General features: G+C 39.9%; 1 protein-coding gene across 1 annotated transcript; it reads left to right on the top strand.

Moving 5' to 3' along the window:
* The first annotated feature begins 58700 nt into the window (after positions 1 to 58700).
* Positions 58701 to 139669, top strand: PRKCD (protein kinase C delta). Its single transcript, XM_070738635.1, has 18 exons — positions 58701 to 58919; positions 95226 to 95361; positions 103892 to 104091; positions 105548 to 105608; positions 111603 to 111759; positions 112060 to 112091; positions 112474 to 112559; positions 114140 to 114269; positions 114587 to 114687; positions 116344 to 116437; positions 117930 to 118051; positions 118685 to 118858; positions 122138 to 122229; positions 129747 to 129809; positions 131090 to 131228; positions 132303 to 132491; positions 136026 to 136154; positions 137111 to 139669. Exons 2-18 carry the CDS (start codon positions 95247 to 95249, stop codon positions 137267 to 137269), a joined length of 2043 nt encoding a protein of 680 aa, XP_070594736.1. The 5' UTR covers positions 58701 to 58919; positions 95226 to 95246; the 3' UTR covers positions 137270 to 139669.
* Positions 139670 to 144179: the final 4510 nt, after the last annotated feature.

Here is a 144179-nt window from a genome sequence, read left to right as displayed (position 1 = left end):
GGTGTAGTGGTTAAGGCATCAGGCTAGAACTTGGGAGATGATGAGCTATAATCCTGCTTTGAGCCAACTAGGGAATATGAAAGAAGGCAATGGCAAAGTCTGCTGAAAAACCTTGAGAAGAAAACTGCAGGAACTTGTGCAGGCACTCTCCAAAAATCAGACTTCACTGAAAGGAAGTGTGTATGTGTGGGTGGGTGTAAAGCAAAAACTGAATTGGTCCCATCCGTGGTAAAAACCTTTGGGACTATGACTCCTAAATTGGGAAAGAGGCTCCAATAGATCCCAGAAACAACATTGAAGCTCTCTGTCCAGAAAAGTGAAATGCTAGGAATAGCTAAGATTCTGTGCAGAATTCTCAAGCTTCCAAGTTCCAACCCTCTAGTAGAGCACCCGAGATTAAGGAAGTCTAGGGTCACCCATAAGGTTGACAAGTGAACTTTCAGGTATAATTAATATTATGAGTATTCATTAGCATTGCAGTAGAACACACTTGTGATCTTCAATGATTTCTTTAAATTTGTTTTTTCCCCAAGAATTCTGAATCCTCCTCAGAAGAAATAATGTTCATTTATCTTAAATCTCCCAACTACTTTTTCTAAATGTCAGTAGCCAATCAGTTTGTTTCTGAATCCTGGGGCCCTTATTCCCAAGCTTTGAAAAGAGAAACAAAGAGAACAAAATGGCAAGGTAGTTATCAGAGAACATTTTAGTTTCCTGAAAACTAAGCACTTGATGACTGAAAAAATTGAAAAAGGGGACTTCCAACATGCATTATGCATTAAATTAAAATGTTTCAACCGAATTGATTTTATTTTCTTTGGATTTGGTTGGCACTACAATGAGTTTCTTTTCCCACCAAATGTTAAATTAGCATATAGCATGATCGCTGTGTATGATTTTATGCCACTGAGAGCTGTACATCATACATCTTGTAGCAGTGGCTTTTAGTTCCCCAAAACAAGAAACTGTCAATCTTTGAGGTACCATCACAAGACTCCTCACCAGTGTTCCCTCTAATTTTTTTGGGGGGTGGGCGGAAAAGTATAGTGTCTGAGCGGCAGTCCCTTTGGGACTGGGTGGCACAGAAATATTAAATAAATAAACAAACAAATAAAAAACCCACCCTGTTTTGCCTCAGAGAATTTCAAAATAAAATACTGTACTGTACTGTGTGTCTATAACAGTGAGCTCATAATAGGGCAACTCTATCAATATAAAAATGCCACTTAAATAGTTGAGCTAGTTTCAAACTAGATTTTGATTTTCTTTCTCTCTTCCTTACTCTCATTCTTTTTCTTTTTCTTTTCCTTCCTCTCTTTTTTCTATCTGTTTCTCTCTCTTCCTCTCTCTCTCCTTCCCTCTCACTCTTTCCCTCTCGGCTTCTGGGCAGGTTTGGAAAACTCTGAGTTGATGATGATTTTTAAGTGAGCAATTGCTCACTGCTCAGCTTAGAGGGAACTATGCTCCTCACTATCGTTACTTCAGCAATTCTGAGATGATTATTACAAAGGTAACTATTTCTGTGCTAGGATTAATATAGCTCGGAAAATAAAGTAAATCCTGCCTGTCTCAGTAATTAGATTCCAGTGTGTGATTGTTTGGAGAACATGGTGCCTTCCTTTGCCTAAGCAATGAGCTGACTACCCTTCTCTATAATCAGCATACGGTCTGACGGAGGCTGTGGAGGCTGTAATTGTACATGTGAGGCTTTTTGATGGGTAGATGTATTTTTATTATCTGCATCTTTTATTCTGAAACAGCAGCTTCCACCTAGCTCCAATTTAAAAATAAAGCAAAGGATTCAGAAAAAGTGACTGTGGATTGCCAAAAGGGCTTTCTTCAAAGTTCTCAACAGCTGGATATTCCTGACTCAAAAGTACAAAGGCTGCTTGTGTAGGCCAAGGGATGCCAAACCTTGAAAGAAATTTTGTTTTTGGATAGAGGTATTCAGGCACAGTGAATTCACTATGTATTGTCCTCTTCAGCATATTTCCTCCTCTTGCTTGGAGCTGGGGGAAAGAGATCCTGAAGCTATGTGGAAGACTAAACACCTGAATAAACATGTGTGTGAGAAGTTACATTCCACCAGGAATAAATGGTACAAGTATTAAGGTGAGCTGTGCCCACAGAAGGAAAATTCTTGCAAACCTAGCTACTTCCTCTCCATTTTGAGAGCAAGCAATGAAGAAAACTGGATTAAATGGAAGATAATAATAATAATAATAATAATAATAATAATAATAATAATTTGTTAGACTTGTATGCCACCCCTCTCCGAAGATGTTGCTTCATGCAGTGTAATTGTCTGCAGCATAAGAGAAGGTCTGATATTTATTTCTTAATATGCAGTTTATTAAGATTCTAAAGATGGGGAAATAATGCGGAAGGATTATAATACTATACTGTAGTCAATTAGAAATGCCCATATAGATTTTTCACATTACAGTACAGTACTTGTCTATTGAAGAGTAGAATCATCTTAAAAGAATGAGAAACATAGGAAACTTAGAACTTGCAGCAGTCTGCGTGTAGACCTTTTTTCTTCTTTTCATGCTTTGAAACATCCCCATTTTAAAAGATTATTTGATGTCATAAACTAGGCTTAGAATATCAAAATGAATTTGTTAACCAAACTGAAGAGGACAGTCTGGGAAGCTGTAGCTGTACGCACTGCAGATATAAAAGTCAAAGAGATTGCAATTCAATGGGAACATTATCGAAACACACTGTGCCTAAAGTGACCATATGCCTTTTATTACAAAGATCAGTCCTTTACAGTATTTCAGAAAGTTGCCGTTTAGGTTTGTTTATGTTTCAAAAACTCAGCTTTGTTTTTCTGGAGAGACGGAGTAACGACACGGACACCAGAGCTGGATTTAAAATTGGGTCATTTTTATTAACATAAATTTGCATAATTTATTCAAATACTTTGCATAAATTAGCATAAACAACTATGACCCGGAACTGGACCTGCAGGGTCAAACAAATACTTCCGGGGCGGAAATGACGTTATGCCAGTAAACATTCCTGGGCAACTCATGGGCGTATCTCGATGCAAGGTCCAGGTGAGGGCCAGGCCGTCACCTGTGACCTTTACTGCCATGCTGTGCATGAGGGGGGTCCCACCGGCTAACCCGAATCGGGGAATTAAAGGTGCAGGACCCAAAGACAGGTTCCCCCCAGCTGCTCAGGCAGAAACTCCCTCCATGAGCTTGCAGAGAACCTGTCAATCATCCCCAAAGATGCCCAAGGGAGAACGCGCGGTTGCTAAACCACCCAATTTTCCGCCCCTAACCTGCCTACCCAAATGACCAAAGGTAAGCCAATTAACCTAATTAATGCAAGCACCCCCTAACCGCACATCCATCACCCCAGTGTGGAATGGGCGAAAAAACAGCTCAGCTAAGAGGCAGAACTGCAAAAAATTCCCATTCGGCCCCCTAAGGGCGACCCCGAAGCACACTGCAAAATAGTGGAGGGCGGGCGGGTGTCTGCTCAGTAGCTCGGTACCGGGCGAAAAGGAAGAGCCTCGGGCCTGCTCGCCCTTATATAGGGCGAGCAGGCCCCGCCCGGACCAATCAGGGCCATGGCCAATCAGGCCCTGATCTCCCGAGCGAAGTCTCGCATCGCGAGACTTCGCCCGGGATCCAAAATGGCGGCCGCCATGAGGGACCGTGTCTCCCGGTCCCTCCAGCAAAGCCTGCCTGCCGGGTAAGTCCGGCGCTGCCCTTCTTTTGCATTGTATTGAACTTTTAAACTTTGACTGTACAAAGAGTACCACTTAAGACACCATCTTTCATATTCATGTGAAACATACGAATATTGAATTGTATTTTTAAATTAAATTTATATATACCATTTGATTTTAGATATTTTTATAAAATGCATTTTTGTAAAAGTTTTTTTTTTGCTCTTAAATTTTCCTTTGTAAAGCAAAGTTATAAACATAAACAATTTGAACCTTTTATACTTATGATTTTTTTTCAGATTTGCCTTGTTTTCAGGATCATACTTTATATTTTTCCAAGAAAATATGGTCACCAAAACTGTAGTGCCTCCCAAGCCCATGCTCAAAAATTATAGGCAAGATAATCATTACATTAGAAAGAAAAAGCAGAAGAAAATCTCATATATAGCAGTCTGGAATACTAAATTCGTTTCCAGTACTCTTTTTTATTATTATTATGAAGATCCATGTGTCTGCAATACAAGCAATTTAATTCTCCTAGTCTTGATTCTTATTCTATAACTGCTGAATGATGATTGAGTATCTAGAGGGAAAGTAGCTGCTAAACCATATCTGATTTTCTGACATTAGTTCCCTGAGGATGGGAAGGTGGCGGTGGGTAGGAATAACTCTGAAAATCAGTTGAGGCTCCCAACTAAAGATTTGTAACCTTTGAAAATAATTATATTATGTAGAAGAATGGGATCCTCATAAGGAATCTATTTTTAAAAAAATGCAAGAAAAATGGTTATGAATCATGAGTGAAATGAGTGAAATTGAACAGAGCTCTCATGAAAATTGGATCTCACAAGTGTGTGTGTGTGTGTGTGTGTGTGTGTGTGTGTGTGTAAGAAGAGGCAAATATATACAGAGGCATATATATATGTGTCGGATCACCCTGGTATATTGAAGGAGCGTCACAGCTTCCTTTTTGCCTCTAGGCCCAACTCAGGGCCATTTCAAGGCAGTTAATTTTGTTCATAGCCAACAAACTATATTCATGTATCACATGTTTTTTGCTGAATTTTTAAAATTAAGGGAGACTAGGGTAGCACTATTTCGACCTTGTTCTGGCCTCATCAGCTAGCCATACCCTTACTGGGATTTGATTAACTCTCTGCCTTACAAGGAAAATGCTGCAGGATCAAATCCCAGTAAGGGTATGGCTAGCTGATGAGGCCATAACAAGGCCGAAATAGTGCTATCCTAGTCTTCCTTAATTTTAAAAATTCAGGAACGCCTCTACTTAAGAACTTTTCTAGATATGAACCGGGTATTCAAGATTTCTTTGCCTCTACTTAAGAACCATTTTCTACTTAAAAACCTGAACCCGGAAAAATTTCTCAGGAAATTTTAGAGTGGCATGAAGGGCCTGCCAGTTTCCTCCCATTCCCCCTTTAATCCCAGCCATCTTGGGCTTTTCTGGGCTGCCAAAGGAGCCTTTCGGTGGTGCTTAAGGAGGTTTTGGCAGTCTAGAGCGAACAGAGTGTTTTCCTTTCTCTGGGCACTTGGAGAGGGAATAAACCACTTCGCTGTGGTGACTCCCTCACGCTGCCTCCCATATACTTGGAGTGAGGTTGCCTCCCGGAGCGTCTGAACATGGAAAGGCAAAAGGGGGTGCTTCATCCCGGCTGGATCAACTTGGCTTCAGCCAAACCGAGGAGTCACCACAGTGAAGGAAAGGCACCAGCTACAAAGCCAGTGAGCGAGAGGAGAGGGGAGCCCTTCAGCATGGGAAGGAAGAGGAAGCAGGTAGCAGCAGCAGCTGCTGCTGCCTTTTGGTTAAAGAAGCCGGAGGTTCCCCGCTCTTGCCCGCCTGGGTTTCTCTCTTTGACACAGTGTATGGGAGACAGCCTCGCGCCAGGTATATGGAAAGCACATGCTCCTCCTTGCCACCTCAGAGTCCCTCCTTTTTTCCCCTAAGTCTTAGAGTTTTTGATTTTTTTGATTCCGGCAGTGACTTTCCTCCTCCTCCTCTTCTTCTTCCTCCTCCTCCCACCCAAATTCCGAGCTTTTATTTATTTCCTAATGGGCTTGCATCATCAGGGTGACTTAACTTTTCAAGACTTAAAGCCATTTCTAAACCATAAATTCAAAGCAAGGGTCAGGACCCGAATACTGGAGGGAGGAAGTGGGAAAATTACAACCAATTTTAGTTGTTATACTGAGAAAAGCATAGAAATATACAGTCTTTAAATTGTGATAAAAAATAGGAATTTGTAAATGAAATGAAAGGGTCTTATTTGCTGCACTCAAATTAAGCTATGAAATAAATATAGTAATTCAGTTTAAATTTTATGCACTATTTGCAGATTATCTAGACCCATTTCAATCAGGCTTCAAGTCCGGCTACAGCATAGAAACTGCTTTGGTCATAATGATGGATGACCTCTGGCATTCCCAGGATGGAGGTCATTCCTCTATCCCGGTGCTTCTTGATCTCTCTGTGGTTTTCCACCATGGTATCTTTCTGCAACAACTGGAGTAGCTTGGAGTGGGAAGCACCATGTTGTGGGAGTTTTCATATTTTTCCAGTTGATCACAGTCAGTGTTGGTAGGAGGACAGAGGTCGAACCCTAGGCCCCTCCTCTTTGAGTTGCCACAGGGTTCAGTTCTTTCTCCGCTCCTATTTAATATCTACACTGGGTGACATCATCTGGTGGCGTGGGATGAGGTACTACAATATGCTGATGATACCCAGTTCTACATCTCCACCCTGCATCAGTTCAGTGAAGTGGTAGATATGATGTGCTGGTGCCTGGATCGGAGTTAACAGACTCAAGCTTAAGCCCGACAAGACTGAGTGGCTGTGGGTGCTGTTCCTGAAGGACTGTATTGACTGTCCATCCTTGGTTCTGGGAGGGAAAAATTACCCCCCTCAGAACAGGCCCACAATTTGGGAGTCCTCCTAGACTCTCAACTGAAACTGGAACAGCAACTCCCCGCTGTAGCTAGGGGGACCTTCGCACAGTTTTGCCTGCTGCACCAATTGCAACCATATCTGGACCAGGAGGCTCTTTGCACAGTCACTGATGCTCTTGTCACCTCACGGTTGGACTATTGCAATGCGCTCTACATGGGGCTACATGTTACAGTGTTTGGAGACTACAACTGGTCCAGAATGCAGCCACCCAAGCTGTTTTGGGTGCACCTAGGTACACCCACATTACACCAACTCTTTGAGAGCTGCACTGGCCCCCAATCAGTCTCCAAATGCAATTCAAGGTGTTGGTTATTACCTATAAAGCCCTACATGGCTCAGGGACAGACTATCTTTGGGACCTCCTTCTACCACACAGCTCCCAGTGACCAGAAAGGGCCTACAGAGTTGGACTTCTCCGGGTTCCATCAGCTAAACAGTGTCAACTGGCAGGGTCAGGGGGAGGGCCTTCTCTGTGGTGGTTCCAGTTCTCTGGAACCAGCTACCTCCTGAGATCTTTACTGCCCCTACCTTATTGGCCTTCTGGAACATTGTAAAAACCTGGCTTTTCCAGCCGGCTTGTGGCTGTTGAGCCACAAGAGATATTCATGGTTTTAATATGGGTTTTAATTTATCTTTTTAAATTGCCAAGAGTCGTTTAGGAGTAGGGCAGCATATAAATTAAACTAATAATTAATAATAAATAATTATTCCTTCTCTTCCGTCACACTTTTCCAATTTTGTCTCTCTTAGCAGCCAAATAATATAAAAAGAGAATCCTTTTCCCAAAAAACTGCTCTCATTCCTGGAAATATATTAAAGTTGTTGTAATTTAAGATTGAAAACACTAAAATTACAAGTAATCAAAGAAAAGCTGAGTCATCTTTCTGTTGAATTTAGTTAAAAAATAAGAACAAAGAGAAATCATGAAAATGAATTAGATTTGAATCATAAGGGATTTGAATTTTAAAAATAACTGTTAAATAAATCAAGATTCATAAGAAAGAAAGAAAGAAAGAAGGAGGGAGGGAGGGAGAGAGAGAGAGAGAGAGAGAGAGAGAGAGAGAAAGAAAGAAAGAAAGAAAGAAAGAGGCTGTGAAAAGCATTTTTTAAAATACCACAATAGATGAGTGTTAACAGCCTAAAAACAGCTGGGAAGTCCAACTGTGGTGATGGTATGCAAAAAAATGACATAAGCTAAGCATTACAGATTTATCATACCGGCAGGCAAGCAAAGGGCATCTTGTGAAAAACATTCCCAAGATAATTATTTTCATCCAACTGCAATACATATTACACATTTGGGATTGGTTGAAACATGCCTTATTTGTAAAACTAAAGCTCTAGAGGACGCCATTTGTTTAGCAGTGTTCCAATATCTAAGGGACTGCCACGAAGAAGAAGAGGTCAACCTATTCTCCAAAACCCATGAAGGCAGCAAAAGAAGCAATGGATAGAAAGTATTCGAGGAAAGAATCAATTAGAATTAAGCAGCAATTTCCCGACAGAACAATCAGTGGAAAAATTTGACTGTATTAAAAGTAAGAACAATGGCCCACATCTCAATCACCATGATCCCAACAACCCAACACTAAGTATACACGCCCCTAATTTCCTCAAAATCCCCATCACAGACCTCAAATGCAAGCTAACTTAATGCAAGAAGTCTTGTAAACAAAATACCAGAATTCTTACTAAATACATCTAAATTCGACATTATATTTGTCTGCAAGATGTGGCTGAATTCATCACTCCATGACTCTATTACCACAGTAAGAGACTATCATGTTTTCTAGTCCAACCATGAAATCCGCAGAAGAGGTGGTATTGCTATCTTCTATTAAAAAAAAAACATAAATCTAAAAAATATTCAAGTGACACAAGAGCTTTCTCTTCCTGAGACCATTGTATGTGAGCTGTCCCTAAACAGCACACATCGTTTCTTACAGAGTCCCTGATTACATGGGCAGTCTCTTGCCCACACCCTTATATCTGTTATTTAATAAATGTCTGACAAAATAAATGAATGAATGAACAAGCAAGCAAGCAAGCAAGCAAACAAACAAACAAACAAACAAACTAATTAATTAATTAATTAATTAATTAATTAATTAATTAATTTAATTAAGTTGTCTCCAGAAGTTGTGGATGTTACAACACTGGAGTTTTTAAGAAGAGATTGGATATCCATTTTTAAAGCATTTAGTTCTCCAGATCAAGAAAATTATATATGTGCAATTAAATTAATCCAATGCACTTTGAAGGGAGCCATAATAATTGCAAAAGTTTCTTGAATGAAAAAATTGCTGAAACAGTATGAGAAACAAGCAAACAAAAATTGGTGGCTCGGGAAAGCTCCATTCCCTGTCAAGAAGTTTAAAAGACCAAACAGGGAAACAGTTGTTTCTTTTTGCCAGTTCTGATTTCAAAAAGAAGAAAAGAGATTCTCCCCAAGAGAGTTGACTTCAGGCCAGCCATTCTGTTCTTGAAATATCAGATGAAGAGGTTTTTTTCTCCCTTTGTTCAGTCTCCAACTTGAAGCAGCTGGATAATAAATAAGCCAAGTTAATTTCTGCAATGAGTTGTAGCAATGCTGCCAAGCCCAGGGTTTGGAAATAATTAGTGACTCCAGTGTTCTCCCTTCCCCTGTTCCCAAGAAAAGTATAAATAATATAAAGAATATTTGGATGCAATCTTCTGATTTGACCTAAAATTTGCCTTGATCTTATTAATGGGTGGAAAAAAGTATTACTTATTTTAAAACTGTATTTTATACAGGACTAAATAATATTTCTCTTCAAAGAAATACCATTATATCTCAAAAATAATCACCATTAACATAATTTGGACTTTTCAAGCTTATTCAGGACTGATGTAATAGGGGAGTTGTATGATCATTTCATCACATACTTGCCATATTTTATTGAATTGTATATAATTGTATGCCTTTTGAGGAATGCTAATGAACCAGTGAATTTATTTTATTTATTTATTTGTCAAACATGTATGGGATAATAGCAGTTTGTATAAACATAGCATAAGTAAAAAGTAATGATAAAAGAGGACAACAGGACAGTAGGGCTTGGATGGTAGGCATACTGGTGTGCTTATGCATTAGTGAATTATGAATTAGTGGACTAGCATTGATGATATTACTTAGTTTGGGCCATGAAACATCTGCAAGCAAACAACCAAGCTCAGAGAACACCAAGGATTCCTCATTTCAACCCTGAACTGCAAATATTCTCTTTATTGTATGCCTTTTCATTGTGATTTGTTGTACATTGTTTTTGAGCATCCATTGGGGGAAAGCATGGAATTAAATCCATAAAGATGCTAGAAAAAGATGAAGGCAATTTTGGAGATTCTTGTTTCCCACAGTGAATGAATCTCATCATTTTGCAGCAGCCTCTACCAAATTATTTCTGAATGTATCCTAAAGCTAGCACACATGTTCACAAAGGACCATTATGACAGGCATATATGGACATCAGTTCATTTCTCAAACCAACTTTCCTTTTTAACCCACAGTTTAACTATCATGCATCTCTTATGTTAAGTTACTTCAATATATTTTCTTCCATGAAAATAATCTTGTAAGTGTATGCATTAGCTCTCAGTCGGAGAAGGAAAGGGAGAAAAGTTTTTCTGAGCCCTCCCTCATTTTTGGGGGGTGATGTGAAAAACATTCCCTTGGATTCCTGGCACATTTGCCATGACAACCCCAGTGACTTGGCATAGACATACAATGGCGAGAAGGGTGCGATCCAGGCAAACAGGGGGGAAAAGAGTTTTCCCCAAAAAGGCATGGGTGGGTTGTTGGTCACTAGTGGTGGAAGGAATGCTTGGACATATGCCAGTGGGATTTGGTCAGATCTTCTGTTTCTTCCTTGGTGAACTGCTCAGGTATTTGAGAATCCCAATTGGCTCATAAATGGTTTAATTAATAAGTCTCTATTTACTTGAATGGAATTCTCTGAACCTGGGAAAGAAAACAGACATTTCCAAAGTAATATAAGATTAAAAAAAGATAGACATTATTGTGCTATCAAAAAAGCAAATCATGTATAAAGGAGAATATTTGTAGCTCAGGGTTGAAATGAGACCTCCTTGGTATTCTCTGAGCTTGCTTTCTTGCAGATATTTCATTAGCCTAACTAGGTAACATCATCAGTACTAGTAAGGAGTGCTGGTTGCTGTCAGTTTATATTCTTGTCCTTACTAGCACTGAATATTTTACCTAGTTAGGCTACTGAAATATCTACAAGAAAGCAAGAAAGCTCAGAGAGCACCAAATACCTCTAATTTCAATCCTGAGCAACAAATATTCTCCTTTATACATTATTTGCTTTTTTGATAGCACAATAATGTCTATCTTTTTTTTATCTTATATTACTTTGGAAATGTCTGTTTTCTTCCCAAGTTCAGAAAATTCCATTCAAGTAAATACAGATTTATTAGTTAAACCATTTATGAGCCCACTGGGATTCTCAAATACTTTTTTTATCAAATAAAACACTATCTTAAAAGTTAAGACACTATTATTTTGCTTCCTACAACTGGCAGATGGAGGAAAATTACTCAAGAGACAAAAATAGAATTAAAAAGAAACTATTTTACTAAAACTGAGGGAAATCTCTTAAAATAAGGTTTCTCTGCGCAAGTACCATAATAGATTTTGTGGCTATTGTAGTTGGTCAAGTTAATTGAAGACTCTGCTACAGATAGGGTAGTGCTAAAGATACACTGTTTCTAATACAGGTAGTTCTAGACACCATTCATTTAGCCAAGATTTAAAATTATAGTGGTGTTGGGAAAAGAGATTTATAACCTGTTCTCACATTTACAACCATCACAGTATCCCTAGGGCAGTGATGGCAAACCTTTTTGGCACTAAGTATCCAAATCAGAACAAATATGTATGTGTGCGCACCAGAGCACAAGAAACCCAAAGACCAGCATGCCAGTTTTATGGCTGTTTTTGGAGCCATTTTAGGCAATTTTTCAGGCTATTTCAGGCCCAAAAAGACCCCAAAATGGCCCCCAAAAGACCTCAGAAACAGCCCCAAAAATGACCTGGGTTTTGCCAGTTTTCAGGATGTTTTCCAGTGCTCGGTAGCTCGTGAAGACGACCTGGCTGGTCTGGCACCTGCAAAGATCATACATGCCAGAAACCAGAAGACCAGCTGGCAATGATGCACGTGCCCACAGAAAGGCCTCTGTGTGCCACCTCTGACATGTATGTCATAGGTTCGCCATTATGGCCCTACAATCACGTGATCGAAATTCAGCTCCTTGGCAACCAGAATGTATTTACCTCGGTTGCAGCATCCTGTGGTCTTGAAATCACCATTTGCATCCTTCCCAGCCAGCTTCTGACAAGCAAAGACTATGGGGGAAGCCATTCACTTAATTATTGCATGCTTCACTTAACAACTGAAGTGATTTGCTTAATCACCCTGGCAAAAGGTTATGAAATCAGGCGCAGGTCATTTAACAACCTTCTTACTTGGCAATGGAAATTCGGGCCTGAATTATGTTTGAATAGAATAGAATTCTTTATTGGCCAAGTGTGATTGGACGCACAAGGAATTTGTCTTTGGTGCACATGCTCTCAGTGTACATAAAAGAAAAGGATGCATTTATCAAGAATCATGAGGTACAGCACTTAATGGTTGTCATAGGCAGTGATGGGCTCCTATGGGAACAGTCAGGAACGCAGTTCCGGTAGCAAAATTTGGAGCTCCACCCCAGAGCACCCAATTTGCACTGAAAGATGTTGAACCAAAATGCATAAAAGCCACGCCCACAGTGTGATAATAAAAAATTTGGTAGCCCATCACTGGTCATAGGGGTCAAATAAGCAATGAGGAAACAGTCAATATTAATAAAAATCTTAAGAATACAAGGAACAAGTTACAGTCATACAGTCATAAGTGATAGGAATGATGAGAAAAACTAGTAGTAATAGTAGTGCAGACTTAGTAAATAGTTTGACAGTGTTGGGGTATTTATTGTTTAGCAGAGTGATGGCATTCAGGGAAAAACTATTCTTGTGTCTAGTTGTCTTGATGAGCAGTGCTCTGTAGCAACGTTTTGAGGGTAGGAGTTGAAACAGTTTGTGTTCAGAATGCGAGGGGCCAGTAAATATTTTCACCGTCTTCTTTTTGACTCGTGCAGTATACAGGTTCTCAATGGAAGGCAGGTTGGCAGCAATTGTTTTTTCTGCAGTTCTGATAATCCTCTGAAGCTGACCTGTTGTTTTTTTCTGACAGTGCTAAAGTGTTGTGGTTAGCTCTGGCCCAGCTCCTGCCCCAAGGAATGTGCAGGCAGATGTGGGGGAAACATCCACATGCCGCAGGCCTGTTTTGCTCCCGATGGAATTTGTCGACAAAGCCTTCTCTGACCAAGGAAGCGTGAGTGACAGGGAAGAGGGAAGTTTGGCAGGTAGCCCAGGAGGAGATCAATCATCTGTATCATCCTTGGATTCTGAACAAGAATTAATGACACATCCATGCATGCGTAGAATGATGCATAGGAGACAACAACTGAAGGATTATTACAAGAGAAAATGAGGCCACCTGTGGTTGGGTGGGGCTGCTGTAATTAGTGCTACAGATAAAAGTGCAACCTGGTGTTTTAGTCTCATGGCAGTTTATCTGATTCATTGTTTCATCAAGATCGTGGCTTTTGTGCTGTTCAAATTGTGTGTGGACTCTCTGGACTTTAGAATTGGACTCCATTTCCCAGTTATTGGGTGAGCAATTGGATTGCATTTAACCTGTGCCTTGTGTGTACCATAAAATCCCTTTGACATTTAAAAAGGGAGCTGTTTCTGTTTTTGTGTTTATAAAAACTTTTGGGTTTTCCTTTTATCGTGTGGTGTGTGTCTTCCTGGACTAATTACCTAATTACAAACACGCCAGCAGAACATAAAGTAAATCCACTGAGACTCTTGAATGAATGGGTAGACTGCATCTTGTATACGCCCGGCAGCAAAATACCTCATGTCAGAAAGGAAACATAGTTGTCAAAAAATATGGGACATTTTACATTTTCTTTTTAAACAAAGAAGACCAAGCACTTTTTTAGGTGTGAATTCATTCGTGTCGATTGGACTTGAACAGCACAAATTCAACCAGTCCTAAAGCGATCCCTCAGTGGCAAACAAGCACAATGCATCTTTTATTTTACCCTTTTACTTGATTTGATGAAAACAAAAGTTGCTTTTGAATTTTTTTTAATGAAAGAACAAGATGGTTTTGATCTTACTTAGAAAATGAATAAGAACGTAGATTATCTTGATTTTTACTGATCAATCCACTCCTGGGGCGATTTACATTTTTTTAAGCTTTCCATATTTTAATTAAGACCGCCTTCTGCCGCATGAATCCCAGAGACCGGTTAGGTCCCACAGAGTTGGCCTTCTCCGGGTCCCGTCGATGAAACAATGTTGTTTGGCAGGACCCAGGGGAAGAGCCTTCTCTGTGGTGGCCCCGACCCTCTGGAATCAACTCCCCCCGGAGATTAGGATTGCCCCCACACTCCTTGCCTTTCGCAAACTTCTTAAAACCCACCTTTGCCGTCAGGCATGGGGAAATTGATTCCCCTGGGCCATTCCTACTTTATGTATGGTCTGTATGAGTAGTACAATTGTGTTTTATATCAAGGGTTTTAACATGCCTTAACTATTGGATTTGAACTGTTTTATTGTTGTGAGCCGCTCCGAGTCTCCGGAGAGGAGCGGCATACAAATCTAATAAATAATAATAATAATACTCTGTAATCAGGCGCTTCTCAAATGAGATTTTTCTGGTTAAGAAGAATATCAGGCAAACAGGGTCTAGAAGCAGGGACGCAGAGGGAAATAATAGAAAAAAAAGGAAAACAACACCAATGGACCTAAAATCAAATCAGTGAAAAATATAACCAAGAAAGATCTTAAAGCACCCTGGAAAAAAAGTAAGATTGTTTCACTGAGGAAAAGAAGAAAAAAAAATAGTACTGAACAATTTTGCCTCTTCAGTGAATTCTCTTTAGACGCTCAATTAGTGGCGGAGGTAGATCAAACCCCAATGGCACACTTCGGAATGAATGCCACACTTTTAAGCCTTGCTGAGGATGTATTTCATGCTCACTGCTTGCATTAAGTATTATCCACTTGAAGCACATTAGAGTGGATTATAGTACATTGCTATGGATCTAAAAATTGTGGTTCTAGCTTTCAGCCCACAGTTGTATTACCCACAGTGCAGCTTCACTTAAAGGGACATATCTTGAGTTTGAGCTGCTGCTTAAGGTCTAATCCCAGAGTTATAACCAGAAATAGCCGCATGCCCAAAGAAAGCATATTACCTCAGTATATCTGCAGATCCCAGCCGTTTTCTTTCCCAATAAGGCATTTTCTCTGCAGTATTCCTTTCTTGATAGCTGTCTCCTGTTTAATCATCTCCATGGGGAAACTTTATTTCAGGAAAAAATGGGGACAGTTTTTTGTTATTGTTGGTGCAATATGTGAACATTGCATATGTATATAAATTTCTGTATCACATTGTCTACCCACATAGATGTTTAATATACAGAATCTAAATAATGGAATTTGGATTAATTTGTTTCTGTTCCAAATAAATTCTTAAAGAATCAGCAGATAATATTATATAATATAAAATAAGTCTCCCCTGAAAACAATGACATTCAAATAAGTCAAGTTGCTTCATACTGGAGAAACATTAGATTAAAAAAATACTTATTCAAAAACAACAACTAACTTAAGCAATACTGTTTACAATGATATGGAATAATAATTGATGATATGGAATAATTAATATGTCATAAACATGCCAAAAAAATACTGTATTCATACTATTTGCTATCTGCTAAAGACAATTGATCTGTGCTGTGAATACATACTTTGCCACAAATCAGAACCAGGGGGTATACCATTGTCAAGGCATAGAGAGAGCCGGGTGGCGCAGCAGGTAGAGTGCAGTACTGTAGGCCACTGAAGCTGACTGTAGATCTGTAGGTCAGCGGTTCAAATCTTATCACCAGCTCAAGGTTGACTCAGCCTTCCATCCTTCCAAGGTGGGTAAAATGAGGAACCAGATTGTGGGGCAATATGCTGCCTCTATTAAAAAGTGCTATTGCTAACATGTTGTAAGCTGCATAATAAATGAATGAATGAATGAATGAATGAATGAATGAATGAATGAATAAATAAATAAATAAATAAATAAAGGGGGGAATGAATGAGTCAACAAAATGACACCTCTCGCTCAACCAGTTTTTTCTTAATGGCTCTTCACACAATGTGTCAATGTGTCATGACTGACTCTTCAGTGACTGACAGGCACGAGTGAACCAGGAGCATCTCACCTCTGATCTTGTTATTTGTGCCTTGAATGAGAACTTCGGGGTGAAAACCAAAATTTAAAAGCCATATTATGGCTTAGTGTTTAGGTAAAATGTAGGTCAAGTCCAGCTATAAGATTTTTTAAAATAAGCAAACAGCTTTAAGACATCATCTCCATCATCATCATCATAACTCTTAAACTGTCTTACTATTTTCTGGTATAATGGCAATTCGTATAGGTCTATTCAGTGGTAGCATCCTTTTGTGTTCTATCACAAAGCCTCTTTACTATTGAATTAAGTTGAAATGTAGAGTTGAAATAATTTAAAAGTTAGGTAACTTGTGCAGTTTCACTGGAGAAGGAAAATAGGAAGAAATAAAAGTGTATTGTATATAAATATTGATTTTCTCCAGTTTATATGCTTCTTCAGTCCAGAGACTCTCAGCAAGACATATTTCCTTATTCTCAGTTTAAAACAGAAATGTAATATCTTTGATTTTTGAAATATGACTTCCCATGGACTTCCCATAAGTGGGTGAACATGAAGAAATAAACCAATAAATGATAACGTGTTCAGAAACAGGCATCAAAGATGGAAGTTGCATGTATTAAAAGACTGAAAGAATTCACATTTAATCTATAAAAATGATATGACAAGCATATGAAGAACTGGGTGCTGATGGAGCAAATGTATTTTCTGGAACTAGAATGAATTGCAATAATAAGACAAGAAATTTAGATTTAAAATTTCCAAAGTCCCACTAAGGTTGCCATATTAAATTAAGAAAAACTGAATGATTGTGCATAACAGAATGGTAACAGTGGTTTCTGCCCATCAAAGGGGTTGGATTAGGTGACCTTTGATGTTCCTTCAGCTACTACATTTTCATGTGGTGGTGATACTTTCACATTTTAAATTAATTAAATTAAAGCATGTGAGTTCTTCTTGACATAATACTGTTGGCCAATTTTAATGAACAAGTGCTCATGCATAAGATGTCAAGAGCCATTAGGCACAATAAAATACCAAGTACTGAATAAATAGCCTTATACAGCAATTCCTCTGAGATATGAGGGGAAAATATTTGACCTTGTACAAAATAAACAAAACATACACTGTCTAGCTCACTTACTCATTCTGGTTCAGTTGATTTCCAGAAAACCTCTCTTATATATTCACATATATAGCAGTCTTGGCTTTTAAACATCTTAATGGAAAGAGCTAAAATGTTGAATAGGTGGGTTATCTCATGCTATCAAAAATGAACTGGGGAAGGAGAATGTTTCTTACAGAATAAGATATGCTTTTTTCCAGGAAGAAATTAGAAAACCTCTCCACCCTATTGACCATACTAAGTGGAAATTGTGAGAGCTACAGTTCCAATGAAACTAGAGGTCACCAAACCGAGGCTGGCTCTCTAAAATGTCTGAAAACTTCCTTCGATTTAATCTTTTTGACACCACCGAGCATACTCATTAAATAGTCTGAATCCCTTCAATTAAGATATCACTAGCAAATATTTAATAATAGTAGATTTTGAAAGTAGGATGATATAGATCTCTGGTTAAATTCTTATTCCTGTCTCCAAAGTTCCATTCAGACAGCAAGAATTTTAGACTTAATTTGACATTAGAAGATTTTTATTGCTGGCAGTAATTGTCTATTACTAGATGTATGTGATATACTGTATTGCTTTATTTTTCTATTCTTTATTATTATTTTATTTTGTAGTTTATTTTATTATCAGTCCATATCAATTCACAACAGGATTAAGACCTTTTCATCAGAGATTATGGCCCATATCTAATTTGCTAATTTATGTTAGTAGAGTTACAAGATGGATTTTTTTTTTGTATTTCCAATCTAGGCTGAGAGAGAATTACTAGCTCAAAGTCATCAGTGTCTAAAGGGGACTGCAACTCATAGTTTCACAGCTTCTAGTACAGTGCCATAACCAATATATCACATTGCTTCCCACAGATATTTGAACAGATAGAGCAGATAAGCGCAACCAACTAAATTTGGCTTAATTTTAGAAGTTAAACCAAGTTGAATCTGTCAATACCTAGATGGGATATCAAACAATTTCTGAATTATTCAACTTTAATGTAATTAGTTTAAAAAGCGTATACTAAGGTTTAGTTTTATTGGCAGGGTGACATCACCCTGCTAACAAAAGTGTGTATAGTCAAGGCTATGGTTTTTCCAGTTGAGATGTATGGCTGTGAAAGTTGGAACATAAGAAAGGCTGAACACCAAAGACTCTTGTGAGTCCCTTTGACTGCAAGGTGATCAAACCGGTCAGTCTTAGAGGAGATCGACCATGACTGCTCTTTAGAAGGCCAGATCCTGAAGATGAAACTCAAACGCTTTGGCTACCTAAGAGCCTAATGCTGGGAAAGATTGGGGGCAAAAGAAAAAGGGGATGACAGAAAGTGAGGTGACTGGGTGGAGTCACTGAAGCAGTAGGAGTGAGCTTAAATTGACTCCAGAGGATGGTAGAGGACAGGAAGGCCTGTAGGAAAGTTATCCATGGGGTCACGAGGGTCAGACATGGGTCACCCTCACTTTACATCACACCTCCATCCCATTTCAAATGTACTCAGCATTTAGGTTTCCCTGCTTTGATTAAGCTGTTATAAGAGGTGCAAAGAGAATAGTGTCTAGCACTTCATCTCCTTCAAGGAGTAGTCTACTTCCAATTGGCTATAGAACTGAGCAGATATTTCTCCATCCATCAGCTGGGAACCATCCTGGCCTGCCATGGTGCTACGTTCTCTGCTAATTGGCCATTGCTGGTTTTATTTTTTTATTATGATGTTAATATTCCTTGATTAATAATAATTAATAATTTAATAATAATTGTATGCCACCCCTCTCCGTAGACTCTGGGTGGCTCATAACAAAATAATGACAGTGTAACAAATCTAATATTAAAAACATTGGAACCATACAACACAATCATACCATGCATAAACTGTGTAAGCCTGGGGGATATCTTAATTCCCCCATGCCTGGTGACATAAGTGGGTCTTTAATAGCTTAAAAAAGGCAAGGAGGGTGGGGGCGGTTCTAATCTCTGGGGGGAGCTGATTCAAGAGGGTGGGGCAACCACAAAGAAGGCCCCCCCCAGGATAATGGACGGACAGATGGAATTGTCCTTGGGAGGCAAAACCCACAGCCACTCCGTCTTGTTAGGGTTGAGTTTGAGCCTGTTGACACCCATCCAGACCGTAACATCCTCCAGGCACTGGCACATCAGTTCCACTGCTTCACCAACTGGACATGGGGTGGAGATGTACAGCTGGGTATCATCAGCATACTAATGATACCACACAGAATGTTGCTACTTGGATGATCTCACCCAGCGGTTTCATGTTGATATTAAATAGCAGGGGGGAGAGGACTGACTCCTGAAGCACCCCACATGGGAGAGACCTAGAGGTAGACTTCTGACCCCCCACTAACACCGACTGTGACCGACTGGAGAGGTAGGAGGAGAACCACTTCAAAACAGTGCTTCCCACTTCCAACCCCTCCAGCCAGCGCAGAAGGATACCATGGTCGATGGTATCAAAAGTCACTGACAGGCCAAGAAGCACCAGGACAGATGACAAGCCCCTGTCCCAGGCCCACCAGAGATCATCCATCAGCACGACCAAAGCAGTTTCCATGTTGTAGCCGGGCCTGAATCCTGACTGTTGAGGGTTTAGATAATCAGCTTCTTCCAAGGACTGCTGAAGCTGGAGCACCACCTCCTTCTCAACAACCTTCCCCATGAAGGGAAGGTTGGAGACTGGATGATAGTTATTAAGTACGGCTGGGTCCAGGGAGGGCTTCTTGAGGAGGGGGCGCACAAGCACCTCCTTGTAGGGACCCAGGAAGGAGCCCCTCCCCAAGGAAGCATTGACAATCTCCTGGACCCAGCTCCATGTCACCTCTCTGCTGGCCTAAACCAGCCAAGAGGGATACGGATCCAGTAGACAGGTGGCGGAACTCACAGCTCCAGTGGCCTTGTCCACTTCATCAGGTGTCACCAAGTCAAACTCCTTCCAGACAGGTGGACAAAGATGGGCCCCAGTCACCACGACTGACTCGTTGTCAGCCCACTCTGCTATCCAATCGGAGTCAAGGTCCATCCAGATCCGAGCGATTTTATCAGTGAAAAATGTATTAAAATCCTCAGTAGGATTCAATGAATTGACTCAATCCTACAAGCTCATTCAACCATTGCATCTGCTACTAGCTCCCCAAAGCTGGGTGACACCTGTTCCCCTTGTTCTCTTCCCCCGACTCACCTACATGCTGCCTACAGTACTGTAAAGCTTCCACCCCCTGCTATTTTTAAACATATGGAAATTGCAGCCTAGGAAAGTTGCTACTTGTTTCATGCCACAAATATGTCATGGCTTTACAGAAGAAGGTAGGAACAACAGAACAACCTGTTCCTATTCATTTTTTAATCTTGTCTTGGCATCTATAATTATACCAAGGGAGAGAAAAATGAAAAAGGAAAGGTCTGTGCTAGATCATGTTGCCATCTGGATTGGAATTTCTGAAATTGGTTTAGAAATAGATGGGAACATTGTGGTGGGACCCATAGTTTAGGTTGCAATATAGATATAGCAGCCACAGTAAAAATATTAATAAGAAGCAGTAAACCCAATATGAACTTTATGGTCAATATAACAATATTTCGAGACATATAATGAGATGATGGTATCCTTGATTTATAGTATGTATTGTAGATGAGTTTAATATGAATGCCTGGGAAACATACCTTTTAATGGAGATGTAGATTGCGTTTAGATGCCCTTATGAAAAATTCAGTATTAGAAACAATAAAATCCTATGAATCCAGTGCAGATCATGAGCTTTGGTGGCACAGTGGTTATAGTGCAGCACTGCAAGCTGCTTCTGCTGACTGCTGGCTGTAGTTCACCAGTTCAAATCTCACCAGGCTCAAAGTTGACTCAGCCTTCCATCCTTCCGAGGTGGGTAAAATGAGGAACCAGATTGTTGGAGGTGATATGCTGACACTGTAAACCTCTAAGAGGGGCCTGTAAAGCACTCTGAAGCGATATATAAGTCTAAGTGCTATTGCTATCATGTTTGGCTTTTTTTCTTTCCATACTGTGTGATGCTCTACAAGACAGCAAATGAAAGAGCGGTGTTATGCAACCCAAGAAAAGAAAGGCTTTCACCATGACAATATTTCAGGGTTAAGGTGGCAATTATATCGCCGTTGGGAAGACTGAAATGTTATATGATCCTTACAAACTACACTTATGAACTATCCTAATGTGTCAAGTAAAATAAATCCAGCCTTCATAAAAAGAGAATTAAATCTGGACCAAATTCATCTGGCACCATACTTCCCATAGCATCCAAACAAGATACTAGCAGTTATGGCTCCCAGGTTCCACCTGATGATCTGTAGCCATTAATGGATTTCTTATGTGTGACTTGGCTTCGTCTCCTTTTGAATCATCCAAGAGTGCTGGTAGCTCAAAGTCACTTTTTTTTTTTGCAACCAGTTAAATTTCAGCAGCACAATGGCCAACATTTGTTTGTATTATAGCTCTCACCGTGTTTTGGAGGCAGGAAACACAAGACAGAGGTATAGGGTTTGCCCTAGAGAAAATAGTTCTGTCCTGCATCACTACTGGCGGTGAAAATGCAAGACCTACAGTGATGGGCTCCTATGGATACGATCAGGTACACAGAACCGGTAAAAAAAGTTTGGTCAGATATGCAGAACCGGTAGCTCTGGGTATGTTTTTCCTATCACAGTAAATGATTTTGAATGTGTATAATTTTAGAACAGCAGTGTGTGTGTGTACATACATGTACAGTTTATATAATAGATAATGTATATTTTTGTGTGCCTGTGTGTAATATATTCGTACACATATGGCATATATACATAGAATTAAATAGCATATTTTGGATGTTCAGTACTAGTAAATAGATAGGGAAATTGTATCTCTTTGGGACAAAGAAAGAGCAGGCACCATGACCCTAACCCAAACCCTTGACGCGAGTGACATCAAGTTGGCCACCTTTAAGCCAGTCACATGACCTTTAAGCTACCCCCAAGTCACATGATTGTCAAGCCATTCCCACCTGGTTACATGGCTGGTAAGCCACACCCACAAAATAAGCCACACCCACAGTGTGGTAGTAAAAAAAATTGCAGCCCTTAACTGCTACATATGTATGAATTAGTCTCACCTGCTTTTCTCTTTGCAACATTTATTGCAAGCCTCAAGTCTTTCTATATGTTAAGAGTTTCTCCCACTAGCAACAGTTTAACCAGCCCAGGCAAAAGAGACAATCTACAGTAAGCTGTCAGCTCTCTTGTACTGAATCTCTTGGTTAGAGTACAACGTTGCTCATCACTGTATTACTTTATACAAACCAATGTTACATTTTAATGTGATTGCTCCTCAAGAAGAGCAATATCCCAACATTTACAAGGACAATTTATGTCATCTTGATGAACTGACCCAGCTAAAAAAGAAACTGGCAGTTGCCTTGAACCAGTTCAGGTCCAGAGTGACTTCAAATGATGAGTTTTCCTACTATTAAACTACATAATTCTAAAAAATATCACTCATTCTCTATCAAAGTGCTTCAAGAAGTTAGTTTTCATGGGATCAAATTGAGAAGGGAACAAAAAACATGTTTCTTAAATTGGATGTGCGGAACAGGAAAATGGAATAAAAGTTGAAAAACGTGTGGCCTGTGAAATAAGTAACTCAGTTTCCATACAATATGTGTATGCATTGTGTTTTCAGTCTTGCTTAAATTTGCTTCATGGTTATGGTTGCTAAATAAACTTCATCTGTTTCTCTTCCATTATGGGAATTAATTCCATAGCAATTAATGGGGAGACTTGAAAAAGTCCACATGGTTATATTTATGTTTAAGCTGTTCTTTTTGGCAAGTGAATAAACACAGGACTGCTTAACTTTGCTGAACATTCGAGCCAATCTTCTAGGACTGGGGATCTCCCTCGACCCACCTGCCAACTGTTTCATTTGAAATTGTTTTCAAATAAGGTCAGCCTTTCTGAAGTGTCTCTCTGAAGTCTTGTTAACAACCGATCAGTTAAGCCACATCTTCCTCTGAGGCAGTCTACATTCTAAATAATTTCCTAGATATAAAATGGCAGTTTTAGTTCACCAAAATAGAAGGGGTTATTTTAGATAAAAGAAGAGCTGTTATTAAGTTGGTATTGATATTATTACAAGCAATAGGGTTAATTGTTCTCCGAACTGTTCTCAAGTTCTTAGAATTAGCCATCTATAGATTTTATGACCAATTTTTACATAACATAATTGACTGATTGTACCTCAACACTTTAAACTGGTATTATTCATGTGTGTTGATTGGATTGCTTGCTTTGTGGGTTTTTATAATGGGAGTTTTATTGTTTTAATATTTAATATTTATTATTATTATTATTATTATTATTATTATTATTATTATTATTTAGATTTTTATGCTGCCCTTCTCCGAAGACTGATTTATTATTGTTATTGTTGTTGTTGTGTATTTTTTATATTGTTGAAAGCCGTCCTGAGACCTATTGAGATTGGGTGGCATAGCAGTCTAAATAAATAAATAGAAAACAAACAAACAAACTCTACTATTAAAGTAGTTCTTTTTGCTTCAGAAGAATTATTCATAGCTATCCTTAAAGTTATGGTATAGCAGGAGACACAAAGTGAGACATTACTACTGGGATCTGAAAAAAATATCTATATCTCTTTCCCTACATTTTAATTGTGCTATATTTTGCATCATCTTGAAGTACTGCTGGTTGCGGTTTGATTTCAAGCTGAAATATATCCGGGGGGGGGGGGAAGACCTGCTTGCAGATGCCCTGCCAATATGGTAGCCAGCAGGAGGAAGTCATCCATGCCACCATCCCGGGCACACAGAGTGCAGCACAAGTCACTACCAGGAGCCAGGGCAGCAGGCAAACTGATCCCATTGATGGAAAGCTAACTGCTGATTTGAAGACAGTGCTATCTACTGATCCATACCTAGCTGACAATTGAGATACATTGATGACCCAGGATGGACTAGCCTGGAAAGGTTCAAAGATTTAAGTCCCAAATAGCATGAGACCTCTGGTGCTCAAGGGTGGCCATGATTCTTGGCTGGTCACTTTGAATTTCTAAAGGCTCTTCATCTGACTAGATGGCAATTTTGGTGGCCATGTAAAAAGTTGTGCTACAAATAAGACAAGACGAGGGAAGCCTCCCGGTTTATTTCAACAGGTAGTTAAGCCCGTGGGAAGAATTAGCTATGGATTTTATAGTAGAACTCCCAGAAAACGGTGGCAACACTGGACTGTAGTAGACATATTTTCCAAACAGGCCCATTTTGTCCCTTGTTCTGGACTTCCCTCAAATAAGAAATTGGCCAAGATGTTTGTCAAACAAATCTACCAGCTGCATGGAGTTCTGTGATGAGTGATCTCCGACCGAGGAGTTCAGTTCACCGCTACGTTCTGGAGAGAGTTCCTGAGATCCAATGGGTCATCACATGGACTTAGTATCCAAGTACAAACAGGACTATAGAACAGGCCAATGCCATGGTGGAAAAAATACATTAGATGTTATGTGGATTACCAACAAGATAATTGGGCTGACTTGATTCCTTTCGCAAAAGTGGCTTACAATAATGCAATGCCGGTTGGCGGGCCCCAGGGGAAGAGCCTTCTCTGTGGCGGCCCCGACTCTCTGGAACCAGCTCCCCCCAGAGATTAGAACTGCCCCTACCCTCCTTGCCTTTCCTAAACTCCTTAAAACCCACCTTTGTCATCAGGCATGGGGGAACTGAGATATCTCCCCCGGGCCTATACAATTTATGTATGGTATGTTTGTATGTATGTTTGCTTAATAATAGGTTTTTTTTAATATTTTAAATTGTAAATTATTAGATTTGTCATGAACTGTTTTATTGTGTTGTGAGCCGCCCCGAGTCTACGGAGAGAGGCGGCATACAAATCTAATAAATAAATAAGTAAGTAAGTAAGTAAGTAAGTAAGTAAGTAAGTAAGTAAGTAAACAAGTAAACGAATAAACGAATAAACGAATAAACGAATAAACGAATAAACGAATAAACGAATAAACGAACAAACGAACAAACGAACAAACGAACAAATACACAAATGAACAAATGAACAAATGAACAAATGAACAAATGAACAAATGAACAAATAAACGCACAGCAGTAAGGGATTGACACCTTTTCAGATTAAAAGCAGCACGGAATTTGTTCTTTTGCCAGAATTGCTGAGAGAACATCATTCCTCCATGACTCTAAATGAGTGGATGGAGTCATTAAAGAAAGATTGGGAGAATGCCAAAAATCCTTGACTGAGGTAGCCGAAGCATACAAAAATAAGCTGACAAATATCGATCTCTCCAACCCCCTATTCGGGTGGGAGATCGTATGTACCTTTCCACCAAATACATATGCTTGAGTTTGACTAGTAAAAAGTTAGGACCGAAATACTTAGGGCCCTTCCCTATAGTAAAAGTGATTAACCCAGTAACTGTACAGTTAAATATTCCCCGCATGCTATAGATAGGATGTTTACAATATTTAGTGCATTGGAAGAGATATCTCTTGTCTGAAGCTACTTGGGTGAAAAGTTGGGATATTCATGCAGACGCCTTAGTCAAGAAGTTTCATGATAAATTCCCTGAAAAGCCTAAGGGCCCTCCTGGGGGAGGGAGGGGTGGTTAATGCGATACTTGTAATAACCCCTGAATTTATTTCATTCCTGGATTCATTCCTTTCCTGAGGGGAGGGAGGAAGCCTGTCAGTTCTGGAAGCCATTATTTCTGCTTGCTTCAACTGCCACATATTTTAGCCTGGGAAATTGGGAGGAGGGTTTTTGTTGGAGTGGTAGAAACTTAGTCATAACAAAATCCTTTACTCAAGGACAAATGCCTGCAACCTGCGTGGAGACTGTACCCAGTTGAGTGTAAAGATTTGATTTAGAACATGTGATGAGTTTGTGGGTGTGGGGCAGTGTTGTGACCTTTCAACTGGGTGGGGAAACCCTGGAAGCTTTCAAATTTGGGTTTCCCCAGATGTGTCAACATGACATTTCTAATAAATTGTAACATTGACAAACTTCTAGCCTTGGAGTTTTATTTTGTTGCAGGTATTTCCTGGAATGCTGACATATGGATACTGAATAAATAACTATTCCCCAATGTACTACTAGCTACTTAGTGCTGGCTGTGCCATTTCAATCTACCACCTACTACAGCTCCAGAAGCAAGCGCTGTTTGGAGAACTTCTGTTACTGAGCAGATTTTTTTTTTAAAACTCTTCCTTGTTATGCAACAGCCTCCAGCTGTTTCATCCAGTAGTGTTGATCAACATTATTTCTAACAATTGTTATACCGTGCCAGAACAGTACGTTGAATCAATTATTTTTTAAAAAAATGTGAAGAATTAAGCCTAACAGAACTGGATGAATTAAGCTACCAGATTAGTCTTCGTGGAAAACTTATACTGCATACTCAAAAAATAGAGGTTAAAATAATGGGGTCCTGATACTAACCTCATTTTAAGTAAATAAGTATTGGACTCAGCTAGGTATCATTTTTATTTTTATAAAGCTGGATATTATTTCTGTGTAATTACTATACTATTACATAGTCATATAATAATAATTTGGTAGAGTGTTAGACTACCATATCTGGGCAGCAATATTAAGGATGCCAGCAAGTGGCAGTAAAGTTATACAGAAAACATGCAATTTGCCACCATCTAGGATTAATCTGGATTTTTACAATCCAGAAGTGGCAGTTCTAAATTAGGTAGTTTTTTGTTCCTGAAATATGTTATCAGGTGCTAGAATAAAATGTAACATGAGCAGAGAATCATATATAAATCTAATCAGAAGTATGTCAGGGTTCTGACCAATACCCTAATAAAATTAAGAGTCTCAAGCCATTTAGCAAGAAAAATTATTATTATTATTATTATTATTATTATTATTATTATTATTATTATTATGTCAATACAACACAGCAAACAAGATCACTATGCTGGATTTCATATTTCATCACCAGTCGAGCGCTTCCCAAGCACTTAGGACTGCGTGATGTAGCGGCAAATTATGTATGCCGATCCCAGTAAAGTCCTTTTGCAATTGACAGATGAAGATTTTGTCAATTGTGATGGTTTTCAAATGTCCGCTGAGATCCTTTGGCCAAGTACCACTGGGACCACTTTCACTGGCTTATGCCAGAGTCGTTGCAGCTCGATTTTTAGATCTACGTATTTCACTAATTTCTCTAGATTATTATTATTATTATTATTATTATTATTATTATTATTATTATTATTATTACTAATTAGACTTGTAGGCCTCCCCTCTCCAAAGACTCGGGGTGGCTCACAAAATTTGGTTGTTTATTAGGAGCACCACGTCGGCACTACCAGGTGAAGCCAGCTCTCGCTTCATTCAATTGGCGCCTTGCCTCTGACCCTGTTTTCCATTTCCGCCAGAGTATGTCATCCACTTAATCATATGACTGTAAGTTGTGACCTTCTCCATTGAATTTGTTTGGAATCACGATCACATGACAGTCAGATCACATGACAGTAAGATGCTGCACGGTTATCCCATTACTGCAGGGATGTTGCAACAGTCATAAATGTGAGAACAAGTTTTAAGTCACTTGGGCAAAAAAATTGCACTTGTCCCAATTCTTCCCCCTGCTATGTGCGCGCAAGAGGGAGAGCAATCAAGAGGCGGCTATGCGCACCCTTTCTCCACGGGACTAGCTCGGCTCACCTGGACTCTGCCTATGGCAATTTAAAACACACTTCTGCCCACAAGGAAAGGGAGGCCAGCATCAATCCTTGCCTCCGCACAGGCAGGAGCACCGCCATAGGCTGACCAGAACAGCCAAGCCAGTCCTGTAGAGTGAGCACATAGCCGCTTCTTGATTGCTCTCACGCATGCACGGCAAGGGGAAGAATCGGGACAGGCAGAAGAGTTAATCCTCTCCCGCAACAGTCAAAGAACAGGAGTTGGGGGAAAGGGAAAAAAAGATTTCTGCTGTTTTTGCTTTTGGCTGCATGGAAGGAAAGCAACAGAAGTCTTTCTTTCTTTGCCCCCAAATCTGGCTCTTTGGCTTCCAAATCCAGCCAGGGCAGTGGCCGCTTTGGACAAGCGCTCTTTACTAGGTGGCTTCAGCCTGTCCCAATTTGTCCCTTTGCTCTTTTTTGCTCAAAAAACAACACAACTGCAAACTAGAAGTTTTTCTGTTGGGTGATTTTTTTTCACCTACCAGTAGGGGTGGGCTACTGCCTGGATGGGGGGGGGGACACAGTGGATTTGTCCCAGAACACCCAATTTGCACTGAAAGATGTTGAAAGAAAATGCAGGGTGTCCTGCATAAGCCACACCCACAGTGTGGCAGTAAAATTTTTGGTAGCTCTTCACTGCCTACCGGGCTTCAGAAAGGCCTGTGTGCATGTGCAGGTGGCAGCATTGGGGGGGTGCACCTGCATGGGGGTGTGCATATGCACACATGTTAGCACACCCCATACACCCCCTTTTGGCATGCAAACCAAAAAGTTCACCATCATTGCTCTAGTTTTTGATTCTGTCAAGGGGTCAGTCTTTTTTTATTTTTTTATTTTTAAAAAAAATATTTTTTATTGATTATAAAAAAGAAAAAACAAACATAACACATAGGACTTAACAAAACACTAAATGAGCATTTCCAAAGTGTGAACTGTAGGTGGTACACATCACAAAGGTAAAAACGTAATGCTGTGACTATAAAAAGTGATTTTCATGAATATATCAAGTTAATATCTTTAATAAGTTTATCACTAAATAGGCATAACATATATAAGTTAAGATTAACATAATTTACATTTTCATTCTTATTTTGCTTATATTTGTAACTTATATAGTCAAATTTAAACTCAATAGAATTGTAATGATATCATCTGAAGATCTTTACTATTGATTTGTCAGCTATATTGTTGACTGCTAACTTGCGACTTTAAATATTTAGTTCAGATTATTTCTAGCCGTTTTAGTTGATAATGTCCCTAATGGTTTTTAGATATCCATCTATTGATAGGTTCGCAGTTTCTCTTGTATATAATATTTCAGATTTGTCTCTTTTTGAATATTTCTAAGAAAGGTGAAAGAGAACTTTTCAGTTTTAATTAATTTTTATTTGGAATATTTGTAATGATTGCAATAATAATGGCAAGGGGTCAGTCTTAATCATCCTTCCTTGTGTCTGTTGGTTTGCCTTTGTTGTGTAGACAATGTCTCCATAGCCTATTTGTGAGTTTGGGCAAGTGTAAATGAATGGGTTCTTTCCCTGCTTAATTACTCTTGCCCAAGTAATTGGTTTTACTATTTATCAGTTGATTAAGGAATCTTAGCAGCAGATGTTTATTAAAATCTTCTGTTTAACATCATTTCTAGTGTTGATCTGTTATTTGAGAAGTAAGAGAAAGAATCTTCTGTCACGATGCTGATTATTAAAATTCTTCCCACAATATTCAGGAAAAAGTAATAGAGTTTACTACTGCAGATGATTGGTTAGGTCATGAAAGCATAGCTCAGCTAATCTTAGAAGCTGTTTATGTTCCTTGGAACCTAACTGCAGAGAAAAAAGATAAAAATTAGTACACAACATTCCGAAGTATTTTGTCCCATAACAAATTTGTTTGATCATCTTGTTCTCCAAAACAGATTGGGCAGAGTGAGTGCAGGAGAACTCACCAGCTAGGAACACCGGGGACCTGTTCACGAACTTGATTTATTTTCAAACAGGAAGTACCCATGAAATGATGACTTCATGCTTAAGAATCATCTATTGCTAAACTAACTGATGACACATTAATGATGTTTTAAAATGTTATCGTGACTTTCAGGATTGTTTCTAAGATAACGATGTCATCTGCCTCTTTTTTCCCTTAGTAATGCACTTAATGTTCACCATGCTGCCTAGGTAATGTCAACCATTGCTCATATCTGTAAGCTACGCTGCCAGATTGGCTTTCTATTTGTCCTTTCTTTAACCTGGAGGAAACCTATCTGAGTATAAAATTAATAACAATTTATTTAAAAGTTTTGAAGATTAATATTAGAACACCTTGATATCACATATAACTTGCCTGCAGTCAATATTATATATTATGTTGTAAAAAGAAAAATCTGGTCGGGTTCTATCTATCTATCTATCTATCTATCTATCTATCTATCTATCTATCTATCTATCAAACATGTATAGGATAGTAGTAGTTTGTATAAACATAACATCAGTAAAAAGTAACAATAAAAGAGGACAATAGGACAGTAGGACAGGGATGGTAGGCACAGTGGTGCCTATTCAGGCCCCTTACAGACCTCTTAGAATGCGTGGCTGGTGAGTCAACCCCGGCCCAGATTTGCTGCAGGGCCAAGGAGACACAGCCCTCGGCGCAGCCGCCATTTTGTGGCCGGGATCTCGTGAGATTTCGCGAGATCCCGGCCATTTTCTGGGCATTGGCCTCAGCCGATGATGTCGTCAGGGGCAGAGCCTGCCAGCCCTATAAAAGAGGCTGGGCAGGCTTGGGGCCTCCTTTTTGCCCCGACGGTGACAAGCAGCGAACACCTGGCTGCCCTCCCTATCTTCCAGTGTGTCACTGTGGGTCACCCTTAGGGGGCCAAATAGGAATTTTTGGCGGTCTTGGTATTTCCTGTGACCGTTTTTTCACCTATTCTATACTGTGGTGACAGATGGACAGTTAGGGGCTTACCTTTGGTCATTTGGGTAGGCAGGTTAGGGGCGGAAAATTGGGTGGTGTTTAGCAACTGCGTGTTCTCCGTTAGGCATCTTTGGGGATGATTGACAGGTTCTCTCCAAAGGCTCATGGTGCCATGGAGCTTGATCTGAGCAATTGGGGGGAACCTGTCTTTGGGTCCCCCCCATTTCTATCCCCTTGTAGGGGTTAGACGGTGAGACCTCCCACATGCAGGTGCATGGCTGGGATCCAGGTGAGGGCAGGGCCCTTCACCTGGATCAGCATGGAGCTATGCCCATGTTGCCCCGGAAGTTTTTCTGACGTCATTTTCCGTCCCGGAAGTAATTGTTTGACCCTGCGGGTCCTTGTTAGGGTTTAGTTAAATTTATGAACATTTAATGAATAAATTATGCAAATTTAATTAATAAAAATGACCCAGTTTAAATCCAGCTCTCTGTGTCCCTGTCGTTACTCTGCCTCTGCTGCAAATGGGCAGAGAGTCCCCATTTCTAAGAGGTCGACCTTAGACAGTCTAAAGTTAAAATTTTAGGGAAAGAAACCACAGAGTCAGGTAGTGCATTCCAGACACTGATCACTCTATTGCTGAAGTCATACACACTTTGCTCTGCTTTGGTTTCAAAGTCGTGAAAAATCAACAAAGTCCGGAGACAGCAAGGCAGTCCTGAAGCACAACGATCAGATAATCTTCCACAACGGCCAAACCCACACACTGCTATTTATATCAGCAGCACTAATTACTGGAGCCCCACCCAAACACAGGTGGCCTCTCTTATCTCCTGTAATATGCCCTCAATTGCTCTTTTCTACGCATAACTCTGGGCCTGCGTGGGTCCAAGACTTCCGCATCCAAATCGACCGAAGATAATGAAGAGGCTGGGCTGTGTGCCAAGCCTCCCTCTTCCAAGTCACTCCCACCTTCTTCTTCGTCTGAGGAAACTGAACTACCTGACTCTGTCGGCAATAAAACAGGCCTATGACATGTTGAAGTATTCCCTGCATCCACCTCCACATTCCCTGGGGCAGGAGCTGGGCCAGAGCCAACCACAACATCAGGAAGTACATTTTGGTATATGATTTTATGAACTCCATTTAGATCAGATCAGAGGCTACGTAGTTGTAAATTGTCTAATCTCAGTATTTTAAGTCTGGTGGAATAAGGAATTTTGTTGCGAGTGGAGGAGTGAGGGACTCTTTTTGTGAAATATTTCTTGTGAAATATTTCTGAAAATGGAAGCTGAATGGCTGCATGGAAAGTTTATTTGGTTTCCAGAAACATTCAGTGACTGTGACCATTTGGCTGTGTGAATGGATGGATCTTCATACTGTTCTAATTGAGATACTCCAGGGGTTTGTACAATTTCATTTAATTTAATTTAATTTAATTTGATTGACTTACCGTATATGCCACCCAATCCCATGGGACTCAGTAGCAATGTAGTGAGCCTTACATCTTTTGCAATTCTAATGGTGGTGGGATAATCCTATTATGTTTTAGAGGTCATACTCTGTCCTTAGAATTTGTGCAGGAAATGTAGATTTTAGGAGTCTTTGTTTTTGGTCCCTTCTGGGGGAATTAATTTATTAATTTATTATTTATTAATTGGATTTATATGCTGCCCCTCTCCAAGGACTCAGGATGGGTCACAACATATCAAAGAAAACATAACAATACATCTTGAATTGAGCTGAAGGCATTTTGGTTATGAATAGGCTGGTTTGGATTATTTAATGGGCATAAAATATACATCTCAGACATCTGCTGGTGGCTATTTCCTATAGCAGAAAGATGGGGGCTGCTTTCTATCTTTAAGAGCATGTTTCTCCGTTGCTCCTTTGGGGAAATATTCTATCTGTCTCTCTTAATAATAAGAATAAAAAATATTTTAATATGGGGAGGGGGGCTTCTTACAATGTCAATAGCTAATATGAGATATAACAATGACGGCTAGCCTTTTCTTCCTCGGAGGTCAAAAAAGTGTGCATATTTAGTGATGGTGGTGTTTAGTGAGATAACAAAAGTGGTTTATAAATGGTGTACTATTCAAAATAGTGTGTGAATCTACTCAGTTGTGATCCCTCCAATAAACCATACTTAACAAACAAAAGCTTTCCTCATTTGGTCCTGGCTTGGCATTTTTGCAAAAATTCTGCACAGTTGAGTTAGGCATTTCCTTCAGGTCGGAAGGTCCTATATCTGAGAAGGCCTTTGGACAATGGAAGGTCAAAACCAGCAGTCCCCAAACTACGGCCCGCAGGCCAGATGCGGCCCGCTGACGCCATTTACCCGGCCCGCAGCAGTGTACAAGATTTTACCATCTATATACAGTACTAAGTTCCCGAATCTCCCCTCCACTCTGCTGCTAAGCGTCTGGCGGCGGCAAGGAAGAGGAAAGCCAGGGGGCGGGGAGGAAAGCACCCTATGGCAGAGCAGCAACAGTTCCTCTCCCTAAAGGCAAGAAAGAAATTGGCCAATTGCTTTCCTCCTCGCCCCTTGGCTTTCCTCCTCCTCCAGAAGCCCTGCAAGAGCGTCTGGAGGGGGCAGTAAACAAGCCATCATGATCACCCCGCGCACTAACTTGTTAACAGCCACGTTGTCCCAGATCGCAGGGAGGGGAGCTTTTCCCCTGCCAGGTGACGGCAAGGCCTTTCTGATGCTTGCCCGCCGCCCAGGCCCCGGGCTTGGAGCCGGAGGCGACGGGCCTAGCCTTGGCTTACTTGGCCCTGGCGCGGCTGAAGCGTGGGGCGGAGTAGGCGGCGGCGGCGGCTGCTTCAGGCCCGCCCCTGAGCTGAGCTTCCTTTGGCTTCCTTCGAGGCAAAGCTGCAAAGCTCATCTGCCTCCTCGAAGGAAGCCAAAGGAAGCTCAGCTCAACGAGGACTGGCTGTTGGTCCCTTGAAGCTGCTGCCGCTGCCACCCACTGCAGAGATCCCTTCGCCCGAACGGAGGCAGCAGCGGCGGGCTCGAGGGACCAAGAGACCATAGGGATTTGTTCATAGTTTTTTTTATAGTCCGGCCCTCCAACAGTCTGAGGGACAGTGAACTGGCCCCCTGTGTAAAAGGTTTGGGGATCCCTGGTCAAAACCATTATAACTGGTACGTTCTTTAATGTAGAATTTAATTGCAATTGATTTCTAGAGATGACCTTGAGTATCAAATGAAATAGTTTGGAAAGTAATCAAACATCAAATCTGAGACTCGAGGGCAAGCAGGCTTACCTGCTCGTCCAGTTTGCCAATGGAACCAGAAGCACAGGTCTGTCACATGGTGGGGGTGAGACTCAACCCCACAGCAGAAGTGTGAGCTCACCCCCAAACAGCTGATAGGCACGGAGGCATGCGCAGGCCTATCCAGAGACCAAGGTGGGGCGGCAGCAAGGCATTTAAAGGCACCCCGAACTTTGTTGCTTCCTCTTTGGATCTTCATTTGAAGCACTTGTCCCCTATAATGCTCCCAGATGTTTCTAAGCCAAGTTCAGAAATTCCAAGCTAGATTTCAATGAGTTGGCCAAAAAAAGCCAGGTTGGCAAAAAAAAAAAAAAAGCCAGGTTAGTATTACTGCAAATATTAGAATTGATTCTTTGTCAAAAGACCAAGAACCAAGGGGAGCCCATTACAAAATGCAATATATCAGGTGTTGTTAGCCCAGGCTGCCCCTCAGCATCTCCAATCCAATATGCATTCTTATAAAGCACAATAATATTGAAGTTTAAAAATATTTTTCTTTTCTATTGCTTTAATCTTTTTGGTCTTAAAGGTCTAAACATGAGCCAGCAATGTGCAGCAGGGACCAAAAAAGCCAACACAATCCTAAGCTGCATCAACAGGGGAATGCACTCCAAAACCAGGGAAGTATTAATACCACTTTACTACGCCCTGGTCAGACGTCATCTGGAGTACTGCATCCAGTTCTGGTCACCACAATTCAAAAGAGACATTGAAACTCTGGAGAAGGTGCAGAAAAGAGCAACCAAAATGATTAGGGGACTTGAAACCAAGACTTACGAAGAGAGATTGCGAGAACTGGGCATGGATAGCCTAGAGAAAAGGAGGGCCAGAGGGGACATGATAGCAGTATACAGGTATATGAGGGGTTGCCACAGAGAAGAGGGGGGTCACTCTATTCTTCAGGGTACCAGAGGGCAGGACGAGGAACAACAGCTGGAAGCTGACCAAGGAGAGATTCAATCTGGAAATAAGGAAGAACTTCCTGACAGTCAGAGCAATCAACCAGTGGCACAGCCTGCCTGCGGAGGTTGTGAACTCCCCAACTCTGGACACTTTCAAGAGGAGATTAGACTGCCATTTGGCTGGGATGCTCTAGGGTTTCCTGCTCAGGCACGAGGTTGGACTTGATGATCCGCATGGTCCCTTCAACTCTAACAATAAACAAACAAACAAACAAACAAATAAAAGACTGCTTTACATCAACGGAGCTTAAGAAAGCCATTGATAAAATCAATTTATTGGATTTTTCAGTGGGACCTTCTGCCCTTAGCATTTGCACCAGATTCCTATTTATTATCTATTGCAATATCAATATGACAGTTTTTAGAGCTTTGAGCTTAGCTAGACAAACACAGGAGGGAAAATCTACTTTTTTATTTCCAGTGTAGTCAGGATTATAGTTTATCTCTTCTATTTGATTTGCAGCAATCACCATTTATTTATGACTGCCAGAGATTTGGCATGATCCAAAAAAGCAGTCCTTTAACTGGTTGCCTCTTGTGTGTTGAAAACAACAGATGAACTCTAAAAAAAGAGTCATCTTCTATTTGTGGCATGCTTAAATTTCCTGAAGTTATATAAAACCGGGATATGATTCCAACCCTAAAAACACTTGTACATGGATCAATTTTAGCACTTAAATTATAAGCTGTAAGAGGATTCCTTGACACACACCCAGCAAAAAAGGGGTAAGCTGAATTCGTGTGGAGTGATTTTTATTTAGTTAACAGACACACAAAGAGAAATCAGGGTTATTTGTTGTAGGAGAAGAGTAATGTGAGAATACACAGTAAATATGAGGCACTACTTACATAGAGTTTCCTTTGAGTCAAACTCAATTCTTTGTGATTTTGAAGATATACAGTAGTTGCTATGGAATGATAGGTAAAATAGTTTGCCATTCCCTTTTTTGAACTTTGTCATTCTTCTCATATATGCCTAAACATACACACCCTATCAGAACAAAGTCGGGCTCCCTCTATATTTTAGTATTCCTGCTGTTGTACTTCTTTCTGACATTCAATAATTGAAAGGATGCATAAAAGTCATTGTAGTGAGCTATTTTCATTTGTAAATTCCTTTGAAATCATTTGTAGAATGGTTGCACAATTAAGGATGGTTGAGGATTTGGCTTAGTTCATTTCTGAAATGAAGTTAACAAAATGGTGTGTTTTCCTGCTTCTAAAAAGAAAAACTGAGATTAAAAATAATATTTTAAAAAATAATATTTTTAAAAATCTTAATTTAAGGTCTATACAAACCTTTATTAATTGTCTTCATAAAAAAATGGAACGAAGAATTTTTGAAAATGAAGCTGTGGAAGAAAGCAAAACATATGGTTTCTACGTAAGTTTTCAGCAAAGTCAACAGCTAAACACATAAGCTGGGTTGCAGCCAAAGGTTTACATGTTTCTTTCATTAGAGGAGCCAAAGGAACACATTAAAAACAACTAAAGAATGGAAGAAGAAATTCATGGTAACTTTTTATATTTTGTCATAGCAAGACTCCAAAGGAGTATACTAAATTGACTTTAAAGATCATTGCTGGCTAGAGTTTATGTTTGTGGGGTAAATACTGTACATGAGCCCAGGATATTGTTCATTGTGTTAAGTATACTTTTTGTATTTATATTACATGAGGTTGATGTCGTTTTCATGTGTTAATCAGTAAAACTGATCGAATCCATGCAAGAAATGCAACTTATGAAGATGAAAGCGGAAGAAAGCAAATATTGAAAAAAAAATAGCAGCTGCACCAGCAAGTAGTTTGAGAACCAGGCTTCCTTCCCGTGTCATTACTGAAAAAGAAATAAGGAAGTCCTCACTAAAACAGTCTGAAAGAAGCCAATTAAAAATAATTTTCAAAATCCACCGGGAATTTCCTCTTGCTTCTTTGCATACCCCTTGCAGCATTTCCATGTAATCACATGACATTTCAAATATAGATATTTCATGAAATTTCAGGCAAAAATAAATATCTTATCACTATATTTTCTTTAAAAATTAAAATCTTTATTTTTGATGCCTGCCAAATTGTTCCAAATTGTGCAATAGTACCTGCCAACGAAAAGATTGACATTAATCACATTTTTACATCATTTAAAAGAAACAATAGATCAGCGGCGGATTGCTCCCGTTCGGTCCAGTTCTAAGAACCAGTGAGTTCTAAGTTCTAAGAACTGGTTCTAAGAACCAGCGGGAGGTTCTTCCCTCCCACCCAGGATGCTTCTCCACTGAGCCCACTATTTCACTAAATATATAGGAAGGGAACAAAAAGACCAAAATGTATCCTATCCAATAGCCAATACCAGAGAAGCATGGATCAGACAATCGGATAGAAAACAATGTCCTAGTCAAGGAACTATCAAGGAGAACACGAACACCCCAATACTAGGAGGGCAAGCTATATTAAATATAAACAGGGAACAAATTCCATAGACACCAGCCCTGAATATGTTATCTAGTTGGATAATAAAATATCAACAAACGAACAACCAAGCTCCAAGGACTTTACAATCCAATTTGTGATACAGATACACCATTCAGTTAATCAGATTTGTACCACTGAATTAAATTCCTGCTGTTCATTTTGGCTGGATTATATGCACAGAAGGTTGCTGCAATTGAAGCAATGGTGGTACTTAAAACTGAAGGGGTCTGTAATAACAAATTACATAAACATACTCCTTTAGTGACAACTATGAAAGATCGTGGTGACTGAAGGCAATCATTCATTCATTCATTCATTCATTCATTCATTCATTTATTGGTTGATTTGAACAAGTATAGGATTGTAGTTTGTATAAGCCTAACAAAGCAAAAATTAATGATAAAAGAAGAAAATAGGACAGTAGACAGGGACAGTAGGCACTATGGTGTGCTTATGAACACCCCTTACAAACCTCTTAGAAAAGGGTTTTTTAATTGTTTTAGTATTGGATTATTACGGTACATGCTGTTTTTATCACTGTTGTTAGCCGCCCCGAGTCCACAGAGAGGGGCGGCATACAAATCCAATGAATGAATGAATGAATGAATGAATGAATGAATGAATGAATGAACGAACGAACAAACAAACAAACAAACAAACAAACAAACAAACAAATAATTGGGGTTTGGGGAAGAAACCGCAGAGTCAGGTAATGCATTCTAGGCGTTGATCGCTCTATTGCTGAAGTTGTATTTTCTGCAGTCTAGTTTGGAGCAGTTTACATTAATCATGATCCCTATTTCTTACTTAGACTTTCCCTGAAAGGTATACATTTAATGTATACCTTGACTCAAAACAGAGTATTGAAATTATCTAAGTATACAACTTCAGGTGGCATGTCTACGGAGCCATGAGAGAAAAACAGGAGACCAATTTACCCAGCTAGATTAGGTAAATCAACCCTGCTGCTCACTGGAGTGAGAGACAAGGTTCTCTACAGGATTTTACTCAGTAAAATAAAGTCACAGCCAGCAGCCACAACAATGCAAAGGAAACATATTGAAGTGCTAAGTACATTTTTTTAAAAAGGTTTCTCCTTCAATTATACCATTAAGGCTACCTACTTGATTGCTTTTTCCCATAACCTGCAGGCATCCTTGGTAATAAATGTCACCGCTAGGTTATCCCCTGGAGTGAATTGGCTATGTCAATGGCTGAGAGAGAGAGAAAAATGCCATGTTATGAATTAATGCCTGCATATTGAGTTGTTTTGATGTGTAAATAAGATGTTTAATTTGCATGTCTTCTTTCAAATAAAATCAAGCATTTAATGATAACATCAAATCCTAGAAAGAGTTGGATGTTTTTCAGAGTCTTTGGCATGTATACTTAGCAGGTGTAATTAGTATAAGAAACTTAATACCTTCCTTAATATTCCCTGAGATGCTGTGTGTATTCAAGCCATTTTTTTTGCTTGAGGGTGAGAATCAATATCCATCTAGCTGTGCTGCATAATCTTATGAATAATTTGTGTTTCAAATATTTGGAGGGGGGGTCTTAGGCGCAACATGTTGAAACAGAAAATCTATATGGTATTCTTTTTCAAACTGAAAATAAAATTACAATATTTTGAGTCTCCTGCTACATCAGAACAATTTTCCTTACAAATATATAAGTCAAGACAGAATCATTGCGGATGCGAGATGTACCATGTTTTGCTTGATCAATTTTCTTTTAAAAGAAACATGGCAAGAACAAAATAGAGGCAATATTTTTATATAAAAAAATAAACCCAGTTGTAAATTGAGGATTGTATCATATATGGACATGGACAAATTACAAATAAAAAAACAAAAATATTGTTTCTCAGGAAAAAATTTTTTTATTAAGCTTTGAAATAATAAGAACTTTTTTTGAAAGGGGTAAATGTACATTTTAGGAGCAACAAATATAGTTTGCACAGTAATTCTTTAATATGCAATATTGTAGTTGTGCTTGTGTAAAAGGGACTTATTCAAATCTGAGCAGCTCAGTTCAGTGTTAGCATTATTAAAGGCTCAGCAAATAATAGGAGTTGATAACCTTTTACCCTTGCAATAGCTCCAGCCAGCATAGCCAATAAGGAGGGATACCATGGCTACGTAATTTAGACTCGTCACTCATCGGTTATAAAATATGAAACTTGATCCAAATATGAGCAACAACTGAAGCAATGAAACCTAAACAGGCCAACTAATTTTTAAACTTCTCTAGCCAGTAGCCTTCAACCCATTAATATCCCCCAATAGCCCAGGGTTTTCAGGGTAACAGACCGTAGAGGATGGATAATACTAAGACCCTGGTAGTAGAATGAGCCTTGCCACTCTTCCCCTGAAAAACCTCATATTAAGGCCAGACCATACTAGGATGATGTGAACAACGTATCTAATTCAAACAAATGTCAAACGTAAGACACAAAAACAAGTCTTTGTTGAAGAATACTCAGGAAAGAGGAAAATCTCAAAGAAACAGAAAGAAATAAAAGGACACCAGTCATCTCAGCATGGCTCATCCACCTTGGCAATTGCTAAATTAAATTCATGTGATGCTCATCATGATTCTGTCAGGAACAGTTTTACTCATCATCACATAATCCATCCTGAAATTTGCACAGTCACTGTTCATCTTGAAGTAGTTGCCCTTTGTAGTTTTTGTCCTGTGAATGCAATCACATGGTCCTTGGACAGCAAGGAAGAGTACTATTATTTAAAGCATCTGGAGCAATTTGAACCCAATGTTTTTCACTTTCTTGTTACTTTATGAATAATAAATTTCTCTTTTTTTAATAATTAAAAATACACAATCTTATAAAAGGGAAAAACATACAGAGAATATATAATATATAGGTATATTGTTGGACAATAAACAGTTTGAAGAATGGAAGCTGTAAGTTGTCACAATTATTCAGTTAATCTGTACTGATAAAGTATTGATTCATTATTTGCTAATAACATCAACTGCATCAATCATGTTTGCCTTTCCAATGCTGCACAATAAAGTCTTTTACTTGTTAGTAAGCTAGAGAAAATCCACTTTTTTTGTCCAATGCTAATTAAATATGATAGGAGATACATATTGTGTTTGTGTGTGTGTGTGTGTGTGTGTGTGTGTGTGTGTTTCTGTTGAATCATTCTGGTACATCCAAATATGGGAGAAGGCATACTGCTTCCTTTTTGCCTCTCAGCCCTTCCAGGGGCCATCCAGGCAATTAATTTTATAACCAACAAACTATTTTCTATGTGTGTCTTCCTTCATTTTAATTATCAGCAAAAATGTAACACACACACACACCAAACACACACAGACATACACATATATATATTAGATCATATGGAGGTTAACATTGGACAAAAAGTGGGTTTTCTATAGCTTACTTACAAGTAAAAGTGGATGCACACACACACACAAATGAACAAGGGTGTATTGTACAAAGAGTAAATAAAGGAAAAAAGAAAGAAGAAAAAAGAAACAGGAAAATTATAGAGCAATGACTTCTCATCCTCTTGGCAGTGGTTATAAAAGTATTTATATTTTACCTTTTCTCTCTAAAGTTACATAATTTCCTTTTTTCCACAAGCCACCCTCCCTAATTTTTAAATCCATAAATCACATATTCATTTTCTTTTCTTTTTTCAGCAAAAAGTACATAAGCGATTCTCAGTCACTGTAGTTGTTAATCTTTCTCTAATTAAAGAAATTACTTTTGCCATGTCTGCTAGTTCTCTCATCTTACCAAGCATTCCCCCATCATGGATATTTCAGAATCTTTCTAATATTTGCACATATTATAATCTTGCAGCAGTAGTTACATAAAAGATCATTCCAGAAATAATATTTCTGGTTGAAAAAATTGTAATTAAAATCTGTTCAGGTTTTCTTCATATTTTCATATCACTATTCTTTATTAATTAAGTAAAAGACACAAACAAAAAGTAGCAAAAGTAAAATAAAATGATACATGCATCCTTGTAAATGATCATTATAAAAGGATTTTTTTAAAAGGTATCCTCTTTTTTCCATTTTGCCTTTTTTCCTCTAGTCTAGCCCCTAATTGGGAAAGTTGAATATTTGTATATTATATTTTGTATACTATTACATTATAATTTGGCAATTTTGATTATTTTTTTTTTAAAAGGCCGATGCTCTTTTTCCTTAAAAATCGTATTCTAAATGTCTTAGCTTGCCTTGCAGTGTGATACAGTATCTTGCAGTCCTTTTCAAACAGTGGGGAGCGCCCCCTGTGGTGGCACAGAGTGATGCCAAGGGAAAGCATGCGACCCCAAGGAACATGCATGTTCCCTCTTGTTCGATTCCCCCAGATGGGGAGTGTTTTCAAAGTTGCACACTGCTCTGAGCTGGGAAGAGAAGGTGGCCGGGCAGGATGGGACAGCTGCGTGGGTTATTTATTTATTTCGACTTATAAGCCGCCATCTCCTGACAAACTCTTGTTGTTGTCTTGGACAAAGAGGAGCATCCTCTGCAGCTGGGCAAAAAGCACCCTAAAGTCTCCTTCCACACCATTCACTGTGAGTGCCTGGCAGAGGTGGCGCTTATGGGCCAGGCTGGCAACCCCAAAACATCGGCTTGATTAAGCTGGCCTGGCGCCATGTCAAAAGAGGGCCCTAACCAGGGTAGCCTATGACTGCCTAACCAAAAACAGGCTCCACTGTTTTCTCAGCCAATAGTTCACTTGCAGCTTATAATAAGGAATACTGTATAATAAATATTAACACTAAATTTCCATTGGGTTCCAGATTGGAGAAATGGGGGGGGGGGTGCGTGAACTGTTTACTTCTTCTTGTGGGGGGCATAACAGAAAATAATTGAGAAACACTGGTATAAGGCAACCATGAATTTAGTTTTATTTTTCTAATGAATATATAGGACTTATGATGTTTTCATGAAGATCAATTGGCTACAAAAGGATACTTCTATCTTGCTGTCATTTTCTAAAAAGCAGCTAAGCACAGCATTGAAATCTCAACTGACTACAAAATGAAGAACAATTGCAGACCTCCCAAAGACTTCCTCAATGCCAAGTCCAGGAGGTCTGATTCTTTTCCACTAACACTCCTATCTTAAATTCCTATCTCATTAAAGAAAGCTTTGTCTCATAAACCAAAATACTTTGCAACTAACAACCTCCTTCGTCTCTACACTTGTGCCTGAAATACTTTGAATCTCACTACTACTAACCTTGCTTTAGAGAGAGACTGGGCCTGGAAGGATTATTCAAATCTATACTCAGATAATGTAAGTACCTTTTGTTTAGAATCAGATGAATAACTTCCAAGGATAACTTCTTAACCCTTGGAAATAGGGAGAACAGCCAGAAACAGGTGTGTGAGAGAGAGAGACAGAGACAAAGAGATAGACAGACAGACAGACAGACAGGTAGGTAATTCTACACTTACAGCTTGAAAATTAATGAATAGTTAAGATCAGCCTCTCCTGTCCCCTTCTCTCCTCAGGCTTGCCATACAGAAGCCTCCCCTAAGAGAGAGATTAGAGAGAGAGATGATATAGAGATGATAGAGTTAGAGATGATAGAGAGATATAAAAAACAAAACATGCCTTCTGGCTTCACAATATCTAATCAATGTCTACTCACTTCCTTCTGTGACTTTTCTTGCCCCACTTGTCACCATGCCAAAATATTAGACAACCAATAAGTTAAACTACTATATCATTTTTTCTTCCCACAAGTCCACATCCCTGGACTTCATTACCACATATCAAAGACTGAATAGCACTTGACTGTAGTTAGCCTTTTGTCTAAGCACAAAGGGCACTAAGGGCATTTTATCTCCTGCCAAGGCCTTTCCTCTGCTCCTGGGACAGCTCATCTATTTATTTGCCATATTTTTCCAGCAACTAAGGTTTATGCCAACAATTTATGGCCTGTTCCTGGAAACACCTTTACAATTACTGGATGTATTCTCCTTTTCTCAGAATAACCACAACCCAAGAGTAAAGCAGAGGGATGAATGCTGTTTTAGGGCAGGCAACACCTCTATTGCTATGACTAGTAAGAATAGTAAAGCGTTTCTCCATGACTAAGGTCACCAATTATAACTGTATTCACTTTTCTAATCATATATATTTTAGATTATACATATTTCAAATGGTTCCCAAGCAGGGAGGGGGGAAGGGAGGGGGGAAGTTTTATTCTTTGTAGAAGCTCCTTTGTATTATAATTTTGCTGATTATTTGCAGCAAAGTATACTACCTACTCAAGATTCTACACTTTCCATGAATTGAGTTTCAGAGAATTTTTGCATGGACCTAAGGTTTTTAACATCCATCCTGCTCTGCATTTTTCCAAATGTATTCTTTGATACAGACTATTTCATTCACCTCAAAAGAAAGATATTATTATTATTGCAAGTATTGATTGTAAAAAAATCTTTCTTCAATAGCTATGTCATGTTCAAACACATACCACATGTTTGCTTATATAAGTTAATAAGCTAAATATCTACTGAAATTATCAGAGCTATTTGTCTCTAACTGCCCTTTGAGCACAATGTTTGCTGAACAGGTGTGCCCGTATCAACTACAATGAAAACTAGTATTTGAAAGGCAGCTGTTATTTTGTAGCCAAAACCAAAAAGTATTCCACAAGCATTTTAGTTGACTGGTTAAAGCTTTAACATTTTTGCTTATTTCATAAACAAAGCTTGAGCCTGAATAAGAAATAAGCCAAGATATAGACCCTTGCTTCATAGCTGGCTTTAGTTTCTTGAGGAAGCAGTAAACACAAATGTTATTTACAGCTTATTCATACATTTACGTTTATATTCATATAAATATGAATATAAAAATGCAAAAAGTGTTAATTGAAAACGTTAACTTGTGACACTGCTACTGCTATGTTCAAATCATCCCTCTCTTCTGAAATTCAAAATCATTAGATCTAGCAGCTGACACTTCAGTAACTTACCTGAAGCACAGTTGTCTTCTGCTATTGGCAAGTTGTTCAAGAAAAGCAGTTGCAGACAGGTATATGTTCTTGCCTCATGTGCTCCAAGCAACCTTTTGAAAGTGAATCTCCACACTTCATACAGGTAACTCGACTTTAACCATTCATTAGCCATTTGTTTAGTAACCTTTTTGAAGTTACAACAGCTCTGAAAAAGTGATTTATGACCATTATTTATACCTACAACCATTGTATCATTCCCATGGTCATGTGATCAAAATTCAGATGCATGGTAATTGGCTTGTATTAAGGTTACAATGTCCTGCAGTCATGTGATCACCTTTTGTGACCTAACAAGCAAAGTCAATGAAGAAGCAAGATTCACTTAATAATCATGTTACTAACAACTGCAGTGATTCACTTAACAACTGTGGCAGGAAAGGTCATAAAATGGGGCAAAACTCAGTTAACAACTACAGTACCTTGCTTAGCAACAGAAATCTTGGGCTCAATATTAATCATAGGTCAAGGACTACTTGTATTGTATATAGGTGTTTTCATTCATGGTATGCTGATTATTTTTCTCCACTTGAGAAAAAAGAGCACAACTCAAAATGAATATGTAGTTTTGAAGTTTAAGATTGAAATTTTTTCTCTTTAAACATACTTGAAAACAATTATATTTTAAATCACTTTAATTCAAAGTATTTTAAGAAGTGCCTCTTAAAACATTCCTTGTTTATAATTTATCTTATAATTAAAACAGGGGTCCATATGTATGTGTGTCAGGGTTAGGTTGCTCCCAATTCTGACTGGTTCTTAGAACCAATAGCACCAGTGGCGGGAGGTTCCACCCACCCACCCGGGATGCTTCTGCACATGCCCAGAAGTGTTACTCATGCATGAGCGCAAACTGGTGGCAAAATTATTTACAACCCACCACTAGTTTGTGGGTACTATAAATGTTCATATATTGTAGATCAACTATTGAAATAGAAAATATGGATACAGTTTTTTCAAGCACTCTGGCTTGTACTGAAGTTATAGTTCCTACTTTTATAAAGGTAATGTAATCTGTTTTCCAAAATATTCTTAATATTACAAATGCGTATATGTATATGCACATAAAATGTATTAAATATAACTTTAATAAATAAATTTTCATTTAATTTTAAAAAATTATAACATAGGTATTTTAAAAGGGATAATAATGACTTAAAAATAAAAAACACTTAGTTGTATGGCAATTAAAGGAAACATTTCTTCTTTTTAATATACAGTGGTACCTCTACTTAAGAACTTTTCTAGATAAGAATCAGGTGTTCAAGATTTTTTTGACTCTTCTCAAGAACCCTTTTCTACTTAAGAACCCGGAAAAATTTCCCAGGACATTTGAGAGCAGAATGAAGGCCCAGCCAGTTTTCTGCCATTCCCCCTTTAATCCAGGCTATCTTGGGCACTTAAGGAGGCTTTGGCAGTACAGAGCGAACGAAGCATTTTTCTTTCTCTGGGTGGTTGGAGAGGGAATTGTTGTATCCTGAAATGGCTACCTTGTAACGCTGTAAATAGTTTGTTCCTCTTTTCCAGCGCTGTCTGAGCCCAAGCAGGAAGTCGCTCCTGATTGGCTCAGACGCGGCCGGCTCTCGCTTTGGCGGGAACCGCAAAAGTATAAAAGAAGCGGCTTCTCCCTGCAGAGCCAGTCGGTACTCGCTGAATCGTCACTTTACCTTGCTGAGCTGTCACTTATTCTCTGAGCTGAATAAAAGTACCGATTGCTCAAACCCTGTCTCTGGGTCTACTTCACTGGCGACGAACGAACGGAAGAACTTCGCGTGCAACATGGACAAAATCCAGATCGGCCAGGCTCCAGAACTCTTCGATGCCGAGAAAATGACTTGGGACGAGTACATGGCCACCTTCGAGATATTCCTCGAGGCGGCGGGAATGCAGGACGCCGGAGCCGATCGCAGACGGGCTATTTTTCTAAACTACTGCGGCGCAGAGATCCGTAGACTTGCCCAAACTCTCACCGAACCAGAACAAGCAAGAGCCACAGCGTGGGACGTCCTTCAACAGAAACTAGCGAGCCATTTTAAACCAACCAGACCAGCCGTGGTTTACCGGCATCAATTTCACATGATGGCTCAGAGAGAAACCGAGTCGATAAGCCAATTCACAACGCGGCTTCGAACGGTACTCGCTCAATGCAAGTTTCAAGATCCGGAAGCTCGCCTCACCGACGCCTTGATTTTCGGCATGAAGAACCACACAGTGAGAAGTAAACTCCTCACCGAAGATGAGCCGACTCTACAAACCGTAATCAAATTAGCGCAAACCGCGGAAGCAGCCGACGCAGCGGCAAGAGAATTAAAAGAGCACGGAAGGCGAGAAACCATTGCCAAAATCGACGCCGAGTCTCCCAGCGCCATGGGAACAGACGTCCGCGGCCAGCTAACTAGCAACGGGGACGACTGCCTCCTCCTGCAAGACCAACCGAGACACCCTAGAGCTACTCATCCAGCCCCCTGCGCGGGCTGCCGGGGAAATCACCAGCGCCATCGATGCCCGTTCCGCGACACCACTTGCCGCCGTTGCAACCGGAGAGGCCACATCGCCATCGCATGCAGGGCAACGGCACCAGAAGAAACTTTTGCCACACAACAATACCAGCGACCCCAAAACCACCCCCCCCAATCGCGAGAAAGGAGACCGTTCCGCAACTCGGGTCAAAGGAATTACCCCACCGCTAACCGAGACTACAATAGAGGTAACTCTCAATATTCCGTGAATAACACGGCAACCAAAAAGGGGGCTAAAATTGTTATCTCGTTGTTGCTAAATAACCAGCCTTGCTCAATGGAGCTAGATACGGGTTCGAGATATACCATCATGCCCTGGGAAAAATTTAAGCTATATATGCCTAATGTGTCTGAGGCTGACCTAATTCAAACCTCTTTGGTGATCAGAGACTTCCAAGGGGGGGTAATCTCGGTCCTGGGAACTGCAAATGTACCTATTGTATTTAAGAATGTCAAATGTACCCTTCCCATGCTTATTGTGACGGGGGCCAAACACTCCCTGCTAGGGCTAGCATGGATGGAACCGTTGGGGATTGAAATTTCGGGTGTGTGTAATGTAAACTGTGATATTATGCCTAACTTTGTGAAAGAATTCCCTGAAGTGTTCAGCCCCACCTTAGGATTGTATAAGGGAACCCCCATATCTTTCTCTATTGACCCCAAGGTCCCACCAGTTAGACTGAAACCTCGCAGGGTTCCCCTCCCGCTTCTCCCCAAGCTAGACTTACAGCTGGACAAACTCATTAGTCAAGGTATCTTGGTCCCTGTGGAACAGGGGCCATGGGAAACTCCCATAGTGACACCCCTGAAGCCAGATGGCTCCTTAAGAGTTTGCGCTGATTACAAATCAACCCTGAATAAGGCACTCCAACACCACCCCTACCCCATTCCGGTTGTGCAACAACTCTTACACTCCCTGGGGGAGGGGAAAAGGTTCGCAAAGATCGACCTGGCGCAGGCTTACCAGCAACTTCCGGTCGATGAACAAACAGCAAACGCTCAAACAATTGTAACGCACAGGGGGGCTTTCAAATGCACGAGGTTACAGTTTGGGGTGAGCATAGCCCCAGGGATATTCCAGAGCATCATGGAACGCCTATTGTCAGGGGTAAATGGGGCCATCCCATATTTTGATGACATCTTAATTGCAGGGGAAAACCAGGAACAAGTGAACAAAAGAATAAGGGAAGTACTTAAGAGGCTACAGGACAAAGGGTTACGAATCAAGCCTGATAAATGTGTCTGGGGAACTAACAGTATTGAATTCCTAGGATATAAAATAGATAAGGAAGGTATCCACCCCACAACTGAGAAGCTGAGAGCAATTAGAGAAGCCCCAGAGCCACGAGATAAGAGTGAGTTGCAAGCATTTTTGGGCCTCCTTAATTTTTATTCCGTTTTTTTAAAGCAGAAGGCAACAGTAGCAGAGCCTCTCCATCGTTTACTCCAGAAGGAAGCCCGCTGGACATGGGGGAAAATTGAACGTGAAGCCTTTGCTCAAATAAAAAATTTACTAACTTCTAAAAGTGTAGTAGTCCAATATAGTGCCTCACTACCCATTAGGCTCACGTGCGACGCTTCGCCGTACGGCATAGGAGGAGTCCTAGCTCACGTTCTACCTAATCAGACAGAGGCCCCAATAGCATTTTTTTCAAGAACCATGACCAGCACGGAGAGAAATTATAGCCAGTTAGACAAGGAGGCTCTGGCATTAGTGGCAGGGGTAAAGAAGTTTCACAATTACATTTTTGGAAGAAATTTTGAGCTAGTCACTGACCACAAACCCCTACTAGGCCTGCTAGCCCCCAACAAGCCCACTCCACCTTTTATGTCTCCAAGACTAATCAGATGGGCCCTTTTCCTCTCTGGGTATCAGTATGAGCTCACCCACAAGGGGGGGAAGGAAATCAATCATGCAGACGGCCTCAGCAGATGCCCCATAGCAGACTTGGTAGAAGACCCTGTTCCAACCACAGACGTGCTAATGATAGAACTCGAGGAAAACCCACTAACCACAGCAAAAGAGGTAGCTGCACACACGCAGCAAGACCAAATCCTGAAACAAGTAGTGAACTGTGTTCTAAAGGGATGGCAAAATGATATTGTTAAACCTGAATTGTGTGATTTTAAGAACAAAAGGCTTGAATTGTCATATGTAAAAGGTTGTTTGCTGTGGGGGGATAGAGTGATCATCCCCAAACGCCTAAGGGAAAAGGTACTCAGAATGTTACACGTGGGCCATCCTGGGATTGTCAGGATGAAGAGCCTAGCAAGGGGGCATTTATGGTGGCCAGGGCTTGATGCTGATATTGAAAGTTGGGTTTCAAAGTGTGACCCGTGCCAAGAGTCTAGGCCCAATCCCCCCAAAACAACTCCGGCTGAGTGGGAACAGCCTGCTGGCCCTTGGTCTAGGATCCACATTGATTTTGCTGGCCCAGTGGGGTCTCAGTATTTCCTAATAGTGGTTGATGCTTTCTCCAAATGGTTGGAAATAATAGCAATGAACAACATAACCACAAGTGCCACTATCAAGGTATTGAGCAGACTGTTTGCATCCCATGGTTGCCCTGATCTATTGGTGTCTGACAATGGACCACAACTAACAGCCAGGCAATTCGAATTATTCCTAGATGGCCTGGGGGTCAGACATGCCCTCATCTCGCCTTACTCGCCCTGGGCTAACGGGTTGGCAGAACGTTACGTAAGGGTGGCAAAAGAGGCATTGCACAGGTCAGGCCCTGGAGATGTGCAACAGAACTTGGACCAATTCTTATTAACCCAGCACATTACCCCTAACTCGCACACACATGTAAGCCCTGCAGAGTTATTGATGGGGAGAAAGTTGAGGTCACCACTAGACAGGTTAAACCCAAGGTTCTGTTTGAATAATAACCAATTGTGCATAAAACCAGAAAGAGAAATGTATTTGGGTCAAAATGTATATGTAAAATGCTTTGATGGAAATGTAAACTGGATGAAGGGAATTATTGTTAAGCAAAATGCACCCAAGACTTATATTGTTAAACTGGAGGATGGTCGTTTGTGGAAACGACACATAGACCACATTCGGAAACGAACTGAAAACCAATTACAACAACCCGCTGACTCGGACTCTCCCCCCTCAACAGACTTTTATACATTGCCCGAACTAAGAAACACGCAGAGAGACTTATCGGGCCAGGGGGAACCATCCAGCGACGCCGAGCCATCCTCGTCCTCCGAGGCCTTCGTTGGGCCCGCCAGGCCTAGTCCGCCGCACCGGGAGAACAGCGGCGAGCCATCCTCCACAGTCAGTGGCGAAGGAGAAAATGGACTGCGCAGGTCAGCGCGAGAGTCTCGAAGGCCTCACCGATTGGACGACTTCGTTACGTGGCTTTCTTGATGGATGGGTCCAACTATGAGGGGAGGGGTGTTGTATCCTGAAATGGCTACCTTGTAACGCTGTAAATAGTTTGTTCCTCTTTTCCAGCGCTGTCTGAGCCCAAGCAGGAAGTCGCTCCTGATTGGCTCAGACGCGGCCGGCTCTCGCTTTGGCGGGAACCGCAAAAGTATAAAAGAAGCGGCTTCTCCCTGCAGAGCCAGTCGGTACTCGCTGAATCGTCACTTTACCTTGCTGAGCTGTCACTTATTCTCTGAGCTGAATAAAAGTACCGATTGCTCAAACCCTGTCTCTGGGTCTACTTCAGGAATAAACCTCTGCCAGCGCCCAGAGGAAAGAAATGCTCCCTTTGCTCTCGGCAGTCCAGAGTGAATGGAGCTTTTTCCTTTCTCTGGGCGCTTGGAGAGGGAATAAATCACTTCGCTATGGTGACTCCCTCATGCTGCCTCCCGTACAAGGCTGCCTCCCAGAGCGTCTGGATGCAGAAAGGCAAAAGGGGGTGCTTCACCCTGGCTGCATCAACTCGGCTTCAGCCAAACCAAGGAGTCACCACAGTGAAGGAAAGGCACTGGCTATAAAGTGAGAGAGAGAGGACAGGGGAGCCCTTCAACATGGGAAGGAAGAGGAAGTAGGTAGCAGCAGCAGTCGCCGCCTTTTGGTCAAAGGAGCGGGAGGTTCCCCCCTCGCCCGCCTGGATTTCTCTTTCTGGCGCAGTGTACGGGAGGCAGCCTCATGTCGGGTGTATGGGAGGCGCATGCTTCTCCTCGCCGCCTCAGACTCCCTTTTTTTTAAGCCTTAAAGTTTTGGAGTTTTTAAATTTCCCTCACCTTCTTCCTTTGGCAGTGACTGTCCTCTTCTTCTTTCTCCTCCTCCTCCCACCCAAATTCCGAGCTTTTATTTCTTTCCTAATGGGTTTGCACGCATTATTTTCTTTTACATTGATTCCTATGGGAAAAATTGCTTCTCCTTACAAACTTTTCTATTTAAGAACCTGGTCACAGAATGAATTAATTGCTTAAGTAGAGGTACCACTGTACCATTAAAACTATAGAAACAGGAATGGAATTTTTATGTGTATGTTTTAATGGGATTTATTTTTTTTAAAATCAACTTTTTTTAACAGTTACACTGTGTCCCTTAGTCAATTCCAGACAACCAACTCTGTCTGGAAATGTGTCTGGCTTTTTGCCATTTCCTGTTCCCATGGAGGACTCAATTACAGAGTGCCTCTTGCTGCCCCCAACTACTTTTGTAACTTAGTTGCACTAATTCAATGTTTATTCAAACTTGTTACTGTAACTCCCAGAATTCTGGCTGGGGAATTCTGGGAATTGAAGTCCACATCTAAATTTGCATTTATCCCTCCCAATCTTTTGGCCAGGATGAAAATATGCAACCATCTTGTTGTGTCTCACTGCTATTACCCTCCAATTAATGGGAGAAGAACATAGACTGTGCTGCTTCCTTCTTTCACATGCCTACAAAAAAGGAATGGACAGAGTCACTTCCATTAATTGAAACTAAACTGAACTCAACAGAAACTTTCGGTTTGTGTGTCACTCTCATGCCACTCTGTTTTTACTTCCTTGTTTTCGTTCTGTTACTGAGAATATTTTAGTGTTAAAACCATGGAGGATTTATGACCTGCAGGGAGCTTGTCATGAAACATCTTTCACTCTGCAGGAATCCTAGTTCAGCTACTGCATGACATCTTTAATTCTCACACATATGATTTCTCCCCTGCCTGCAACACACACACATTAGGAGAAAACCCATAGTGACTTGTTCTGCCGGTGTGTCTCAACCGCCTGTAATTACAGGGTAATTAGTCCAGGAAGACACACACCACACGATAAAAGGAAAACCCAAAAGTTTTTATAAACAGAAAAACAGAAACAGCTCCCTTTTTAAATGTCAAAGGGATTTTATGGTACACACAAGGCACAGGTTAAATGTAGTCCAATTTCTCACCCAATAACTGGGAAATGGAGTCCAATTCTAAAGTCCAGAGAGTCCACACACACAATCCTGAAGAGCAAAAACCACGATCTTGACGAAACAATAAATCAGATAAACTGCCATGAGGCTAAAACACCAGGCTGCACTTTTATCTGTAGCACTAATTACAGCAGCCCCACCCAACCACAGGTGGCCTCATTTTCTCTTGTAATAATCTTCAGTTGTTGTCTCCTATGCATCACTCTACGCATGCGTGGATGTGTCATTAATTCTTGTTCAGAATCCAGGAATGATACAGATGACTGATCTCCTCCTGGGCTGTCTGCCAAACTCCCCTCTTCCCTGTCACTCATGCTTCCTTAGTCAGAGGAGTCCTCATCAGCAGATTCTACTGGGAGCAAAACAGGCCTGCGGCATGTGGATGCCTCCCCCACCTCCACCTCCAAATTCCTTGGGGCAGGAGCTGGGCCAGAGCTAACCACAGCAGTGACTATTCCTCCTTTTCTTGAGGTAAGAAGTAACTAGTACTCCCACTGGCTCAGTTCTTGAATAGTTTTAACCCTACAATTATGTATAGTGGGAAGGATATAAGTGATATTAAATTGATTATTTTAAAATATAAGATTCCCCCTCTGCCCCCAAAAATGTAGTTACTTGTATCTTCTTACTTGTATTGCCAATATGTTATTGTGATATTTAGGGAATTTTAATAAAGCACTTCAAAATAAATTAGGATTTTTTTAAAAAAATAGGATAGGTAACCAGGCAATAGTGATCAATGGTAAATGTGGTATTGTAGTCAAGTGTTCTTTTTCTCCTGTGTAACTTCACCTTCCTCCATCTGATTAACCCAAACTTCAATTCCCACAATTGGCAATTGTAAATATATGGGGGTAGAGAGGCATCAGGTTAGGAAAAGCTGGTTTATATTCTCTTGGAAAATGTGCAAACACAGTTACAACTGGATCAGGAAGTGGAAGCAAAATACTGTAACTGGAACTTAGTTTTAACTATACATCTAAGGGAAACAGGGTGGTTTTTTTCTAAATATTGCATTTGTTTTCACATGTTGCTCCACATTCGTGTTCAGCTATGAATAACTTTTGAGGTAATTATTCAAGAATTCACGTTCTTATATTTGAGCAAAACCATCAGATTGAAGTCCTTATTGGGAATTTAACTTTCCTGGATAAAGATATAGAATGAACCCAGGAAAGAGAGCACAAAAGTGTATCCTTTCAATGTGACCTCTTTTTACTCGTCATTTCTAAATTTGACTCTATTGTAAAGCCCAGAGCAAATACTGTATCTTATTATTCTAAAAACAAATAATTATGTAACATCTAATTTGAAGACTGAATTTATTACTTATGTTTCATTTATTCTTTGCTCTTATTTATTCAGGAGAGGATATGTGTCCCAGAAACATATATCCCCCTCCACTATAACATCTCCCCAAGAGCTCTTTGATGACTACTACAAGGTCACTCTTAATGGCTGAATGGGCACAGAAGCCAGATATTTCTGGTCTTAGCTCAGCCCTTTTCATTGCATGCCACACTGCTCCCCTATTTATGGCATAATTCTGTTTACACTCCAAACACCAGGACTAATTCTATGGTTTTATGAGAGCAGCGGATAAAATAAGCAGTACACATTTACCATCTAATTTCTAAAACAAATCTAATTGCGTTTATAATTGTACCTCCAAGAAGCACATACCAATGTTTCCCCCCCTTTTTTTATTAAGAGGACTGATTAAACCAGCATACTTCCTGTTTAACTGATCACATATACTAGAAAAAATGTTATTGGTTAAAATAAAAACAAAACACTGAGTGAGACATACTGTAATTAGGCAAGCGAGGTATGTATTGTATGTAAGGACAAAGGCTACCCATCAGAATTTGTTGTGCATTTCATAAAAAAGAAAGGGTGAAACATAAAAACACAAGATGGACCAAAGAAGAGCGCTCCTTAGTGTCTATCACATCTAGACAACATAAGACATAGACATTAACACTTTTGCCCTCCTTTGTCAGGAAAGAGGAAGTGAAAATTTGAAAGAAACAGTAGTCAGCATTAAAGTCATAGCAGCATAGTCACAGTCGCGTTCATTTCAAAGCAAACTACCATTTTTAACTGAAGCATAACTCTACTGCATGGATAAATAAATATGGCTTTGGTTACATAGATATTACATAATTAGCCTTGGAAACTGCTTATTCAGAGGACATCTGATTTGCTTTTTCCATTTGTCATTTATGATCCAGTAAAACCATGATTTTGAATATTACTTCAGGACAGACACCAGAAACTTTTAATGTGATAAAACAAGCACAAGAATTTTTTTCAATATAACAGCAGGTTATTTATTCATATAAATTCAGTTTCCCGCTTCTTCTATCAAGCTCCTTACCCTTTAACTTTAAAAGAGGAAGAAATTTGATTAATGGAAAACTGGAAAAGCACAATATCAGATTTGTCTCTTTTTCAAGAATGCGTATCAGGGTCTCTTAGGCCTAATAAGCATTGTTAAAGAATAACAATTGCTGGTAGAGTAGCTCAGGTGTTTGGGGTTTACCTAATTGGGTGAGAGGAAGGAAAAGATAAAACTACATTAGAAGTTGTAGGAAGTGTTGGGCAGTAGAGTTGAGTTTCTGACATTGTAATTTTGAAATAAATTAGTGATACTAATATTAGACTTCTGCATACCCTTCGCATAGCACATTTTGTCCAAGTTATGAACAGTGGGTATGTTTTGCCCAGAGATGGAGAAAAGTGGAATATGTGTGTTATGACTGTGTAAGTATGTTTTCCTAAGCATTTGTTACTATTTGAGAATTTTATTCTGTTTTCTGGGCATTAATGTCTATATATTAAACTTCAGATCGTGCAGAATGCAGCTGCGAGAGCAATCATGGGCTTTCCCAAATATGCCCATGTTACACCAACACTCCGCAGTCTGCATTGGTTGCCGATCAGTTTCCGGTCACAATTCAAAGTGTTGGTTATGACCTATAAAGCCCTTCATGGCACCGGGCCAGATTACCTCAGGGACCGCCTTCTGCTGCACGAATCCCAGCGACCAGTTAGGTCCCACAGAGTGTGTCTTCTCCGGGTCCCGTCAACCAAACAATGTCGCTTGGCAGGACCCAGAGGAAGAGCCTTCTCTGTGGCGGCCCCGGCCCTCTGGAACCAACTCCCCCCAGAGATTAGAATTGCCCCCACCCTCCTTGCCTTTCGAAAGCTGCTTAAAACCCACCTCTGCCGCCAGCCATGGGGGAACTGAGATACCCTTCCCCCTAGGCCTTTACAATTTACACATGGTATGTCTGTATTTATTTATTTATTTATTATTTAGATTTGTATGCCGCCCCTCTCCGAAGACTGTATGTATGATTGGTTTTTATATAATGGGTTTTTAACTGTTTTTAGTATTGGATTTTGTTATACTGTATACTGTTTTATTGCTCTTGTTAGCCGCCTCGAGTCTGCATAGAGGGGCGGCATACAAATCCCATAAACAAATAAATAAATAAATAAATAAATATAGTCTACTGCAAGTAGGTTTTTTTGCTTGGTCCTTGGACAATTTACCTTCTGATAAACATACATTTTGACTAGTAGAAATATGAAACAGCTCAGCCAAGTGTATCAGTTTCAAAAACCATAAATTGGGTACCTAGTTGCAAGATTGTACCTTCCAAGATCTCAAAAAAAATTGTTTCTTACATCTTGTACTTTCAGTCAGACACGTTGCTGGAAATTGAATTGGGAACATTGATATTTCACAAAGTTTGTATTTTATCATTGTGCTATGATCCTTCTCTAATCAGGCACAAACTGAAATCTCCTAATGCACATATTTAAATAAAGTGGATTTTTACTATAATTATGTAAAGTATTTTATTATTTTGTTTTTTTTAATTATTACTACAATGAAAGAAGCAACATTACAGTAGAATCATTACAAGAATATGCAAGCCTTTTTTAAGAATATGAAATTATTTTTGATGCAACAATCACACTAAGATCCCACTGTCCCCTGAATTCCACATAGAATTTAAGTTTAGACTGATCATATAAATTGTAATCAAGATTTGAGGAAACAATATCTGGTGGATTTACACGATGGCTCCCTGCAACGTTTGTGTTTTCCTGATGGAAATTTGAAAAGGAATGGTTTTATATTTGTAGCAGCTTAAAAACTATCTGTAATTATCCAGATGCAAAGCAAATTAGCCATTATTGCCTATTATGTCATCCAAATTATTAATCTTGGACCAATTTACTCCTACCAGCTAGAATTAAAGCAGAAGTTCCATAAGATCTTGCAATAAAGCAGTGAACACTATTTTGTTCCTTCCAGTCAGTCTTGATACTTGGCAACTACATGACAAATCCCTGCAGCTTTCTTGGCAGTGCTTTCGCAAGTGGTTTGCCATTGCTTTTTTCTATGGCTGAGAATGTGACTGGGCCAAAGTCACCCAGCTGGTTTCTGTACCTAAGGCAAGACACTTTCCAGTCCAACACTTTTAACTATCACATCAAACCAACTCTCAAACCCTATTTATATGGAGTCAGAGTACTGCAGTAAATTAAGAATCATAATCAGTTTTGATCAGAACTCTCTTTCCCTTTTCCCTTAAGTTTAACTTGGCTATTAATCCTGATCTAGTGTATCAAGAAAGAGTCCATGTCAAAATGAAAGCTTGATGGAATCAGGGAAGGTAGTGAGGATAAACCACCCAAAAGAGGTAGAGGCTACAAACCACTACATTTCCAGTTAAAGGATGCAGAGCTGAAAGGTGCCAGAAACACTGGGATCAGAAGACCGACACCCCCCTATTCTCTACAAAGTACAAGTATAAAGTTAGAAAATATCCCAGAAAATAATACAGGTTCTTGAGCTCAAAAGTATAAAGAAAAATTACCTGATGATAATGTATAATGGAAATTTGGAAAATTAAGATATTTATAAAAATTAAGACTATTACCCTTCTTTTTTTTCTTTGCAGTCAGTAATTATTACTTAAAATAGGCAATAGAAAATGTACATAGATAGTACCATTATACAGACTTGCCGCACACTCGCCTGTTTATTTTTTATTTTTATTCTTTGTAATTTTTAAATGTGTGTTTGTATTGTCTGTTGTATATGTGTGTGTGTGTAAATAAAATTTAATTTAAAAAAAAGAAAATACCCCAGAAAATAATACAGGTTCTTGGGCTCAAAGAATTGGTATTCAACAATACCAAACAGCCATGCATTTGCACAAACAAAAACCCCAAATGCAAATTGTGGCTGGTTCATTTGCAGTAACTTACAACAGTTAGCTTTTATCCAACTACACTAGATAGTACTTGACTTACAATAGTTTGCTTAGTGAATGTTCAAAGTTACAAGGGCACTGAAAAAAACTGACTTATGATCATTACTGTTGCAGCATCTGCATGGTCATGTGATTTACATCTGGATGCTTGACAACTAACTCGCATTTATGACCATTGCAGTGTCCCAGGGTCATGCAATCTAAGTTTTGCGACTTCCTGTCAAGCAAAGAGGGCAGATTCACTTAAGGACCCTGTTCCTAATTTAATCAACCACAGGTTTCAACTTAACTTAAAGTCAGTCCTTCGGTATTGGGCAGCATATAAGTCAAATAAAATTAATTAATTAATTAATTAATTAAAGTCATAAAATAGGGCAAAACTCACAACACATTTCTTAGCCACAATACAACAATGGGCTGCATTGTTGAGGGCTACCTGTAAGTATTGCAACCTTTCTCCTCACACCTTTTCCCCTCACAGGCCAGGCATACCTTGTCAAGCCTCAGGGCTCAAAACTTTTTCCTGCGCTCCGAGCACAAACGCGAGTCAAAGGACTCCCCCCCCCCCCCCCCGAAGCCACCGAAACCCGTTCGCTGCCGAGTTCGTCGCGGGGACACCGCTCCCCCTCCAAACACCACGTCTCTGCCCCACAGAAGCCGCCCAGCAGGAAGACAACTGAATGGCCTCCTATTAGGAGGCGAGCCCCAAGGGGTGCCTCTCGGGTCCTGCGCGCGCCATTCTCCCGGAGCAGAAAGGGCGGCCGCTGAGGGAAGGACCCCGTGTGACAGGGCGAGGCTCGTACAAACGAGTTCCCTTTTGGGCGTTCACGCTTAGGAGAAAGTCCCAAGAGGAGAAGTAACAGGGTCCGGGAAGGAGGGGGAGGAGGAGGAGGGAGAAAGAAAGCGAAAGACCGCGTGAATGACTCTGCTTTTCCTGACGCTTTTTGGGCGGGGGGGTGGGGGAATTGGAGCGGGAGGGGGAAATCCCCGCGCGCCCCAGTCCCAGCAGCAGGTGAGGCGCGTCCGGCCCGAGGCGAGGCGAGGCGGAGCGCGCGCGGGGAGGAGGCTGAGGGAAGATGGGAGGCGCGAGCGTGCCAAGGGGAGGGCGGTCCGACGCGGAGGCAGCCCCACTCGACGGGCTGCTCTCGCTTTTCTCAGAGCGTTGCTTTCGGCCTCGGAGCGCCCGCCGCCTTTCCAGCTTAGCCTGGACCTTCCGAGGAAGACGGGTGAGTGGTTTTATCCCCCCATCTCTGCGCCGCCACGAAAAAAGAGGAGTTTCAGCCACTCGAGAGAACTTCTTCACTCGCGGAGGACAAAAAAAAAAGGAGCGGGTTCTCTTTCGGCTCCTTCGCGAAGGAGGAAGCGGGACTCAGGCATTCCTCTTTTTTGGACGCGGGCTCTTCCCGCCAGCCCCCCGCTTCCGGTCCTGAGGGGGGTCGCGTGGACGGGTTGAGCATCTTTCTCCTCTCCGCCTAGAGGAGTCGGTAGAGTCACCTCTTCACTTACCCCCGTCAGCCTGCCGTCCATCCCCTGAGCAACTCGAGTTCCTCCTTCGGAAGAGCCACTTTTGACACCCGCCTCTCGCTTCGGGTTGGGTGGCAGGCTTTTATGAAAGGATCTCCTTTTTTCGCCCTTCCTGCTTCCCTCTTTGCGCTCGCAGGGAATCCGGAATGGTGCAAAGTTTATTTGCTGCCGAGTTATTTAGCAGGACTGGCAGGCGGGTCTTTCATAACGCCTGGTCGGAGCGCAGAGCTGCTGTGTGCAACATCTGTTGGAGGACTGAGTTCTGCCGGGACTTCCTTGTTTCAGAGACTCCATGTTTTCTTGAAGTAGTTTTTACTCCATTTCTAAAAATTTGAAGCTTCTGTCTGAATCAGAACTGGGAGGTTGATGGGTGGGGGTGGAGGTCTCCGACCACCATCTTTAGGCTAGCTGATCTGTGTGGCACAGCTGCTGTTGCGGTTTATCCATCCTTTTCACATTCTTTCCCTACCTTGTCAAAGAGTCTTTGGGAAATAAAACAGAAGCCAAGAACCCGTGGAAAAATGGGAAATTCAGAATTGGAATCCAGAGGCTACTATGTTTCCAAAAGTTGTTGTCTTGCAAAAAAATTCAAAAATGGGATGTTAGCAAGAGGTTTGCTCACCTAAAAGGATAAGTGTGCTGAAACTATGAGGGCAACATTTGATCAAGTGTAGTACTGATAGCCAATAGGAACATTCAGCGTGTGTGCGTTTGCCTAACAACTCTTAACAGTGCTGCTCTGGATGGAAAGTTGACAGTGGTTGACAGATTATGTTGACAGGTGGTTGACGGGTTTTATGAAATACGCCTTGCAATCTTCGTTTACTTTGTGCAGTGCTCACACCCTAATTTCTGCATCTAGAAGCAGCAAGCTGAATGGTTCAGTGTTTAGGAAGTTGGGGATTTTCCCACTGTAGGCTAACTGGAGTGGGGTTCAGAAGTGGTCAGCAATTGTTTAGTTGAGGCAGAGGGGTGTTTGCCTTCCTGTTCAGTGAATGGATAAGTTTGATTGCCGTAGTCATCTCAAGTATGTTATCTGCTTGTGAACCTTAATCTTTAAAAGTGGGTGGACAGAATGAATTGGAACTTTTTCAGTGTTTCATGTGATAAAATGACACCCCCCCCCCCCCAATTTTGGGGTTACTGTGAATAACACTTGAGAGCATTAGATTTCTTAATTTTCTTTGTTTGGAATCTTTTGCGTGCCTAAAATATAACTTCTGGCCTAGAGTCTATTACCAGCTATTAGCAATTTGTTAAATAAATAAAGTATAGGAACGTTCCTAGAAATTAAAATGCTGAGTCCTGTGACTAGGAGCATGACTAATTTGGCATGCTATTAAGTACACAATAAATAGCAATGGTGTCAGAGAATTTAAAATTCTTAACTATATTTCTAAAATTTCAAACTAGCCATTAGCCTAAGAAGGTTGGAAAGCTCCAATCTACATAAATGTCTACTCTGATTGGAGGTACCTTGTTATTTAACTTACCAGGGACTGAATTTTTCTACATGGTTACTTTACTGGTATTAGTGGGAAATTTCTTTGGCATTGCAAATTTGTATATTTGGGGGAGGGATGTTTCTATCAAGTAAATTTCAAAGTGTGAAATATTGAACATTGCTAGCATATCATACATACTCTACTAATGTATCTTACAGGTAGCAAACTATAATTATTCAGGTCTTCCAGAAATGGACTTTTTTTTTACATTGATTGGTTATATGTCCTTAAATTGTTTGTAGGTTTTTTTTAATGCATAGCACAATTTCTTGGTGTGCCTGGTCACAATACAAAAAAGTTTAAATTTTATATAAGGGACTATCAGTGTTAATCTAGTCTTGAGATATAAAATATTTAGTTCCAATTAGTATAACAAGGTATGTGTAAAAAATATAGAGGTAAAAGCTAATAATTTAATTCATAAGAATATGAGAATATTGTAGATTGGTACAATTTGTTTATTCTCAAATTAAATGTAATTGTAGATCTTCAGAATGCTACAACATCTGGCTAAGGGGAGAGTAAAACATTATGTTAAACAGAATTATTTATCCTTTGGCTTCAGTCCCATGTACACTTTCCTGAGAGCAATCTCTATTGCATCTGACGGATTTTACTTCTAAGTAAACATATAAGTAGTTCATTATTTATGTATTCATTGTACAGCATAGTATGTATGATAAGCATGTTTTTAGTGCGCATTAAAATGATAAAAATACACTGAATCCTTGTTCACTGAAATACACTGAATCCTTGGACCACTCATTAGCATTTAGTTAAGTCTACTGTTTTATAGAGTATTATAGAGATAAAATGATGGGGTATATGTGTGCTTATAAAAGGTATAGATGACTGGATTTGGAGATGTACCCTGTTTCCTCCAAAATCAGACATTCCCTGATAACATTTAAACATTTAAATATGTTAAAGGGTTAAATAAGGTTTAGGATGGAAGTGTTTTTAATAGGAAAGTGAACACAAGAACAAGAGGACACAATCTGAAGTTAGTTGGGGGAAAGATCAAAAGCAACATGAGAAAATATAGAAACATAGAAGTCTGACGGCAGAAAAAGACCTCCTGGTCCATTTAGTCTGCTCTTATACTATTTTCTGTATTTTATCTTAGGATGGATATATGTTTATCCCAGGCATGTTTAAATTCAGTTACTGTGGATTTATCTACAACGTCTGCTGGAAGTTTGTTCCAAGGATCTACTACTCTTTCAGTAAAATAATATTTTCTCATGTTGCTTTTGATCTTTCCCCCAACTATTTTACTGAAAGAGTAGTAGATCCTTGGAACAAACTTCCAGCAGATGTGGTTGGTAAATCCACAGTAACTGAATTTAAACATGCCTGGGATAAACATATATCCATTGTAAGATAAAATACAGGAAATAGTATAAGTGCAGACTAGATGGACCATGTGGTCTTTTTCTGCCATCAGTCTTCTATGTTTCTATGTTTCTATAATGAGCCCAATTGGGCTTTTGAGCACAAGGCCAAGTGCTTATTTCAAGGTTCAAAAAATATAAGACAGGGTCTTCTTTTTTGTGAAACAGTCTTTATTAGAATTCTAAAGCCATATTTAACTCAGATGTTTATATAGTGATTCATCTATTTTACAAGTTTAAGAATGCTGAATAGCAGTACTATTTAGTGAACAGTGGCTTTTTAAAATTTTGAGCAATCAAATTGCTCTCAGTGGTACTAATGCAAAAATATGATTTTTTTATTTATTCAACATTTCATTTTGATATCTCCTGGTGTATTAGTATGTTTTAACACATTAATAGTGTTCTTAGTTGTTTGTTTTGGTAAAATAACAAGTGCTTTAGGTAGAATGTGAACTCCACAGTGAATTAAGTGAGCCTATATGTAAATGTTACCCATTGATATGGATGAATTCCTGTTGCTGAGGATGTAGATGAGATTCCTGAATAAATTCTGTCACTTGTTTCTTCATCCTTGCTCATCTTGATTTTTTATAGCTAATAAGAAAGGAGTAGCCAATTAGATCCAAGGAGACCATGAATTCCCATAAGAGTTGTCATTACCTTCCTCTTTAAACAAGACGTTAATTGATGCATTTATGCACACACTAAATTTAACTTTATATCTGGATTTGGTAACCTTGAGGGTAACCAAAGGTCACCAAGAGAGAGGAGATAGAGATGGTATGTACTTGAGTTGTATGGCTTGATTCCATCAATCATGGAATCACTTTGAATTAATTGTCTGTTTTAGTATGCAAACACTTTTTTGAACAGCTTAGCTAGCAGTTTGCCAAGATATTGCTGGAAATACTCAATGTGGCAGTTTGGGTTTAAAATCTTACATGACTTATTTTGGGGGGGACAAATAACAATGCATTGTCCAATGTTCTCATTGCCAGGTTACTTGTAGGGTTATTTCCCCATGGTGATTCTGATCCCTTAATGTCATGAGGCAAATGTACCTTAACACAGTACCTAAGGATGCTAACACTCTTACAAACATCTCCTGTAGGTCCATCAGATCTGCAGACCAGATCCACCCTGCAGCTGATTTTATTTTTCAGTTCTTTTAATAATCCCCCATACCATCTTTCTGAAATTGTAGCAGTTGTCCATCTAACTTGGCTGAGTAAGGAATATTTTGAATAGAATCTGTACTGGACAGTAGACTGGATCATGCTTTGTAAATGAAATCATAGCAAAATGAGAATCTTGGTTTTAGAAAAAGTTTTGCTCATAAGAATAAGTACATACTGTATGTAGATTTTTTTCTGAAGGAACAGGTCTACAATTTGTGGTTATTTCTGGATCCATATTGGGACACATATTAACACAGCCTTGGTGAATCATTATCAATTTAAACAAATACATTTATGACTAGTTCTAGATAGAAATGGCCTGATGGCAATTAAATGTCTTTGGCTAATTTAGTTGATTTGACTAAATTTCATAAGCAGCAGTTGTGGTGCAGTGGTTAGAATGCAGTACAGTGATCCCTCGAGTTTCGCGATCTCGATTATTGCGAAACGCTATATCGCGATTTTTCAACCCGGAAGTAAACAACACCATCTGCGCATGTGCGCCATTTTTTTTTCTATGGCCACGCATGCGTAGATGGTGGAGTTTGCTTCCCCCTGGCCAGATCAGCTGCTGGGTGGCTTCCCTGGGTCTTCCCCCTCTTGCCGGGGTTTCCCCTTTGCGTGGGCGGCGGGGAAACCCCAGCGTTGCTTCCCAGCTGAGTGGCGCGAGCAACGGCGTGGGCGGGCGAAAGGCGGGCGCGCGGACATTGGCACACGAGCGGTGTGGCGGCCGGACAAACGGCGGCCGCTCCTGGCGGCAGCACGAGCAACACGAACGGCATGGCGGCCGAACAAACGCACGAGCAACGCAAGCGGCGTGGCGGCCGGACGAATGGCGGCCGCGCCTGGCGGCAGCACGATCAACACAAACGGCGTGGCGGCCGAACAAACTCACGAGCAACGCAAGCGGCGTGGCGGCCGGACAAATGGCGGCCGCGCCTGCTGGCAGCACGAGCAACACGAACGGCGTGGCGGCCGAACAAACTCACGAGCAACGCAAGCGGCGTGGCGGCCGGACGAATGGCGGCCGCGCCTGCCGGCAGCACGAGCAACACGAACGGCGTGGCGGCCGAACAAACTCACGAGCAACGCAAGCGGCGTGGCGGCCGGACAAACGGATTCTCCTCCGACCTGCCCTCACCTTAGCTTCCAGCTGATGCTTCGATCCTTGGAAGAGGCCAGAGCGCCTTTCTGCACCACACTCTGCGCTCGGGTTCCTTTCCGGAAGATGGAAGTTTCTCTCTTTCCATCCTTTCTAGCAATAAAATACTCGATGGTTAAAATGGTTTTAACCATCGAGTATTGTATTGCTAGAAAGGATGGAAAGAGAGAAACTTCCATCTTCCGGAAAGGAACCCGAGCGCAGAGTGTGGTGCAGAAAGGCGCTCTGGCCTCTTCCAAGGATCGAAGCATCAGCTGGAAGCTAAGGTGAGGGCAGGTCGGAGGAGAATCCGTTTGTCCGGCCGCCACGCCGCTTGCGTTGCTCGTGAGTTTGTTCGGCCGCCACGCCGTTCGTGTTGCTCGTGCTGCCGGCAGGCGCGGCCGCCATTCGTCCGGCCGCCACGCCGCTTGCGTTGCTCGTGAGTTTGTTCGGCCGCCACGCCGTTCGTGTTGCTCGTGCTGCCGGCAGGCGCGGCCGCCATTCGTCCGGCCGCCACGCCGCTTGCGTTGCTCGTGCGTTTGTTCGGCCGCCATGCTGTTTGTGTTGTTCGTGCTGCCGCCAGGCGCGGCCGCCATTTGTCCGGCCGCCACGCCGCTTGCGTTGCTCGTGCGTTTGTTCGGCTGCCATGCTGTTTGTGTTGTTCGTGCTGCCGCCAGGCGTGGCCGCCATTTGTCCGGCCGCCACGCCGCTCGTGCGCCCCTTGTCCGTGCGCCCGCCCTTCGCCCACCCATGCCGTTGCTCGCGCCACTCAGCTGGGAAGCGGCGTTGCTCGCGCCAGCAGCGGCGGCACGAGCGGTGCGGCGGCCGGACAAGCGGCGGGCAGGCGGGTCCTCAGCTGTTGGGCGGGGGTCTTCCCAAGTGCGGAAGTAAAAAACACCATCTGCACATGCGCGAGGGCACGCATGCGCAGATGGTGTTTTTACTTCCGCACCACTATATCGCGAAAAATCGAGTATCGCGAGGGGTCTTGGAACGTAACCCTCGCGATACTCGAGGGATCACTGTACTGCAGGTTAATTCTCTGACTGCTGATTGCCAGCAATTCGACAGTTCAAATCTCACTGGCTCAAGATTAACTCAACTTTCCATCCTTCTTCTAGCCTTGAGATATAAAATATTTTGTTCCAATAAGTATAACAAGGTATGTGTAAAGAATATGGAGGGAAAAACTAATAATTTAATTCATAAGAATATGAGAATATTGCACATTGGTACAGTTTGGCAAAATGAGGACTCAGATTGTTGGAGGCAATGTGCTGACTCTGTAAAAACTGCTTAGACAGGGCTGCAAAGCACTGTGAAGCAATATATACCATGTTTTCCTGAAAATAAGATCCTGTCTTATGTTTTTTTAATAAGTGCTTGGCTTTACTTTGAGAGAGATCTTATTATTTTGGGGTACGTGGAGCAAGATGGGGCTGCTCTTGCCATCTTACTTGATTTACAGCTCTGTCTCCCTAACCCTAACCAGAATAAATGGTTGGGATCGGCTGCGCATATATTTAAATATTTTTGGGGAGGGCTTATTTGGTGGAGGGGGACAAATAACAATGCATTGTCCGATGTTCTCATTGCCAGGTTATTTGTAGGCTTATTTCCCCATGGTGATTCTGATCCCTTAATGTCATGAGGCAAATGTACCTTAACACAGTACCTAAGGATGCTAATACTCTTATAAACATCTCCTGCAGGTCCATCAGCTCTGCAGACCAGATCCACCCTGCAGCTGATTTTATTTTTCAGTTCTTTTAATAAAAAAGCTTTTCCTCAAGCATAGCATTTTTTTTATTAAAAAAATGCTTTTGAGCTCTCATAACATCTGAAGGTACTCTTAGTGTTCATTTTGTAAATGTGCTTATCTATCCTGAAAAAAATGGGGAATTTAAAAGAGATGATAGAAAGCAAATTCACAAAGTGCTTCCTAATAAAATAGGTAAATGTGACGATCAATTTGTGGGTACAATACATCCAGAATTCCAAATCTGAATGTATAATACAAAGATGCTGGGAAAATTGCTATGTAGATGCTGTATGTCTTGAAAAAGCCTATGCTTTAATTGAGAGAAATCTAAGAAAACCTCATGGAAAGGCAATAAAATATGGGTATATACTGATATGGGGAAAAAACTACTGTACATCTAAGGAGGCTTGATGTTTTTAAGAAATAAGTCAAGGATATACAATGCTCCATTAATATTTACTTGCTTGCTTGCTTGCTTGCTTGCTTGCTTGCTTGCTTGCTTGCTTGCTTGCTTGCTTGCTTGCTTGCTTGCTTGCTTGCTTGCTTGCTTGCTTGCTTGCTTGCTTGCTTGCTTGCTTGCTTGCTTGCTTGCTTGCTTGCTTGCTTGCTTGCTTGCTTGCTTGCTTGCTTGCTTGCTTACTTACATTTATCAGGCATGTATTAGAAAACAGATATAAGTATAAACATAATTATGAATACATTAAATTGACATGTGAACATTAGGACAGGGATGGTAGGCATGCTGGTGTGCTTATGCCTGCCCCTTAAAGACCTCTTAGGAATGGGGTGAGGTCAACAGTAGACAGTCTAAGGGTAAAGTCTTTGGTGTTTGGGGAAGAAATCATAGAGTCAGGTAGTGCATTCCAGGCATTAACAACTCTGTTATTGAAGTTGTATTTCTACAATCAGGTTTGGCATGGTTTACCATATGTTTGTATCTATTATATGCTCGTGTATTGTTGTGGTTGAACCTGAAGTAGTTATTGACAGGTAGACATTGTAGCCGATAATTTTATGGGCTACGTTTAGGTCCGACTGTAGATAACAAAGTTCTAAATTGTCTAATCCCAAAATTTCAAGTCTGGTGGCATAAGGTATTCTGTTGCGAGCAGAGGAGTGGAGGACTCGTGAAATCTCTGGACTCGTTCAATTGTATTAATGTCTGATATGCAGTGTAGGTTCCAGATAGGTGACCTGTATTCAAGAATTGGTCTAGCAAAAGTTTTGTATGCCCTAGTTTGTAGTTCAACATTACCAAAGAAGAATCTATGCAAGATTAGGTTTAATGTTTTTTTGGCAATGGTGTTACAATGAGCTCTGGCACTTAAATCAATTGAGATAAGTACTCCAAGGTTCTTGACAGGGTGAGGGTTGTCTACCAGGTCATATCCACCCAGCTTGAATTTTTGTTCTGATTTTTTTTTTTTACCAATGTGTAAGACATTTGTTAATTAATTTATTAAAATTGTTAATTGTTCGTGGTATTTATCACTATGTTTATATTGAATTGTTAAGAGGTTGGAGATAATATTAATCAAAAACATGGATGTGTATGTTCTTTTGATTGCAGATAATGCTATATTGTCAACGGAGAACTGAATTGATTTGCACTGAATATTAGATTGTGTGACATAACAACAAATATGGATCTGAAAAATTTAATTATCAAAAATAAAGATAGATGTGTTTGAGGGGAAATAGAAGCAATGTTATGTTGGTAGATGTCACTTAGTATATGGTCTTTTGCAAAATCTTAATTTCATTTTTTAATTTTATTAGTTATACAAGCACAAAAATAACACAAACATACAAGAAAAAGGATACATGTGATAAAAACTAGCTACAACTAATTCCTTTAACATGCCACTAAATGTAGATCATAGAGAAATGTAAAGTTCTAACTGATTTTTCATAATATAAAGAGATTTGGAAATTCTGACAAAACATGTTTTTTTCTTCAATGTGTATTGCAAGGAAAGAATGTTTTTTGAAGATATGAAAATGATGCTCTGCAAGAACATGCTTCTGTTCTCTTTGTTATATGAAATTAGAAGAACCCTACAATGGCCTGGGGCCATTGATCAGATGGTACATCATCAAAATCTGGGCATAAATGATACCTATGGTAGATTTTTTTCTAAATGGTCTCTTTAATGGTAATTTTTTCCCCCTCCATACAAACTTTTTCCCATACATTTCAAAATAGTCAGATTACAATAAAAACAGTATTTAGTTAGTAAATCATATATAATTGTCCCACCCCAAAGTTTAATAATTCCAAATTAAATTATTTTCAGTATCAATAATGCCCCCCCAACCTTGACCTCTAATTTTGTCATCCAGATGTCCAAATTTTCATCTAATTGAATTCCATGTTGATTTCATTTAATCTTATTACAATAATATCATCATATTCTTACAAACACAATTAAGCCGTTATATTTACTCCCCCTACTCATGTATTCTAGAAACCCTTAACACCACTTCCTAAATAAAATTAAAAAGCTTATAAGCTAAGAAAAAAAAGAAAGTTTAGTAGTAAAAAAGAAAAGAAAAAAGAACCGGAAAACTATTACTAATACTAATATCAATATTAATAAAGAATTTAAGAATAATCAAATGAAAAAAGAAAAAGATCAAAATCTAATCAGTTCAATATTTTAGTTAAGCATTTATCATAATATTGTAGTCATATAACATATGACCTATTAGTATACTTCAAATACCTTTATTATACCTTTCCACCTTAACATTTCTATAATATATATTGATATTGCCAAGCTTAATTAATATTAATATAAAATTATTATTAAAAAAGAAGTAAAAAAGGAAAAAACTTAACATTTCCAAAAACATTAACTCACATCAGTCTTTTACTATTATAAATGTAAATATAGCTGTAAGTTATCAATATAATTCAATCCTTCTGATACAATTTTATAAATTCATATATCCTTTGTAAAAACAATGCTATTTCAATCAAATTGTGTCCTTACATCAATTCATATTAATAATCAATCAACCATCCTCAAATTTCCATTCCTCTTGCCAAATTCCAGTTGTTTTATATCTAATCTTCCTTAACTTTTTAAAATCAAATGGTCTCCTTCTTTTTTAGATGTCCGAATATTTTAATACTGTGTGTCTTGTTCTTCCCTGTTGTGAGCCACCCAAAGTCCTTAGGGAGTTGTGTGGCATACAAATGGAACTAAATAAAATAAATATAAGTTATGATAAATTGAATGTATGAGTCAGTGTGTAGATGTAGTGGATAATTTGTCAAGATAGAATAGTATAAATAATGGTGTTTGAATAAACTACATTTAATTTTATTTTCCTTTCCTTAGTTTTAACTTCTGCCTTTAATGTTATTTATTTACTTTTTAGTCTTTTTTCTCTATTATTGTTGCTTACTAAAAAAAAGGAATATTATGTTAAGTATGCAGATATTTATCCATTAATTGGGCTTTTTTCCTTTCCTTTTTCTTTTTTGGAGTTCACATTTTTGAAGACATGCTCCTTCCTAGATTTAGTTTTCAAATCATTAAGGTCAATGGACAAGATTTCTTGTAAGGTTGTAAGATTGACCTAATAGTTTAACAAAACTCATAGTTAGATGGTTGTCATATTAGCAGAAGCAGCCCTGCCTAGAGGTTTGTGTATATACTGTAATGTGAATTGTATCATATATCATTTTAATGAGACAGCAAAGTTGGCTATTTGCACACAGTACTAAAGAGTTGGAGAATTACAGCAACGACATTATTTTTATTGCTTTATTGCAGGAAAAAAGATGATACAAACATTAACCAAACACTTTCAAAAATAAAAAGAAGACAGAAACATAAGAAGACAGAAGCAGTTGAGAAAACTGCTCAGTTTTGAAGCATCTTATTAAACCAAATCTCCAAGTGGAATAATATTGATCAGACTTTTCATTACATTTATAAAGAGCCAGTTCAAATCACTAATCCAAGACTGCAAATCCAGAGTAATGCTTTTCAATCAAAGAAGACGACACCTAAAATGCCTAATCTCTCTCTATAAAAGCCAAATACCACTCATGCATCTTCACAAAATTTCCAGAACCGTAAAGCCTACAAACTTGAAACTTGGCACGTATGTTCCTCTTGGCTTCTAGGTGCTTGCCAAGAAAGGATTTTTAGAAATGGCCATCAGATCATTAGTACAGTGGTACCTCTTCTTATGAACGCCTCTACTAATGAACTTTTTGAGATATGAACCCTGTGTTTAAGATTTTTTTGCCTCTTCTTCCGAACTATTTTCACTTTACGAATCCGAGCCGCTGCCGCTGGGATGCCCCACCTCCGGACTTCCGTTGCCAGCCGAAGCGCCCATTTTTGCGTTGCTGGGATTCCCCTGAGGCTCCCCTCGCTGGGATTCCCTTCATTTTTGCCAGTGCTGCTTTGAATCCCAGCGAGGGTAGACTCAGGGAAATCCCAGTAATGCAAGAACAGGCACTTCGGCCTGCAACGGAAGTCCGGAGGTGGGGTTTCCCAGCAAGGGGAGGTTCAGGAGAATCCCAGCAACGCTTCGACTGGCAATGGAAGTCTGCAGGTAGTGATTCCCAGTGGCGCAAGGCAAAAGGGGTGACTTTTGGGATGGGGTTGCACGCATTATTGCTTTTACATTGATTCCTATGGGGAAAATTGCTTCTTCTTACGAACTTTTCCATTTACAAACCTGGTCACAGAACGATTTAAGTTCATAAGAAGAGGTACCACTGTATTTCTTATATTATTATTAACACAGTCTGATGCTAAGAGTTAAACATTCCACTACCCTTCCCTACATGAAAGGAAGAGAAGGGGATAAGATAGGAGAGGCTTCTGTGGGGCCAGCCTGAGGGAGAGAAGGGGGATGGGAGAGGAAAATCTTTTGTGAGGCAAGCCTGAGGGAGAGAAGGGGAGAGGAGAGGCCAATCATAACTACTAATTAATGTTCAAGTTTTAATAGTCAATTTATCAAACCTGATCACATAGTTTTGTAGCGAACCATGGATATCCAGTTACTAGTTCTTCATATAATGATAAGTTCAATGTTTGGTATATACTTCAAAATCATGCTAATGCCTGTTAGCAATATTACTGTTATCTAAAATTAATCAAAGTCATCATCATCTTCTAGATTTTCCCAAAACCCTGTGATAATGTCCTTTATCAAAGATTTCTCAGTAAGCTTAAAAGCCATGGACTGAAAAGGCATATAGTCTTATAGGCAAGCAACTAGCTAAAAGGGATGTATTAGTGGGGTTTCCTAGGGTTTTATCCCAGTCTGCTGTCCTTCCTTCCTTCCTTCCTTCCTTCCTTCCTTCCTTCCTTCCTTCCTTCCTGCCTGCCTGCCTGCCTGCCTGCCTGCCTTTCTGCCTGCCTGCCTGCCTGCCTGCCTGCCTGCCTTCCTATACCTAATGCATATTTATTATTATTATAAATAATGTTTGCATAGCCATCACAATCCAGAACACAAAAGGGAAGGGAAGCAGAGCTGGACTTTTAGCAAGGTCTTCTCTGCCTGGTTGCTGGGTGGGCATGGCTATGGTGGACCTCCTGCATCAAAGTGGGAAATCATTTTTGCCCCCCAGGGCTCCAGAGATTTTTATGGAACCACTGGGAGGGTGAAAATGGCTCTGGAGGCACTTTGGAGGCTGGAAATGGGCCTGTTTCCCAAATTTCTGGTAAGCCATTTTGTTGCCCTCCCAAAGCCTATGTGTGTGCTTATCTGCATCCAAAATGGGCCGCATAGGGATTCCTGGGTGGGTTGGATGGGCATGGCCAGCCAGGAGTTGAAATTGGGTATTCTCCAAACTGCACAAAATCTTAGTTAGTGGTTCTCCCAAACCCCAGCAAACCCCAGCAGCCCCTGAAGGGAAAGGGAAAAACCCAACAGTCACTAAAAAAAATGTTTGACGTTTAACCTTGATTAACCTGTTTATCAAGCTAATGTATTACATCAGTGCATTTGAAAGTGAGTTTTGCCCTATTTTACAACTTCTTTTCACAATTGCTAATTGAATCCCTGTAATTGTTAAGTTAGTAACACAGTTAATTAGAGAGCCCAACATTCATTCAGATAATAACAAAATAGGGGAGAACTGCAGAGTATGACTATGAAATTATTTCCAGCTCCTTAATAACAGCTGTACCAAATCAGGGATAATAGGTTGCTAAGTGAATCTGGCATTCCCATTGACTGTGCTTGTCAGAAGTTTGCAAAAGCTAATCATGTGACCTAGGATACTGTAACCATCACAAATATGAGTCAGATAGAATAGAATAGAATAGAATAGAATTCTTTATTTGCCAAGTGTGATTGGAAAAAAAGTTTTGTCTTGTAAGCCACTAAGTGCCAAAAAGGAAAGAAAACTGTAATGTTTATGTTATGAAGGATGATATTGCTGACTTACAGTAGTGTAAAGACGTGTGAATATGTATTTAATTACAACAATAATGTTATAAGTGACTTTAGGCATTCATCTCAATGCATAGTCTCAAATTAGGTGAAAAACAGGGGTATGCAATATTAATGTGATTTTTTTTCCCCTCAGTGAGTTGAGGAAGCGATTTATTTTGCCTGAGATTGCCAAAAACATTTCACAGCTGTTCCTTTGGTCAGAAAAGGCTACAGGCTCACAGAAGCTGCTTCCAGCAGCTGATTGGAAGCCTCAGAAGAGATTTCTGTCCTTATGCCAAAGGCATCTTCCTGGTCGGAGAATATCAAAGGCTTCAGAAATATGGCAACCCAGCTGCTTCCTTGTGCTTTTAGGAGCAGTGGGGCTGTGTTGTTTCTCAAAGCAGGTCTTGATGCTTCATGTGAAATTTCATTACGGCAAAGCACAGCTGTATCTAACTCCAATGGGAAACAGGTTGTACTGGCTCCCTGCTTGTTTCTGCCCAGCTTTCAAGCAACCAGGTGAAGCTCTGAATGAGACTTGATACTCCTGTTTGTATAAATGCAAGTACTGCAACCTTCATAATCTGTGACTCTGCTTTCTTAGGGTTGCACAGTTACACTCAATTTGAAGTGCAATGTGCAAACGACCTTTGATAAGTCATTTATTACATATGAATGCTTTCACCTTCATACCTCCAAGAGAGAATGCCCTTTGATTTGCTAAATTCCCTTTTATCACCTGATTCTTAAAATCAGAAGGTGGCATAGTCTCGCTATCTAAAGTGGAAGTTCACATTCATTTTCTCTACAATAACTTTAGTTTACATTTAATTATCAAATAATTTAAGGGACTCACACACCACCCTCTGATCTGATTGTCTGAACTGCTGTTGCTCCATTTTACTTATTCATCCTGCAAATCTTAGGTGGTTGCTATGACTTTTGAAGCTTGAAGAAAAAATGCCACTGTAGTGCATTGTTTCACTTAGGATAAAAAAACTAGGAAAGGAATGCTTGGTAATGACATTTAACTGGTAGGACTCAAATGAAATATCATTTTTAAAAGAATGTAGGGAAATACTATATATAAAGAATTCAGGATTAGGAGAAATCCTACAGCTCTAAAAATGATCAAGTTTTAATTTCATGAGGAATTTTTGAAATGTCACAGAGAGATATAAGAGGAAATTAGTCCACCAGCTGAAAACAATGCATGAAACTGGTAAAGTTATATCATATTATATTATAATATTTCATTCATTCTTTCATTCATTCAAAAATTTGTCCAAATCTTTCCACATAATCATTATAAACAAGTTCCTTCAAGCTTAGGACTTTAGGAAAAATATGACTAGATATTCCAGAACTTTCCGTACAGGTTTGCATGTATGAATCAGTTGCTAAGTGCAAGAAACCGGTCCTATTCAAACATGGCTGTGGTTAAAGGGATGGTCTCCTCATTGAAGTGCTCCAATAAGTCAAATGTTTTAAAATAACTTTTTAAAGTTACTTATTTAATGGAATATCAATATAGAGTAATGTATCATTTATAATTTAATTAAATGGCACATTTTTTGTTCAATAAGTTGTTTCCTTATATGTATCATACAAATATTTATGATTAAACATAGCACTTAATAATAGTTTTGCCCTAAACCTGACTAAGGTTGAATTGTAAGAGTGACCAAAGACTTAATCAAAGCCTTGGTAATAAATTATGAAAGATTCATTCCTCAACCTCACCTACATTTCATGTATATACAAAGAGATAGCCTCTTTCACATTATACCAACTGTTTAAACATTGATATAATAATATCCTGATTGAACCATATTTTGCAAGAGTATTAATGGTGCCATCTGCAATTTGCTTTCCTATTTATGCATTAAATGACTGGATTTTCCCCCAAACTCAGAAAGAGAGCATGTGCTCAGAAAGAGAAGAGTGTGAACAGTCCAAATAAGGTTATTTTCCTTTCTCCCAATATTTAAAACATTTGTAGGATAATGCAAACATTAAAAATGTCCTGGTTAATTAAACCTGTAGATGGGGGGGTGGGGGGGTTTGCTCTGTTACAAATATGAAGTGATAAGTCTCATTCTATGGCAAATGAAGGCAAATATATGTGTCTCAGGATAATCTTGCAGGATGACCCAAATTGGATCCTGTAATTCTAATATGTCTACACCTTGCACTGGTTATAGTAGTTGGGTAATCTTTTTTGATACATTACTTATCTGTTTGTTGTTATCACCGTATGGATACTGCATAAGGAAGAATAGTTTCTATGGTGTGTTCTGACTCTTGTTAAATCAGATACATCTAATTTTTAAATAGCTACATGAAGTAATACAATTCTCTCAAGAAAGGATTGCCTTTGGTTCCCAGTGGAAATGTTTTGCTTTCTTTTTGCTTGTGATATTTATGTTAGCTGTGCAATAGCATTTCTCAGGGCAATGTAAGAATATTGTGAAAATAATAGGTTATTTCTTTAACACAGAAAAATAAATATTTAGGAGAAATAGATATTTTTTTTAGACAGATTAGGTATCTTGATATGAGATAATTATGTTATGTGTAATATGTAATATAATTTTGTTAAAAATTAATTAAAAAATTATATAAAAAAGATATGAGATAATTATGCATAATTGGACTTTTTAAAATATTTTTTCATGGTAGGAGAAATCAATAGTCAATAACTTGTATTTAAGTTAATATTTACTCTTAAATTAAAAAGGAAGGAAAGAGAAGGAAAACAAACTAAGGCTAAAAATATTACTAACTTAAGATCTTCCTAATGAACATTAAAAATAAATGATGTTTTATTGCTATTAAATACTATTGATATATGTTTATCTGGAATGTAATATTTTAGTTTCACTACTTATGGTCTCCAATGCTGCTTAAGTATTTAAGCATTTATTTATTAAGGTGGTAAAACCTCATGAACAAAATTATTCTGGAAAATAAAGTGATACCTAAAACCTTTAAATCTCCTTGTCTACTGTTGTATGACTAGGTAATGAATGACTATGAGGACAAGTATGGATTGAAATTAGCAATTTGTTCCACCCTGCCCATGTATGTGGTAACTGAAACACAATGTTAACTCATGGGAAAGCAGTTTGTTCAAATAGAATGATAGGGAACCTTGTGGAAAAATATATATGTAATTTATACATATAAGGGAAATATGTCAACAGAGTGCCAGTGTGCATTGGCTAGTGGGAATATTAAAGTTCAGTTTCCCCAACCTTCTCTATGTACACAGACAACACATCAGGTTATTAAGATCAATATATTAATTTTTTTAAATTGGCCTAATGACTATTGACATGCAGTATATACAGTACAGGTAAAATTCTCAACTTACGATCACAACTGAATAAAAAAATTATGCTGCCAATTGAGAAATTTGTTAAGTGAATTTTGCCTCATTTTACAACTTTTCTTGCCACAATATGTTAAGTCAATCACTGCAGTTGTTAAACTAGTAAACCGGGCTTCCCCATTTGCTTGTCAGAAGGTTGCAAAAGGTGATCACATGACCCCAGGACACTGCAACCATTATAAATGTGAATCAGTTGTCAAGCATCCAAATGTAAATCATGTGACCATGGGGATGCTGCAATGGTCATAAGTGTGAAAATCATCATAAGTCACTTTTTTCAGTGCTGTTGTAACTTCAAAAGGTCACTAAGCAAACTGTTGTAAGTCGAGGACTACCAAAGGTGAGCAAAATCAGACCCTGAAATGATCTTTAGTAATCTTTCTTACGTATGGAAAAATGGAGGCCTCAACATGTGGGTTTAGCCTAAAAAAAGAGAGAAGGATGATGGAACTAAAAGAAAATTTAAAATTAGTTAATACTGCAAACATCCACCTATATAATATATGCTTTTACTGTACAGGTAGTCCTCAACTTGCGACCACAATTGTGCCTAAAATTTATGTTTCTAATCAGACATTTGTTAAGTGCATTTTGCCTCATTTTATTATCTTTCTTGCCACAGTTGTTAAATGAATCAGTAAAGCTGTTAAGTTAGCATGGTCGCTAAGTGAATCTGGCTTCCCCATTGACTTTGTCAGAAGGTCGCAAAAGGGGATCTCGTGACACTGCAAAGGTCATAAATATGAATCAGTTGCCAAGTACAGTAATACCTCATGATACGAACTTAATTGGTGCAAGGAGGAGGTTCGTAAGACGAAAGGTTCGTAAGACGAAACATTGTTTCCCATAGGAAACAATGTAAAGTCAATTAATCCATGCAACCCAAAAAAACCCTGCAAAAAAACGGCTTTCCGCGACTGCTGGGAAGCCGCGCGGCTGTTTTAAAAGGTGACAGCCGGCCTGGGGGGCTTCCCAGCAACCTCCCGAACCCCGAACCCGGAAGTTCGGCAAAGGTTCGGGGTTCGGGGTTCGGGAGGTTGCTGGGAAGCCCCCCAGGCCGGCTGTCACCTTTTAAAACAGCCGCGCGGCTTCCCAGCAGCTTCCAGAAGCCGAACGCCAAACCCGAACTTCCACGTTCGGCGTTCGGCGACTGCTGGGAAGCCGCGTGGCTGTTTTAAAAGGTAACAGCCAGCCTGGGGGGCTTCCCAGCAACCTCCCAAACCCGGAAGTTCGGCAAAAGTTCGGGGTTCGGGGGGTGCTGGGAAGCCCCCCAGCCGGGCTGTGACCTTTTAAAACAGCCGCGCGGCTTCCCAGCTGTCTCCCGAAGCCGAACGCCAAACCCGAACTTCCGCGTTCGGCGTTCGGAGACAGCTGGGAAGCCACGCGGCTGTTTTAAAAGGTGACAGCCGGGCTGGGGGGCTTCCCAGCACCCCCTGAACCCCGAACCCGGAAGTTCGGCAAAAGTTCGGGGTTCGGGGGGTGCTGGAAAGCCCCCCAGGCCGGCTGTGACCTTTTAAAACAGCCGTGCGGCTTCCCAGCTGTCTCCCGAAGCCGAACACCAAACCCGAACTTCCGCGTTCGGCGTTCGGAGACAGCTGGGAAGCCGCGCGGCTGTTTTAAAAGGTGACAGCCGGCCTGGGGGGCTTCCCAGCAACCTCCCGAACCGAACCCGGGGTTCAGAAAAATTTTGCCTCTTCTTACGAACTTTTTTCGAGTTACGAACCGGCGTTCGGGAGGCTTCTGGGAAGCCCCGCCGCCCGGCTGTGACCTTTTAAAACAGCCGTGCGGCTTCCCAGCAGTCTCCGAACGCCGGTTCGTAACTCAAAAAAAGTTCGTAAGAAGAGGCAAAAATTTTCTGAACCCCGGGTTCGTATCACGGGTTGTTCGTAAGACGGGTTCGTATCTTGAGGTACCACTGTATATGAATGTCGATCATGTGACCATGGGGATGCTGCAATAGTCATGAGTTACAATGCAGTAGTAACTTTGATCAGTAGTAACTAAATCAATTGTTATAAATCAAGGACTATCTGTATTCAGGGGTGGGCTGCTAGCCAGAACACATAATTGGGCTCGCCTCCGCGGCTCTGGAGGTACCATGATTTCAAGTGGAATTATGCTTCTGTGCCCATGCAGGTAGCAAAATTGTGCATGGACATGCATGCGTGGAAGCAAAAAACCTCACCTGAACATGGGTGCACCTGCGTCTCTGTGCACAATTTTGCTACCTGCATGGGTGCAGAAACGTAATTCCGTTCAAACTCATAGTATTTCCAGATCCGCGGAGGCGAGCCCAATTAGGCGTTCCGGCTAGCAGTCCACCCCTGTCTATATTCGTTATTAATTATAGTGAATGATTGTTCTGTCCCAGCTAAGTATGTAGCAAAGCACACAGTTTGTTCGAACTTATTTTTAATCAATAATCGACTACTAATAGCTGCCTAAGTAGAGGTCTCACACACACATGAACTTAAAGGCAGTATTTTCTTGCCAAAGCTCAACTGTTAGTCATCATTAACAGTTGGCATAAGTTCGGAAAGTCTTACATCATAGAAGAGCAATTAGTCTTTGTGTTGTGGTTGGCTCTGGCCCAGCTCCTGCCCCAAGGAATGTGGAGGTGGATGCAGGGGAAACATCAACATGTCATAGGCCTGTTTTATTGCCGACAGAGTCAGGTAGTGCAGTTTCCTCGGACGAAGAAGAAGGTGGGGGTGACTTGGAAGAGGGGGGCTTGGCACACAGCCCAGGAAGCCAATCTCCATTATCTTGGGTTGATTCGGATGAGGAAGTGTTAGACCCACGCAGGCGCAGACTTATGCATAGAAGAGACCAATTGAGGAAATATTACAGGAGATAAGAGAGGCCACCTGTGTTTGGGTGGGGCTCCAGTAATTAGAGCTGCTGGTATAAATAGCAGCGTGCTGGCTTGGGCAGTTGTGGTTGTGGAAGATTATCTGATCGTTGTTCTTCAGGACTGTGCCTTGCTGTTTGTTGATTTTTCACGACTTTGAAACCAAAGCAGAGCAAAGTGTGTGTGTTTCACTTCGTGCAAGAAGGAGGGCTGTGACGTTGCTTCAAAGCTGCTAGCTAAGTACTTAAGGACTGATTAAGGGAATTGTACAGACTACCAGGTTGTTTTGGGACAAGTGCTCTTTACAATACAAAAAGGGTGCTTTGTTTCTTTTGAATTTTTGTGATAAAGAACATTGTTTTTGAACTTTCGTGTGTGTGTGTGTGTGTGTGTGTGTGTGTGTGTCTGAAATTTGTACCCTTGAATTTTTGGGAGACTCATACCATAGAGCCCGGCAAAATTTGGCAAAATGCCCAGGAGTTGTCTTCAAATAATTAACTGAAACAGATAAGCAGGGCAGAGATTTTCCAGACAGGAGTGCACATGAGGCACACACAAATTACAAACATTGTTTCCTGCAGAGATTCACCTGCCCCAGATTTCCTTAAGTAGCCTACAGGAGTAGCCAATTAGCCCCAAATCTTACACCCGAGGAGACCTCCTCTGGAGTAACTACTCTTGCCTTTTTGCAGCTCTGCATCCTCGTGCATTAAGAAGAGGAGACGTCTCTTCATCCTCATCACTGCTCTGATGTACTGGAGGTTCTGAAGGTCCTGACTGAACCTCTGCCTCTGGAACTGAGTCCTTGCCAGCCTCCTCACTATCCGACTTGGGTGCCAGCTGCACAGGCCTCTGGTGCATTACTAAGTTGGTCTCCTCTTCAACAGCATCCACTATCAGCTGCATGGGCTGCTGGTGGGCCACAACAATGATGTTATAGTAAATATACAGAACATCTAGAGCACGTGTGTCAAACTCATGATGTCACATTGCTGTCTCGTGATGTTTTGCAGTGTTTTTTCCCTTCATGGAGTGGGGTGGGTGTGGCCTCTGTATGACATGGGTTGCCAGTTTGACACCCGCTAATCTAGAGAACGGCAGTCTAGGAAATGTTCAATTACAGATATTTTTATTTACAATAGGTCACTTACTGGCCATTCTACATTCAAATGGAGCTACTTGAGGGGGGTATTTATAATTCTAATTATAAGCTGGGAGCTCAGGAGTTGGGCTATATTTATGGCTGCAGCGTCCTGTGATCCATTTTACAACAGGTTTGTCAAAAATTGGCATTTACTTCCATAGTGCATCATTGGTTTTTTTTAATGACCCACTGCAAAAAGAATCATGTGACCACCTGCTTTACCACCGACACTAGTTACAACCATGATGGGTAGGCTTCATTATGGTCATAACTCAAGGATGACCTATTATTAATATTTTTATTGTTAATTTTAGAATAAACTAATAGTAAAGATTATTTTGCTTTTTACCTAACTGTTTTTTAAATAGCTAGTGAATTTATGGTAAAATATAGTTTTATATTATGTTATGTTATGTTATTTATTTATTTATTTATTTATTTATTTGATTTGATTTGTATGCCACCCCTCTCCATGGACTTGGGGCGGCTCACAACAAATACAGAATACATAATAAAACAATTTGATCCAACTAATAATTGTTAAAAGACTAAAAAAAGAATCCTAAAACTAAAAACATTCAATTATCATTCACTCAATCAATAATTTATTCTAAACACATTCGTTGGTCGTTTTTCGGAGGGTGGGGACGGTGCGAATCTCTGGGGGGAGCTGATTCCAGAGGCCTGAGGTCCCCACTGAGAAGGCTCTTTCCCTAGGCCCCACCAGCTGACATTGTCTGGTTGATGGGACCCTGAGAAGACCAATTCTGTGGGACCTCACCGGGCGCTGGGATTTGTGCGGCAGAAAGCGGTCTCGGAGATAATCTGGTCCTATGCCATGTAGGGCTTTATAGATCATAACCAACACTTTGAATTGTGTCCGGAAACCAATCGACAGCCAGTGCAGTCCGCGGAGTGATCTTGAGATATGGGCACATCTTGGAAGGCCCAAAACCGCTCGTGAGGCTGCATTTTGGATGATTTGAAGTTTCCAAGCACTTTTCAAAGGTAGCTCCATGTAGAGAGCATTATAGTAGTCGAACCTCGAGGTGATGAGGGCGTGAGAGACTATAATTCTACCAGTAATTTTACCATAATTCAAACAGTAAAACTATATTCAAGTAGTTCTACATATTCTATTATGTCCCTACAAAATCATCTTGATGCAAATGAAGACAGAGATTATAGACAGAGAAGAATATGGCAAATGGGGCATGTTCTTAGCTCATGAATCATTCCACTATCAGAATGGTCATTAAAAACAAAAAAATTATCACGGAACATGTGAAAAATTTAGTCCTTCTGCAATACACAGTAATACGAAAGTACATTACAGTGATCAAAGTAATGGAAACACTGTTTCACTGTTTTAATTCAGCATGTGAATTGATCTTTTTTCCCCTTGGAAAGCCTCTATCCATTAGGGATTGAAAATATCAAGAGTCACCTTAAGCAATGGAGCTGGGATATTGATTTTTAAGCCTAGTATCCAAGCTCACAGTCAACAAATTTTTCCAATGGGCATGTGCCAACTTGTGTTTTTCCAATTCTAATTCTGAATTTTGTCAGGCCTTCCTTCACATTGGCCAGGTGCAAACTACATTTCCCACCACAGTCTGGCAATGGTAGTATAAAATGTGTAGATATTTCTTCATCTACCCACGTGGAGATGGTTCTGTAGAATCCCTAAGCCCCATTCTCCTTTGTAGAACTCTGTTCTGCCAGCGTGTCTCAACAGCCCGTAATTACAGGGTAATTAGTCCAGGAAGACACACACCACACAATAAAAGGAAAACCCAAAAGTTTTCATAAACAGAAAAACAGAAACAGCTCCCTTTTTAAATGTCAAAGGGATATTCTGGTACACACAAGGCACAGGTTAAATGCAGTCCAATTGCTCACCCAAGAACTGGGAAATTGAGTCCAATTCTAAAGTCCAGAGAGTCCACACACACAATCTTGAAGAGCAAAAACCACGATCTTGACGAAACAATGAATCAGATAAACTTCCATGAGGCTAAAACACCAGGCTACACTTTTATCTGTAGCACTAATTACAGCAGCCCCACCCAACCACAAGTGGCCTCATTTTCTCTTGTAATAATCCTTCAGTTGTTGTCTCCTATGCATCACTCTACGCATGCGTGGATGTGTCATTCTTGTTCAGAATCCAGGGATGATACAGATGACTGATCTCCTCCTGGGCTGTCTGCCAAACTCCCCTCTTCTCTGTCACTCACGCTTCCTTGGTCAGAGGAGACTTCGTCGGCAGATTCTACTGGGAGCAAAACTGGTCTGCGGCATGTGGATGTCTCCCCCACATCCATCTCCACATTCCTTGGGGCAGGAGCTGGGCCAGAGGTAACCACAACGAACTCTTTAAAGGGAATCTCAGAATATCTATCACACGTATATGTATATATGTATATAAATATATAGATATAAATATATAGATGCACGCACACGGACACGACTTCAGGGACGCTCAGTAAAAAGACCTGCAGGGAATTAGGGATTGCACAAAATATATCTGACTATATATATATCTCATTTTAAAGAACTACTCTTGAAAAATGTGCCATGTTTTTGTGTCACTTCTATTTCACCATGTCTGAAATGTCTTTCTAGTTGACCAGATTTTTGGCCATTATTTGTTATATTGAGCCTTCCTACAACATTACATGTTTTTGGCAATTACCATTGTTATCTATATTATGGTTGTTTTATAAACCCCAGTCCAATGCATTTTAGAATGAATAATTTATTTGATTATTTAAGAGATTAAAAGGTTTAATTACTAAATTTATTTTTCTTATCCAGGACTACTATTACTGCATATTTACATTCCCTCCCAAAATAATAGAGTTGCAGTAATTCAAATTTTAAATAATCTGTATATTTTTCACAGTATAAGATATAATTGCACATAGGCAAACATAATTCACCCTTTTGCTTCCATAAACATTGCTGTAGGAGATGTGACTTCCTGTTTTCAAGCCTCATTCCAGAACTAGTCATGGAATCAGATTAAAATAATTGCAGAAAAACTATAAAAATCAGATCTCTTTCAAAGTATTGGATTGGTGTTCTCTACATACAGTGGGGGGGGGAGTATTTAGTCAGACACCAGTTGTGCAAGTTCTCCCACTTAAAAAGATAAGAGAGGCCTGTAATTGACATCATAAGTAGACCTCAACCATGAGAGAGAACATGAGAAAACACATCCAGAAAATCACATTGTCTGATTTTTTACTAATTTATTTGCAAATTATGGTGTAAATAAGTATTTGGTCAATAACAAAGGTTCATCTCGGTACTTTGTTATATATCCTTTGTTGGCAATGACAGAGGTCAAACATTTTCTGTAAGTCTTCGCAAGGTTGCCACACACTGTTGCTGGCCCATTCATCCATGCAGATTTCCTCTAGAACAGTGATGTTTTGGGGCTGTTGCAAGGCAACACGGACTCCAAAGATTTTCTATAGGGTTGAGATCTGGAGACTGGCTAGGCCACTCCAGGACCTTGACATGTTTCTTACAAAGACACTCCTTCGTTGCCTGGTGGTGTGCTTGGGATCATTGTCATGCTGAAAGACCCAGACACGTTTCATCTTCAGTGCCCTTGCTGATGGAAGGAGGTTTGCACTCAAAATCTCACGATATATGGCTCTATTCATTCTTTCATGTACACGGATCAGTTGTCCTGGTCCCTTTGCAGAGAAACAGCCCCAAAGCATGATGTTGCCACCCCCATGCTTCACAGTAGGTATGGTGTTCTTTGGATGTAACTCAGCATTCTTTCTCCTCCAAACACGACAAGTTGTGTTTCTACCAAACAGTTCTACTTTGGTTTCATCTGACTATATGGCATTCTCCCAATACTCTTCTGGATCATCCAAATGCTCTCCAGCAAACTTCAGATGGGTCCGGACATATACTGGCTTAAGCAGGGGGACACATCTGGCACTGCAGGATCTGAGTCCCTGGCAGCGTAGTGTGTTACTAGTGGTAGCCTTTGTTATGTTGGTCCCAGCTCTCTGCAGGTCATTCACTAGGTTTCCCAGTGTGGTTCTGAGATTTTTCCTCACCGTTTTTGTGATCATTTTGACCCCACGGGATGAGTTTTTGGGTGAAGCTCCAGATTGAGGGAGATTATCAGTGGTCTCATATGTCTTTTACTTTCTAATTATTGCTCCCAGAGTTGATTTCTTCACTCCAAGCTGCTTGCCTATTGCAGATTCAGTCTTCCTAGCCTGGGGCAGGGCTACAATTTTGTTTCTGGTGTCCTTTGACAGCTCTTTGGTCTTCACCATAGTGGAGTTTGGAGTGTGACTGTTTGAGGTTGTGGACAGGTGATGTTTATACTGATAACAAGTTCAAACAAGTGCCATTACTACAGGTAATGAGTGGAGGACAGAGGAGCCTCTTAAAGAAGAAGTTACAGATGCGTGAAAGCAGAAATCTTGCTTCTTTGTAGGTGACCAAATACTTATTTTCCACCATAATTTGCAAATAAATTCGTTAAAAATCAGACAATGTGTTTTCTGAATGTGTTTTCTCATATTGTCTCTCATGATTGAGGTCTACTTATGATGTCAATTACAGGCCTCTCTCATCTTTTTAAGTGGGAGAACTTGCACAACTAGTGTCTGACTAAATGCTTCCCCCCCCCCCCACTGAAGTTCTGGTTTACATATGATTGAACTCTTTATTTTTATTGCTGATATTTTTTAGACATACAAATAGTATAAACCAATGAAGTTACTACTGGGAGGAGATTTCTGGCTACCATCAACTAATAATTCAATACAAGGAATAAAAAATAGAAAATGAGCATTAAATATTAGATGATTATGCAGATCCTTCAAACTTTGCATGTTAACAGAATTCAAGAATTTTAGTTTGAGTATCCTTTGAACAGCCTCTGAAGTAGCCATGGAGATTTTCCAAAGGATGTGTCTGTTTCAGTGATTCTTAACTCTAACTTTAAATTATCTTTCTAAAAATGGGCATGTTTGCTTTTAAGTAGCTGCCATTAAAATAAAAAACATGCATCACTTTTAGCCAAACACTGTTTTAATAGAGCCATAACAGTCCTCTCTTTTCAGTGTTTTGCATAACATCCATTTTTAGAAAGGGCAGATAAAGCTAGGAAGCATCTGAAAATCTATCCTTAAATCTCAATACCGAAGGCTAATAATGTCATCCATTGCAAAGGAAAGCAACATCCAGAATGCTAATCACATGCAAGCTATTATTGTCTAATAGTTTGGCTAATTTTTGTTCCACTTATGATTTCTAGATTTCATTCTGCTCAATCTTTAATTTTAAAATGTGAATTATCTTTCAAAGGACTGCTCATTCTGCAATCACTGAACAAGAGTTTTTTAATAAGCTACATTTAAGTTCCCCATTTTTTGTCTTGCTCTTTACAAATTGATTTTAAATTATTTGAATAAGAGTATTAATTCTGTTAAGAAACTAGTGCATTCCTAAAACATATGTTAGCATACATTATGGAGACATAAAACAGACTGCTGGGAATAATTGTCAAGCAAATTTAAATTGCTTGATTTTCTTCCATAGTTTACTCTAAAAGAAGCACTCTAAAAAGAAGTTAGCTTCATTTCATAAGTGCCTCCTTGACCCATTTCTTCAGTTTGCCCCAAATTAATTGTACATGCCAGATGGTCATTATTTACACACTTAACATTTTTTTTCTGTCTACTATAATCCTGGAAGCTGATGATTTTTCCATTGTGGATACTGAGCTTTATTTAAGACATGTTTTAGTAGGAAAAGATTGTTTATGAGCTATTCAAAACAATATATCAGATATGAAGGTCATTCAGCTACTATATTTCCATTTAGTCTTTGGAAGATTATAGGAATGTTATGAAGTTTCTCTTTTTAAAAAAAGAGTAATCTCTCCCTCGGCAATTTTGAGTCATGGTACATTGACTCTGTAACATACATCTTTCAGTTACAAATAGTATACTGATCTAACAAATGAAGTTGTTGTTTAATAGAAAAGTACAATGAAACATAACTGATATAGAAGAAAAAGAGAAATTCTTCTTCATGCCTGGAATTAAAGAGAAAATATATTTATTTTGAAATACCTGTAGTTCTTAATTAAAAAAAACTGGTTTTATATATTGCAAAGAGCTATTTGCACCATTGTGCATTTTTAAATTAGCTATCCTTGGTTTATTTCACACTATTTGCTAAAACATACAGCATTTCCAAAAGGCTTCTTGTACCATCCCTGCTGGGTCGGGAAATTGAGAGATGACATCTGATGTAACAAACTTTATCCATTCTGAATTAACTCTTCCTCCCAACATGCTAGAGTTGTATGCAGTGTATGAACCTAATCAAAAACTGCCTTTTCAATGGGAGGGCAGAAGAGCAAGCACAAAAACTTTGTATCTCCCTCAACACCTGAAGCAGTAAAAGAGAAAAGCCTATCTTTTAATACCAAATGTTATTGGTTGGAGAATGTGATAATGCTGGCTCTGTTAACTGATAGATTTTTCTTTGCTTTGCTCTTACAAGTACTTATTGTAGTCCACTCTGACTTATGTTTGTCCAGTCATGTAAAGCTGGTTATCTGAACAGTGCTATATATTTGCATCTGGTGTCTATTTCATAAACACACACACACACACACACAAGATAGGAGAAGTTAATTTGTACAATGTACATAATCCCTTTTGTGTGTTTGTTTCTGGCACAGTAATTAAGCCATGTATGACTGAAAGCGAGATTTAATTTCTGCACTGAAACAGCAGACATTTGAACTTTTAAAAGTAAGATGGTTAAGCAATTGCTCTTCCATCTGCAAACTGAAATGGCACAGGAAGGGAATGTTTAAAGAAGTATCCTCTGCAAGAAAAAAGAAAGAAAACAGACCTTATTTCACCTGGTGCTGTCACATTCATCATTAGATATTATGCTGCTCTCATGCATTGAGCTAAGGGCAAATAAAGCTGCCTTGAATCACTGACTTGAATTTATTCAATATGGTTGAAAGTCAATAAATCTCTATTGGGCATAGGTCATTCCACTTAGTTCAGGTGACTGTGGGCACTGAAGTTCTTGTCGGTTCAGCACTGGGTGTGTCCCGATTTCTTTGTGTGTGTTAAGCTGCATTTCATTATTCACTCTGCCAACGCATTTCATAAATGTAAACATGTTTGTCTCCTGGTGTTGGTTAAAGAATCAAATAAAATATCTTTTCCCATAGTTTTTTTATAGGTTATTCTGTAATAATCTACTTGCTAGAAATCCTGGTTTATTAATAAAAGGCAACACAAAGCTGTTGCTCAATTTCTTATGCTTGTCTTCTCTCAGCAGGAAAGGCTAAACAAAACAAGAAACTTGCAACACTGGTTTGTTTAGTGGTATGCCCATATATGAATTCTAGGTTCACTAGTTTCCTAATAAACCAGAATTTGGTGACATTATTTGTTCTTTGGTTTTGGTTCCTGATTTGTTAGGTAATAGCAGAACGCCAGTTTGGATAAAGTAGTAAGCAAACTAGCCATGGAATTTTGCAGGGGTAGAAAAACCAGCATAGCGGAAAGCAAGCAAGAACAATTAGATTAATTCTTGTTGAATCTTAAACAAAAAGTCTAGCTTTTTGCTCAGTGTGACATGCAAGAATCTGAATAAAATTATTTTTGTAAAAAAAACCACTTTCTTAGGAATATGTCACTTCTTAAAACACTGATAAATGTTATTTGCCAAGTAAAAAGAACAACATGTCATCATTCCTGTCATGTTGGTAGAACACAGTGGCTTATTTTTGAAAAGTAATTTCATACTACAGGAGAAATCACTCAGTTCAGAATATCCATCTAAATGATTAAACCAGGGGTCCCCAAACTTATTACACAGGGGGTCAGTTCACTGTCCCTCAGAATGTTGGAGGGCCGGACTATAAAAAAAACGTATGAACAAATCCCTCTGCACACTGCACATACCTTATTTAAAGTAAAAAACAAAATGGGAACAAATACAAGATTTAATATTTATTCTCCCTCTTTCTCTCTCTTTCTCTTTCATATACCATGCTGGCAACAGAGAGAGAAAGAGAGAGGTAGAGGTCGGGCGCGTTACTGGGAGGTGGAGGCGGCGTGGGGCGCTGGGGAGGGCGAAGGGGTGGAGGTGGCTGCTGCCTCTCAGCTGCAGAGACGAAGGGGGCGGAGGCAACGACGGAGTCCGGCACTGGGGCCATGCGGGGCTGCTCATCCAGGGGGGCGTGGACCGGCAAGCCACCCTCCACTCTCTCTCTTTCTCTCTCATACACCACGCCGGCAACAGAGAGAGAAAGAGAGAGAGCGTAGGGCAGATTGCCAGTCCACGCCCCCCTGGATGAGCGGCCCCGCATGGCCCCAGCACCTGACTCCGCCATTGCTTCCGCTCCCTTTCGGCTCTACAGCTGGGAGGCACGTACACTCCTTCACCCTCCCCAGCGTCCGGCCCCACACCACCTCCACCTCCCAGTAACGCGCCCGACCTCTACCTGCAGGAATGGGTGGTGGGGTGCCACGAAGGGCCGCGCTTGAAGGCCACCACGGCACCGCAGTCCCAGATTGCTCAATTCTCTGGCTGCCCGGGAAAGTGGTGCGCTTTTTAAACGCGCGCTTTTCAAATGCGACGCTTTCCTGCATCAGCCAGCAAAGTCGGGTAGTCGGCTTTCCTGGCTGGAGAAGCGAGCGATCCGGGACTGCGTAGCTTTGCGCAGTGGGACAGGGGGACAGGGCGGTCCCCGCCGCCTGTCTCAGTGGCGAGGTGTGCTCGCCTTGTGCCGCGGAGGGGGAGGCAATGGAGGTCAGGGGTTTTCAAGCAGCCACCTCCCCCCCACACACACACATACACTTCGCCATGGCACACTTAGCTGTGACTTTCAGTGGACAGTTTTTCAATCGCCAATCGCCTGTTCCTGAATTTCGCGTCCAGTCACCGCGGAGGAGGAGGTGGGAAGGAGGAAGTGGAGAGGCAAGCGGGCGGGGAGGAAAGCAGGTCTGCAATTGGCCAATTTCTTTCTCGCCTTTAGGGAGAGGAACTGTTGCTGCTCTGCCATAGGGCAGCAACAGTTTTTCTCCCTAAAGGCGGCAAAGGAAGGGGCCAATTGCAGGCCCACTTTCCTCCCCACCCCCTTGCCTCTCCACCTTTTTCTGGCTCAGCAGCCGACCGTGGTGAGTGGACAGGAGGTTTGGGAGCTTATTATATCGATCAGTAAATCTCGTGAGCTGCTGCGGGCCGGTTAAAAGACCTCATCGGGCTCCATCCGGCCCGCGGGCCGTAGTTTGGGGACCGCTGGATTAAACCCTAACATCACTTAATTGAGTACAGGTAGTCTTCACCACTACAATTGAGCCCAAAATTTCTGTTGCCAAGTAAGTCTTTTGTTAAGGGGATTTGCCCCATTTTATAACCTTTCTTGCCGCAGTTATTAAATGAATCACTGTAGTTGTTAAGTTAATAATACTGTTATTAGGTAAATCTGGCTTCCATATTGAATTAGCTTGTCAGAAAATCACAAAAGGTGTTAAAATGACTCCAGGACACTGCAACCATCAAATATGAATCAGTTGCCAAGCCTCTGAATTTTGATCACGTGACCATGGGAAATGTTGCAATGATTGCAAGTGTAAAAAATTGTCATAGAGGTTTTTGTGCTAGGGCACAAAAACTCTATGGAACCAGCTACCTCCTGAGATCAGGACTGCCCCCACCCCACTGGCCTTCCAGAAAGCTGTAAAAACCTGGCTTTTCCGGCAGGCCTAGGGCCATTGTTCTCATAATGCACCATTGAAATCTGGCCATAAATGGAATGCATGGTTTTTAACTGTTGGTTTTAAATTGTTTTAAATTGCTTTTAGAGTTTTTTATATTAATTGTATGGTTTATTTTTTGTTGTGAGATGCATAGAATCCTTAGGGAGTTGGGCGGCATACAAATTGGATGGATGGATGGATGGATGGATGGACGGACGGACGGACGGACGGACGGACGGACAGACAGACAGACAGACAGATAGATCACTTTTTTCAGTGCCATTTTAACTTAAAACAGTCACTAAATCCTTGTAAGTTGAGGACTATCTATAGGGTAGGGTTTTCAGTGGGACATGTATATAATAAAACAATATTTCTTTTTAATATCATCTTAGACTATGGCTATCATTACATTTTGTGGGCTGTGACTTAGTGTATGAAAAACTATTTCATTTTCTACCTTTGGAATTTTTCTACATTCAGATTCTGATATTACAACACATGTAATTTTAAGCACCTTTGTGCAATATGCCTTCCTATAAATATCTCTTTTCCTCAGATTAGAAGAGCAATATTTCTTTATCCTGTGATTACTTTGATTGCTCTTTATAACCTTTTTTCATTTCTAGAATTAGGGAGATGCTGCTGCTGCTACAGTATATTATTTCTGTATGCATCCTTTTGCACAATGTCCCTTGGAGATTTATCCTAAGCATCTACTTGTTTTATTTTAGGAATAGAATGAAGCCATGCTAGGTAGATAGGCTTATGCAGCATGGATAGTTTTCTATCCTTTTTTCCTTTCTAGAATGGATTTACCTATGTAAATTGTATGGTATTCTTGGGGGCCCAAGAAATTGAATAAATGAAGATTCTGGCATAATTCTCAATTTCTTCTTCAGTTCATCTTTAGAAGAATATTATCTTTTACACAGCAGCTGCAGGCAGATGAATATATTTTATTAATGTCTCCACCATAATCCCAATAGCTTTCCCTGTTAAATTAACTTCCAATCAGAACATTAGAAAAGTTGAGATTTTTTCTTGCATCTTTTCCATAAAAGCAAACAGTTCCCTGTAAAAACTGTAAACTTGCCTTCAAATTTATGGCACTTAATTTGAAATGAAATATTTCAATAATTCAGTAATTATTCTTGAAATGAAATAATTACAAGAATGACATCTTCACATTATGGATCGAACATGAAGGTGTAAACCTGGTGGGTTTGGCTGCTTTAATTTTATTTATTTTTATAATTTTTTATAAATTACAGAGAACTGTACAGTTCAGCAATGATATTAAGGAATATTTATATAGAAAATAACTAATTATTTTTAATTGTTACATTGTATCTTTTAATGTTGTGCTGCCATTAGAATCTATTATTGGCTTGAATAAAAACATTAATGATCTATATCTCTTGATTAATTTATGTACCTGACACATGTATATCATTGAGCAAACGGAAGCTATTTTGAAATTGAGCAGTCCTTAAAAACTATTGGCTGTCAATGTTTCCTTGTTTAATTCCTTTATTAAAACATCATTGGATGTTACATGCATTTCTTAATATTGAAATAAAAATATTTTCACTACCTAAGTAGCATATAGTATAAGAACATTATAGCAGATGGTTGGAAATCATCTGAGATAACTTAAAGAAAAGAGTACACATGTCAAGGAGTCACATAATGAATAGAGTTAGGCTGGAGTCTGGACAGAAGCAGAAACATTATGGGTATTTAAAACATATCTATTTGGCATAATACTGCATTTCTTGAAAATAGTATGAGATAGTGACATCTACTGACTAGCAAGTATAAATTAAAAAATCTGAGCTAGATGAACATTTTCTTCTGATCTCCTCAATTATGGCATATGGAACAATTGCATGATTTAAAAAGAAAACTTGCAAATGAATGAATAGAATAGAAGAAGCTGGAAGGGACCTTGGAGGCAGTAGTGGGTTCTAAAACCCGCATGCGCAGAAGCATCCCAAGCAGGTGGGCGGAGTCAGACCAAACCAGGAGCGACCCACCACTGCTTGGAGGCCTTCTAGTCCATCCCCCTGCTCAAGCGGGAGAACCTATGCCAATGATGGCGAACCTATGACACGGGTGCCACAGGTGACATGCAGAGCCATATCGGCTGGCAAGTGGGCCTTTGTCCTCACTCAGCTCAAACGTGCATATGTGCGCCGGCCAGCTGATTTTTGGCTTGCACGGAGGCTCTGGGAGGGTGTTTTCAGCTTCTGGAGGGCCTCTGGGGAGATGGGGAGGGCGATTTTGCCCTCCCCAGGCTCAGGGAAATCTCTGGAGCCTGGGGAGGGCAAAAAATGAGCATTCAAAAGCCACCAGAAGTTATGAAACAGGCTGTTTTCAGCCTCCAGAGGTCTTCTGGGAGTACAGGGGAGACTATTTTTGCCCTTCCCAGGCATTGAATTATGGGTGTGGGCACTTGTGCCTGTGCCATAGTTCCCTTTGGCACCCAAGGGAAAAAAGGTTCTCCATCACTGACCTATGATATTTCAGATAAGTGACTTTCTAGACTCTCCTTAAAAACATCCAGTGATGGAGCACCCACAATTTCTGAAAGTAAGCTGTTCCACTGGCTAATTGTCCTCATTGTGTTAGGAAGTTTCTCCTTAATTCTAGGTTGCTTCTCTCCTTTGATTAGTTTCCAACCATTGCTTCTTTTCCTGCCCTCCAGTGCTTTGGAGAATAATTTGACCTCCTATTCTTTGTGGCAGCCCCTCAAGTACTGGAATACTGCTATCATGTCATCCTTAATTCTTCTTTTCTTTAGACTAGCCAAATCAAATCCTCCAGCCTTTATTCATATATTTTAGTCTCCAGACCTTTGGTCATCTTAGTTGCTCTTCTCTAAACCTTTTCCAAAGTTTAAATATCTTTTTTTGTAGTATGACTAAAATTTATAACAATATTTAGGTATGGATTGAAGTATTCCGGAAGTACTCCAGAATATGTTAACAGAAGGAGTTGAAGAATCATGGGACAATGAATAGAATAGGAATTATAATTCTGAATTCATATTTTAATTTAATTAAGTGATGAAACTATGCTTGTGCTACATAATTCTAAAGCAGAAGAGATACTGGCTTTAATCCTCATATTTTCAGTCTATATTTTATTTTACACAGATGGGTATCACTGAGAAAGCAAGGGAGGGAACAAATACAAGCAACTGAAGCTATTGTATATGTAGGATGCTTGGCTGCATAACTAGAGGTATAACAAACAGGAAGAGGGAGATTATGATCCCGCTATATAGAATGCTGGTGAGACCACATTTGGAATACTGTGTTCAGTTCTGGAGATCTCATCTACAAAAAGATATTGACAAAATTGAACGGGTCCAAAGACGGGCTACAAGAATGGTGGAAGGTCTTAAGCATAAAACGTATCAGGAAAGACTTAATGAACTCAATCTGTATAGTCTGGAGGACAGAAGGAAAAGGGGGGACGTGGTCGAAACATTTAAATATATTAAAGGGTTAAATAAGGTCCAGGAGGGAAGTGTTTTTAATAGGAAAGTGAACACAAGAACAAGGGGACACAATCTGAAGTTAGTTGGGGGAAAGATCAAAAGCAACATGAGAAAATATTATTTTACTGAAAGAGTAGTAGATCCTTGGAACAAACTTCCAGCAGACGTGGTAGATAAATCCACACTAACTGAATTTAAACATGCCTGGGATAAATATACAGTGGTCCCCCGATTATCGCGAGGGTTCCGTTCCAGGACCCCTCGCGATGATCGGTTTTTCGCGAAGTAGCGGTGCGGAAGTAAAAACACCATCTGCGCATGCGCAGATGGTGTTTTTACTTCCGCCGCAGCAGCGAGGAGCCGAAGATTGGGGTTTCCCCACCGCCCACGCAAACTCCTCGCTGCTGCCGCGCCCGCCGCTTGTCCGCCCGCCGCTTGTCCGCCGCCTGCCTGCCCGCGCGCGCGCCCTTCGCCCGCCCACGCCGTTCGCTCGCGCCGCTTCCCAGCTGAGTCCTGAAGCGAACTTCCGCGTTTGGCTTCAGGACTCAGCTGGGAAGCGGCGCTGGGGTTTCCCCGCCGCCCACGCAAACTCCTCGCTGATGCCCGCCGCTCGCCCTCCCGCCAGCAAGAGGGGGAAGACCCAGGGAAGCCGCCCAGCAGCTGATCTGCCCGGCGCCATCTACGCATGCGTGGCCATAGAAAAAAGGGTGTGCATGCGCAGATGGTGTTTTTACTTCCGGGTTGAAAAATCGCGATATAGCGTTTCGCAATGATCGAGATCGCGAAACTCGGGGGACCACTGTATATCCATCCTAAGATAAAATACAGAAAATAGTATAAGGGCAGACTAGAGGGACCCTGAGGTCTTTTTCTGCCGTCAGACTTCTATGTTTCTATGTTTCTATATGCTGCACAGGAAAGAGAAGGGCTTAGTACTCTGCATTTTAAAAAAAGACATGGAATGAAATTGCTTTGAAACAGGAACACGTTAAATTCAGATGTCTCCTTGTTTGCTACATATATCAAATGAAATATTTGACTTGCTAGTATACATGTCTTACAAGTGTTTCTGCATGAGAAGTTACATAATTTCATGCACAGAAACATTTCAGGATGTGTCAAGGATAGTAGGTGTGAACATGCAACTAAAACCTCTAGGCAGGGCTTTGATTACAGAAATCTGTCAGTTTGACTCTTTTCATACACACCTGTTTGTTTATTTATTGGATTTTAAAGCTGCCTACTTATAAAATAAAAAGGAGGACGACATTGGAATGACTAATTTCTTATTTGTTTTAGGCAGGAGGGATGAGGAAACTGCAGAGTACCACTGATATACCTAATTTAAAGAATTATAATTAAGTGGGTCGCTAATAATAAACATTCAAATTATTCCTTTTTTAATAAGTCAAGTATATTTCTTTTTTTAATACATACACTATTTTTAGGAACTCTTGTGACTTTCACTGTTTTGACATACAATATAGATAGATAGTTGGGCGGCATAAAAATCAAATAGATAGGTAGGTAAGTAAGTAGGTAGATAGATAGATAGATAGATAGATAGATAGATAGATAGATAGATAGATAGATAGATAGATAGATAGATAGATAGATAATATTTTTATTAACTAAATCTGTAGTAATTGTAAATTTATTTATTCAGATTTATCTACTCAGTCTTTTGAAAAGCAGTTATTTTTTGTAGTTATAGGTTGTAAACTGGATTGCTTCTTGTACCCCATTGTATCCCATTCAGATGAAGTTTGGTGATTTAACAATGTGAATGCTTATGAGAGAAAACAGACAGATCTAATAATAGAAGTTGAAATTTGTCAGCAGATTTGAAACAGAATTTATTTATGCTTATTTTATTTTTACTCATTATAATTTTTGCCTTAACACCATTATCTGGTCTTTCTTCTATAGGTGACTACTGAGCTGTGAATTATGGCACCCTTTTTACGACTATCATTCAACTCTTTTGAGCTAGGACAAGTCCAGAATCAGGGAGAGCAATTACAGCCTTTCTGCGCAATAAAAATGAAAGAGGCTTTGACTACAGGTAAAATAAAATGATTTTGACTGTGTTTTTAAGTGGATTTCTTCTCAAATAGTTTGAGAAAACTGCAGTTCAATCCTTTACACGTTTACTTAGAGGTAACTGCCTCTGAATTCATTGGAAAATATTAATTTAAATTTCAAATATAGCTGGTGAGTCAGAACAAGTAAGACACTCCTTATTTATTTATTTATTTATTTATTTTATTAATTGGGCTTGTATGAATAATCCTAATATAAGGATTTGATTTCTTTTAGCAGGTTATTTAGGTTAGGGGTATGGGTTGGGCCTTGTACTGTTGCTTTAAATCAGAAGCTGGTTTGTTTGCTTGTTTAAGCTGTTTTATTCATTTATTTGAAAAATTTAGAAACCACCCATTTCCTTCAGAGTTTTAAAAAAATGCCATTTTCACTGTTATTTAGAACAATGATAATAATTTTGTATGATTTGAACTAATGAACCCAATTTACCTTTCACCCAAAATATTCCTATCTGAAGGAAGTAAAACAAGTTAATATTATTTTATTTTCTCCGTACTGAAGGAGCGGGTCCAGCAGTCACATGGGTTGCTCATGTCCAATCCGGTGGAACTGAGCCTAGTGTTAAAAAAGCTTGCTGGATCCGCCCCTTCCCCAGAATTCGCTCAGTTCGCATATCCTGCGGTTGTATTGTGATAGCTCGTTCAACATTCTAACACCTTCCCTTCGATCTTTTCTTCAAAAGTAGTAAGAATTGTTTACCCTTATTTGTTTACTTGCACTAATAGCGCCAGCCGTTTGTGGCTCGGCTTTTTTCCTTGGGAGAAGTTGCGGTTTCGTTTTCCCCCGGCTGTTTTGCCGTTTACGATCCCCGCTGCCGCTTGTGGATTCCTTTAATCCTTTGGCCTGGAGGTCTTGGTGCAAGTATTGCTTCATTGATTTATTATAGTATTATTGTTAAAGGGCTTAAGAAATACCTCCTGCGGAGTGAGACGCTTGTTTCTAGTCTCCTGGACTTAGTCGATCGCTTCCCCTTTAAGAAGTCTATTACGGAGCGATTTTTCGGCGCGAAGGCCTTCGCGCCCTTTTTAAATTTAGGCCTCTCGTGTTGGCCTTCTGCCAGCCGCGTAGGCCTCAGTCCACCGCTTGGATCCCGGAGTGGGCTTTGGGACGCTCAGGCTTAATTCTCCACCGGCTAAGCCTCCAACCAGAGTGCCTTGGTTACTTTAATTAAAGTTTAGGGAGGCTGGCCACGCTGTATTTGGGGACACGAACTCTGGGTTTGCCCAGATTGCCCTCAAGTCTCAGCAGCTCCGAGGCCTCGGAGCAGGATCCATTCCTCTTGGGAAGTCTTTGAAATTCTTCTCCCTAATTATTCAGTTATTTGGCTCAGCCTTGTCTTCTGTTAATTGTCAGACTATGGCTACTTTTCCCAAGAGAGGCACCACTCAAGGTCCCAGAGAGGCCAGGCCTACAGGCGATGAGATTACCAGTATCCCCCAGGCCTCGACCTCCTCTTCTTCAGGGGCCCGCCCCTCGACCAAAGTCACCAGGGCTGAGAAGAGAAGGGACCTAGCCCTACAAAAAATCCATGACAAATCAGCAAAGCGTTTGAAAGTACAGGCCCAAGTACTCAGTAGTCATGACCCCCCAGAGGCTTCTAATCTGCCTTCTTCTGGGGTCACTGTGTTATCTCTGGATGAGCCAAACCTAGACAGACCCCAACCTAACCTATGGGGAGTAGGTCCAGAGGAACCAGATATTATTGAAGATTCCCCCCAGCCAGGATCCTCCCAGGCCTTCAGGGATTCTTCTGCCATTCCTGCTGATATTTCTAATTTACCTCCTGAATTCCAATCTATTTTTTCTGTGTTATCCAAGGCCATTGATGCTAAACTCTCTACCATCAATGTGCCCTCCTTACCTCCTCCACCTCCTCGTTCCTCCCGCCCCTTGGGTTCTTCCCCAATGGTTAGAGCTCCTATTCAGGATGAATCAGATTCCTCTCAGGACGAATACGAGGATATGGAAGAGGATGAGGATCCCTTTCAAGGTCTCTCAGATGATGAGGAATCCCAAATAAAAATTCCCTCTCAATTGTTCAAATCTCTCCTCCTCAAAGCTAGAATTTCTACGGGATTGGCGGCCCAGGAGAAACAGGCCTCCACATCCACTGATCCCCCGGAGGAGAATTTACCTTACTTCACAGAGGAACAGGAGGATAACGAGGTAATTCCTATGCCTAAATTGTTTAAAGATGCCTTACTTAAGCAGTGGGATTTCCCAGCCTCTGGGCTTAATCCCACAACCAAGGACAAAAAGTTGTACAAACTTTCCTCTTCCTATGAGGAGCTCCTATCTTTTCCTAAACCGGATGAACCTATCAAGATCCTTCACTCGGCGGCTGCCGTGCCAGGCGAAGCAGAGGAGGTTCTCCGCCCAGAGGACAAGCGGATTGAACAGATGCTCAAAAGAGGATTCACCGCAGATTCCTGGGCCATTAAAAGTTCTGCAGCGGCTTCCTTTTTCTCCAGAGCCATGCTTCTGTGGCTTCGCCAACTTCAACAGCATATTCCTCCCGATGACTTGAGAGGTCAACAAGACTTCAACAAGGTCTTTGCAGCTGCTCAGTACGTGGCTGATGCCACTTTACAATCTACTAGATTTTCTGCTAAGTCTATTGCAGCTTCTACAACGGCAAGAAGACTCCTATGGCTTCGCCCTTGGCAAGCAGGAGTACGTCAGAAGTGGCAGTTATCTCTGGGACCCTTAAAGCGCGACCTGCTTTTCGGGGATCTTCTGGATCCACTCCTCACGGAAACCACGGACAAGAAGAAAGTATTGGGCCCAACCACCAAAAAGGCTACCAAAATGCAGTCCTTTCGTCGCCCGGGGCGTCAGCAAGATCAAGCGGCTTCCTATCAGAGATCTCCAGGTCAGTATTCCCCCCGCTTTCGTTCCCAAGGTAGGAACTCCAGGGGCAGAGGTTTTCGCTTCCAAAGGGGAGCGTCCTCTAACAGGGCTTCAAAAAAACCTAGATGGTAATGTTTCCTCGATTCCCATAGGTGGTCGCCTAGCCCATTTCGCCTCTAATTGGCGTCTCACCTCCAAGGACCCCTGGGTCATTGACACTGTTCAAACAGGCCTTCTTTTAGAATTTACCTCTCCCCCCCCCGAAACGTTTTATTTCCTGCCCTTCTCCCAGGTCCTCCTCAGATTGTAACCGTATGGAGGAGGCCATTTCCCACTTATTGTCCATCAGAGCCATTCAACCGGTTCCCCCCGGTCAGAAGGGTCTAGGTTTTTATTCCATCCTATTTATGGTTCCAAAATCCTCCGGAGGTTGGAGAGCTATTTTGGATTTAAAGAAGCTGAACCTATTCATCAAATATAGGAAGTTTAAGATGCACTCCTTATCATCCATTTTGGCCGCCATCCACCCGGGAGATTTCATGGTCTCTTTAGACCTCACCGAGGCCTACCTCCATATCCCTATAGCCAAATGCCACAGAAAATTTTTACGTTTCTCCTTTCAGGGCAGGCATTTCCAGTATAGGGCGATGCCATTTGGCCTTTCCTCGGCCCCTCGGGTCTTTACAAAGCTCTTGGGGTCCCTGGCGGCCTATATCCGGGCGTCTCCCATTCACATTTTATGTTATCTTGATGATATTTTGATTCATGGGAACTCCCTAGAGAAAGTGAAAACAGACCTTTCTGTCACCATGTCAGTTCTTCAGGACCATGGATTTTCCATCAACTTTGACAAAAGTCATCTCCAACCTTCCACATCCATCTTACACCTGGGATCCATTATTAATTCAGAATCCTCCCAGGTCTTTCTCTCTCCTGAGAGAAAATTCAGTATAGGGGAGTTAATTTCTTGCATTTTATCACAACCTTCAGTATCCATAGTAACCCTGTCTTCCCTTTTGGGGAAGATGGTGTCATGCATAGGCATCATTCCCTGGGCTCGCCTTCATGCTAGGGAACTACAGTGGCTCCTATTACCCTTTCAGAGATCGGGGCACAGCAACTCAAGTCGTCGCATTGTCATCCCACCAATTGTTCGCAGATCCTTCAAGTGGTGGAAGTCTCCGGCCATGGACAAAGGATCCCCGTTCAGGTGCCCGGATCAATTTGTCATCACCACAGATGCCAGTCTATCGGGATGGGGCGCCCACGCCCAGGGGATGATAGCCCAGGGCACGTGGTCCCCGGAGGAAGCTTCCAAGCCAATCAATTGGCTAGAGTTAAGAGCCGTTTCCTTGGCTCTGAAGCATTTCTCTCCTCGCATTCCCAACCGGCACGTTCTCATTCTCACCGACAACATTGCCACAAAAAGCCATATCTGCAGACAGGGGGGCACGAGATCCAAGGCCCTCATGAGGGAGGCCCTCAAGTTAGGCCTTTGGGCGGAAAAACATCTTCGGTCGCTCCTAGCCGACCACATCTCGGGGAGCCTCAACGTCCAGGCGGATTGGCTATCTCGAGCAACGATAGACCCAGGAGAGTGGAACCTCCATCAAGACCTGTTCCATCAAATCAGGCGGGGCCCCGCAGACAGCCTCTCCGCTCCTTTCCAGAAGTTCAGGAATTCCTCAAGGGCATAGCCAACCTCAGACCTTCCAAGGTCCACAGGTATCCTTCCTGGGATTTGCCACGGGTTCTCCATTCCCTCACGCAGGCACCATACGAACCCCTAAAATCGGCGTCCCTCAGGTACCTATCCTTTAAAGTAGCATTCCTGGTGGCTATTACCTCTGCCCGACGCATTTCGGAGCTGGCTGCCCTCTCAATCAGGCAGGACCTTTGTCAATTTCATCAGGACAAGGTTGTCTTGCGACTGGACCCCACCTTCTTACCCAAGGTCAGTTCCATGTTCCACAGAACTCAGGATATTGTCCTACCTTCCTTCTGCCTCCAACGAGACCATCCCTTGGCAATTAGATGGCACACCCTGGATCTCATTAGAGCGCTGAGAATCTATATCCAACGCACAGGACCCTTTCGGAGGTCAGAAGCACTTTTTATAGCCTATCACCCCAGAGTCATGGGTGCCAAAGTGTCTTCAACAGTAATAGGCCGTTGGATCAGAGGGACTATATCTAAGGCCTAAGAGTCGGCCTCCCTCTCAGTTCCAAGGAACATCACAGCGCATTCCACCAGGAGCGCAGCCACCTCGGCCGCTTGGGCGACTCAAGCCCCGTTGGAGGAGGTCTGCAAAGCAGCCACTTGGGCCTCGCCAAATTCCTTCATCAGGCACTACAAGATTGACTCTTACGCTTCAGCGGACGCTGCCTTCGGCAGAAGGGTACTCCAATCCGTTATCTCACACGATAGCAATCTAATCCCACCCTAGGGACCATCTATTGGGTATGTCCCATGTGACTGCTGGACCCGCTCCTTCAGTACGGAGAATAGGCGTTGATTGCTTACCTGAACGCCTCTTCTCGTACGGTGAGCGGGTACAGCAGTCACTTCCCGCCCTTGTATGTGTCTTCTTTACCTTCCTATAACCTTTCTTCCTCTAACAATGAGAGTTGAACACTACAGAGCTTCACAGCTGAGCCTAGTCTATGGATTCGCGAATTCTGGGGAAGGGGCGGATCCAGCAAGCTTTTTTAACACTAGGCTCAGTTCCACCGGATTGGACATGAGCAACCCATGTGACTGCTGTACCCGCTCACCGTACGAGAAGAGGCGTTCAGGTAAGCAATCAACGCCTATTTTATGTACATAGGATTGTTATAGCACCCACTCATCTATCCCCCCAAAGAACCAATTGGTGTGTGTGCGTGTATATGCCTATCTGTTTATTTGTTTGTTTGTTTGTTCGTTCGTTCGTTTGGTCCATTGGCCAAGTGACTCTGGGAAGTAACAAGGGTTAACTCATAACTTAGCCATCAGTGTATTATTAGCAAAGGTAATCTAATTTCTTTTTATCACCAATATCGCTATCATGTTTTATCCATCAACCTTCCTCTTAAAAGCCCAGAGAATTAGAGAAAACAAATCTATTTCATGCTTGCCATTTATTTTCATTAATCATTAAATTGAAAGGGAAACCAAACTGCTATTAAATTGCTTTATAACTTGTGTAATTTTAATGTAGGTGAGAAAAGTATGTTGCTTTTTGCAATGATTTGCTGAAACAGCTTGAAAAAAAAAATTTTTTTGTCTCCCATCAAAATTTTCTCTAGAAGTCAGGGAAGCAAATAACAGGTTCACACACTATATGAAGGCATAATTTGGCTTATTTGGTTTTGGTTTAGAATGAAAAATACTTAACAGGACATGTCTCTTCTCACTTCTCTCTTCCTGTGACTTCAAGCTAACTTGAATGCTGCTAAGATAAAATAAAAGAGAAAAAGGAATACAGAGAGAGAGAGAGACAGAGACAGAGAGAGAACACATACACATATGTGTCATTAGTTCCATCATATCAATAACAAACTGAAGATTTCTGTATTTGTTCTGAAATGGAAGAAGCACTATAAAATTATAATTTAAGAGTGTAGTTCAAGAATATATTATGCATTTTGAAACACTGCATGCATAAGCTATTCAACAGAATTGATACATTTGAAATTTTGAATATTTTATGAATTTAGGATCATGATACATCTATAGTGTATGTCAGTATATTCAGTATTTTAAATTCTTTATGCATTAATACAGTACTTGAGTCATTAATAGTTGATGCTTTATTGTGCTTGTGTTCAGATATAATAAAATAATTCCTCAGATGTTTAGAGGGGATGCAGTTGTGGTTATTATTATTATAGAGCCAGGGTGGCAGAGCAAGTAGAGTGCTGTACAGCGGGCCACCAAACCTGACTGTAGATATGTAGGTAAGTGGTTCAAATCTCATCACCGGATCAAGGTTGACTCAGCCTTCCATCCTTCCTAGGTGGGTAAAATGAGGACCCGGATTGTGGGGGCAATATACTGGCTCTGTTAAAAAATGCTATTGCTAACAAGTTGTAAGCCACCCTGAGTCTAAGGAGAAGGGCGGAATAAAAATCAAATCAAATCAAATCTTAATTAATTAAGAGATAGATAGATAGATAGATAGATAGATAGATAGATAGATAGATAGATAGATAGATAGATAGATCTTAAACCCTAAAGTGGGAAATAATATACTTGAGGCCTTCTTCCAGAAATATAAAGTACATTTGGAGTTCAGTGATTCCTTTTTAATTTAGAAGCAACTGATTTCATGCTGTGCCAAATCAGTACATCTTAAACTGTCCCAATGCAGTGAGAAAATGCAAGATTGTACATGGAATATTCCAGGATTTATTAATTTATGAAGGACTATTTATTTATTTAATAATTTTGATTAATGTTATTTCTTCCATATCAATGACACTTATTCAATTCGATCTTAAAACAGTTCATGATAAACATAGTAAAAAGCAGCAACAAAACAATGTAAAATGTCTTCATTTAAAATCATAGATGGAAAAGGGAAAACAAAATAGGATTTTTCATCTAACATGTTACATATTGCCCATGGTATTTTCCTACTAGTCTGGCTCATTATTTTGTACCTTGTTTTTGGACCAGAGTCGGCAAAGAATAAAAGGAATTGTTTTCCAATGTTGTCATGGAAATCTGAGCAAACATAGAAATAAAGAAACAGGCATGCCTAAGAAAGAGAATTACACACAGGAGTGATTCAGACATTAAATAAGATTATTTTTTGTTTGGGGAGGGGGTTGTTTTTGCAAAGAAGCTTTCAACCAAGTAACTAATTCAAGTCACACTATTCTTGCATGTAGCCAAAATTATACCATAAAGACGTAAGGGGGACATTCAATGAAAACCTAGTGAATCTTGAAAAACATTTGGAAAAAGGAATGGAACACAGATTGTAGGAACATGTTTTTAAAAGACAAGAAGTCCCACCTTCATCAATTAGGTCTTACAAATCCTTCAGAATCCTTTGGTGTCACCGTGTGTATATATATATTTGGGTCTTAAACTAATTAGTGAATGAATACAAAAGGGAATACAGTACAAGAGAAATACTGTGCACTGAAGGTGCATGGACATAAATAAATAAAAATCCAGTTGCAAATGAATGTCTGACGGAGAATGAATGGGTTGAGAGAAAAGGAAAGGATGACAAAATTGTGATTGGAATTGAAATGATCCTCTAAAGAGAGGTGTCAGAAGTTTAAAGAACAAAGACAGCATATGAAACAATGTGTGGATTTAGTGGAAGGATGGTTTGGAAGGACAGAAAGCTATTAAAAGTGATAGTTAATGGCTTCTTGTAAGGTAGATTTAGTTATATATCATTTTGTTTTCTAATGCCTTCATTTCTTTGACTTACCACTTCTTACTTCTTCAATTCCTGACTTGGCAACAATGAAGGTACCAATACAAAATAAGTATGAATAGGTATTGACTGTAAGATGTATAATTTCTTAAAGTTATTAAAACATGTTTTCCTTTCCTTAATTAATAAATTGACCATATATTGTTTCAATATGTGATGAACTTTTCTTGTCAACATGTCAACCAAATCTTTTTGTGTATTAAAGAGAGAGGAAAAACTTTAATTCAGAAGAAGCCCACTATGTATCCCGATTGGAAAACTTCCTTTGATGCCCACATCTATGAAGGACGCGTGATTCAGATTGTTCTCATGAAGGCCCCAGAAGAGCCATTCTCTGAAGTGACCGTAGGCGTATCAGTTTTAGCTGAAAAGTGTAAAAAGGGCAATGGAAAAGCAGAATTTTGGGTGGGTATTCATTTATGAGATCAATTATTTTTGTCATTATTTACCTTGGGCCACTAGGGTTCAAAAGTATGACATAAGAAAGACATCTTGCTTCCAGTAAACGTACTTATTTAGCCTTGTACAGCCTTCGGAAACAACTAGATGTAGTGCTTTCTTTGTGGCGTGATCTTCTGTAGGTAATTTCGTCCTTGGACCTTGTGTTACTGAGGCATGGAGAACATTTTGTGGAATACATTTCCACAACATTTGGAGTGTTTCTAAAAAATGGCAGACATGTCAGGGGTATAACTGTACGCCTAGAGAACTCCCCTTAATGTTTACTATCATCTGTTTAATATAAACAAATAATTTCAAACTTCTTTGCTTCTTATGACCAAAAAACCCAGAAAATCAGTCTTTCAATTTCTTTCTTTCTTTCTTTCTTTCTTTCTTTCTTTCTTTCTTTCTTATTTTTTTATTTCTTTTTAAAGAAGCACTTTATATGTGTTTTTCATTTATCTATTTCCCTGAGTACATAGCTGACAGGAAGTGCTTCATATTTTAATCAGACGTTGTCAATAGGCTTAAAAGCACCATCCTTTCCCCTATTGTAGAATGCTCCTGGACCCATAGAAATTAAAGATGTTATTCAGAAGAAAGAACATTCTGCACTATTTTTAGCTCAGAGCACTGCTATTTTTTTGCCAACTATCACTAAAAGAGAAAGGAAAATCCTTTGCGAAGGAGAAATTGGAAAGATTATAATTGGGTTGTAGGGATTACATTTAAGGCATTCAGGAACCACAGGCAAACCTGAAGTGCATCTTTGCTTTAGGAGCAAACTCTATGTGTTCAAACTAAGACTAGCTTGGTCTCAGAACCTGTGGGGGGGACATCTCTTTGTTCAGAGATGGTCTATACATTTCTACAGTTATATAGCAATAGCAATAGCATTTAGACTTATATATAGCTTCATAGTGCTTTTACAGCCCTCTCTAAGCAGTCTCGGTCCTCATCTTACCCACCTCGGAGGGATGAAAGGCTAAATCAACCATGAGCCAGTGGTGAGATTTGAACTGCTGAACTACAGCTAGCAGTTAGCTGAAGTAGCCAGTGCTGCACTCTAACCACTGCGCCACCCCGGCTCTTACATGAGCTCCTGATTATTCATCAGTCCCTAATTAATAGGAAATCCTTGAGAACAAGCCTCCAGAAAGTAAGGGAGGGAGGGAGGAGCTGAGAAAAGCAGCTTTTCCTATGATGTAATGCTCTAGGGCAGGTGTTTTCAACCCTCAAGAACTTTAAGTTAGGCTTCACCTCTCAGAATTGTTGATGTTGAAGTCCACACGTTTTAAAGTTGCTCAGGTTGAGAAACGCTGCTTTAGGTAATCACTTGGGACATTTTTAATAGTAGAAAGATTATTATAGAGTTTTACTAAAACTGGAAAGTAATTCAGATGTTTCTTCCTTTTTTTAGCTTGATTTACAACCTCAAGGAAAAGTACTCATGGCTGTCCAATATTTTCTAGAAGATGGAGGTAAGAAATCTAAGCCTTCCAAATATACCGGTAGTAAAAATTATTTTGAAATATAATGTCAAAGTCCAAATCTGAATGGATATTTTCATGCTTATTTTGAAAAGAATGTTTAGTGAGTAGTTGTTAAGGGTCAGTCTAAACACCTTGAGCAGACTGAATCTCAGCTAAATCACAGGGATTAACTGAAGTGGGTGCACTGGTAAGAAGAATAGTTTAGGAGGCACCACTGCAGACCATATTAGCTGATGTGGAGTTTGAGATTGTTTACCATTTCAACACAATAGATGAGTATTCCTTTAACCCTGCTGTTGTGTTTGCATTTACTATATACTTGTACTCTTTTGGGTGTAACAAAATGTAACAATCAGTGTGTAGCAAAAAGTAAACAAAATGAAAAAAACCCCACACTCATAGTAAGAACCCCTCAAATGAGGAAAAGTCAATTAATCACAAGTTTCAGATCCGCATGAGAAATAATCTACAGCAGTGATGTTTGTAATGTGAGAGTTCAGGATATTGGGCTACTGGATCTCTAGACAAAAAATTATACCCATCCTGTCAAGGACACAGTTACATCTAATGGATAGCAACTCCAAGACTAGGGAACCATAACCTCTCTAGCCCCAACTCTAGCTATAACCCCTTAAGTCAACACTTAATCTTGCCTTTAAAGATCCAGATCAGAGGTGGGTTCCTCCCAGTTCACACTGGTTCTATAGAACTAGTAGCAAACCCACTGGTGATGTCACAGTCCATGTACGCTGTGAATCTTTAAAAAAAAAAATTCCCTGGTTTTTTTCTTTTGCACATGTGCATAAGCCAGGTTTCCTGCACTGTACATGTGCCGTCATCTTGTTTTTGGATTTTATTTTTGGATAATTTTTTGGGTGAATTTTTGGCACTGTGCAAGCACACGCCAGTGTAGCCATGAAGCATGTAATGCATGTTCAGCCCTGCAGCCTGTGAAGAAGCGAATCAACAGTAAGGTAAGTTAAAACCTAACCCTGATCCAGATCCCTGGATGCCCTTTTATCTGAACTCATAGCACGTAACAATACTTTTATTTGCAGAGACTTGGCAGAATTCCAAAGCATTCAGGTTTTTATGTCTTTAAAGAGAATGGATGGGTGATCTTATCTGCACCATGGATTTTGCTAAGGATATACTGGAAATGGAGATGATATGTTGATTAAGAGCCAATATGTTTTGGTGGGGGGCATGGAAAACCAGACTCAATCCCCAGTGAAAAGCTCAAAAGGATTTTATTGAATAGTTAATACAGTATTGTAAATTTCCTCAGTTGGCTCAGTAACTGTTTCTCCACAGGTATATCTGCTCCACCTGCTTGCAAATCTTCCACTATGCCAAATGACATGTAGAGAAACTAGAATTCAATGTAGGCTCTGCTGATTTAGGCATTGTATAGCTCCATAATCATTGTCCTTCATAATCATCATCATCTAGTCAGAAATAACCATTTGCTAGCTTTTTATAATGGGATATTTCAATAGCTGATTAAAAACCTCTTTTATAATGTATTTATGCTAAGAAGATATTTTTAGGTATCGAAAATCAAACTAAGCTTAGCGTGATCTGAGAACCTTTAGGATACACATACCAAAGAAAATGCCAAACAGAAGCAGGGGGATTATATCACTTTATATATTTGCCATTCCACAAGAGTTCTTCCTTAGAGAGGGTTGCCCAAAAAGTAATGCATCACATTTTTTTTCTCAGCCTACAGTAATGGTATGAATGCGAAACTTTAGATATACATTACAGTAGAACCCCGACTTACGAGACTAATTGGTTCCGGAAGGAGGCTCGTAAGTCGGAATGCTCGTATGACGAAACATTGTTTCCCATAGGAAACAATGTAAAGTCAATTAATCCGTGCAACAACAACAAAACCCGCTGCCGCCGAACGCGGAAGTTAGCGTTCAGAGACAGCTGCGAAGCAGCGCGCGTGTTTTAAAATGTGGCAGCCGGCCTGGGGGGCTCGGGGGGAAGCCCCCGAGCCCCCCAGGCCGGCTGTGACTTTTTAAAACACGCGCGCTGCTTCGCAGCTCTGTGCTGAATCCAGAACGCTAACTTCCGCGTTCGGATTCAGCAGAGAGCTGCGAAGCAGCGCGCGTGTTTTAAAACGTGGTAGCCGGCCTGGGGGGCTCGGGGGGAAGCCCCCGAGCCCCCCAGGTCGGCTGTGACGTTTTAAAACACGCACGCTGCTTCGCAGCTCTCTGCTGAATCCGGAACGCTAACTTCCGCGTTCGGATTCAGCAGACAGCTGCGAAGCAGCGCGCGTGTTTTAAAACGTGGCAGCCGGCCTGGGGGGCTCGGGGGGAAGCCCCCGAGCCCCCCAGGCCGGCTGTGACGTTTTAAAACACGCGCGCTGCTTCGCAGCTCTCTGCTGAATCCGGAACGCTAACTTCCGCGTTCCGGATTCAGCAGAGAGCTGCGAAGCGGCGCGCGTGTTTTAAAACGTCACAGCCCCCCAGGCCGGCTGCCACGTTTTAAAACACGCGCGCTGCTTCGCAGCTGTCTGCTGAATCCGAACACGGAAGTTAGCGTTCCGGATTCAGCAGAGAGCTGCGAAGCAGCGCGCGTGTTTTAAAACGTCACAGCCGGCCTGGGGGGCTCGGGGGCTTCCCCCCGAGCCCCCCAGGCCGGCTGCCACATTTTAAAACACGCGCGCTGCTTCGCAGCTGTCTGCTGAATCCGAACGCGGAAGTTAGCGTTCCGGATTCAGCAGAGAGCTGCGAAGCAGCGCGCGTGTTTTAAAAACGTCACAGCCGGCCTGGGGGGCTTGGGGGCTTCCCCCCGAGCCCCCCAGGCCGGCTGCCATGTTTTAAAATACGCGCGCTGCTTCGCAGCTGTCTGCTGAATCCGAACGCGGAAGTTAGCGTTCCGGATTCAGCAGAGAGCTGCGAAGCGGCGCGCGTGTTTTAAAAGGTTGCAGCCGGCTTGGGGGGCTTGCCAGCACCCCTCCCGAGCCCCCCAGGCCAGCTGCAACCTTTTAAAACACGCGGGATACGAGCGCCAAGGAGCTGTCTCCTGAAGCCGAAAGCGGAAGTTAGTGTTCGGCTTCAGGAGACAGCTCCTTGGCGCTCGTATCCCGAATGTGAGCTCGGGAGGCGAACAAAAATGTCGCTCCCCTCCCAGCTCTTATCTCGAGTAGCTCGTAAGTAGAGCTGCTCGTATGTCGAGGTTCCACTGTATTTGAATTGTCAGAAGTGCGAGTGTAAATTTTGCATTTCTTCAGACAGATAGCGTAGCTGCAGCAGTGTTTCGAAATTGCATTTGTAAGTGATGCACGTTACGAGGCTCACCCAGAAAGTAATGCGCCACATTTTTTTTCTTCAACAATTATTTATTGAACACAATGAAACTTACACACAAGAAATAATTAGTTTTGCATTTGTACCATTACTGTAGGCTGAGAGAAAAAAATATGGTGTATTACTTTCTAGGCGACCCTCATATTGTATACATTAAATTTTTATAATATTATAAATTCTTCTTTTTTCATTTTATATTTTATCAGTTCCATATGAAAAATCTGGCATATGAAAAATTCTTATACCCTGTTGAACCTATCCCTGCTGTAGAATTAGTTTTTCATATAAAAATAATAATAATAATGTACTGGAAATCACTTTTCATTTCTGTTTTGACACTTTCTGAGCATGATTTTGGAGCCCATTGAAACAGTCCAGGGTCTCCTTTGCAAGTTCTTTTATTAAAATATGTAATTGTTCACTTCAGTCTATTATACAACTTTGATTAAAAATGCTGATGTTCTAAAGCAGAGCAAAAATGCATTCTTTGTGCTTGCTCTTCTCTGTTTAAAAAGAGGATGTTCCTGAGTGCCTCAAGATTCATCTTCAATCACTTATTTGCCATGCTAAGTCCTCCCTCTCGGTGACCATGACTTTGTTGAAAGCAGACACAAAGTTTCTGATATTGCTTCACTATTTTTAAGTTCATGAAAGTCTTTGTGGTGCAGTGTTGGGATCTTATGAATTCCAGCTAAGTGCTTGGGAGGAACATTTGCCCTTGCTTCTCTTATCACAATAATTGGCTTGAGGAAGGAGACAGAATATAACAAAATACATTACATAGTTAGCATACTAATAGAGAACATCTCAAGGTGATTTGGAACTGCAGTAATAGCTTTCCTAGAAGCACCCAGTTTATGTCCCCTTATTCAGCTCATAAACATGCTATATTGTATGTTATGTCTTGGATGGAATGTGTCTCATATGACTAATACCATATTAATTACTTGTAAAGTATAAGGAACATCATTTCCTTTCTATTTTAAAACCATTGTGGGAGGACCTGATCAAATTAGGAATCTTATGTAAGTGTAGTTCAAAGACAAATGAGCAGACTTTTAATTTTTTTTCTTTATTCCTCTTGTTTTAGTAGATTACTTTGTAATAATTTTAATAGCAAATAGGTCAGATTAATTCAGACCAATTTAGTAGATTACTTTTGAATTTGTTATTTAAATTTAGTAATTTAAATAACAAATAAATAAGACCAGTCACCCAAAGATGATTTCTGGTATATTTTTCTTTCCTAAATCTTCCATAGCACTGATATGCTGTGATCAAAAATCAAGAACAAGACTGGGATCGTGACAATAGGCAATGATTTTAAAGCCTTTTTATAGAATTTATCTAATTCAGTTTGAAATCTATCCTTATATACATTATACTTGTGTTTTTTCCCAAAAAATAAGAGTGGAACACATTTTGTATCATCTTGATTATTATAGTGTAGGAGTTTGGCTCCCCTCGTTGTTTTAAACATACGGTATTGACTAGATTCAATTCCAAATGTATTTCTTTGGGTTGCAATCGGAGCTACTGGAATAATTTTCCACACTGCAAATAAGCTGCTTAGCATGCTGTTTCATTGCTTCAGAATTCAAGACCCAGAAAATGCAGCTGTTCCATTCACTTTGAAAGGCAGTGAGCACTAAAGATAAGTAATGCACATATACAACAATAGTTTTGAAGTGGTACTGCTCTTTTTAGTGTAAGACTAATCAAGCTGATTCCAACATTATATTTTATACAAACAAAAGAAAGTAACACTTTTGTTGGGAGAATACAGAATTTAGAAAAAAGATGGTTCTCCTGTTTTGAAACCTAACTATAATTTCACACGATCTCACACACTCTGTAAGATCTCTTGCAATAAATTACAGGTAGACCTCAACATACGACCAAAAAGGAGCCACACATTTTTTTATTTTAAGTGAGACAAAAATTGAAATGAATGAATGGGTGGATAGATGATGATGGTGATAATAGCAATAGCATTTAGCAATAGCACTTAGACTTATATGCCACCTCATAGTGTTTTACAGCCCTTTCTAACCAGTTTACAGAGTCAGAATACAATCTGGGTTCTCATTTTTTTACTTCAGAAGAATGGAAGACTGAGTCAACTTTGAACCATTCAGAATCAAATTCCTGGAGTGAATAGTAGTTAGCCTGCAGTACTGCATTCTAACCACTGTATCACCATGGCTCTTCATGATAGAGGAGGAGGGAGGGGGATGATTACTGGGCATGCTGTTATATCTATACGACATTAAGCAAATAAGCCTATATTAAATACTGTAACTGCATGCTCACTCTCAGTATTCCATATGCCATTAAGCCTTATTGGTCAGAAATAGTAAGGTGCGGTGTTTTTTTCTCCAGCATTCCTTTTAAGGCTGTATTTATTGACTAACGGTATATTTTAAAGCAGGCATGAATTTTGATGGCAACATAAAACTTTGGTTGATAAAACGGTGTTTGAGAAAACTCACTTCCTGATGAAAGAAGAAACACATAGGATTTTCTTTGATGTTTATATAACATATAGGTTTATTATACCAATCTGTTAATTAAACAAGGGGTTGGTGAAAATTAAGAGCATACAATAAAATGAAGACCATAATTTCACTTACCGTATCTTTTATTTCTTTACTTGAAGATTCTTTGCAATCAATAAGAGAAGATGAAGGAACAGTAACTATAAATAGAAGAGGAGCAATCAAACAAGCAAAGATCCACTATATTAAAAATCATGAATTCATTGCCACTTTTTTTGGACAACCTACATTTTGCTCTGTCTGCAAAGATTTTGTTTGGTAAGAAAAATAACACTGCCTTTTTTACCATTCATTTCAATGTTTACCATTTTCTTCTGAACTGAACTTTCTTGTTTGAGATTGTTGTCCTGATCCAGGATAGTTGTGAAATAGTGGTTTTTTATCAGCATAGTGAAGGCATGTCAATTCCAAAGAAATCTGTTGCTCCTCTAGAGGAGAATGTATACAAATATGAATTATAAAGAAATAAGCTTTGTAAACATGGTCCTGACTAGTCTGCTACTCAGATGTGAAGATTTTCTTCGATTCACTTTTCTTTTCTCTCTGTTTCTTTTATAGGGGGCTAAATAAGCAAGGATACAAATGTAGACGTAAGTTTTCTGCATCTGTTTTTATTTTGGGGTCAGTGAATAATTTCAATCACTAATTTCAGTTTTGCTCAAAAGAAATACTAGCTAATAGGTACTGATATTTTAGAAACCAAAGAGAAAAAAAATTCACAATAGTTTACTGAAGCAAACTATAAAAGGTTAAACTATTTGAAAAATAAGTTTATTGCACGGGATAAAATTGTGTAATAATAATAAAAATATTATTACCACCAAGGACAACAAAGTAATATAATTTGCTGCTTTATGACATAGCAATTGAAGCGTCAATTGATTATAATTTGTGAAGTTAAATTCCTTTGATTTTTCCCCCTCAAAAGATGAAATTTAACTTTTTGCATCTTTTGTTACTGTTATTTTGAAGAATGTAATGCTGCTATTCACAAAAAGTGCATTGATAAAATCATTGGGAGATGTACTGGAACTGCAGCAAACAGTAGAGATACAATGGTAAGTAATACAGTATCTTACATATTAAGTAATTTTTATTCTATGACAAAAATATACTCTTAAGAGAAATTTAAACATGTTTAATTTGTTTGTAGCAGTCTTTTGTTTAACAAGCTAAGTTATTAAAAAGAAAAAGAAAGGACCTATGTAGAGCAGAGACAAAACAATGTACAGTAGATATTTTTCACATCTTTTAGAGGAAATCCTTAGTTCAAAAACCTAACCATGTACAATGACACTTTTGAATTTTTTCACATACTGGATATGCAGCAGAGCTCATAAAAGATTATACAAAAGTCCTCAAAGAAATTCCAGGAAACTGTGCATTCTGTTCGCAGAGCTTGCATGAATTCTGTTTTGTAAACACTGGCTGGTCTCTGTGACCTAGACACATAACTCTTCAAAAAAAATCTTTTTAAAATGGATTATCTCTGACCATTAATTTAGATGAAGACCTCATTGCATGGTTCAGTCATACCCTAAATTATATTGTATAAAAATGTGCAGTTTTCTTAAAATCAGCTTTATGTGGGTGGATGGATTGATCAATGATAGCTCCTTGAATGGAGAAAGAACACTGGAAAATGCACATGGCAAGGGATTGGCAAATCACTCATTTTGGCTCTGTTTGAAATAGGCAAAAATGTGAGCAAAATAATTAATGCAATTGTCTAAACTAAATTTCTGAGAGTACTTATTTATTAATATGACATAATAAAAAGAATTTTAAAGTACTTCTAAACAATTTAATAATGCAAAATAAGAATAAAACCCAATTTGGTGGGAATCATAGAGCACCAAAATATATTAAAGTGTTAATAAAAGATCTGGATTTTTTTTTTAAAAAGTCACCTTGCACAAAAATAAGAAAATGCATGAAAGATTCTGCTAGTATAAACATGAATTCAGGTAGCATCACATTCTCAAGAATGTTCATGTGACTGCTGGGATTTAGGTCTTGTAATAATCTTTTAGTGCAAACTGAAGTCTAGGCAATCTTTAGCAACAAGTGGATAGAACATGCTTGAAATTAATTATTTAAAAGGGATTTGCATATTTTACATTCAGAATTGCCAAATTTTGTTTCTGTTTCAATTTGCTTCAATTTTTAAAAATTATGTGGAATTGATCAGATGTATTGCTCTTTTGCCAACATTATTGTCTCTTTCCCCACACTTTCCCTCTGAAAATATATGAAGTTGTGATGTTTAGGATGCTAAATTGATGCCCCATATTTCCAAAGAAGCTCAATTCTAAAAGCTCATTGGAATAAATTACTGAAATTTTCTTTTGATTTCAGAAGGATTTAAGCACATAGAAGTTTAACACTGGGGAAAAATGTTAGCATAGTATAGTGGACAGGACAATAACAAAATGTTTGATCAATGTATTGCCTGTGTAAGCTGCAAAGTATTTTTTTTTTCAAATAAATAAGAGATTTCTAGATAACTGACTGATAAATACATCTGTTTTTCAGCAGTTACATAACTGTTTAACTAGATTTGGCTTTGGAAACTTGGTTATCATAGAAGGAATAGGATGGTTGTTTAACTTTTGTTCTAATATAAATGTATCTGCAGTTTCAGAAGGAACGCTTTCATATTGATATGCCTCACCGGTTCAAAGTTTATAATTATATGAGCCCTACTTTCTGTGACCATTGCGGTAGCCTTCTCTGGGGACTAGTAAAACAAGGATTAAAATGTGAAGGTACTGTCTTTATTTTCGAATATTAAAGGTTTAAAATAGAAAGCAACAAAAAGATATGTGAAAACCAGGATACAAATCAGATTAATAAATGCATTTTCTGGAATATGAAGTATATAAGATTTTATTAGACTAGACAACTTGCAGCAGTATTTACAACTGAAAATGTACCAATATTCTCAAAACCAAAACCTTTTGTGGGGTGTGGGGGTGATTTAGCAAGTTTAATTTTGTTTATTTTTATACGGAAAGGAGAATGAGAAAAATTGTATGTTTATAAGTTCTTTATTACTTTTATCAATAATGACCTCCTTTTTTAGAGTGTGGAATGAATGTGCACCATAAATGTCAAAGGAAAGTGGCAAATCTATGTGGAATCAATCAGAAATTATTGGCAGAAGCTTTAACTCAAGTTAGTCAGGTATGCATTGTTCCCTCACATGTACAGTTAAATCTATAAATAAATCTGATTTTGAATTCCAAATGATAATGCTATATTAGAAATGTTTATTACATGTTAACCTTAATGCTTTGCTTGTAATAATAATTATGATGATTTTTTTAAAAAAATCTTCCCATTTTAGATACATTGCAGAATTGTGATAAGACTTTGCTCTTCATTTGTTTTCTATTCTAAATTATAACTTGATAAATAATAATCATGATAAGGAAAAAGAATGAAATGATGCTTTATTCTAATCCTTTGTCCTTTACCCCCTATCCAGCTGAGCTCAAAGAACATTTCATGTTTTCATCAAATCCCAGTTTGCTATTTTATCCACATCAGCAAACTATGATTTGAATTAGTCCCCTGAAACATAAAAGTAAAACCAAAGACTCATATAAGAACTGAAGTTATTCTAATATCTTTAAATTATTACTTGAGGATTGAAAATATAGTATCACAAGTCTGCTCTCTAAGTAAACTTAGTACAAAACTCATATTAATCTCACTTAAATTTAAAAACATGTTGCTAATTTCATGTCTGTGTAGGTGGAGCCAACTGATCTTCCCTTTGCAAGTCCTAATATCACATGTTATGCAGTTACTTTATGTTCAAATGGGAATTTTTAATAACCTGAAAGTAGCAGTAAAAGGATATAAAATTACTTGAATAAATCTGATGTCTTAGGCATTGAAATATAGGCTCTGAATAATTGAAAATGAGGAACAGAGGGAGAAAAAACAAAATTAAGAATTTTAGTTTAAGTAGCCCTTGACTAAAAACTTGTTTAACAAGTGTTTGAAAATTACAACTACCTAAGTACTTCTGCCCATTGTAAAATGTTGAGAGAATCCCTGAAGTCACATGACTGCATATGCGGTGCTTGGCAACCAATTTGCATTTATAATCACTTGTGTTATCTCATAATTAAGTGAATGCAATTTGAGACATTTGTTTCCACCATTCAGGAGAATGATTTTACTCAGCTACTACATGACTCATTTAACAATAACATAATTTGGATTTTAAAATGCTGTAAAAATGGTTAAAAAATTGATTTGGTACTGTGGGTGCCTTGATTTATAACACAACTTAGGACCAAAATTCCGATCCCAAATGTGGACTTAAATTGAGGATCATCTGTAAAGACTATATGAAATGTATATAGGTCAGTTGAGGCTTTGGTAGTAATGAATTTTAAAAATTGCCCACCTTACACACTGTACTATGAATCTATTCTGAAATCTGCAAATAACTGTTTGTATAATGTAATATGAGCATCCTTATTCACTCATTTACTACAGTATTAAAAAAAACCTCTACATGCAAGTACGGCTTATATGAACAGGATATTTTTTATTTATCATAAAAATACTCCTGTGCCTTCACAAGTGTTATCATGAAGAAACTGGTGGTATTTGTTAGCTATGTAAATAAATGCAGTAGCTTTTAAAACCCTCCATTATTATTTGTGAAAAATAAGGAATCCACATTTGAAAAGAAAGGGAAAACTTCCCTTACCTTGCTAATGTCAGTACTGATACTTATTTAAATATTTAGCCATAGCTATATGAAAAAATAATCATATATGTTGATACTAAAATAATTAGAGTATATATATTTCTTTCCAGAAATCTACCAGAAAATCTGATTCAGGAGCAGTAGAAAGTGGAATTTATCAGGATTTTGACAAGAAGCCTAAAGGTTTACGTGTAGATATGACAGGTAAAAAGAAATTGTTTCTTTTCATTCTGAAAAGCTCCTTCTTGTAGATATTATTTTTCCATCAATCTGCTCAGGCATGTATTCTGTGAAATTCCAGTATTGGTTTTAATTTAACTTGATAAATAATTGACATCTTCTGAGGATACAATTCCACTAGTCCTGGCCTCAGATTTATATGTTACATTGTGTTTTACATTGTAGATTTTATATTTTAATGTTATTCACTCCCTGGAGGTGCATAGCATGACAGACAGTTTAGAAATATTTAAATATATATAACAAACAGTAAAAAAAATACAACCAATATTTTGTCTGAATTAATTTTTAAAAAATGGAATCCACTTTGAAATATTTATTTATTTATTCAACTTCTATGCCGCCCAATCCCGAAGGTTGCATATTGCATATGTACATTTTTTTAATTTTAATAATCATTTTGTTACTGTATTTGGAAGTAATTTCATAAGTATATGAAGAGCCAATAATCATAACTGTTCTGCATCAGGACAGATTGGTTCAATTGTTGTGTTCTTAAACTTGAATTGATTTTGGTTTAATGCTTTTACAGATAGATTGTGCTGCACTTTTATCCAAGAATTAGTGTGGCTTTGTAAGACATTTTTGCCAAAGGCTAGTCAGCTTAATTGAAGTCTTGTGGGATTGGATAAAGAATTATAAGAATCTTCTTTGGTAGAACATTATTTTGGCTTTACACTTTCTCCCATCTTGTCTCTCTCCCTCTGGGCTTGTCTGGAGCCAGTGGGTGCCAACTCTTCTGTCATGTTGGCATTAGGCAAATGCTATTTTGAATTTTGATGTATAGACCAAAGAATCTAAAGAGTGCCAGGTTAGAGGATAAGAGAGGAAACTGGTATAAACTGGATCAATGGCTTTATTTGTACTTCATTCTGGTGGGTGGTGCTTTTGCTAGAACGCAGGTATCTTCTCTATCTATCTATCTTCTATCTTGTTGCAATTGCTACATGTTATTAAACAGAAGAATGGAATAATGAAATCTATGTAAAAGTGTTCCTGCCTCTCAAGGGGTCCCATATAAAATAAAATAAAATAAAATCACACATTTTGTCAGCACTTAAAACTTTGACAATTCAGGTAAAAATGCACACCTCACTAAACGTATAAGTGGTTTAGAGTCATATACATCTAAACCATGAGTGCACAGCAGTAATGGGTTGCAAATCCTATTGCTATTAGTTCACGTGTAAGTGACGCTTCCGCGCAAAAGCGTCTAGGGTGGTGGACGGAGCCTCCTGCTTCCGGTTTCTTAGATCCAGGCCATATCGGTAACAACTCACTGCTGGTGCACAGGAAATTTCCGCAATATTATCACTTCTTAATTATAGTTTCAAAAATGCACATGCATATATATGTGCTAGTTATAATGGAAACTACACAGAATATCTTATGAACTGTAAGTGCTACACAAAATATTTAAATAAAATAGCAAAAATTATTAACTTTGTCTTTGAAGATAATTGTGAATATGATAAACTGTGGGAGGGAAGATCATCGTCACGACTATCCACTAGGAGAAAATTCAACGTAGATAGTTTTATATTCCATAAGGTTCTTGGAAAAGGAAGCTTTGGAAAGGTAAGTAAGATGGTAAGATGTAGTGTTTTTAAAGTATTTAATTTAATTTAATTTATTTGATTTATAATTATAAATTATAAATTTTTAATTAAATTTATTTATAATATAAATTTACATATTTTCTATATAGAATATTTAATTACTAGGTGTCTACTTTAATGCCTACCATACTTTTATACTCTTCCCCCCCCACCCCAAAAGTGGGTGGAAATGTTGGTGCACCTTATACACCAAATAGTCATTTAGGACCTCCAAAAACTCTACCCGCGTGTCCCATTTTTTGCAAAAAAAAAATGCCTGTCACCTTGTCCATGAACCTCAAAGGTGTGGGATTTTTGACAATTTGTCCTTGGTTGATGAGACAAGACAGACAGTCTAAATACACTTCATAAAAATAAAGAATATTTCACTAAAGCTTAAGTTCAGATGACTAACGTGTGCGTGCGTGTGTGTGTGTGTTTGTGTGTGTGTGTGTGTGTGTGTGTGTGTGTGTGTGTGTGTGTGTGTGTGTGTACTTATTCACCACTTCTGGAGGCAAGCTGTTCTGACTGTCAGGAAATTTCTCCTTAGTTCTAAGTTACTTCTCTCCTTGTTTAGTTTCTAACTATATTCTATCTTTCTTCTATTTCACAGGTGCTACTGGCTGAGCTTAAGGGGAAGAATGAATTTTTTGCAGTAAAAGCTTTGAAAAAAGATGTGGTACTTATTGATGATGATGTGGAGTGTACCATGGTGGAAAAGCGAGTCTTAGCACTTGCATGGGAAAACCCGTTTCTTACACATCTTTATTGCACTTTTCAGACTAAGGTATAGTGCAATATTTAATTATCTGTTTTGATATGATAGATACTGACAATGTATTGGAGGCTTATTTGATGAATTTGATGATTTAAGATCCACTGAGAGCACATGAACCCTCTAAAAGTTTTAAGCATGGCATGCAGAGTGTCACATACATTTCTGTTAAATTGTAATTTTAAAGTAACACAAAGGTAAAATTTAATATATGATTGGAAAGTAATCATATTTATATTTGTTTTAATTATGTATAATTATAAATGGGTAATGTCAAGTTAAATTTTGCTTTTGGCCTTACTCATGTATTGTCAGCAGTATCTCTATTGGTATCCATAACTTTGAATAATAATAAAATCGAGCTAAATGATGGAACATTATCTTCAATTTGAATCTCAAATCAGGTTTGGTCAAATTCCCTCAAATTGCATGCTAATGGTGTTGTCTTCAAAAAAATTGGGTAGTGAGGACAACAGCTCCTTTGTTTGGAATTTCATGTCAGCTCAAAGCTTTTGCTTTGAGTTGCTGTTAATTGTTTTAAGCTACACGAATTAGTGGAGACTGTGTCTTTCATTTTGTTTTTAAATGTGTTACACTACTGTGAAGATTTTCAGTAAGATATTTTCACCATACAGTGGTACCTCAAGATACGAACCCCTCGTCTTACGAACAACCTGAGATACGAACCCGGGGTTCAGAAAATTTTTGCCTCTTCTTACGAACTTTTTTCGTCTTACGAACACCAAACCCGAACTTCCAGGTTCGGCGTTCGGGAGGCTGCTGGGAAGCCCCGCAGCCCAGCTGTCACCTTTTAAAACAGCCGGGGGGCTTCCCGGAAGCCGAAGCCGGAAGTTCGGGTTTGGCGTTCGGCTTCGGGAAGCTGCTGGGAAGCCCCCCAGCTGTTTTAAAGGTGACAGCCGGGCAGCGGGGCTTCTCGGCGGCGGCGGCAGGTTCGTAAGATGGAAAACATTCGGGAGGCCACTTTGGGTTTTTGGCTGGGAGGGAGGGCAGGAGGTCCGGCGCTGGGGGAGGGAGTCAGGAAGGTCCTCCTGCTCCCCCCTCCCAGTGAAAAACACAAAGACGGTCTGCCGCCGGAGACCCCTTTATATTTTTGGCTGGGGGGGAAGCAGGAGGCGCAGGATCGGGCCGGCGGCGGGCGCGGGAAAAGGCAGCAGGTCTGGGACACCCCCCACCCCAGCACTTTGAATCCCGCCGCTTCTGCTGGATACGGGCGGTGGGCGGGGCGAGCTGCCAAGCCCCTGGCTTCCGCGCCGCTCGTCCCACCCACCGCCCGTATCCAGCAGAAGCTGCTGGATTCAAAGTGCTGGGGTGGGGGGGCTGTCGGGACACCCCCCACCCCAGCACTTTGAATCCCGCTGCTTCTGCTGGATACGGGCAGTGGGCGGGGCGAGCTGCCAAGCCCCTGGCTTCCGCGCCGCTCGTCCCACCCACCGCCCGTATCCAGCAGAAGCTGCTGGATTCAAAGTGCTGGGGTGGGGGGGCTGTCGGGACAAGCCGCGCACAAAGGCCGAGGCAAGGCTGAGCAGGAGGAGAAGCCAACCAGCGAGGCGGTGGGCTGGGAGCCGCAGGCGAAAGGAGCTCGGGCATCGGAGCGCGGCGCCAGGCATTGTTCTCTGGACCCCGCCCGCTCAGCCCCGCGGCGGCCCTTTCCCTCTCCAGGCTGCGGGCAGGGTCCGGAGAACAATGCCCAAGCTCCTTTCGCCTGCGGCTCCCAGCCCACCGCCTCGCTGGTTGGCTTCGCCTCCTGCTCAGCCTCACCTCGGCCTTTGTGCGCAGCTCCTCCATCGGAGCTCTGCCGCGCGCGCCCCTTCGCAGCCCCCTCGCTCCTTGTCCCGACAGCCCCCCCACCCCAGCACTTTGAATCCAGCAGCCGGGCTGGGGGGGTTTCCAGTAGCCGCCAAACGCGGAAGTTTGGGTTTGGCGTTTGGCTTCGGGAGATGGCTGGGAAGCCGTGCGGCCATTTTAAAAGGTCACAGCCAGGCTGGGGGGGGTTGCTGGGAAGCCCCCCAGCCCGGCTGTGACTTTTTAAAAGAGCCGCGCGTCTTCCCAGCCATCTCCCGAAGCCAAACGCCAAACCCAAACTTCGCTCCTGTCCTGGCTAAATCGTGTGGCAGTAAACAGGCTTTGGGGTTTTGGCTGGGGGGAGAAGTAGGACCTTCCTAACTCCCTCCCCCCCAGCCAAAACCCCAAAGCATGTTTGCTGCCACACGATTTAGCGGCGAAGTGACGTGAAGGGATGGAAAGCTGAAACCGCCCAGTTTCAGCTCCCCATTCCTCCACGTCACTTCGCTCCTGTCCTGGCTAAATCGTGTGGCAGCAAACAGGCTTTGCGGTTTTGGCTGGGGGGGAGGGAGTTAGGAAGGTCCTACTTCTCTACCCCAGCCAAAACCCCAAAGCATGTTTGCTGCCACACGATTTAGCGGTGAAGTCACGTGAAGGGATGGAAAGCTGAAACCGCCCGGTTTCAGCTCCCCATTCCTCCACGTCACTTCGCCCTGAATGCTTCTTGGCCGCCTGGCAGAGCGCTCGCAGCCAGCGGGCGGTGGCAGTGGGGGGGAAGCCTCGCGGGGAAGCCGGGCAAGAGCGATCTTCTGCCGGCCATGGGCGAGCAGCGGGGAGTCGCCAATGGCTGGCAGAAGATCGCTCTTGCTGACCGGATGCCTCGCGGTGAAGCCGGGCAAGAGCGATCTTCTGCCGGCCATGGGCGACTCCCCGTCGCTCGCCCATGGCCGGCAGAAGATCGCTCTTGCCCGGCTTCCCCGCGAGGCATCAGGTCAGCATTCTGGTTGGGCGGACGGCGGGCGAGGAGGGGGGAAGCCTCGCGGGGAAGCCAGGCAAGAGCGGTCTTCTGCCGGCCATGGGCGACTCCCCGCCGCTCGCCCATGGCCGGCAGAAGATCGCTGTTGCCCGGCTTCCCCGCGAGGCAGCAGGTCAGCATCCTGGGCGGGCGAGCGGCGGGGAAGCCGGCGGCTGTGGCAGCTGCTGCCCCCCCCCCCCCCGTTTTAAAAGTGACAGCCGGGCGGCAGCGTTTTTTTTTTGCGGGGTTTTTTTTGTTGTTGCACGGATTAATAGACTTTACATTGTTTCCTATGGGAAACAATGTTTCGTCTTACGAACCTTTCGTCTTACGAACCTCCTCCTTGCACCAATTAAGTTCGTATCATGAGGTATTACTGTATAAGATTGAACTCACTTGGAAAAACTACATGTTCATACTACAGCTGCAGTTCTGTGAGAGGACTAATATTTTTTTCTCTTATTTGTATATAGGAACATTTGTTTTTTGTTATGGAGTTCCTCAATGGTGGAGATCTAATGTTCCATATACAGGACAAAGGCCGTTTTGACCTTTTCAGAGCTACGTAAGTTCTAATAGCATACTGTGGATTTGGGGGTTTGAAGGAAGGCAGTTTTAAGAAATATACAAGCCCAAGTAATGAAGATGTATGAAGGAGAAAACTAATTAAATAGAAAGGAGTCTGCTACTTTCTATATCAATATGAAATAATACAGTCTATTAATCTCAAAGATTCTTTCTGGATTAGAACAATGACTGACTACAGTGACTACAATGACTAGTGTTCAGCTGTCATAGCGACAAATCAGATCTATTCCAGACTAGAATGGCTTAGAAATACCAGTAATAAAATAATAAAAATTTAAAAATACAGAAGTAATATAAAGGGAGGAAAAATTACATAACACGTTAAATGAGTCAACAGCCACTTAGAAATCCCAATGAATGATTTTGATAGTGTTGTATTATTGTAATATCTGGTTGCAATACTGTTTAAAACTCATTGGGTTCTGTCATTGCTTGTTAAATCAAAAAGCTGTAAATGATGCTTACCAGAAGTAAACTGCAGTAACAGGAGATTTTAATTAACTTAATATTCTATCCAGCCTGGTCTTTCCAGTAGATTCATGTCTTGACCTGCTCACAACTATATTCTTTAGAAGATTAGTTGAAGACCCAAGAGCACCAGCTATCCTTGATTTGTAACAGCAACAGGAGGGAGGAAATAATGAAGTAATTAGATTCATGATTCCTATATCTACATATCTTTACTAAAATGTTAAAGAATCAAGATAAAAATATTTTTATTTTAACGAATAGTGAAAATCTAAGGGGGGAAAAGGCACATGTAAGAGATGGAAAGAGTGATACCTCATCATGAAAAGTAGCCCAGAATTGTAGAAATAGTATTAGAAAGATCAAACATTTTTAATCACCCAATTTAAAAAAAAATTAGGACACTTCATACTTACGTATTGATTCTGGTGGGCTGGGGACCTATTTTACCATAAGCACAGTATAATTACCGAGCTAGTTATTTGTGGCCTGGAAAGCAGGTCTGTCAGGTTGAAAGTCAGATTGGTATAGCAGTTATGGTGCTGGACAAGGAAGTTCTTTTCCCCCATCTAGACCCTGACAGATTTCCGGCACAGAGTCAAGATTTCCTTTGCACATTGGTAGGGAAGGTCAAGCTGATTGTCATCAGCATAATGATGTTATCTGATTCTCTGCTGCAGATATCTTCTCTCTTTGGGGTGCCTGAGGGCTCAACCTCTCTTCCCCTTAACTAATGACTGGAATAGCCTGCTCAAGTAATAATCTGAACTGTTGCAAAATTCCTCACCCTTGCAAGTGACACAGAAAAATATCAGTCTGTGTGTACCAACAAGAAATGATATTGTCTGAGTTTAATGGGACTGAATCAGCAAATAATCTTTTGGAGAGAGCAATTGCCCCATTGGACAAAGGACAAAGGCTGGCCCAAAATGAAGGAAAGGTCAATAAGGGAGAGGAAGTTGGGGAAGACAACAAAAGCGTCTGGGGATGAGGAAGGGTGCAACATACTCCCTCTAAAAATTATTTCCAGTATTGGCTGCTAGTGCACAAGGTGCTTTAAGGTGCTATTTTCAAAGCACACAAAGCAAGGCAGCTTTTTCCAGCTAGTTTCCTCCAGATGTGCTAGGCGGTAAATAAGAGACCCAGCAGGGTTGGAGACCTTCACATTAGGGATGTTGAAGCAGTGGTGAGTAGTGGAAATTTGGCACCACTCACCAAACCAGCAGCAATACTGGTGGTCCACACTCCGAACCGGTCCTCTGGTCACCGTGGATAGAAACATAGAAACATAGAAGACTGACGGCAGAAAAAGACCTCATAATCCATCTAGTCTGCCCTTGTACTATTACCTGTATTTTTATCTTAGGATGGATCTATGTTTATCCCAGGCATGTTTAAATTCAGTTACTGTGGATTTACCAACCACGTCTGCTAGAAGTTTGTTCCAAGGATCTACTACTCTTTCAGTAAAATAATATTTTCTCATGTTGCTTTTGATCTTTCCCCCAACTAACTTCAGATTGTGTCCCCTTGTTCTTGTGTTCACTTTCCTATTAAAAACACTTCCCTCCTGAACCTTATTTAACCCTTTGACATATTTAAATTTTTAGATCATGCCCCCCCTTTTCCTTCTGTCCTCCAGACTATACAGATTGAGTTCATTAAGTCTTTCCTGATACGTTTTATGCTTAAGACCTTCCACCATTCTTGTAGCCCATCTTTGGACCTGTTCAATTTTGTCAATATCTTTTTGTAGGTGAGGTCTCCAGAACTGAACACAGTATTCCAAATGTGGTCTCACCAGCACTCTATATAGTGGGATCACAATCTCCCTCTTCCTGCTTGTTATACCTCTAGCTATGCAGCCAAGCATCCTACTTGCTTTTCCTACCGCCCGACCACACTGCTCACCCATTTTGAGACTGTCAGAAATCACTACCCCATAATCCTTCTCTTCTGAAGTTTTTGCTAACACAGAACTGCCAATACAATACTCAGATTGAGGATTCCTTTTTCCCGTGCATTATTTTACATTTGGAAACATTAAACTGCAGTTTCCATTGCTTTGACCATTTATCTAGTAAAGCTAAATCATTTACCATATTACAGACGCCTCCAGGAATATCAACCCTATTGGACACTTTAGAGTCATCGGTAAATAGGCAAACCTTCCCTACCAAACCTTCCCATATGTCACTCACAAACACATTAAAAAGAATAGGACCCAGAACAGACCCTTGTGGCACACCGCTTGTAACCTGTCTCTGCTCAGAATACTCGCCATTCACAATAACTCTCTGTTGTCTACTCTTCAGCCAGCTGCAAATCCACTGAAATATCCAGGAATTAAGTCCAATCTTCACTAATTTATCTATCAGCTCTTTATGTGGAACCGTATCAAAGGCTTTGCTGAAGTCCAGATAGGCGATATCCACGGCACCACCTTCATCCAACACCTTTGTGACGTAGTCAAAGAAATCAATGAGATTAGTCTGACATGATTTGCCTTCAGTAAAGCCATGCTGATTTGGGTCCAATAAGTTATTGTTTTTTAGGTGCTGATTTATCCTCTTTTTGAGTAGAGTCTCCATCATTTTAACTATAACTGATGTCGAGCTAACTGGCCTGTAGTTACTAGCTTCTTCTCTACTGCCCTTCTTGTGGATAGGCACAACACTGGCCATTCTCCAATCCTCAGGAACATCTCCTGTTAACAGGGATTGGTTAAACAAATCAGTCGGGGGGGGGGTAGCAATGACAAATCTGAGTTCTTTAAGAACTCTGGGATAGATGCCAACTGGACCCATTGCCTTATTTATCTTTAGAAACATAGAAACATAGAAACATAGAAGACTGACGGCAGAAAAAGACCTCTTGGTCCATCTAGTCTGCCCTTTTACTATTTCCTGTATTTTATCTTAGGATGGATATATGTTTATCCCAGGCATGTTTAAATTCAGTTACTGTGGATTTCCCAACCACGTCTGCTGGAAGTTTGTTCCAAGGATCTACTACTCTTTCAGTAAAATAATATTTTCTCATGTTGCCTTTGATCTTTCCCCCAACTAACTTCAGATTGTGTCCCCTTGTTCTTGTGTTCACTTTCCTGTTAAAAACACTTCCCTCCTGAACCCTATTTAACCCTTTAACATATTTAAATGTTTCGATCATGTCCCCCCTTTTCCTTCTGTCTTCCAGACTATACAGATTGAGTTCATTAAGTCTTTCCTGATACGTTTTATGCTTAAGACCTTCCACCATTCTTGTAGCCCGTCTTTGGACCCGTTCAATTTTGTCAATATCTTTTTGTAGGTGAGGTCTCCAGAACTGAACACAGTACTCCAAATGTGGTCTCACCAGCGCTCTATATAAGGGGATCACAATCTCCCTCTTCCTGCTTGTTATACCCCTAGCTATGCAGCCAAGCATCCTACTTGCCTTTCCTACCGCCCGACCACACTGTTCACCCATTTTGAGACTGTTTAATCGTTCAAGTTCTTCTAAGACATCGGCTTCTAAGATCACTGGAGCTGAATCCGTACAGCTGGAAGCAATGATATATCCCTCTATAGTATTATTTTGTAAGGTGTCTTTTGAGAAAACTGAACAGAAGTAGCTATTGAAATGGTCAGCGATCTCCTTATTCTCATCAATGCATGTATTATTCCCAGTACTAAGCTTCGTGATGCTGCAGTTTTTCTTCTTCCTATCACTAATATATCTGAAGGATTACATTAAAAAACCCTCTGCAAATGTGCAGAGGGTCATTTCTGGGAAGGGAAGTGTGCTTACAAAACATCCACTTCTGTCATGATGCAAACCAGTGGGGAAGATAAGTAGTCCCACACCTGCATTGAAGGATAGCTAGATTGGCTTAAGTAAGGGTTTTCTCATGGATAAGCCATTTAAAAGGTTTCATCCCACTCTTAAAATGAAAACATAGGCACTTGGTTTGGACTGTGGTTAGAAACATCTGGTATCTCTGGGTGCAGTTGCAAACTCCTTCCGTAGAGAAAGTAGACGGTGAAAGGGGAAGTACTTGAGATAAAGAATAAAGTAAAATTCGAGAGAAGTTGCGTATCTCTGCAAAATCAGCAGAACATTTCCTTTGTCAGAAACTAAATATTTTTTTTAAAAAATGATCACAATAATTGCTACAACTCTTTGTCAGTTTAGTTCACTGTACCATACATATCATCTCAAGAGTCATTGAAGCATAATTCATACAAAGAAAACCCTCAGTGTAAATTGTTGTAACAATACATTCTCATATTTTTGACATGTTTGTATATATGTGTGGGGTAGTGGAACATAACAAAAAGAATTAAACCTGAAGAATATTGCTTTATCTAAAATGTTTATTTTTCAAATCCTGAGAACAAAGTAATATATAAAATAAATCAATAAAATGGAAAGTTACCTAAACTGGGCAGAAACCAGGAATTTAAAATCTTTTCATTAAAAAAAAAGTAAGTGCCTGAATGAACAAAACCTTTTGCTGTCAATGAAGATTCTCAGTCATCCAGGTAGAATTGTCTGGAGTCATGGCAACTGGACTTAGTTTCTTCTATGTTTGAGACTTTTCACTGCTTATCCGCTTTGTCAGACTGAGCAAATTGGTTAGGGGAATCTGAGTAGGCAGAGAGTCATTGGAATGTACTAATTCCTAAAATTCTTAGTGGTGTTCCTGCACCAACTTATGGGTTCCGCCCCAAAGCACATGGCAATAAAGATTCTCAGTAATCCAGGTAGAATTGCCTGAAAGTTGAATCATGGCAAAATAACTAATTCTTGCTCCCAAACCAACAAGCAAATAGGTCCAGTTGCCACAGGTCAGGTTTTTTTCTGCCCAGGACTCCCTTCACCTACCCCATTCTTTCATGCTACTTAGCAGCACCTGCTCCTTCATCAAATGGTTTGGTTCCCCCATTCACTTAAGATTCAAGTTGACTGAGAGCATCATTCACAGCCACTTCTTCTTCAGTCTTCCTGAGAATAAGAGAGGTGGATATTCTTCCCAGAGCTAAGCATCTAAACATGGGCTGAAATGCTTTGCAAGTAAATGTGCTTTAGAAGGGCCAGTGGATTTATTTGGAGTAACTCCAAAATTATTAGAATTGTCAGCTCATAATGTTTCTTTAAGATGGTATTTTAAAGTATTAAGTTATTTCCACTTATTAGACTCCTGATCTGTTGCTCTGAAACTTCTGCAATGGAGAGAAGATATAGTTGTTAACTTGTGCAGGAAAAAATACTGTGGAGTAGGGATTAAGATATTGGGCTAGAAGTGGGGAGTTTCGGGCCCGTCCACATTCAGTCATGAAAGCTGACTGGGTGACTCAGCTCAACCTACTTCACAGGGTTACTGATGTAGGGAAAAATGTAGGAAGTACAGTATAAGTCTTAAGAAAAAAATGTGGCAGAAACTTTCTTCTGGCTTGCATCTTCACAGATAATATAAGCTGCAGGGGGGGGAAACCTATTAGGTTTTACATTTAACAATTACATAAAATTTAATAAAAAGAAATATTGTTGCCAGATCTTTCAATTTGGCCATTAAATTATCTGCATAATAGAGGAAGGAAGTGCTTTTGTTCTGAGAAACTTATTAGAAGCAAGATTATTGAAAAAAAGGTTTAAATTATTACCCACAGTTCTAGCAAACTTTAGATATTTTCACAAAGTCTCTAGGCTAGCATTCCTGAATCCCACAGCATTCATCAGACCTATTCATTATAATGCAGGCTTTGTTTCTCTCTCTGCAGCATTGCCAGTTCTAATCTAATCCATTAACACATTTGTAAATTGTTCCATTCTTTTTGTCAAACATGTCTACAATAAGGACTTTTTAAATTGCCAATAAAGCTTACAAAGAAGTTATTAGGGCAAGTTTTACTTAATAATGAAGTTTACTTAAATACGTTATGATTCTAAGTAAAATCTCCAAATAAAATCTGGGCTTTTGCCACATTACTTTAGACTCGGGCAAAACATTTTGGTAGGTGAAAGTATTCCTGGATTATTAAGAAATTAAGACAAGTTTGGATAGGCACTACATCGAAGTTGGGAGAATTGGAAATTCTAGCCCCATCTTCAGCCTAAAATCAACTGAGGACTTTGGGCCACTCACTCTCCCTCAGCCCAGAAAGAAGGCAATGCACGGCATCAGACTAGAATACTTGCTGGACCTCCTTCTGCCGCTTGAGTCCCAGAGACCGTTAGGGAAGTCGGCCTTCTCCGGGTCCCGTCAACTAGACAATGTCACTAGGGGAAGAGCCTTCTCTGGGGGCAATCAGCTCCCCCCAGAGATTTGTACTGCCCCCACCCTCTTTGCCTTCTGCAAGAGTCTGAAGACTCATGTATGCCCCCAGGCTTGGGGCCACTAGACTCTAGCCCCCTGGCCGATGAATGTATTGTAAGTTAGTTGATTGAATGGGAATGAGATTTAATGGTTTTAGGTTTTTGATTAATTAAATTAAACTAATTGGATTTAGGATGTGATATTGTTCCTTTATATGCTGTAAGCTGCCCCAAGTCCTCAGAGAAGGGGGGCATATAGATGCAATCGAATGAACGAACGAACGAACGAACGAATGAATGAATGAATGAATGAATGAATGAATGAATGAATGACAAGCCACTCCTGAGAAAACTGCAGGGACTAGTTCAGGAAAAATAACTGCTTTTTAATTGTGCAAAGCAAAAGGCTTGAATAGGATGGGAGCTGAAAAGGAGAAATGATTTGTCTGGAGTCAGATTTGATGGGAGGGTTTTAATTATGGAATCATATTAATAGCCTGATACAATTGGAAAGGCAATTTGAGGAAGCCATGTCAAGCAGATTCTACAACATTAAACTGAAGGGGAAAGGTTTCTAAAAATGACTAGAAATGTAGCTAATACATTTAAAGGACCTTTGTTAAAAGGACGTTATTGATATGTTACGATATTATATCATTAATATAATTATTAAGGCTATTTACTGAATACTTTACATTGTTTGAGAATGTTTTTGCTTAATTTCAGGTTTTATAGTGCTGAAATAGTGTGTGGCTTGCAGTTTCTTCACAGCAAAGGCATTATTTATAGGTGAGTGATTTGTTGATCTTAACAAGAGTCTCATAAAATATTTTAACCATTATGCCTTACTGAGGAATTGGTGTGATCTGTGATTAATACATTGTGATATATGTCACTAGTAATTGTTTGCTGTTAAAATTTCGATTCTATTCCAGAGGTGTTAAAAAGGGCAATCCAGAAAATCCTTGAGAACAATCTGTAACTATTTTCTTACATTTATCTCATTGGCAAGATGGATAAAACTATTATTTATATTACATAAAAGAGTCTTTGTTTCACATTCTTAATTGTCAGGCACTTAGCTCCAAGACTGTAGTACTTTATCTAAAATGGCAAAGGAGATAGTTCACATTTTAGCTTATATTAAATTGGACTGACCTTCTCTCAAAAGCACAATTTCAGTTTATACTGTGGATCGAGAAAGCAGCTTTGCTGTCAACCTGACTTAATCAGAGAAACCTTGCTGGCTGCCAAAGTTAAACATTCATTCATTCATTCATTTTTAATCAAATTTATAGTGCACTCTTTTCCAAGGGGACTCACGGCGGCGTATAACGATAAGAAAATACAATAATAAAAATACGATTTTAAAACCCTAGTTTTAAACATTCATACATCATTCATTCAGTGCTACTGGCTGGAGCAAATGCTCAACGGCCCCAGGCCTACCAGCAAAGCCATATTTTAGGGCCTTTCGGAAGGCCACAAGGGTGGGGGCTATGCGAATCTCTGAGGGGAGTTGGTTCCAGAGGACCGGGGCTGCCACAGAGAAGGCTCATTGTTTGGCTGACGGGACTTGTGGAAGGACAATTCTGTGGGCTCTGATTGGTCACTGGGACGTGTGAGGCAGTAGACAGTCCCGTAATCTGGTCCTAAGCCATGTAGCCATGCTAGAGTCATTTTAATTTTAAAAATAGGCTTTGGCTTTTACATTGTGAACCTCTATTCATTCTATCAGGAAAATGGCTGCTGAGTTCAGGTTTTAAATCTGGATTGGCAGAATTTGGAATTTGAACTCTTTGGATTTTTACAGGATGGTAATATCTCCAGAAGTGACAAAGGCAATGTTTTTCAGTTCTTTAAAATTAGCGTGTTTTCAAGATATTAAGAGTGGTAATACTGCTGAAATTAATATATTTTTCTGATAGTTTTTGATATGAATGTTTGATGATATCTATACAGAGGTATAGATAGTCTGGAAACTGTTTTAAGTGGATGGATTATGTAAGATGGATATTTTTGGTTAATATTGATTATTTTAATTTCTCGATGGATTTTTTTTCATACAGGGATCTCAAATTAGACAATGTGATGCTTGATAAAGAAGGCCATATCAAAATAGCTGACTTTGGGATGTGTAAAGAAAATGTATTTGGAGAAAACAAGGCAACAACATTCTGTGGTACTCCAGATTATATAGCCCCTGAAGTAAGGCATGCACACATATTCCTTTGAGTATTTAGAAATCTTTCTTGGCATGAGTGTGGTATTATATATAACAGTGATAGCGAACCTTTTTTTCCTCGGGTGCCGAAAGAGCGTGGGCTTGTGCTATCACGCATGCACAAGTGCCCACACCCATAATTCAATGCCTGACGTGGGCGAAAACAGCTTCCCCGCCCCCCAGAGGTCCTCTGGAGGCCAGAAATGGCCTGTTTTCCGACTTCTGGTGGGCCCAGTAGGCTCGTGTTTGGCCCCTCCAGGCTCCAAAGGCTTCCCTGGAGCTGGAATAGGGTAAAAATGCCCTCCCCCATCCCCCTGGAGGCTCCCTGGAAGCCAAAAATGCCCTCCCAGAGCCTCTGTGTGAGCCCAAAATCAACTGACCTGCACACATGCACATTGGAGCTGAGCTAGGGCAATGGTTTGTGTGCCAGTAGATATGGCTTTGTGTGCCACCTGTGGCACCTGTGCCATATGTTCGCCATCACTGATATATAACTTCTACTCCAAATGTAGGTGGTTGCAAGCTGCAGAGTGTTTTCATTTTTATGGTCACCGAGCATGAAATTATATCTGCTTTAAAAATATTTATAGTTGCATTCAGTTACAATAAATAGGATCTGTTTTTACAAAATCTTAGATCCATATTTCTATCCCTATTTGCGTTTGGCAAAGTGACATGGAAATCAGTAACTGAATGATGGGCATTACATTTGAGACAAATAATATTTAATTTTGAAATAGGTTTATTAATAGGTTTTATTCACTGTGTTGCAGCTACAATTAGCCTCAGTCGATTCGGATCTATGTGAAACTATAGGCTTCAATTAAAAGAGAAGCAAAATTCTTAGGACTTTTCTGTTCAAGAGAAGAGAATGAGTCCAAATCTTGCTTTAGTATGTTTCTAGCATGCTGGTTACATTTGAATTTAGTTATCACATCAGAGGATGTGCTACTATTGCTAATCCTTCTATTATGATGGGGGAAAACCACATACAGATATACGTATATGAGGCCTTTGGCTGCATTTCATGTTTGAATCTTTTCTTACATTTGCCACAGATCTTGCAAGGCTTGAAATATACATTTTCTGTCGACTGGTGGTCATTTGGAGTTTTGTTATATGAGATGCTGATTGGACAATCTCCTTTCCATGGTGATGATGAAGATGAGTTATTTGAATCAATACGAATAGATACTCCTCATTACCCACGTTGGATTACCAAGGAATCCAAGGATATTCTGGAAAAGGTAAGAGTAATATGTACTTTCTGTTCTGCCGGGCTCTCTGTTAGGAGCCTCCCAAAAATTCAAGGGTACAAATTTCAGACACACACACCTTTGAAAATTCAAAACAATGTTCTTTATCACAAAATTCAAAATAAACTAAGCACTCTTTCTATTGCAAAGAGCACTCATCTCAAAACAACCTGGTAAATACTTAAGTACTTAGCTTACAGCTGTGAAGAAAAGTCACAGCCCTTCTTCTTCCACGAAGTGAAACACACACACACTTTGCTCTGCTTTGGTTTCAAAGTCATGAAAGATCAACAAACAAAGTCCAGAGTCAGCAAGGCAGTCCTGAAACACAACAATCAGATAATCTTCCACAATGGCCAAACCCACACGCTGCTATTTATAGCAGCAGCACTAATTACTGGAGCCCCACCCAAACACAGGTGGCCTCATTTTCTCTTGTAACAATCCTTCAGTTGTTGCTTCCTATGCATCACTACGCATGCATGGATGTGTCATTAATTCTTGTTCAGGATCCAAGGATGATACAGATGATTGATCTCCTCCTGGGCTGTCTGCCAAACTCCCCTCCTCCCTGTCACTCATGCCTCCTTGGTCAGAGGAGACTTCGTCGGCAGATTTCACTGGTAGCAAAACAGGCCTGCGGCATGTGGATGTCTCCCCCACATCTACCTCCACATTCCTTGGGGCAGGAGCTGGGCCAGAGCTAACCACAACACCTTTCTATATAGAAAAATGAAAAATATTGGGACTATTAGAATTTAACAATATCTGTTCATTGTACTTTTACATAAAAAATTAAGTTATCCATCCTCCTGTCCAAATCCTATTGATGTGTATGAAACAGCCAAATATAGGACTGCAATATTGGTTGTTGCTTCTCCTTATTGTACAATCCTATGCAGTTCAGTAATCAAAGGTTGTTTGATGACAGACATGTCCATATGATAAATGCATAGATCAATCTATTTCTATTTGAAATTTTTTATAAAGCAAACTGCATGAATCTTTACATTTACACGTAGTGCTCAACTTTCAACCATTTGTTCAGTAGCCATAGTTCCCTCTAAGCTGAGCAGTGAGCAATCGCTCACTTAAAAATCATCATCAACTCAGAGTTTTCCAAACCTGCCCAGAAGCTGAGAGGGAAAGAGTGAGAGGGAAGGAGAGAGAGAGGAAGAGAGGAAGAGAGAGAAACAGATAGAAAAAAGAGAGGAAGGAAAAGAAAAAGAAAAAGAATGGGAGTAAGGAAGAGAGAAAGAAAATCAAAATCTAGTTTGAAACTAGCTCAACTATTTAAGTGGCATTTTGATATTGATAGAGTTGCCCTATTATGAGCTCACTGTTATAGACACACAGTACAGTATTTTATTTTGAAATTCTCTGAGGCAAAATAGGGTGGGTTTTTTATTTATTTATTTATTTATTTATTTATTTATTTATTATTTCTGTGCCGCCCAGTCCCGAAGGGACTGCCGCTCAGACACTATACTTTTCCGCCCACCCCCCAAAAAAATTAGATGGAACACTGTCAGTAGCTGTTTGAAATTGTATTGAAATTGCATTGAATGATGGGACTTATTACCTGTACCTGAAGTTAGGACTGCCCATGCAGTCACACACATAACATTTGGGCACTGACAACCAATCACAGGAATACTGCAGCTGCTCCCATCCACCTATCTTCTCCCCCATCTCACCTTGTTGAGCCCACCTGACTCAGTCCCCAAAACCTTGGGCCTGCTCTCCACCACACTAGATCCCATACACTTGGGCCTTGTCCCTTTCCCACCCTATCACACCTTGCTTCACTTACCTTTTCAGAAGATTGCCTTTGGGAAGGAGAAGTAGCTGATCTACCATGCAGCCCTCCTTGAAGTGGGTGGAATTTGGGGAGTGACTGCAATTCACAAATTGTAAGAATTGCAGCAGCTTCCAAAATGGCACCTGCTTCCAGGACAACACAACACAGTCTGTTTATAGGAAGATTGCATGTCAGACCAGGTACTTCTCTTTCCCAAGGCAATCTCAGAAATTGGGAAAGAAATGGCTAATCCACCATAAAGTCGTCGTATACACAAGTTGTGCTGTCTTGGAAGAGGGGGCCATTTTGGAGGTAGGACGATTGGCTAAATGTGGCTTTTAGATATGTGCTAGACCCTAATTATGAAACAGAGACAAGATAATTTGATTTATGGTTTAATTTGAATGTTTCTATTAAAAAGGTTTATGTTATTGATTTCAAAAGAACAAAAGGGACAAAGGGAGAAATCACCCCTTCCCTTTTATAGTTTGCATAATATAAAAAGTACTGATTGGGTAAGGAAAAGTTATCTGTCAAGTAAAATCAGAATAATGAATGATATGTCATCAATTAGGATTGAAAAAAAGAGTTGTATTCTAAATAAACATAAAATAAACATTGACAAGAGAAAAACATCAGAATGGTATGACTAAGATGCATTCTCAGTAAGTTATCTACATTGTATGAAGGATTTTCCTACCCATCCTGGATTCTAAAAGGGAGTCTTTTCTTGAAGATTAAGGCTTATGTCAAAATTATATTAGCAATACACTTGAAAAAGACAATTTTAAAATACAAAAAAATCCATCTTAGTTAGCCAATGTAACAGTACTACAAAACCTTTATTGAAATATTACAAGATCCATTGTATGTGGCCCTCAGGACCAAGGCATGACAGGGGGAGGAGGCCCAAGGTTGTGAACTCTAGTTGGGTGGGAAGCAGAACGCAGGGTACTTTGTCTGGTGAGACCTTGGGAGGCCTAGATCAAGTTGCAAGTGAGCTGGGGAGATGCTACACCATGGGCCTCCCTGAGCTTCTCTATCTCATGGGGCACTGCTTGACTTGTCCAGTCACTTAACAACTGCAATGGGGTTTGTGGTCAACAAGCAAAGAGATCACATGCATATCTCGCTTAATGACTGCCACAATTTATTACCTTAATTCTGGGTTGAATTATGGTCATAAATCAAAGATTGCTTGTAATCTGTTATTTCAAAGGCAAGGATATCATTGCAAACTTGGAAAAGTGCACAATCTATAAAGGGCCTGATTTTTGTTTTGCATTCTAATAAGTTCACTTTTAAAATGTGGACCAAATAAGTTCTTCCCAGCCCTAATCGGAATGCCCTGCTTCTTGTCCAAAAGATTAATATAAAGACATAATGCACCATCTCTGAGGCAACAGAAGGCTCCATTGAGAGGAGTAAGTGAAAAAGAATTTCTTATATCTAATTTCCCTTTCCAGAATCCATATTGGAACTAACAGTAACTAAAACTAAAGGCATTAGCTCTTTAGCTTGCTAGCAGCTAGTTTCAGTAACTTACCTAAATTGAAGCAGGGGAAATTCCTAAAGTATAATTCCCAGAACTGACAGCCAACATAATGAGGGATGCTTAATTTCCCAACTTCTGGAAGAACACAGGTTCTCTGCTCTTGGTCAAAATATTTTTTTCCAGAAGTAGTTTGTCTCAGTAACAAAATGAATATTTTCATATTTTGCAGCTATTTGAAAGAGATTCAACAAAGCGATTAGGAATAACTGGAAACATCAGAGAGCACCATTTTTTCAAAGCAATTAATTGGACAACACTGGAAAAGAGAGAGATGGAACCTCCTTTCAAACCAAAAGTGGTATGTAGCTTTAACATCTATTCCACACACTCGGAAGCATGGAACTGTGATGCTTGCATCCTTTGTCTTCTGTTTATTGAGGCTAGATCTAAAGGCACAACATATGGAATCCTTTTAGTGGAATGAGTTCATTTTTTTTCATTTCCATCTCACTTGTGCATATACAGGTAGCTATTGACTTATGGCCACAACTGACCCTGGAATTTTGATCATAAGTCATTGCAGTTGTAAGTTGAGTCACTACATAACTAGACTTGATCTTATTATCATTTTTATGATGATTGTTAACCGAGTCACCATAGCTTTGAAGCAAATCATGAGGTTGTAGGTCCAAGCCCATCTTATTGAATAGGATTTTTTTCTGGCACAAAATAGCACAAATATGATCTTGTGGCCATGGGATTCTTTAACTGTTTATAAATGCAAGCCAGCTGCTAAATGCCCGAAATGTGGGGGTGATGCGGTAGTCATAAATTCGAGGACTTTTTTTCCAATTCATTGCAATTTTGAATTGTCTTTAAGAGACCAATGTAAGCTGATAATTATCTTTATTTACAATAGCAACATAATAGTATTTAATTTGCATATTTTAAAAAAAACTAATTTTAAGTTTGAAATATCTTCAGCATTTTAAAAAATATCAAAAATCCTGTACAATGTGAAATTCAGTAAATAACCAAGTTTTGAACTGAATATTTGTCACATAATTAGACATCAGTGCATGCTGAAATTTGTAGTTAATTCTTTAAACATTCCTGGCCTACACATTTTTCTTGTCACAGCTTTCCCAAAGAAAAGTCTATAAAATAGGTGGAGTTCATGGCCAAAGAGTTCCTTTGATAGGGCAGAAAGATGAGCAGCAATTGACACTCAATGGATTTGAGGCCCTGCCTAGTCATCTTGGCAGTGTAAACCATTTCAGGTATTTGCTGAATTGCTTTTGTTCTTCTTTACAGAAATCAGCAAGTGACTATAACAACTTTGACAGAGAGTTTTTGAGTGAGAAACCTCGATTATCACACAGCGACAAAAACCTAATAGATTCTATGGATCAGTCGGCATTTGCTGGTTTTTCATTTATCAACCCTAAATTTGAGCGAATTCTGGATAAGTAATTAAACCGAACTCTGAGGAACAGCCCTAATGAAAGCTTTCCAGCTCTACATATGGAATGTGACTGAAAAACATTGACCTCATTGTGATCAACTGTGCAGTGATTAATACTTCTGCTAAATCTTTAGCAACTGGCAGAAACTTTGTCTCGTAAGACTGAAGTATTCTTGTGAATTATGTGCATATGATTTTCTCTGCAGCGGGGAAAGTGTAGATGTATGTGTGTTATTATTTGAATATAGTTATTTGAACAATGTGTGTTGCAGATGTGCCTTATTTTGCTTAAAAGGGGAGATATTGATTAATTCTCATCAAGCAGAATGTCTTGACAATCTATTCTGAAAGATCAGAAACAATGTGAGAAAATATTATTTTACTGAAAGAGTAGTAGGTGCTTTGAACAAACTTCCAGCAGACGTGGTTGGTAAATCCACAGTAACTGAATTTAAACACGCCTGAGATAAACATATATCCATCCTAAGATAAAATAAGGAAATGGCATTAAGGCAGACTAGATGGACCATGAGGTCTTTTTCTGCCATCAATCTTCTATGTTTCTATGTTTCTATTCAATGAAAAGTGGGCTTCAAATATTGATATTTTTTAATAAGTGCCATTGCTTAATACTACTTCCTATAACATGTATCCTTCCATAAAATTTTATTTTCTTTTAGTTCCTGGATAAAGATTTATTAAAAATCATGAAATATAATTTTTTAAATGCCCTTTTCTAGTTTGCTTCCGTAATATGTAATTGTGTTCATTGATTAGAATAAAGTGTTCGTGGCACCTTAAAAATATACTCTTGCCATTGGATAACCATCTGCAGTTGCTGGGAACCAGGCAGTGTATGAATGTAATAGATAAATAACAAGTACCCCAAAGTATATATTGTTTTGAATGGTCCACGACCAGCTCAATTAGTCAGATTCTGAGGAGGATGAACAGGGTCTGTCTTGGTACCCTAGGCCAGTGTTTTTAACAACTGAGTCAGAGAGTGAGAGTGAGGGAGAATTGGAACCTGAGAAACCTGAGGAACCTCTAGAGAAACCCCAATGATGGTAATGTCTGAGTCAGAGGAGGAGGGAGACATTGAGGATCAGGAGCCCCTATTAGATGCCCGGTTCAGAAGGTTACGAAGCAGGCAGGAATATCTTTATGGGAAAAATTCCAGAAGGTGAGTCTATGAAAGAAAGTCTAGACAGTTATATCTCTAGGAATAATGGGTAAAAAAGGTGTGGATATCCAAAGTTTGTAATGGTGGATGTCCTAGATTTGGGGTTCCAGAAATGCTTCACTGGCAAACTGCTATTCTTTTAAATCCATCAAGAAGAGATGCAGTCGTCTGAAGAAAACCTGGAGATCTCTAAATGTGTGATCAAAGGACATTATCTCATTGAGGAATGTTTTAATTAGCTTTGAACCTAAGCTGTAGCCCATTTCTTATCTTTTAGCCAATTTAACCGGCAAAGCTGTCAACATGGAAAAAAATGTCTGACCTTGTTTGTATAAATCCTGTTTTAAATATAAATATTTTTTATTTGAAATCTTTGCAAGTGGATTCTCCCTTTGTTCTGATCCAAGTTGGCCAGAGCAGAACATATATTACTTGCTAATTTTAAAGCTTTGCAGGACTAAACTTATATCTACAATCTAAAATTCACAATATGGAAGAAATCCCATAAAACAGTCCAAGTTACTTCTGAGTAAACAGATATATGTACTCTTTTCCAAACATACAAAATGAAATATAATGGGACAAATAAAATAAGCTTGGCAAATGAACCTTGAATTGATTTGGGAACAATTGAAGTATTAATTTGATTTTGGAAGAGAAGAAATGAGCAACGCCAAAGCACACAACTGAGTTTTGTAGGTGCATTTTAGCAACAAAAAATGGAAATATATTAAGCTTCTGTAAGGCAAGATGTGTATTTCTTGGAAACCCCTTACAATGTGCACAGACTGAACAAATTTAGACTCACAAATACTTTGATGTTATTGAAGATGACCTGCAGATAGCTCCTACTAATTGTCCATTAGTTTAGGCTAAGGTAAATTGTATCATCATTTAAGAACCCTTGGTGAGATTGTTATCTGGTTTCTATAGGAATATTTAAATTTAGATTTTTTGATTTAATTGGATTTGTATGCCGCCCCACTCCGAGGACTCGTGGCGGCTCACAGCATATACAGAAAACAGAAAACAGTAATAATCCAATTAATAATACATTAAAATAATCCTTAAAACAATATGACAGGGCTTTTTTTTACTGTATAACAAAATGTTTTAGCGGATGTATAGAACAGTTGAAATTTGAAGACTGAGAATTGTTTTTTCTTATTTTTGAAAGACTTGATGACACTTAAAATGTAAATAAATGTGTTCTGTTGTTCTCTCACTTCACCTGATTTTTACATCTTATATCTAAGTTACTGTCTCAACTTTGTGTGTGTTTGTGTGTAACACTTTTTTGCTGATAATTAAGAGGGAGACTTCTGATATAGATCTATTTAGGGCTTATTTGCCTTCATCAGGTAGCAGAATGGTATAAAAAAGGAAAGTCCTCTGTGGAAAACTATGCAAAATATAACTATCTTGATGCATCACATTTTCATCAATGGCTTAATTGACAGGGCTTGCTCCTTTTTTCTTTCAAGGATACAAATAGCTGGCTAGTTTCCCAAGTTTTGGATTTGTCATTTTTGATAAGATTAAAAGCAGGAATTCAGCTGAATTCTAAAGTGTACTGAGTGCTACTGTAAACCATCCAATTTGAAATCATAAATAAAATGCAAAATATTCTACTTTATGAAGTCACAAATTTGGAAGCTTTAGAGTTGGCTGATAACACCATTATGTAATGTAACATAATGTTGCTGTGAGCCGCCCCAAGTCAGGGGTGGCATACAAATCAAATAAATAAGTAAATTACATGGAGCTAATGGGATTCTAGATTAATTTCATCTAAGAGAAATCGATGTGAGAATGACTACTATGAAGCTACTGCTACTTAAAAATACATAGCTGGATTAGTGGTGCTGCAATGAAAAGCAAAATATTAATATATTGCTTACTGGAATAGAAACTTTTTTCTAATTAGGACTATCGCATCAAACACAGAAGTGTAAAGGCTACAATATTGCCAAACTTTAGCTACAACTTTTGTGCATCTACTTTACCAGATATTTCAAATTTAGATTCACAGTAATAGCTAATTATCTAAATGCAAGTGTTATTTGAAACATTTACAATGTAAAAGCTTCAGCAGATGAAGTTACTGAAAAGTAGTAACATTAATGTACATTAATAAAACATCATTGTCATTCAGTCAAACTAAAAAAAGCTTAATGCTATTTAGAAATCTAGAAAAAAATGTTTTAATGTATGCAGAGAGCGCAGTATGCTATTAGCATGCTGATGTCACTTCATTTGCATGGGCTTTGATGCAAATGTGGATGTTTCAAAGCAGGGGCTGAAGAATTCAGGGTCCAGCATGGATTCCACAGAATCAGGATGTGAGAGGGCAATCAAGATGGGATATCTGCCATTTCAAGTTCTCCAGGGTTGTTTTGGCTAATCTGGCTGGCTGGACAGGTGTCCCCTTCTTCCCTTAAAACTTCCTATGCATCCTTCCTGAAGCTGTGCAGTTGTTGGAAGGGGACAACCATCCCAGAAAGGAATTTACTGATCTTCTCTCAAGGGTGTACAATAAGTCCCTTGATAAAATTGTCAAACAAACTCCAAGGACAGAAGTGGGTTTCAGCAGAATCTGACCAGTTCTGGATAACCGGAAGCGGAAATTTTGAGTAGTTCGGGGAACTGGTAAATACCACCTCTAACTGGCCCTGCTCCCATCTATTCTCTGCCTCCCCAGTCCCAGCTGATCGGGAGGGAACAGAGATTTTATAGTAACCTTCCCCTGGAGCGGGGAGGGAATGGAGATTTTATAGTATCCTTTCCCTGCCACGCCCACCAAGCCAAGCCACGCCTACAGAATTGGCAGTAAAAAAATGTGAATCCCACCACTGCCAAGGAATAACCTGACTGAGGTCAGAGACAATCTTGTATACCTTGTTTATAACCCTTCACAAAGAACAGTCTCAGTAATACCACACAGATCGAAGCTGCTGAATACAACAAGCATTAGCAGAACCACTACTACTGTTAGAAAGGGCAAAGACATAATCTTAAGCATATTCCATATCTTGGTTCATTGTCTTTAAAAGTTAGTAGAAGCATTATTACATCTTAATGGATTCTTAATAATCAGATGAAACTGGTTGATATTTATATAATTAAATGTGGTAAATTCTGCAAGTTCGCAAATTGATTTCCAGAAGTTCCGCACGTTCATACTTGATGTAAAATTTTTGAGTTTTTAAAATAAGTTGACCCGGGGGGGGGGGGTTCATTCACTAGTGTATTTTATATAAATACAGCAATGTAGTGTATCATCAAAATATGCTTTCTTGGATAGACTTTTTACAAAAATTTATCCGATGATTTAAGATGGTAGCAAAATTCAACTTGCAAATAAAGAAATTAAAGCGCACTTTAATTTGGAACTGATATTTTATTATTTTGGAGAAATTTTAACATGGAAAGTAATAAATTGCCCAACTATAATTGAAAAATATGCATTAAATAAATGAACAATCATATCTGAATTAAAATTTAATTTAAAAACATATGAATCCACCATAACAAATTGAAAAAATAAATATTTATAACATTCTCATTTCTATATTATTTCTATAAGCTATTTCACACACTAAGCAAAATGCCAATAATGGCTTATTTACGATTCACATTTCTATAATTCATTTTTTACTCTTTAAAAAGGTAGTAAGTCCTGTGAAACAAAATATTCAGCAGGCACAGTATTCTGAAGGTGGTTACAGGTTTTTCTACTTGAAACTGATAGTAAAGAGCTTTTATAATTTATGATATTTGGACTTATTTACTTGGAAGATAGTGCAACTAATTTCAAGAGGTTTACTTCCAAATTTTGTATTTAAGATCACAGCTTGTTAAATCAGAAACAACAACTTTTTAGTCTTTTCAAGTATCAACATAAATTTATAATTTGTATTGCATACAATTATTTTTTTTCAGTTATATGGCCTTTTCACTCAATAGAAAAAACCATAGTTAACAAAGTATATTTAGATATTGCCTATAAAAATAGCTACTATACATTAAATATTTAGCCACCACATTGTACACACTAAAATAATATGAAGATATGCAAACAAATATTTTTCTTCAATAAAGGGAATCTATAAAGTAATAATACATTTTCAATGAAGGACAGTCAATCTAAATGAAGGTCATTTAGAAATGAATAGATTGATATTTGCTACAAAATTCAAAACCGATTTATATATCTACACATTTTTCTTCTGGATAACCCTAAACTTTTAGAGAAATGAACCTCTCCCCTCAGTACTCCACATCCAGAGTTCAAAAAGTATCATGATAAAACACAACTGCTGAATAAGAGGCTTATTAAAATACCATATTTTCCAGACTATAAGACACACCAAGATTTTGAAGAGGTAAGAAATACAGGGGGGGGGTTTGTTTCCCCCAGCTCCTAGGAACACTCTGCAGACATCCCAAACCTTCTACATACCCTATTTTTGCAAAAGAAATTGGTCTTTTTGCCCTCACCCAGCCTCCAGGAACATTCTGCAGACCTCTTAAGCCTTCTGCGCACCCCGTTTTTGTGAAAAATGAGCCATTTTCTGCCCTTTTTTGCACAAAAGAATGGCTTTTCCCCCCTCCCCCAGCCCCTAGGAGCACTCTGCAGACCTCCAAAACCCTCTGTGAACCAATTTCCACATTGGGTTGGGAGGCCAAAAATGGCTGCATTCGGTGTATAAGATGCACCAACATTCCCACCCTCTTTTAGGAGGGAAAAAGTGTGTTTCTTATACTCCAAAAACTATGGTACAGTGGTGTTTTTCCTGGTCCCTTCTGGTATCATAGAGGCAATCTTCAATTTATGACAGCAATTGGGATTGCTCAGTGATGGCAGTTCTGTCAGTCCAGGTTGTTAAGCAAGGATCTCAGATGACTTCCGACTTCCTGCCAGCTCCTGTACTGTTTGTGGCAGTGAATGTTGAAATTTGTAATCTAGTGACAAGAGGGAGCAGTGCAACGGCTGGATCTCTGAGGACCCGTTGTAAGAACCACCTGTAAAACATTGTCACCGATCCAAATGCTAAATGTTTAAGTCACAGACTGCTTATATTTAACCAAACATCTACCCCCAGAGGAGGAAAAGCAAACATACTGTATTATGGGAAGTCTATGGTTGCCACTCCAAATGAAACCAATCCTGGAGATTTCCATACTTCTTCTATGTTTATCTAAGACATCACTTATGTAAAGCATCCATTCAGCTGTGCTTATGTATTTTGTTAAAATGAAGTTGTAATAAAGACAGGATCAGAATAAATACTATTAATCAATTCCCTGTGTGCATGTCAATCATTCTTTCACATATAAGTCAGTCTTACACAGACAAATATGTATGTATACATACACCTCCCTCACTCCTTCCTTCTAATGAAATGAGAGTGGGAGGAAGAGATGGAACAGTTTTGGAGTGGCTTCCTTGGAAAATAAAAACAAGAAAACAATTGGGAGGTATATTTGGATGGAGATAGGAGAGAGAGAGAGAGAAGCCTTGTTTAGGCAGGGCAGAAAAGCAGTCTCTCATCTTCTATATTAATTTAAATAGCACCTTTCCACTAAGTGACTGAATTAAGAAATATCGGGGTGGGAATGGAGGAGTGTTTCTTCCAGTCAGGTAAACACAGTAAATTATTGTCTACCTGAATACTTTACAATGCAAAAACATTTTATGATAAAATATAGCTCAAGTGCTTTTTAAGTAATTT

The sequence above is a fragment of the Erythrolamprus reginae genome, chromosome 2 (assembly GCF_031021105.1).
Source record: "Erythrolamprus reginae isolate rEryReg1 chromosome 2, rEryReg1.hap1, whole genome shotgun sequence".
Taxonomy (NCBI): domain Eukaryota; kingdom Metazoa; phylum Chordata; class Lepidosauria; order Squamata; family Dipsadidae; genus Erythrolamprus; species Erythrolamprus reginae.
Note: the sequence above shows the minus strand (reverse complement) of the source record. Positions and strands in the feature narration are given on the sequence as shown.

What these genes read in the sequence shown, in the direction of transcription:
- PRKCD (XM_070738635.1), top strand. Translation starts at nt 95,247, where the DNA reads ATGGCACCCTTTTTACGACTATCATTCAACTCTTTTGAGCTAGGACAA. An exon ending in GAAAGAGGCTTTGACTACAG is followed by an intron (nt 95,362 to 103,891) that starts GTAAAATAAAAT and finishes TGTGTATTAAAG; the next exon opens with AGAGAGGAAAAACTTTAATT. An exon ending in ATTGCACTTTTCAGACTAAG is followed by an intron (nt 118,859 to 122,137) that starts GTATAGTGCAAT and finishes ATTTGTATATAG; the next exon opens with GAACATTTGTTTTTTGTTAT.